This window comes from Hemiscyllium ocellatum, chromosome 29 (genome assembly GCF_020745735.1).
Source record: "Hemiscyllium ocellatum isolate sHemOce1 chromosome 29, sHemOce1.pat.X.cur, whole genome shotgun sequence".
NCBI lineage: Eukaryota > Metazoa > Chordata > Chondrichthyes > Orectolobiformes > Hemiscylliidae > Hemiscyllium > Hemiscyllium ocellatum.
The window spans coordinates 4,569,695-4,713,873 of record NC_083429.1 but is presented as its reverse complement, the minus strand read 5'-3'; positions in this window follow the sequence as shown (position 1 = coordinate 4,713,873).

Genomic DNA, 144,179 nt, shown 5'->3' with positions numbered 1-144,179 from the left:
TAGACTGGGATGTGAAATCGTTATGTATTACAACATTTGTTGTATTTGTTAAAAAGTCTGTGCTAAGACTCAACTGGTGTAGCAGTCTGTGGTAAGGGAATCCCGGGTAATATAAAATTCAGGAAGCACAAGTTGAATGTAAAGCCCGCGACACGTCAGAGCTGCATTGTTTAATGAGATTTACATTGCAACTCGAAAGTGCACAATTGCATTTGCAGAAAGTTAACACTCAAAGATACTGTCATTCACAAAGTTGACAAGAAGAGAAAAATATTGAAGGGTTTTCCACAATGCCAATGCAGATAAGGAGAGCAGAGGACAAATTCAATCTTTGATGCTATTTTGCTGCAATGTGGTAAAGTGATCTGTGGATAGATATCGGATGGATTAAAACAAAGGAAAAATTAACACCCCGAGTCAATAATTCAAATTAAAGTGCATAGAACGATTCAAACGCCAGATCGATAATTCACTGACAGTCAGCTAATCTGTCGCTTTCTTTTCTTTTCTCTCAGCCTCTTGCAGGTTTTAAGGGAAAACGCATCAGGATGGGAGGAACTATAGATTGTGATCATAGTTAATATATATGTGATACTCTTGTTCCGCAACGACCGTAATGTTGGGTTAATACTGAGGTTGGTGTCAGCACAAAAATGCTAATCCTTCGTGGGTGCCTCTCAGTTTTGATCCCATCGCTGGAAGATAGGCACTTGGCATGATTCAGTGCTTTCATCACAGCTTTGACCGTACAGCACATTTGGGGGAGATTCAAGGTTTGCCCAAAACGCCACTGTGATGACACACTTTATTGTGGCTGCATTCACATTGATGTTAACTATTTTACTTTCGTTTTAATTTCCAGGTGTATGGTTACATACTCTTAGTGTATGGTTTTGTGCAGCTGTCTCTGATTTGTGTCTCCGTTCAGGATTGTTATATTGCTGCCCTAAATCATTAGGGTAGATTGCCCAGGATGGACCGAAGCACTAACCGTTAATGATATTCGACAGGGGCATGAGACAAAAGATTTTCTTGGAGGGACAGAAGGGCTGTATTTGTTGATAGCAGTTGACAAGCTGCACAACGTTGAATGAATCAAGGATTCATAATGGAAATAAAACTGGAAGTCCTGCTCGTTTTTGAAGTCCTTTACATGGCATGCACGTGATTTCTTCGAACTACAGGAGCAGTAACGCGCTAACATGTACGATGTCGCATTGTTTCCTTACAAGCAGATGTTTAAAAATATGGAAGACAGAGACAAAGACAGTTATCACCAAGTCAGAGAAATACACCTGCACTGCTGTGTGACACAGCAGAGTTTCTGCAGAGTTAATACATTTGCTGTTTGAGTTCAAGCATCTCTGGATATCGGAATTAATGAGTAAAAACAAACAGCGAAATTCACAGGCTGACCTTCGATGAACCCATGTGGAAGAGCTTACTGTTCAGAACAACATAACTGCATCGTTTTCGAGTGTAAAATTGCTGCAAATCTGCATTAGTGAGTGGGTTCTTTCCTGATGAGCTATGTCTCTTAATTAAATTTACATATATAAACTGTTATTCTTTAGGGCAATAAGACGGTGCTATTTTCTGGGTGTGAAGCTTGTAAAGGAGCAAAAATGGCCTTCAGTACAGTGATGTGCTCTCACTTCCCGATGTGATCGACAAGGGAGATTTTCCGTGATACGACTGATTATGTTGCAGGATTTGCGTTTGCTTGGGCATCCTATCGTATCCCATGGATCGTTTGGAGCGGCAAAGTAAGACAATGAGGAATTCAGAGAATCAGGGAATGTGAATGATGGCAGTTAAATGAAGGGAGATCGAACGCAGATAGCATCAGGTTACCTCCACGAAAAGTATGGGAGGGAGGCAGGTAGTGCAGGAGTGTCCTGTGGCTATCTCCCTCCCTCCAAACAACTTTTGGACGCAGTAAGGGGTGATGGACTCACAAGGAAATGTAGAAAGAATAGCTAAGCTTCTGGTACTAAGAATGGCTCTGAGGTAGTGAGGGGAACTTACATTTGCATGCAATTGATTTTGATGGGGGAGTCTTGAGTCAGAGATATAGACAGACGTTTATTCGGCCAGCAATAAAAAATCAGAATGGTGTGTAGCCTCCCTCGCACAAGCAAGACTATGACGCAGAAGATGCAGGATGTTCTCCAAGAAGAGAGGGACAAACAGGAGGTCGCTTTACGCATTTGAACCAGCAACATAAGTAGGTAAAAACTTGCGATTCTGGAGGAGAATGCAGAATGTTCAACAGCAAATTATAAAAGGAGGCCTTCGAGGCAGTTAAATGTGAATTACTCTCGGTGATACTATCTAGTGAGACACATAGAACAAATGAATATGTGGCCGAAGAGCTGGTGCAGTGTAAAACAGTTCACATATTTGGATTATTATAATCTCTTCGAGGCAGAAGCGACATTTATAAGGAAGACAGGTTGCATCTGAATTGAAAGCAGACTAATACTGGCAGGGAGATTTGGGATAGTGGCTCGGGTGGATTTATATTCCTAAAGTGGAGGGGGAATTGTGGTGTGTTTGGGGCACAAGGAGACAGTGAGGAAAGCGATAAATCTGAGGCTGCTCACGTTGGAAACATCAGGAAGACAAACAGTCAGGGCAAGAAGGCATAAAACAGAGAACAAGGTAGGACTGATAAGTTAATCTGCATGTATTTCCTTCCAGGAGACAGAACACAGAAGGCAGAAGAAGTCGGAGCACAGTTAAAAATATGTCCCTGCTATTGAAGAGACGAGGCTGAGAGATAGACGGGAGTTGCAGCTTAATGTTAGGAGACAAATGCTATAGGAAGTATAGAAATAGAGGCAACAAAAGAGGGGGAGCGGTATTTTGATAAGGGATGGCCTAACTACTGACCTGGGGGAGGATATTCCTCCGAATGTATCCAGATGAGTTACTTGTATTTAACTGAGAAATAAGAACGGAATGATCAGCTTATTGCCATTGTATAATAGACGCCCCAATTATTCAGTGTTATTTCGAGTAACACATTTGTAAGGAGATTTCAGTTATCTGAAAGAACATTAGGGAGGTTATAGTAGAGGATTGTTAAGGGTTTAGATTGAGAGGGTTTTTTTAAGTGTTTCAACAAAAGTCTTTGATTCGATATGTAGATATGCCTATGAAAGTAGTCGGAAACCTCGACTAGCTTTGGGAAATAAGGCAGGACAGGAGACAATGGGGGAAAACTTTGTGGCCAGTGACCAGAATTCTACAAGTTTTGAAATAGCGATGGAAAAGAATACACAGGATATAAAGCTCGGAGTTCTAAATTTGAAGAAGGCCCATTTGAAAAGTTGTGTCAGGGAAGACATTTGAAGGTAAAAATGCAATTGGAAAATGGGAAGCCAACAAAACTGAGATAACGGTCGTCCAGAGAAATTATATTAATGTTGGCGTGAGAGAAAAATCTCATAGGTGTAGGGAAAGCTGGACGTGTCGAGAAATTGAGGTTTTTGGTAAGAAAACACAGCGTTAGGTATAAATAGCAGTAATCAAATGAATCATGAGAAGAGAATACATGCAGTAGGCGTATAATTTAGTAGAAATGAAGAGGGCAAACGGGGGTGTGAGATAGCTTCGACACAGTTCAGGATAATCCAAATGGATGCTATGAATACGTAAAACACAAAGGGTTTATCAGGAGAGAATAACGGCTCTCAGAATCAGCAATACAGCAGACGCCTCCTCCTAACCTCGGTCCAAATCCCCAAAGTATCTTTGTGCATCCAAAAAAAGATTTACCTTACCTCCAAACATGCCAAATACTGTGCCCGTTGGTTTAGATGTGAATTCCTGCACACTGGGGAGACAGAATGCCAAACTTGTGGAACGTATCAGAGAATATACCTCGGACATACACGCTAAACAACTCCACTTCCCTGTGGCTTGACACATTAATTAATCCACAAAGGACATACAAGTCCTGGGCCCCCTCCTTTGCCAAACTCTAGCCATCCGGCGACTTGGGACCCTACAAACCTAGGGGATCAATGTGCAATTCACGTGTTCCTTCTTTTCCCCTCCCCATTTACCCGAGATCCAACTCTGCACTGCCCTAATGAACTGTCCAACCTGTGCACATTACTTCCCGCACTTCCATTCCATCATATTCACTAACCTATTGCCTTCAGTGTTAACTTCGTCGACCTATCGATTTATCAGCCACGTTCCACAACCCCACCCCCACTCATTTATCTATCAGCCCCCTTATGCCAACGCTTTATTCCTGACGAAAGGCCTGCTCCCGACGTGTCGCCTCTCCTTCTCTTCGGATGCTGTGCCTTTCCAGTACAACATTGTTCGACTCCAACAGTCAGATCCATCTTCACCTGGAGGTAGTATGAGATGAAAAAGAATTGTATTCTCACTGAGTTCAGTTTTCCTGGATTCCTCTTTGTGAATGCATGTTCACAACGTCTAAGTTTAAGAGCTGATTTTCTTTTCAGGAATTTCAAAATAACTGTATAAATAGGCACAACTGATCTATGAAATAATATTTTTCTCAAAATAAATGCTTGGTAAACATAATCTAATTCAGAACTAGAACTTCAGAATTCTGTCATGCCAGAATCACTTAGAACTGAAAAGGCACTTGACTCTTCGTGTTTGTTCATATAAAATTGCATTTAATATGCATCAGTGCGACTTTCCAAACTTTAGCCCATAGGTGTGAATGCTACGAGATTTCAAGCACTCGTCCAAAATTTTTTTTTGAAGGTTGTGAAATTTCCCATGTAAACTACACACAGTAATGCAGTGCATTACTGACCTCTACCATTCTCTCGATGAGGTTATTCCTCACGTCTCATCTAGACCAAGCGCCTTTCAGCTTAAAATGATGCCACCTCGGTATTAGCCCTTCGATTAAGGGGGGCAACAGCTTTATATTCATTCTGTTCATGGTCCTCAAAGCGTTGAGGTGGAGAGAGATCTGGAAGAGTTCATAGGCAATCCATCAGCGATCCCACAGCTGGCTGACTGTGCGACTTTTCTGTTTGCCCTTCAGCCTGTGGTAGCCCTTCGACATCACATGGGCTGTCTATATGGCCTGGGCTCAGTTTGTTGACCGTCTAAATGTGGATATGATATCTCATCGCTCCTTTTGCAAGGCCAGAAACCTCCCCATCACGTCTCATCACTTTTCCCCAAAATGCGATGTTGATGTGGCTAATGTATCTGGGATCGGACGGAGAGAAAGAAACAAACTTTAAATGGGAGTGAAGGAGGAGAGCGCACTTCAATTCGATAATAGAAAATAGAAAATAGAGGGCATAGAAAGAGGGCGAAATAAAGAGAGAGAGAGAGAGACGAATCAATACTAGAGAGGAAGAGAAATTCAGAGGATAGGATAGTCATAGAATATTAGAACACTATACAGGTCCTTCGACCTCGATGCTGAGCCGACCTATGGAATCTATCTGAAGGCCAAACAAATTACGGTACTCTATTTTCGTCAAAATGTCTATCCAATTAACATTTAAATCTCGTTAAATTCTGTGAATTGACTACTGTTAAAGGCAGTGCATTCCATATCCCGACGACTTTCTGAGTAAAAGAACTACATCTGACATCTGTCCTAGATCTGTCACACCTCAGTTTAAAGTTTTGTCATCTACTGCTAGCCATCATTACCCGAGAAAACAGACTCTCGATGTCCATCCTGTCTAACTCTCTGATTATCATAAGTGACGCAATTAAGTCACGTCTCAAGCCTTCTTTTCTCGAAGACAACAGTCTCAGTCTTTCCTCGTAAGACATTCCTTCCATAACAGGCAACATTCTCTGAAACCTCCTGTGAATCCTTCCCAAAGCTTCCACATCCTTCCTGTAATGCTCTGACCAGAACTGTTCGCAATACCCCAGTGCGGCCATACCAGAGTTTTGTAGAGGTGTAGCATGGTTCCAAAACTCAATCCCTCTACGAATGAAAGCTAGCGCACCCTATGCCTCCTAAAAAAAATGTACGAACCTGGATGGCAACTTGCAGGGATCTATGTACTCGGAAAACAATATCTCTCTCCTAATTTCTACTGTCAAGTTTCTGACCGTGCGTACAGTACTCTGCAATCCAGTTACTCCTTCCAAAGTGAATCCCCTCACATTTGTACAAATTAAACTACATTTATGACATCTTTGGCCATCTCTGCAGCTTATTCACGTCCCTCTGCAATGCACAACATATTTCGGCACGATCCACAGCTTTACCGACCTTAGTGCCACTTGCAAACTTACAAACACGTGCTTGCCTGCCGTCATCCAAATAATTTATAAAAATGACAAACAGCAGTGGATTCCAGACTTACCCTGCTGTCCACCACAAGTAAAATGAACTCCAGGATGAACATTTACCATCAAACACCACCCTCTGTCTTCTTTCAGCTAACCAATTTCTGATCCTAAACGCTACATCACCCTCAATCCCCTTGCCTCAGTATTTTTATGCAATAGCCTACCATGGGGAATCTGATGAAACGCCTTACTAAAATGCCAATACACTACATCCAGCGCTTTACCCTCATCCACCTGTTTAGTCACCTTCTCAGAAAAGACAATTAGGCTGGTGAGGCATAACCTAGCCTTTACAAAACCGTGTCGAATATCCCGAATCAACTTATTCCTTTCTGGATGACTATAATTCCTATGTCTTCCAACCTTTACCACAACTGACGTAGGACGCACCTAATATAATTGCCATTATTGTTTCTACTCCCTTGCTTGAGCAACCTCCCTTGCTACCCTCTGTTCTACTGACATTATTGCTGGAGACTATGACGGCATAAAATGAAAGCCAAAGTCTCCACAATCACCTCTCTGGCTGCTCAGAGATTCCTCGGATAAATCCCATCCAGGCGTATTTATTTTCAACTTTCCAGAATTGCATACACCTCTTCCTTGTGAACATCAATCCAATACAGTCAAGTAACGTATCTCTCAGTATTCCCCTCTCTAATATCGTCTTCTTCTTGTGTAAATACAGACTGAAAATACTCATTTAGCGCTTCTCCAATCTGCTCTCTTCTTCCACGATCTTCCCTGTTCTAAATGAAACAATGAATTTCCAGAACATGTAGCAATCACTCCTGTCCCTGCTCTACTATGTGCTAGCTCTGAGGCGAGATGGAGTCGGTTAGAAACATGTTCATCAGAAAGACGGAGGTTGAGGGAGGATATGATTGAGGCCTCAATCGTGAGAGTTACAGGTAGGATGGAGAGCAATTTTTCCCAGGTTTATGGACTTAAATACTATGTGACACGAGTTCTAAGTGAGTAGGTGGAGGATTGATCCGGGCATATATGCGTGGAACATTCTTTACGCAGATTGTGGTGGGTGCCTGAACGTACTGCCATGGGAGGTGATAGCGCTGGGCACGAGAGCGTCACTTAAGATGTATCGAGACAGATACATGAATGTGCAGAAGTAAAGCCATACAGATCCTAGAAAATAGGCGACAGTATTAAAAAGAGGATCTGGATTGGCACCAATTTGGAGGGCTGAAGGGACTGCTCTTGCACTGTAATTTTCTTTTTTCTTTGTATTGACCATTACCAACATAGTCTCGTTATTGAAGATCATAAATCCATTGATCATAGCCGCGTGATTGTCCACCCATTTATTTAACCCAATTCCAATTCTGAAATCTAATGAAAACATTATGCACAAATAATCAATCTGAGTATTACTCACAAGATTTGGATATTATTGAGCCCAAGCCCTTTGAAAATGTGCATAATTATTCCCTCGAATATAAACATTCTTCCCCTAATAGTTTTCATGACAGTGATTTAACTGTTCTAAACATGCTTCACTCTAAATATGCATACATTTAAAGTTGGTTCTATCCAGTGTATGAATCTGTGTAATGTTATGTATGTGGGCTGTGCCACTGAAATAATGATAGATTGTTCCAAAGAGCTTAAATCTTCAGCTATTTACAACAAGTAAGGTGCTGCCGGCACTCAACTAGCCTTGATTCACAAATTAAGCCCAGTGTCCACCATGAGTCACGAGTAGACAACAAGTTTAATAAATTATAACCCATTCATGGACACCGCTGACGAGACCAACATTTATTGATCATCTGAAGTGGCTGTTGCAATGTGTTGGTGAGCTGCTTTCTTGAACTGTTGTTGTCCATGTGCTGTACATCGACTTACACTGCCGTTATGGATGCATTTGAGGCAGTCGTACTTAAGGAATAGTCATATATTTCCAAATCAGGATGATGATTAAATTGGAAGGAAATTTGCAGTGTGTGATAATCTCATGTATATGTTGCTCTTGACCTTCTACATTATTGTGGGTTGGAATGTTTTGTTTGAAGAACATTGGTGAATTTATGCAATGCATCTGGTGGCTAGTGCATGTTGCTGCGACTGACAGTCTCTGGTGAATATAAAATTGATGCGGTAAGATTCAATTGGATTGTTGTATCCTGGATGTTGTCTACCTTTTTGAGTCTTATTGACGTTCACTCGTCTCAGTAAATGACGAATATTCCATCATACGTTTGGGTTGTGTCTTGAGAATGGTGAAAAGTTAGGAAGAGAATTATTCACTGCAACATTTCAGTTTTAGACCTGCTCTATTGCCACTATGTATTTACAATTTCTAGTCGATGGCAATCCCAAAATATAATAGTTGAGGATTCGGCAACAGTAATTCCAGTGATCATCAGATAGGCAATGGTTAATTCTCCATTGTTTCAGATGGTCACTGTCTGGCATATATTTGGGACGAATGCTATCTACCACTTTTCATCCCAAGACTGGATGTTTACCAGCTTTCACTGCATTTTGATATAGGGTGCTTCATTAACTGGCCAATAACAAATGCTACTGAACGCTGTGTAATCACTAGCTAATAACTCTTGTCTGACCTGAAGTTGGAGGGAAGTCCACTGATGAATGGCCTGCAGACGGTCTGGCCTAAGTTACTACATGAGGAACTCCTGCAGAGATGTCCTGCAGCTATGACGACAGGTCTATAATAACTGCAAGTTTCTTCTTTTCTGCCAAGGATGGCTCGAACCAGTGGCCATTTTGCCCTGACTTCGATTGACTCTCGCTTTCGTCTGGGTCCTTGGTTCTGCACTAGGACCACGGCAATCTTGATGTTAAGCATACTCACACTCACCCCACTCTGGATTTCATATCTGTGTGTCTATCTTTGAACCAAGGAGTTAGGAGGTCAGGAGCAAAGTGGCCTTGGCGGTATCGAAATTGGGGAATACTGTGCAGGCTGTTGTCATGTAAGTGCTGCTTCATATCACTGTTTGTGAAACTGTCATTCACATTTTCTTCATCAAGAACATATTGATGTCGTGGTAATCACTGGGTGAGCTTTGTTTTTTTCTGCACAGCACGCACCTTGGCAATTTGCATTCTCAGTTAGATGTCAGTGCTGCAGCTCAGCAGGAACCACTTGATGAAGGATGCAGCGTATTCTGGAGCTCTGGGAATTTGCACCATTGTGATGTCCGAATTCTACTTATGGTTTTGTGCGGGGGAGACCGTGCTTTACCAACTTAATAGAGCTCTTTGAGGAAGTGACCAAGTCGATAGATGAAGGAAGGGCTGATGATGTCATCTACATGGACTTCAGTTCGGCGCTTGAAAACTTTTTCCACGGTTGGAAGGTTTGAATTATTGAATACATCTAAAATGGTGAGGCGATTATTCATTGTGGTTGAAATGAATGAGGGTGATATTACTGAAATGTACAAGATTCAGAGGGGGCTTGACAAGGTAGATGCTGAGAAGGTGGTTCCCCTGAGTCTCGAACTCGTAGAGGTAGGCACCCAGTAAGGAACATCGATTTCAATCTGTGCTGGAAAATGATGTATTCTCTCAGAAGGTAGTGAATATCTGGAATTCCCTAACCCAGACAGCTCTAGAGGTATACAAGGAATTGGGTCGGAAAGTGGAGTTGAGCCCTAAAGTAGATCAGCTATGTTCTTATTGAATGAGAGTTCAGGTTTGAGTATCCGAAAATCGACTCCTGTTCTTGTTACGTGCATTCTTATGTTATGCTTTTGGAAAGTAATTGGTTATTTTCCTGGAAGTCGTATTGTACAATGTTGCATTCGGGAGAGGAGAAAATTTGCATGAGTTAACGATGGATGGGATATGGGGGCTGTATTCACAGCAATTCCAGAGCAGAAGTTACAGAGTGGGGAAGCCTGGAAAAAGGGATTGCGGCTGGGGGTCACTTCCTGACCAAGCCTGGAATTTCCAATTGTATTTCCGAACCTAAATCTAACCATCGGCGTGGCCTCGATCTGCCTGTGTGTAGCAGGTCCGAAGGGCTGAATGGAACATTAGAACATAGGGCTGAAGAACACGAGTGAGCCAATCGGCCCTTTGACACTACTCCACCAGTAAATAAAGTCACGGCTCATCTCATTGTGATCCCAGCTTTTCTTTTCTCTCTATGCAGCATCATCCCTGATTCACCTGTCTGCGGAACATCAGACAAAGCCAGCCTCGATATAATATAAAGATTCAGCCACGCCAAACTTCTGGGAAAGAGAATTCCCACTTGAATGAAATTCCACTTTGTGAATTTTTTCCTCACTCTGGCTCTACCTGATGTGGAGGGTGTCACTGTTTCCTTTTATAGTCCCACTCCTCCACTGCTCACAACACATTTTTAATGTAACCAGCTTGGTGATATGACTGATGATAAAAGTCTCAGACTGGTTCAGGTTCAGCGATAGGATCAAGTCAGGCACATTTCTTTCATCAGCCGCAGGTAACTAATAGGGCTAACGGAGCAGCGTGGTGGATTTGTGGTTAGCACTGCTGCCTCATATCAGCAAGGAGCTGAGCTCAATTCCAACCTCGTCTGACCCTCTATGTGGAGTTTGAACATTCTTCCCGTGACTGTGTAAGTTTCTTCCCAATTCTCCAGTTTCCTCCCACAGTCAAAGGATGTGCAGCTGAGAGTGACTGGCCATGCTAAATTACTCAGAGTGACCAGGAATGTGTAGGGTAAGTGGGCTAGTCATGGGAAATGCAAAGTTACATTAATAGTGTAGGGGGAGAGGTCTAGATGGGTTACTGTTCGGTGGGTTGGTGTGGACTCGATGGGCCGAATGTCCTGCTTCCACACTGTGGGGGTTCAATGACAACGGCATCAAGTTTGGACTATATGAATTCCCTGTCGGTATTTAACTGATCCACTCGCCTCAAGGCTTTGTATGTTTCAATAAGATCAGCTCTCATTCCAAGGGTAACCTGTTAAAGTCTCCATAATATCAGTCCGTCATGAATGGAATAAATGAAGTGAAACACCGCTGAACTGCTTCCAAGAATGCAAAAATAAAATTAATCTCACACACCGATGAGTCGGTTTGTTTTTTTTGTTTTCTCAGGGTGTAGTGAATCTTTGGAACACTCTTCCCCGCAGAGCATTGGGGGCAGAGATATTGAATATTTTTGAGACAAGGTTCACGAATCACAAAGGGGTCAAGGATTATCGAGGATTGGGAGCAATGTGCCTTGTGGGGAAAATGTGGACGGTGGTACTGAATGACACAGCTCCAGAATATCCAGGAATTAAACGAAATGATAACATCAATAAAGTTTTAAGGGGGAAACAAGATGGCAGCGATCTGAAAGGTCTGCTTTGCTGGGCTCTGCGTCACAGTGATTCTCTACCCTACCGAACCACAGTCATTTACTTAAATTTCAACACTAAAAGAGCTTTAGAATCCTTAATAATGCCACTTTGTCAAGTTCAAAGAGAGGATTAATGAATATACTTAAATAGGGAATATCCCCATAAACCCCGGGACCATTTAAAAGGTAACCAGGATTCTCCCTCGGCATAAGGTATTTCACTAAGATCGCCCGTAGGCATAGCCTCCGACTTTGTAAAATCAGTCGTATAGCCGGAAAAGGCACCATTCGAACTGATGCCTTGCATGAGTTGAGGCACAAAAACTGTGGGATATAACAAAAATATAAGACCATCATCTGCAGACAATATAATCTTACGTGACTTCTCTCTCACTTCTGGGGCAGATATGTTGTGGTCCCTCCAGATGGCCTTCAGCAGTGGCTCGATTACCAACTTAAACAACACTGGCAAAAGGGGTCTACCTTGTGGACTGCTTCTAGGGTCCATCCTCATGGGAAATGCCTCCCGAACACATGCTTGAAGAAACCCGTGGTAAAACATGCCTGAGTGTCGTCTGGCTAGTGACATGAAACCAGGGGGACTAAATGATTGAAAGTTCCTGCAACGTGAAGCTCACGAGAAAGTCAGTTCACCCCAATCTTATTAAATGGTACAGCACATACGAAGAGCTGAATGGCGTCAATATGGATTTTAATTGCAAGTGATAGAAAAAAGCTTTGTTCATTCCCCTAATATTTTATACAAAGACGCCGTGCCATTTTCTTGAAACTGGGAATTATTTGGAATATTATCTGGAACATGCCATAATCTGCATTCTCCAGAGCATTCTACAATCTGTGGGTGTATTACAAAGGGAAGCGACAGAGGCAGAGAGAGAGAGAGAGTTAGGGGAGGTGCTGCATGAGAAGTGACAGTGGTGGAGCATGATCCTTGTTCGGGGGTCGGAGCTGTAACAGATATACAGTGAGTGTGAGGGAGCAGAGAGAATACAGTGACCCTTACGCTGACAGAGTGGGGAAGGTTATTGATGCTTGTCATGTGATACTGAACATTCTTCAGACCGCAGATACTGCACTGAGCTGTTGGTGGGCTCAGAATATGCTTGGTTGGTCTGGTGGTGTGGCCCACTCTGGGAAGAGACGTACTAATTCATTCACCAAGACATCCGTGACCCTGTTGGCAACCCGTGGTGTAATCGGCCTTAATCTGCCATGTTCTGGGTAAGCTGTACAGGGCAGCTCCAAACTGAGGAAAGATCAATCGGGTGCCCATTGTCATTTTAAAGATGACACCAGTGCCAGTGATCAAAGACTATCCAGGGGCATATGGGCGATGGTGGATACCTCCAGCCAAGACGGGTGGAAGAATCGGGCTGGCATTGAATGAGAGGGATACCTTGGGGTAGGGTGGGTAGTCAATGAGGTGAGTTCTATAAGATAGCACCAGGATATTAGCTCAGCCTCGTGCAGACAATCACTCTGTCACACTCAATGAAAATCACACAAAGATGAATTATTGTTGGATTCAACCCAATGAGTTGAAGACTCTGCTGATCCCATTCACAGTTACAGAGCTGCAGAACAAATCCTCATCCAAAACACTCAGTCATCTGACCTCACACCTATTACCTGTTCACCATCATTCCTGATAATACTGGCTTATTTTGCCAGATGGCATTGAAATGTCTATATTTAAGCATTCTGAAGCCTGTGAACACATCCTTCCATGACATTGTTTCTCAATCTCACCTTCTCTGTCTAAACCCACAACCATTTTCATTTGCAGTCATGCACAGAGACAGGCCATTCAGCCAAAACTTGTCCATACCAACCAAAATGTCCGTCCACATTCACCCCATTTCCCTTAATTTGGCCCATATCCATCTCTGCCTTTCCTATTCATACACTTTTCGAACAAAATGCAGCGACATTTTGTGACATCAAGAAAGGCCTCGGGAAGGATCTCCTTGAATATACCATTCATCTCACCCTGGCAATCAGATTACACAGAAACACTTTGACAGGACCTTATAAACAAGACGTAGAAGCAAACGCTGGTGGGAGATGTGTATGGAAGTTTATACTGCAGGGGAAAAATGATTACGTTACAAACGGCAAGTTAGATAGACAAGCGTTTGCAGGCAAAACTCAACAGGTCAGGCACCATCTGATGGAAGAAAGTTGAAACTTCGGCCATCGAAAAGCACAGCAGGTCAGGGCGCATCCGAGGAGCAGGGAAGTCTATGTTTCGGTCATAAGCCCTTCAGCAGGAATTCATTTCAGAATTCACTTTTTCCTAATCATCTGTAGGAAGAGAGTGAGTTAACATTTTTTTTAAAATCTGGGGACTCTTCATCAGAACAGATTTTGTTTCCGATCTCCAGTATATGCAGCTCTTTGTTTTATTTTAGATCAGCAATTACCTTGCATGCTGCAGTATTACTGGACAACTTGATCTGGGAAGAAGTGGAAGGACTGAGGGCAGAAGAGCAGCCAATGTGTCAGTCACAGCTTAATGCCCTGTCCACCGGAATGTGAATCCCCGCACTGGAAGTTGACATCATTTGAACAGACGTGACAGATCCAGAGAATGTGGGAGGATGCAGTCTCTCTCGCAGTTGTTCATTGAGTGGCACAGTGGCTAACAATACTGCCTTACAGCATCAATGACCTGGCTTCGATTCCACCCTTTGGTGACTCTCTATGTGGTGTATGCACCTTCTCCCTGTGTTTGTATGAGATTCCTCTGAGTGCTTGGTTTTCCACTCACAATCCAAAAATGTCCAGGTTAGGTTCAGTGAACGCCCCAAATTGATCCGCAGTATGCAGGCATGTGCAGGTTCGGTGGATTGTCTATGGGAAATGAAGGGTTACCGGGGTAACGTATGGGATTGTTGGTCGGGATGTTATCTGGAGGGTCAGTGTGGACTCGTTAGACCAAATGACCTGGTTCAACACTGCAGGGCTTCTATAATTTCTATGTAGCTGTCTGTGTTTGAAAACACTTCCCAGGATCCTATAAGTGCTTACACAATTTGCCTCAATAAAATGTTACATCTTCTTTTTATCTAACGTGAACTCCATAAGCCACTTCTCGGCACTTTAGCCCAATCTGATCAGGGTCCTGTTTTACTCTGAATTAACCATCTTCACTGTCTACTGCCTCACCAGTTTTGGTGTCACCTGCAAACTCACTAACCATTCCTATTATAGTCACATCGAAATCATTTTTATAAAATGACAAAATCCATTTGATCCATGTGGTACACTGCTGGTAACAGGCCTCCAGTCCAAAAATAAACTGTCCACAAACATTACCTTCGTCTATTGCCTTCGAGCCAATTACCACCAACTCTCCCTGTAGTCCATGTGATGTCACCATGCTAACCAGTTTACCATGTGGAACTCCTTTGAATGCCTTACTAAAGTCCATATTCCAATCCACAATTCCATATATGCCAATATCTCAGCCAGGTGCCGAACAGTTACTTCCCTAGCTTCCCACCAGATTCTGGGGGTACACCTGATCAGTTCATTGATCATAGAACAGTGCTGCGCAGTACAGGCCCGTGAACTGTTGATGTTGTGCCGGCAGTTTATCCTACTCTAAGGTCAGACTAACCTTCATGCCCTTCATTGTACTAAAATGCATGTGCCTAACCCAGAGTCACTTAAAAGGTCAGAGGGAGTTATCCACCATAATGCATTTTAAAATATCCAGCTCCTCATCTTCTGTAATATGGACAATTTTCAAGATATCAATATTCATTTCCCCAGGTTCTCTACCTTCCATATTCTACTCCACAGTAAATACCGATGCAAAATATATATTTAGTATCTCACCAATCTCCTGTAGTTCCATACGTAGGTCACTTTGCTGATCTTTATGGGGTCCTGTTCTCTCCCTAGTTACTCTTTTGATCTAAATGTGTTTGTAGTATCTCTTTGAATTGTCTTACCCTATTTTCGAAAGATATCTTATGTCCCCATTTTGTCGTCTTGATTTCCCTCTTGAGTATTAGCCTACATCGCTGATACTCCACGATGGATTCACTCGATCCCTACTGTCTATACCTATAATATGCTTCGGCCTTTTCTTGAACAGAGCCTCAATTCCGCTCGCAATTCAGCATTCCCTACACCTACCAGCCTTACCCTGCTCATGGACAGGAACATGTTGTCGATAGACTCTGTAACTCATTTGTGAAGGTCTCCTACTTTCCTGCCAATAGCTTTTCCAAAGCAGCTTTTCAAAGCGCCAACATAAAACGTTCAATGTTGGTCTGACTCAACTTAGAACTTTACCATTCATACTCCAAAAGTATTTTAGAACTAATAGTTACTGCATAACAGGCTCGATAATCAGAATGCCCTCCGCCTGTCCTTCTGTAACAGGCTCAATATGCCGAATGGCCTTCTCCTGTCCCTCTGAAACAGACTCGATAGACTGAATGGCCTCCACCTGTCCCTTTGTAACAGACCTGAGAGGCTGAATGGATTCCTCCTGTCCCTCTGTAACAGGTACATGGGGACAGAATTACTTCCTCCTGTCCCTGTGCAGCAGTCTCGATGCCCTGAATGATGATCCAAGGTTATGGAAGAATTTGACAACAGTGCACATAAAACCAGCAGCAGCATTACACAAAGTCAATGGGCAATAAATATATACACCGGTTTATTGTCTCTGAAAATTACATCATCAATCACCTTACGCAGCTGGTCTGTTACTTTATCACTGTCTCCCTTTGTAAACAGCATGCATTATATACAGTCTTGCAGTGTTCTTGCACTACTCCCACATATGCGGAAGAAATAATAAGATTGAAAGATTTATGGTCCATCTCTCAGCAACGCCCATCTATTCCACCCACACAGAGTAAACGTTCCATTTTATTGAGATAGGAAAAGTGATGTCAGGAAGAGGTTAACTGGACCTGTTTGTTCAGTGACTGTGACTAAAGTCAGTCTCCATGGATTGTAATTAATCCAGTGGACGGTTTCCTTCTTTTCATGATAAATGGGCTCCGTTCAATGTGTTATCCCACAGTATGGTGGGAGCATCACCGACAGTGTCAAGAGGGATTAGCAGCTGCAGAGAGACAAGGAGGAGAGATCAGAGACTGAGCACAAGAGTCTGGAATGTTTCAGCAATGACTCAGAATCTGAGAACATTAGACTGGACTGTTACTGCAATGGATCACAATCTAAGAACATTAGACTGGAATGTCCAAAGAATGGACAGGAGTTTATACGAGGATGTTTGGCTTCTTTCTGCATATTTTGATCGATGGTTATTACAGAAGCGGATCAAACATACACTTTACATAATTCAATATTTTTATTATCCAATCCTGGCTTCTGTTGGTGTACCTGGTAAGTGTCACTGTTCAGTCATTAATTCTATAAATCATGTTTGACAGTAGCACTGTTCTTTTATTGACAATACTCTCCTTGTCACTGTTATTGTTCCTGCTAAGACTCTAAATCCAGGTACTCACTTGACAAACCACTACTAAATTGTTAGTTCACTCTCTCCCTCCTTGCTTCTGGCAGTGTTCCTCATGGGTGCTATGTTAACCTGCTCAGTTTCAGCTTTGAACCAATATTCGTTGTATCACTGCACTTGCGATTTAAATATTGAACGTATTGAGTTCACCATCTTCTGTTCTGGTTGCAAACTACATTTCCTTCCTCTGACTCCATCTCATACGCGGTCAATATCTGAAGCAGAAATAGACAAATGATAAAAGTGATGCTTCCCTTGGCCATGAGCAATTTCCTGACACCATACCCTGATCAATCCTAATTGTAACTACTGATAAATCCAGCATACACTTCACTGGCTCACCCCATCTGCTATTGAACCATGAGCTGTGAAATACGGTCTTAAAGATAGCATTCATCTGTTGCTGACATTCACAGCTTCAAATCTGCAGAAACAAATCTGAGTCAATACTCTACAGCTCGTATCTTATATCACACAGATTAACACATCACACATATCTGAGCAATACACTAGCATAGTCTTCACAACACCCCACGCTGGGCAGATAGTCCACATTACTAAGCAATTCACGAGCATAGGCTGCACATCTCCCCATGCTGGGCAGATAGTCCAGTTTGCTGTATCTTATATCACTCTGAATCCATCCACCATTCCAGTGCGCGCTGATCTATAATGCTATTGGGTCTGGTAATGCCTTTACTTTAATATTCTCAAGCACATCATTAACAGATTCCCATGAACTATCTCTCTCTGTCCCTTATACTAATCCCTGACAGTTGTTCATATTTAAACTGATTTCGTTCATGTGTGTTCTCTCTTAGACAATGACTTTCACATCTAACACTGCCCGAGACCCACAGACACATGCACACATAAAACCCCTTGCCTTGAGCTGATGCATGGAGATACAAAGACATTAATTTGTGGGAGCCCCATTTACTGTCACTCGCAGTATGGGTGGGAAATCGTCCCGTCTTGGTTATGTAGTGCAAGTGTAGCACAAATATACTGGCAAAGTTTTGCAATACTCCCCACGCTGGGCAGCTGGTCCACCTTATTTCGTAATACACTAGCATTGTCTGCACAGCTCCGCACGCTGGGCACTTAGTCCACCTTACTGAGCAATTCACTAGCATAGTCTGCACATCTCCCCACACTGGGCAGATAATCATGTTTGCTGATAAATACATTGGCATAGTCTGCACAGCTCCCCATGCTGGGCAGATAGTCCACGTTACTGAGCAATGCAATATCACAGTCTGCACAGCTCCCCATGATGGAAAGATAGTCCAGTTTACTGAACTGTAAACTGGCGTAGTCTGCACAGCTCCCCATGCTGAGCAGTTATTCCGGTTTACTGAGGTATACACTGGCATAATCTGCCATGCTGGGTTCTCTACTTATCCCAGTGTATAGTTTCGGTGTTTATTCTGTGAGGCAGGTTCAGAATTTAGTGGAACAAATTTTGTCAGCTGATCTGGCAATGCCTTTATTCAATGTTCTCGTTCTTGTGACTTGACGGGCCATGGGTCTCACTGCTCCGGTTAGACCCACTCCCTTGTTTGTTCTTCATATTTCAACAACGCGTTCTGTTTCTGTCTTAATTGTCTGTTTTGACAATTTGTCTGTGAATCTCTCTGCCCATCTGTACATTTCCCTGACATTGGTTTTGGTTCTGTATTGTATTAAATGCTGGCATTGTGAAGTTCAGAAATAATGTAATGGTGTGTGTCAGGCTATTCTTCTCTTCCAGCTGTGTCCCATGTGTTATTCCATGGACAGGGGAGTGTGTGCTGGACTATTATTCACTTCCTGGTGTCTCCTCATGGTCAGGGGTGTGTGTGCTTGGCTGTTGTTCACTTTCTGGTGTGTCCCTTGAAGTGCTTCATGGAGAGGTGTCTGTGTCTGCAGGACAGCTGTTCACTTCTCAGTGTGTCACATGTCATTCTTCATGTTGGACAGCAGCGTGGGTTTCCGTCTGTTGTTCACTTCCCGGTGTGTCCCAAGTGGTCCTCCATGTTGGACAGGGAGTTTCAGCATCTTTGACTCATGTATTTGGAACTTTGAACTGCCTGCCCACTGAACGCCTGTGTTTGTCCCTCTCAGTTAATCACGTGGTCAGAACCACGAGGAAGACCTTGAAGTTTAATTGTTAAGGCTCAAGCATCTAACTTTTAGTGGAGGGAATTCTGTCTCTTGTTATTGGAAAGTTAGTGGAGGGGCTGGGGATAGTTTGCTGGAGGTTGTGCTGTGAGCTGTCTCGGACATTCAGAGAGATCTGAGGATTTGGTGACCCAACTCTGAACGGAGCATGGGGTCTGTAGTTACGGCATCTGGGTCTGTAACATGACCAACAAATGGAGCAGAGGCTGCAGAAAGGGGAAGCTCTGAAACCAACGAATGAGTGTGCGTGGGGAAAAGGATCTCCCAAATCTGTCTGCGTCTTAACGTGAGCACATACTCTCATTCTCATCCTTGAACACGTATATAGACACACACACCCTCTTTCTCTCTCGCACATGAATACAAACATACACATCCTCTCTGTCTCACTCACCACCACCCCATACACACACGCACACACACACACACACACACTGCATCTCTCTCTCTCTCTCTCTCTCTCTTTCTCTCTCTCTCTCTCTCTCTCACACACACACACACACACACACACACACACACATATAAGTCTTAGGTGAATTTGCGTTTTCAGATTTATATTTGTGGATAAATTGCATTTTGTTTTTAAAAAAACATTCACTTTGTACGCAGCCAGTCATTGTGGCATTTCATAAAGTCCTGCTTTGGAAATAAAACCAGTATGACTCCAGGGTAAAGCAAGTCCGACTCCACACAAGACTTTCTATGATTTTGTGCAGGGAAGGTCACATCTGAGCAAACATAATAGAATTCGTTGAGGAATGACAAAGTTGATAGTTGGGAAAGGGCTGTAGATGTCATGTACATGTACTTCAGTAAGGCGTTTTATGAGATAGACTGATGGAGAAGGTGATGTTGCAGGGGTCCAGGGTGTCCTAACTCGATGTATAGAGAACTCGCCGGGCAACAAGAGACAGAGAGCAGTAATGGGAGGGAGTTTCTCAAAATGGAGAACTGTTCTGTGTGGTGTTTCACAGGGATCCGTGCTTGGACCAGTGGTTTTTGTGATATACTGACATGATCTGAAGGTATGTATACATGGTCTGATTAGCAAGTTTGCACATGACAGTACGATTGTTCGAGTAGCAGAAAGTTAACGGAACTGTCAGAGACCACATGTGAATATAGATAGATTGGAGAGTTTGGTGGAGAAATGGCAGATGTGAAGTGATGCATTTTGGAGATCCAATTCAAGAAAGAATTATACAGTAACTGGAAAAAGCCCAGGGGAAATTGATGTACAGAAAGATCTGGGTGTTCAGGTTCATTGTTCGCTGAAAGTGGCAGGTCGATAGAATGATCAAGAAGGCATACAGTATACTTTCATATCTGCATTCCAACAATTTAAGAAGTGGAGAACTACAGACCAGGTAACTCGTCACCTGCAGGAGGGAATCTGTTGGAATCTATTGCGTACAAGAGTAGGCAGGCCATATTACCGTTGTATTGGACTTTGGTTTGGTCACTTTTGTAATACTGCAGACAGTTCTGGTTGCCACATTACTGAAAGAAACTGGATGCTTTGGAAAGAGGGCAGAGGATTTTCACCAGGACATTGTCTAGCATGGAGAGAATGACATATAAAGAGAGGTTTGGTAGATTATGTTTATTTTCTTTCGAAAGACGGAGGTTGAGGGAGGACTTGATTGAGGTCTACAAAATCATCAGAGATGTAAACAGGGTCGATAGGAAGAAGATTATTCCCCGAGTTGTGTACTCAGTTACTAGGCGTCAAGAATTCAACATGAAAGGGGAGAAGTTTCTTGGAGATATGCTCGAAAAGTTATTTGTGCAGAGGGTGGTGGGTGGTTGGAGGTTGGAATGCATTGCCAGCGGAGGTAGTAGAGGCGGGGACAATAGCGTCATTTAATGTGCATCCAGAAAGGCACATGAATGGACAGGGAAAAGAGGGATACAGATCCTTAGTAAATAGGCGATAGATTTAGGTAGAGGATCTGAATCGACACAGGCTTGGAGGGCTGAAGGGTCTGTTCCTGTTCTGTGATTTTAGAGTCATAGTGGCATAGAGATGTACAGCATGGAAACAGACCCTTTGGTCCAACCTGTCCACGCGCCGACAAGATGTCCCAATCCAATCGAGTCCCACTTGCCAGCGCTCGGCCCATTTCCCTCCAAACCCTTCTTATTCATATACCCATTCAAATGCTTCTTACATGTTGCAATTGTACGAGCCTCCAGGACATTGGCTGGGCCACTGTTGGAATATTGCATGCAATTCTGTACTCCTTACTATCTGAATGATGTTGTGAAACGTGAAAGGGTTCAGAAAAGATTTACGACGATGTTGCCATGATTGGAGGATCTGAGCTACAGGGAGAGGCTGCACAGGCTGGGGCTGCTTTACCTGGAGCGTCGGAGGCTGAAGGGTGACTTTACAGAGGTTTACAAAATTATGAGGGGAATGGATAGGATAAATAGGCAAAGTGATTTCGCTTGGTACAGCGAGTCCAGAACTAGAGGGCAAAGGTTGAGGGTGAGAGGGGAAAGATATAAAAGAAACCTAAGTGGCAAATTCTTTACGCAGAGGGTGGTACGTGTATGGAATGAGCTGCCAGAGGATGTGGATTTTCTTTGTTATTTGAAAATACTGGCGAAAAGCGTCTGTTGATACTTGAAAGGAACATGAAATCAAGATCAAATGTGGCACAGTGAATGTGTAGATAAGATAATTTATTGTAGAGAATAGAAAAATGACAAGGAGATGAAAAGGTTACATTGCGTCTGTCCTCAAAGAGGAAGATCCAGAAAATCTTCCAAAAATACCAAGTCATTATGGGACCTTTGTAACTAAAGACTAAAATAATTCATACACAGTTATGAGGTAGTGTTTGGAAACAGAACTGGGATGAAGATTGATAAGTCTGACAGACCAGATGTAATTCAAACTGAAATTTCAGACAAAACAGCAATACACATCTTGATTGCATGAGGAACCAGTGTATTTTTCTGTATTCAGATTATAAATGCATTCAAATGAATTACGAAGGAAACAAGTGGGAGAGCGGAGGACTACAGGCCAGTTAGTTGTCATCCACAGTAGGGAATCTGGTGCAACCTATTGTAATGAAAATCTAATTGGACAATGAGAAAGTAATAGCAAATTTCAAGAGAGTTGTTCCGATTTATGAAAGGGAAGTTATAATTTACATTTTTTTCGAAGAAATCTCTTGAAGATGAAAAACAATAGCGAATCAGTGAAAGTGTTGCAGTCAGATATTCAGGGAGACTTTTAATCAGCACACACAGTAAGTTAGGAGAAAATATTACAGCAAAGTGCATTGGGAGGAACATATGCAAATAGGGGAAGGCAAGCATTAGAGAAACTATTGGATGACATATGGTTGTAGAAGGTTGTTTGTCTGACTGCAGACCGGTGTACGCTGGTGTGCCACAGATTTCAGTGCTGTGTCCCTTTAAACGCCTTCATTTAAACTGAATCCGAATACAGACGAGGAAGAATCAATTAGACGCAAAGTGTCAGCTTGCTCGCTTTTTATGGTGCTGCCTGACTAACTGTGATCTCTAGCATGTGTTGGTTTCAGTGCAGATTCAGCTTCTGCAGTAATTTGCTCCAACTAGAAGTAAAGACATTCTGCATTCGTCACACAGAGAGTGAGGGAGACTGTACCTGGACTGTACCTGCACGATTTTGATATCTTGATCTAAGTAAAATATACTAAGTAACATATACTGAATGGGCATTATCCTGATTAATCTCTCAAATGGCACAACGGTCTGCTGGGGAGACTTGGTCTGAAATCAAGGCGGGAATCTAAGTTTGAAACTGGAGAACGCTGATTGATTGTTATATGAGAACTTCAGGTCTATTTTACTTGGGAAAAGGAGGAGGCAGGTACAGAATTCAAGAAGATGGACTGGGAAGCTCTTGAACAGATTGATGTAAGATGTGAGGAGGGATTAATGGTATTGACTGGTATAAAACTGGACCAATCCCCAGATCCAGATCAGTTTCATCTCAGGCTGCTATTGGAGACAAGGGATGAAAGGCGCTGATGCATATGTTTAAATAGAATCTGGTCACAGGTGAGGTGCCCAAGGACTGGAGAACACTCTTATAGGAAGGGTGGTAGAGATAGAGCGTGGAACTATAGACCAGTGAGTATCAGATTAGTGTTAGAGAAAATTTTACACAAGTTACGTGGTGGTAGAATTCTGTTTGTGTGACTGGAGACCGGTGTCCCCTGGTATACCACAGTGATCAGTGCCGTGTCCGTTTTTACTTGTGGTATTCATAAATGGTGCAGATGTGAATGTAGAGGGGGAGTGGGCGTGTGATAAGTAAGTCTGTGTTTGACACAAAGATTGCTGGGTAGTTGGCAGTGAGGAGGAAGGTGTCATGTTATAGGAAGATACAGATGGAATGTCAGATGGGTGGATCAATGCCAGATGGAATGTAACCCTGATTACTATGAGGTGATGCACTTTGGAAGAAGGAACCAAATGAGGAATACGCAATCAATTGCAGTACACAAAGGAGCTCATACGGAGCTTCTCCACACATTCTTGAATGTGATGTGGGAGGATAAAAGATTACGTAAGTAGTCAATGGAAACTGGAGGCATAGATTACAAGAGCTATGTAGCTCTTTGGTGAGGCCAAGATGGAATATGTGTGGAATTCTGGGAGCCACATTACAGGAAGTATGTGATTATTCTGGAGGGTGTACAGAGATTCACCTGGATGTTTTCAATTTTGAAGCATATCAGCTATGGTGAGAGGCTGGATAAGCTCTGGTTGTTTAGTTTGATTGAGAGAAGGCTGAGGGGGACGTGATTCAGAAGGATAAGATTACGAAGGACATGGACAGGGTGGATAGACAGCAGCTGTTACTTTTAGTCAAAGGTCCAAGAACAGGGGAGCACACTTTTAAAGGGAAGGATTTGAGGTTTAGAGATGATTCAAGGGTTGTTTTTCACCCAAACGTTCATAGGGTCGGGAATGCGCTTTATAAGGGGGCGGGGCTGGGGTGGGAGGTATCACGAGTCACCGCACAACCATTAAAAATTATTTGGACGAGCGTTTGAAGTGTCATTTCATTCATGGCTGCGGGACTGATGTCGGAAAGTTGGACTAATATAGGTCGTGACGAATTTTTAATGGTACAGAGTCTATGCTTCTGAGATTGTATGGCTGCAGGTCAATCATTGAACAGCTTAAGAAAGGAAGTAATGGGTTTTGGAAGAGTACATTAACAAGCGTGAAATGTAAAATCTTCTCAACGCACATTATATCAAGGTGAAATGCTGTAGAAGATAATTGTAGCTTCGTTACAGTCCAAAACCAGTGAATGGAGAACAGGAAAATGGCAGATTATGAAGCATCTACTTCAGTTCTGCTTTCATGAAAGTATTTTTAAAAAATGCTTCCAAACAATTCTAGGTCCACTGAGAAAGAAAGGAAATACAACCAAATCAGGAAATAAACAGGTTTGGAGAAAATATTTTCACTGAAATCTGATCAATCCCCATGTCCTGATAATCTATATCTCTGATTCCGAAAGGAGGTGGCCGTGGGAATAATGGATACTTTGCTTGCTGTCTTCCAAATTCCTGATGAACGAATTGACAGATTTGAGAGTAGGAAATATAACTCCAGTATTTTTAAAAGAGGCAGGGAGAAGGCAGGGAATACAGTCTGCTTGACACCAAAGAAGCAATCAAGACAATAAAGTCTATTAGAGAGAATGCTTTGCCAGCGAACTTTGAGAATTAAATTAAATTGAAAGTAATGACCATGAATTAAATCAATTCCAAATTTTTAATGGCGCATCATATTTAAGAATCCGACTGGGAAATAAATTATGGCGAAGCAATAGATGCAGTGAATTTGGATTTTCAGAATCATTTCTGAAGACGTCCCAAGTCTCGTGTTGTGACGATGATACTCCTTTAATAAGGTCATGCTGTCCTTTTTTTTCCCATTGCGTTCTTCAAAACAGTGAATATGAAAAGTCTGGAATTGACTACTTGGGAATGCTTCAAGTCTAAAATTAAAAGAAGTACAACGAGGAGCAAGCTATGCTAGATCCGGTCCTGTGTAATGAGACAGGAATCAACTTGGAAGGAATGATCACAGTATGGTTGAATTTAAAATATAGATGGCGGTGAGAAGATAACTTTCAATCCCAGGGTCCTGTGCTTAAACTAGGGAGACTACAACAGAATGATGGAGGACTTGGCTAAAGTCGGCTAGAAGCAAATACTTTATGGTGAGAGTTGACGAACAGTGGAGGATTTTCAAAGAAATCTTTCAAAGTCCTTAGCAAAAGTATATTCAGTGAAAAGGAAAGACTCTAAGAAAAGGAGAAATCTGCCGTGGGTGTCTAAGCAAATACGCAATGTTATCAATTTGAAAGAGATGGAATACAAAGTGGCCAAGAACAGCAGGAATCTTGAAGACTGGGAAAAGATTAAAGGTCGACAGAAAGCCACGAAAAGAGCTTTAAAGAAAAGTAGGATAAAAAATCTAGCACGGAATATGGAGACATTAGATTACTTACAGTGTGGAAACAGTCCCTTCGGCCCAACAAGTCCACACCGACCCGCCGAAGCGCAACCCACCCATACCCCTTACCTAACACTACGGGCAATTTAGCATAGCCAATTCACCTGACCTGCACATCTTTGGACTGTGGGAGGAAACCGGAGCACCCGGAGGAAACCCACGCAGACACGGGGAGAATATGCAAACTCCACACAGTCAGTCGCCTGAGGTGGGATTTGAACCCAGGTCCCTGGCGCTGTGAGGCAGCAGTGCTAACCACTGTGCCACCGTGCTGCCCATAGAGCAGATGATTCCTTAAATATATGAAATGAAAATGTGTGCCTAACATAAATGTTGGTCCTTGAGACGATAAGAAGGAGCATTTAGTTATAGGATATGATGAAATGTCTGAGGCATTGAACAGGTATTTTTATATCAGTCTTAATAGTGAACGACACTAATCACATGCCTATGATCGACAGAGTTGCAGATTCTAGATTAGAGTGGTGCTGATAAAGCACAGCAGTCCAGGCAGCATCTGAGGAGCAGAAAAATCGACGTTTCGAGCAAAAACCCTTCATCGAGAATGCTCTGAACTGTTGTGCTTTACCAGCACCACTCTAGCATCTGCAGTCCTTGTTTTTACCAAAGAGATGAGGATAGGTGAGGACTTGTGACCAATCATTATTACAGAGGAGGTAGTGTTGGAAAAGCTAATGGAGCTCAGGGTAAACAATTCTCCTGGCCCTGATGGAATGTATCCCAGGGTACTAACAAGAAAGCGGGAGAAATAACAAGTCCACTTGTGGTAATTTTCTAAAATTTGCTAAACTCTGGGGCAGTCCCAACAGATTGAAAAACAGCAAATGGGACGTCACTGTTTAAAAAGGCAGGTTGATAAAAGATGTGAAATTATAAACCAGTAAGTTTAATCTATGTAGTGGGGAAGATGCTTTGACTGTAATATCAAGGAAGAAATAGCAAGGCATTTTGATAGAAATCGGCCCATTACGCAGATGCAGCATGGATTCATGATGGGCAGATCATGCTTAACACGTCTTTTGGAAATGTACGACGACGTTATGAGCAAGGTAGACAACGAGGCCGCAGTGGATGTGGTGTATCTAGGTTTCCAAAAGGCTTTGACAGGGTGCCACACAGTAAGCTGCTGCATAACATAAAGATGGATGGCGTTACGGCTGAAGTATTAGAATGGATAAAAGATTGGTTGACTAACTGGAAGCAAAGAGTGCGTTTAAATGAGTGCAATTCTGGCTGACAAACAGTGCTGAGTGGTGTACCTCAGGGATCAGTGTTGGGGTTGCAATTATTGCAAGTTATATAGATGATGTGGAGTTGGGAGCACGTGTATATTGTCAAAGTTTGCAGTTGGCACGAAGATGAGCGGCAGAGCAAAGTGTGCAGAGTACTGTGAAACTTTGCAGAGGAAAATAGTTGCATTGCATGAATGGGTAAAGGTCTGACAGATGGAACACAATGCTAATAAATATGAAGGAATCTATTTTGTTCGGAGTACCAGTAAAAAGGATTATTACTTGAATGGTAAAAAGATGCAGCATGTTGCTGTGCAGAGGGACCTGGGTGTCCTTGTGCATGAATCACAGAAGGTTGATCTGCTGGCACATTAAGTAATTAGGAATGTAAATGGGATTTGGTTCTTCATTGCGAAAAGAGTTGAGTTCAAAAGCAGGAAGGTTAAGTTTCAGGTGTGCAGAGTGCTGGTGAGGTCATACCTGGAGTACTGTGAGCAGGTTTGGGCCTCCTTACTTGCAGAACGATGTACTGGCAGTGGAGCTGGTGCAGAAGAGGTTCACTCTGGTGATTTCGGAGTTGAGGGAGTTGTGTTTTGCGGAGAGATAGAGTATATCAGCATTATATTCATTGGAATTTAGAAGAATGAGGGGAAGATCTGATAGAAACATAAAAAAAATTGAAGAGAAGAAGTAAGAAAGAAGTAGTGAGGATGGTTCCGCTGGCAGGTGAGCTCGGACAAGACGGAATAACCACAATATTAGAGTAAACAGATTTAGGATTGAATTGAGAAAGAACCTCTTCACCTCGAGGCTTGTAATTCTATGGAATTCCCTGCCCAATAAAGTACTTGCTGCTACGTCAGTAAATGCTTTCTCCTTATTTACTTCATTGTTTTGAACAATGAAGTAAATAAGAGTGAGAGCGCGGGTAAGTGGATCTGAGTCCACGAGTAGATCAGCCATGATCTTACTGAATGACAGAACAAGTTGGGAGGACCAGATGGCCTACTCCTGCTCCTCGTCCTTCTGCTCTTCTGTTCTCATGAAAGGGTAGTGGCCAGTTCTCCCAGCGCAGATCCTCTGCTTTGGTTTGTTTGGACTGATCTTCCGCAGACTGTTGTGAAGCTATCGGACCCAAAGAAGCAGGTCCATGTTGGATCCTCCCTCTCTCCTAGAAGAACCTGGATTTCATTTTTCCATGGGTGGTTTATGGGGATTGCTTCAAAGTACTTCGAACAACACATTAGATTTTTTTTTATTCAGATTACTTACAGTGTGGAAACAAGGCCCTTCGACCCAACAAGTCCACATTGATACTCCAAAGAGCAACCCACCCAGACCCATTCCCCTTCATCTAGCACTACGGACACTTTAGCACGTCCAGTTCACCTAACATATACATTTATGGACTGTGGGAGGAAACCAGAGCACCGGCAGGAAACCCACGCCGGCACGGGGAGAATGTGCAAACTCGACACAGTCAGTTGCTTGAAGCGGAAATTGAACCCAGCTCCTTAGCGCTGTAGGGCAGCAGTGCTAACCACTGTGCCATCTTATAGCCCAATTGCTGTGAACCATTTTCAGATTCTCACTTGAGAAGTGAAGTGCTATTGAAAACCAGAAAGCTTCACCTGGAACATTAATTGAGCAGTCAACTTTCAACAGTTTTAAATATTTATTTATAAACCTTTAAAATGACAAAAGCCGGGAATAGTCACGTTCGTGCTACTTATGGTGGAACGAATAGCATGGACATGGCTTCTAATTGGCAGCCTCTGGTATTGTCAGCCCTAATCATGTTACACAGTAATGCCCTATATTTGTGTAGGCTGGACTGAAAGTCTGTTCTTGGTCTTCCCACGTAACCTCTCCTAATGAATTTAATTTGCTAACATCATTAAGTTAGGATAGTCTGTTGGGTTGCCGGATAGGTTGTCATTCTGTATGCTATTCTCTTCTGTTTTGTTTCATTCTGTAATCTTGAAAATAAATTCTGTTTTAGTTAAAACTAAGTGGTTTGAACAGCTGTATCACTGCTGGTATATCCGCCCTACACCTGCTTAAGGCAACGAGTAAATGTTGGATCTGTGCTACTTCCTTGAAATTATTTGAGGGGGTCTGTCCTGGCCCATAATAGTGTGTGACAGTGAGATCTAATGCACTGGCATGTGCTGAGAATGGGAGAGAGCTGAAAGAAAAAGTGAGTCAGAATAAACATTTCGGTTGTTTTGGAGTGGAAAGCAATCACTAGCAGAATAATCCCGGAATTGATGTTTGCCCCCATCTATTCAGGAAGCAGATCAACCATCTGCTCGAGGGCATTAAATGTAATCTTTCAAAAATTGCTGATGGCACCAAACTGAGAATCGAATGGCGGACGGAAAGAAATTCAAGGTGATTGAGACACGTGGAGGGAATGGGCAAATACGTGGTAGATGAACATTAATGTGGATGGACGTAACATTGAGCACTTTGGTTTGGAAAAATACAATATCAGGCTAGCATTTCAAAATGATTTGATGTGAAAATGTTGATCTGTGAAGATACCAACGTGCATACTTTTGTTGACTTCTTCAACGAACTCCGAGGTCCATCCGGGCCAGTGAATTCTGAAACCTGACGTCAATACGGGGATTGACATTGGCACACTGCCCAGTGTACATAGACCCACCAAGTGGGTATATGTAACATTGAAAAGAATCTGGATCTTCTTGTACACCAGTCACTGAAGGCAATATCGAAGCAACCGAAAGCAATTAAAGGTAAATGGTATGTTGACCTTCATTTCCCGGGAATTTGATTCCAGGAATAAGGGTATCTTATTACAGCTGTGCAGGGCCTTGGTGAGACCCCCATCTCGAACATTGTGCAGTATTGCGTGCGGTTTTGGTCTCCTTACCGAATAAACAACAAACCTGACATTGAGGGAGAGCATCTAAGAATCACCAGACTGATCTCTAGGATGACAAACTTGTGGTGGGAGCAGAGCTTGGGGCGACTGAGTCTGTATTTCATGTGGTTAAGGAAAATGAGTGGAGATCTCAGTGAGATATATAAAACTCTGATCGGGAGAGACATATTGGAAGCAGGGATGACAATTCACCTGAATGGGATGTCTAAAACAAAGTGTCACAGAATTACGTACAGTCAGGGCACTCTGCATAGTGATGAGAATAAATGTCTGCACTCACAGAGTGGTGAATCTGGGAATTCTATACCACACAAGCCTGTGGAAGACAAGGCACTGAATTTCGTTAAGTATTTCTAGACACCCAAGGGACGAGGTTGCAGCAGGAATTTGGTGTCGAAATAGAGGATCAACCATCGGTATATTGAATGGGAAAGCAAAATTGATGCACCAAAGTTCCTAGTCCATATTGTTCCAATAGTTAATCACTTCAAAGGAGATACAGTATGCAGTGTTTGGGGAAAATATAATTGAAGAGATGTTCGAACAATAACTAGAATGGGGGAGGTTAACTGTGTTGAATGACCTACTCCTTTCACAATGTTTCTGTGCAGTCTGTAGGAAACTCTGTAAATGTGTCACAAGCTCTCAGATATTAGGAAGGAGGTATCTGCAGGATCAACAGGACTGTGTTTCCCAATCCTTTTTCCGATACCGAGGCTGGTGCCAGATCTTCTGTCCAATTTTATCCATTAAGAAGTCGGAAAAGGTTGATACAATAGAGTGCCTTGCTTGGCCGTTTCAGGGGCCGTTGAAGAGTTTATCACATGTCTGTTTGTCGTGAATCACTGTTAGGCCAGATCAGGAAAGCAGGTGTGATTCACTGCCTGAAAGTACATTGGGGAGGATATTGGTGTTTACAATCGACATTGGCTTCAAGGTCACTGCTACTCGCAGCAGATTTTAGATTTCGATATTTTATTAATTGATTTTAACTTCCACCAGCTGCCAGAGAATTAGCCTGGTCTGGATAGGTAATCCAGTGACATTTCCACAACAGCACCATCTCCATATGGGAATCGATCGGAAACCACACTGAGCAGATTATTTCTGTGCTGCTTGATAGCTCTGTCAAAAATAACTCCCACCAATTTGACAATCGTGATAGGACTGAGGGGTGGTAAATGGTAAGATTGTAGTTATTCTTCTCGTAAGGGACTGGAGATAGTTGAATAATTTTCCACATTGCCAGGGAGGTGTCAGAGTTGGAGCTGGAATGAAACAGCTTTACCAGGGACACGGCTTGTTATGCAGTACAAGTCTTCAGTCCTAATGCAGGAATGGGGTCAGGGCCCATTGCCTTTGTCGTATCTACTGTGTTCAGCAGTTTCTTCACATCACGTGCAGCGAACAGAATTGGATGGAGACTGGCATCTGTGATTCTGTGGGCATTATCCAAGGAACAGTTCTGGTTGAGGTTGGTGAAGACATTGCATACTGTCTTTTACACTGATGTGCAGCAAGGTTCCATTCTTTCGGGGAATAGCAAAGCAATAACCTCGTGCTATTGAGCTGTTAGTCTAGTGACCCACACAATGCTCTTGTGACCTGAGATCGAATCCTGCCACAGCTGATGATGGAATTCAAATCCAATGAATGTTTGGTATTAGGAGTCTAATGATGATCATGAATCAGTTGCTGATTGTTACAGAACCCCATCGGGCTCATTGATGCCCTTTAGGGAAGGAAACTGCCGTTCATTTCTGCTCTGGCCGACATGTAACTCCAGGCCAACAGCAATGTGTTTGATTCTTAACTACCCTCTGGGCAATAAATGATGACCTATCCAGCGACCCCCGAAACCCATTGACATTTTTTAAAAAAATATTTATGGAGTCCTCCTCTTGCGTCAGCTGTTGCATAATTCAACTCCATTTCTAACTGGCTGTGGCAGGACTGCAGAGCTTCGATCTGATTTGTTTGATTTGTAATCATTTCGTCCTCTCTATCAGATGTTAGTCCTGCTGTTTGCAATGTAAGTGAGTAGTCTTAGTTTAGTGGGCGGCACGGTGACACAGTGCTTAGCACTGCTGCATCCGCGCGCCAGAGAGCCCGTTTCAGTTCCCCATTCAGACGACAGACTGTGTGGATTTTGCACATTCTCCCCGTGTCTGAATGGGTTTCAATTGAGTGTATGAGATTGAGGGTGACATTCTGGAAGTTTATAATATCATGGGAGGCATGGATAGGGTAAATCGCCAAGATCTTTCGACAGGTGAGGAGACCCCAAACATAGAGGGCGTAACTTTAAGGTGAAAGGGACAAAGGATGATTTGCTTATGGAATGAGCTGCCAGAGGAAGAGTGTCAGATGCAAGTACAGCCTCAACATTTCAAAGACATTTGGACAAACTTATGAATTTGAAAAGTTCAGAAGCATTTAGGACAAATGCAAGCAGATGAGATAAGTTTAGCTTGGATAACCTGGTCAACAAGGACAAGTTGGACCAAAGGTTCTGTTTGTGCCCAATATGAGTGTCTAAATCTAGACAACAAGGAAAAAGGGAAGAAAAGATATGATGTAAGCAAATTGGTAAGAAATATAAATACAAGCAGCGTAAGATTTTCTGTGTAGATAAAGAAAGTTCAAGATGAATGTATGCCCTTTGTCAGAAATGAAGTCAGGAAAGTATATTGAGGGCATTTGGAGGTTGTGCCGGGAGGGAACAGTCAGATAATTTACACCAGAATTTTACATCATTCCTCACAGCAGAAGGCAATGTAAATTTTCAATGATATGATCAAAATAGCAATATGAGGGAAGCTCTTGAACTGCCCCTAACGAAAGGAACAAGGCTTTTAATAAACAGATAAGAGTAAGGTTACGCAGGTCTGGAGTAATTCACAGTTGGTTTTAAAAGCAGCGGTTACAGAGTGTCTGGTGGTACTGTGAAAAATAATCCATAACTCTCTGGATTGCAGGAATGTTCCAGTAAAACTGGAAACGCTCCAATGTGGCGCCTGTCTTCAAGAAAGGAGCGAGACAGAAAGCAGGAACCATTTAGCCTCACCATTATTGCTGGGAATCTGCGACAGTCTGTTATTAAGGAAGGAAGTGCAGTGCATTTAGAAAAGCTTAACGCAGAGTCATCATGGTTCTGTGAAAGGGGATCGATATTTTGCCTTGTAAAATCATGCAACCTTTTTCTGGAGATCCCTGAGAATGTAACAAACGGACATGAGAAAAGGGGATCTGGTAGACACGAGGCTTTCCAGAGATTTTTCATAAGGTTTCCCAGAACAAAAATTGTTACACAAGACAGAAGCTCGTAGTTTGACAGAAAATATATTAGCATGAAGTGACGGTCGGTTAATACATAGAAATCGGAGAGTGAGGGTTAGTGGATCTTCCTGATAAAATGTATCTGCGGAAGAATCACAAATATCAATCCAATGGCAAGATTCAATTGCAATCTATACTGAAAGCCTGATGGCAGAGATGAGGGCAATATACATTCGAGTTTGCGGATGACACTGAGACCCAAAAGACAGGCTGTTTAATGAAGAGGGCTCCCATAAAACAACAGTGTAAATGGATGGAATTGTTCTTATGTCTGAAACATAGCATCAGCATGACGATGCAGCAAGTAACTCGGGTAGTTCATTAGGCGGGTTCCTGGAATGAAAGGGTTGAATTATTGAATGCATCTAAAATGGTGAGGCGTTTATTCATTGTGGTTGAAATGAATGAGGATGATATTACTAAAACGGACAAGATACAAAGGGGGCTTCACAAGGTAGATTTCGAGAACGTTGATCCATTCCAGGGCAGAGTCTTGAACTCAGGGGTGTAGATACAGAATAAGGGATATCGATTTCAAACTGAGATGCAAAAAGAAATGTCTTCTTTCAGAAGGTTGTGTATGTCTGGATATCCCTAAGCCTGAGAGTGTGGAGACTGGGTCACTGCATGTATTTACAGACGAAGTGGATTAGGTTTTGACATATCGACGATTTGAGGGATACAAGAGGTTAACAGGAAAGCGGAGTTGAGCCCTGAAGTAGATCAGCCATGTTCTTGTTGAATGACAGTGCAGGCTTGAGGGGCCAAATGGCCTGCACCTGTTTCTATTTCTTACGTTATTGTGTTATTCTTTTGGAAAGTAACTGGTTATTTTCCTGGAAATGGTATTGCACAATGTTGCATTCAGGGACAGCAGAGGATTTGTTTGAGCCAACCCTGGATGCAGGTAGAGGCCTGTATTCACAGCGAATCGGGGTCTATAAAATGACCCACTTCTGGAGCGGAAGTGACAGAGAGGAGGAGCCTGAAAAGGTGATTGGGGTGAGAGTCAATTCCTGACTCAGCCTGGATATTCCGAGTACAGTTCCCAAACTACACCTAACAATAGGAGTGGCCTAGATCTGTCCCTGTGTAGCAGGTCCGAAGGACTGATTGGAACATCAGAACATAGGGCTGAATGACACGAGTGGGCCATTTTGCCCTTTGAGACTACTCCACCAGTAAATAAGGTCGTGGTTAATCTCATTGTGGTTCAGGCTGCACTTTTCTCTCCATGTACCATTTTCCCTGATTCACCTGTCTATGGACAATCAGACTAAGCTAGCTTCGATATAATATAAACATTCAGCCATCCCATATTTCTGGGAAAGAGAATTCCCATGTGAATAAATTCCAACTTTGTGATTTTTTTCATCACTCCGGTTCTGACTGAGGTTGGAGGGTGTCACTCTTTCCTTTTCTAGCCCCACCCATTCACTGCTCACAACACATTTTAAATATGACCATGTTGCTAATATGGCCAATAATAAAATACTTGGACTGGGTTAGTTTCAGTGATAAGAATAAGTCCGGCAGAGTTCTTTAGTCATACGCAAGTAACAAATATAACTAACGGAGGAGCATAGTGGATATGTGATTCGCACTGCTGCATAGCATCACCAAGGCGCTGGTTTCAATTACAACCTTGGGTGTCCCCTATGTGGTGCTTAAACTTTCTCCACGTGTCTGTGTGGGCTTCCTCCCAGTGTTCCAGTTTCTTACCACAGTCCAAAAATGTGCAGCTTAAAGTGGGTTGGCCGTGCTAATTTGCTCATTAGGGATGTATACGTTAGGTGGATTAGCCATGTGAAATTCAGGGTTACATGGATCGTGTGGGCGGCAGATCTGGGTGGGATGCTGTTCGGTGGGTCAGTGTGGATTTTATGGGCAGAATGTCCTGCCTCCACGCTGTTGAGGTGCTATAACAATGGCTTGAAGTTTGGACTATATAAATACCCAGTGGGTCTCTACCTGATACACTCTGCTGAAGGTCTTGTATGTTTCAGTAAGATCACCTTTCTTTCTATGAGTAACCATAATATAAGGCCTTCATCCATGGAATACATGAAGTTAAACGTCTCTGAACTGCTTCCAATGTAATTATATCCATTCGCAGGGATGTAGACAAAAAGTAACCTCACGCCCCAGATGAGGCTTTTTTTTGTCTTCTCAGAGCTGTGATTCTTTGGAACTCCCTTTCCCACAGGCCATTGGATGCAGAGAAATTAAATATTTTCGAGGCACAGACAGAAGGTTCATATGTAACAACGTAGTCGAGGATTATCGGGACATGGGCAGGAATGTGCAACATGGGAAATGTTGGCAGTGATACAAAATGACACTGCTCCTGAGCATCCGGCAAAAAGAAGTGGTAATCTAGAAAACATTTTAAAATGCTAACAGTAATAGAACAGAGTTCAAAAGCACCACAGGGCTGTGCTGTCTTTGAAGAGAGACCACTCGTCGTGGTTTCGCCTGAGTGCCACTGCACCTCGGGTGATGGGTTGTGGGTGAGACAGCGCCCCCTTTATGGTTACCTCTGACAGTGTGCGAAATGTTGGCCTCCATTTGCATCACAAACCAGCCGTCCAGTCACAGGCAAAGGACAAGAGAAACTTCCATAACAAGGAAAAATGTACAATTCAGAAAATGGTCAAAATAACACCTGAGGGTAAAAACGTTCTCTGCTAGAAATTGTATTTTATAATAAGACAAATATTTCAAAGCCGTCTTTGGCAGAATAGGACAAGGTGAGACAAATGAATTAATCAGAATTACTAACTGTGATTGGATATCAATAACCATAAAATAAGTGTTGAATTTTGATTGCTCTGTGCACAATGTGCTTACCATTACATAGACGTATAAAGCTGATGGAATATATTGTTGGAAGAGTGAGTCCCCGTGGGAAATGCCCTCGAACAGGTGCTTGAAGAAAACCGGGGTAAAAGTGCCTGAGTGTTGTCTGCTCAATTACTGGAACCCAGGGGGTTGAATCACTGAAAGTTCATGGAACTGAAAGAAACATCAGATCAGCCACAATCTTCTTCAATGGTAGAATGCGTTTGAAGGGAAGAATGGCCTCATGGTGGATTTGAATTGTATGTCATTTGAAGACTGTACACATTTTTCGCTTCCCCTTCTGTGTTACATGCTGTGGCATTGACATTTTCCTGAAAATGGGAATTATTTGGAACATTAACTTGAACATTACAAAATCAGCATTCTTCAGAATATCCTATCAGCATGTGGGAGTATTGCAAAGGCGAGAGAGAGAGAGAGAGAGAGAAGGCTTCGCATACAGTAGTGAGAATAGTGGACCATGATCCATTTTCGGGGTAGTGTGTTATAACAGATATACAGTGAGTGTGAGGGAGCAGGGAGAATATGGTGACCCTTATCCTGACAGAACAGGGAAGGTTATTGATGCTTGTCCTGTATTGCTGGACATTTCTTCAGACTGCAGATACTGCAATGAGCTGGTGGTGAACTCACACCATGGTCGGTGGGGCTTGTGGTGAGAGTCCCTCTGGGAAGAGAATGGTCCTCCTCTGTACTAGCCCTTCCACCCGGACCTCCGTGCCCCTGTCAACAAACCGTGGTGTAATTGACCCTTAGCTAACATGCTCAGGGTAAACTGTGCAAGGCAAATCCAAACTGAGAGAGCTCAACCGTGTGCCCATTGGTTTTTAAGGAGAGAGCCAGTGCCAGGGATCACAGAATGTCCGGAGCATCCGGGCGATGGTGAGTAACCCCATCCATGATGGGTGGGATCGGGCTGGCATTGAATGACAGGAACACCATGGGGTGGCGGGGTAGTTAATGAGGTGAGTTCAATATGATAGTATCAGGAAACTAGCTCAGCCACCTGCAGGCAACCCATCTGTCACACACAATGAAAATTACACAAAAATAATTTCTTGCTAGATTCAGCCCAATGAGTACGACTCTGCTGTGCCCACTTTCAGTTACAGAGCTGCAGGACAAATGCTCATTCAAAACTGTCCAACATCTGAACTCACCCATCAATCCTGGGAATACTGGCTCATGTTGCAGGGTACTGTTGACGTATCTTCATATCAGCATGCTGAAACCTGTGATCTTCCTTAAAGTATTCTCTCAATCTCCCTCTCTCTTTATCCCAAAATTCTTTTTGATGTTGTTATTTAAACTAATTTCCCCACCGTCAGTCTCTGATAATAATTTTCACACCCACACCATACCTTGACATGACACAATGGAGAGATGGAGCTGTAAATGGATGGGAGCTTCACATCCTGTCGGTTCCAGCATGGGCTGTAAGTTTCGTTGCACTGGGCAGGGATCGAACACGATGTCATTGAATAATGCACTGTGGTGGTGTGCACAGCTCTACATGTTGGGAGGTTAACTGTTCCAGGTTTACAGATCAATTCACTGCTAGTCACTGTACAGCTCCCCATACTGAAAAGAACCCTGTTGATAAAGCAAGACACAGGTGTAGGATGCATATCACCCCATACTACAGAGACCGTTTCATCTGGGTTACTGAATCAATGCACCGGTGTGGTCTGTGCTGGTCCCCATGTTGTACAGATAGCCAGTGGCCTGGTGATACCTACGCAGTATTTCATCCTGGAGAGATTGCTGGGTTGTACTGGGCCTCATCTGCAAAATGCTGGGTTGTCCTGAACCTGGTCTGCACCGTGCTCCATCCTAGACAAATTGCTGGGTTGTCTGGAGCCGGGTCTGAATAGTCTTTCACCCTGAACAGATTGTTGGGTTGTACTGAACCTGATCTGCTCAGTGCTCCGTGCTGAGCAGGTATCTCATCTGGGCTTATAGATGTCTGGGCTGGATCTGTGAGGTGGATTCAGTATCTGGTATAATTTCTGATGAAGCTATCACTTCTCCAGCTCGGCGCATTCTGCTGTTAAACCCGTATCTCTGCAACATGTTGTCCATTAAGTAATTATCCAATTAAAACATGAATATCTGTCCTTCTCGCGATGCACATGAACAGTCGTACCTGAGAATATATGATGAAGGCAGTCTCAGTCAGAAAGTTTTCTTATTTTAAAGGAAAGTATGAGATGCTCTGTTTCAGATGCAATTCTCTTTGTCAAAATATTCAAAATTGAGCAAAATACAATATATTCAAACAACGAAGATAAAATACAACAAAACCAAGAGCAACGTGGAATAACGTAATTCTATTGGAAAACAGAACAGAATAACGGATTATTTAACTACGATACAGTAACTACTCCAATATGGCAACATCCTATAAACACATGGTTTTCACAAAACAAATACAGGAAACAGATTGTCTCACATGCAATTCTCTAATGCAGGCGGAACGAACATCAAAGACAATTCTGGGAGAAATCTCACAGAGAGAGTGCACCAGCCGGGAGAGATTTCCTGCCTTCCAACCCTCCTGAGACCCCAGAAATAATGGGCAAAAGGTAAAACTAAGAATCCTGCTTCTGTGAGAGCTTGGCCGTCACTCCACAGGACCAGGCTGCAGCTGCAAGGACCACAAGGAATGAAGTGTATCTCCACCGTTTATGGCAATGTAGGCGTCTCTCAAAAATGCCTAACCCACCTAAGCCGTGAAATGATGGTAAGATAAATGGCAAAGTTAAACATACATATATAAAACGAAAGCATGCAGCAGGCCTGGTGATCAGACACGGACGGCCTCGGGAGCCCAGCAATTCCTTCCCAGCCAAAACACTGTAGAATTATGGAGCTTGTGAAGAGAAAGCATCACCTCTCTCCGTCACCTCGAACTTTACTATAGGAGATGTGCCATTCACCCCATAGTCAGCGATACCAACATCTCACCCAGGCCACGTATTACGGTGATCTATACGGGATGCACTGAAATGGGTTAACTGGAGCTATTTGTTCAGTGACGATGATTAATGTTAGTCTCAGTGGACCCTGCGTCACTGGAGATTACCCCTCTTCCATAACTAAGGTGCTTATTTGATCCTGTTTTCCCTTAATTTCAGGGGCAGCATCATCCTCAACACGATAGGACTAAGCAGCTCCAGGGAAAGGGAGAGGAAGTGAATCAGGACAATAGACTGGAAAGTTCCAGCAATGGATCCAAATCTGAGATTTTTCGATTGTAATGTTACAACAACGAAGAGGAGTTTATATTTGGGTCTTTTCTAGCTTTCCCAGGATTAGACATGGTTCGAGGTACGGATCGAAGCCGTACTGAGGATTATTCAAGCTTGTTACAACCCCATCCTCGTTATTATTGGTGTTCCTGGTAAGTCTATCCCTGTCAATTGTGTAAACTATGGTGAAGATCATTGAAAATTCTGTTATATTCATTTCGAAGAGACTTATTTTATTCAGGTTCAGTCGCAAACTCCATTTCCTTTAAATTAATATCAGACTCTTCACTCAGAAACATCTAAGAAGGAACAAGACTGACCCTACTCTGGACACTGCATTTACAGGGTGTCTGGTTCCATGGCTAACAAATGTAGTGGAGACTACACAAAAGGGAAGGTCTGTACACCGGGAGGAGCAAGGCACTGCACTATCCTCCCTTGGATTTCCAGGAGCATTTGTCAAAGCAGGACCCATTCAAGTGTAACATGCGGAACCAGTTCGTTTCAAAAATGAGGTGGTCACTGAGATGTGCCCCTCCTTCAGTAAAACCTGTAGTCTCACACCAGAGACAGGACTGTGCTGACTGTAACCATGAATTTAACTGTTTTAATTATGGAACTTTCTAAGCAGGAGTGGGTAATATATTCATCATCTCTGAAGTGTAGTCCTCCGCTGTATCACGAGCTGACATAAGCCACCTGCCTTCTGAGAGGAATGCATTGGTTCCATCTCCACAGGGGAAGGTACAGAAAACAACTTCCAGAAATACTGGAGAGAAGAGAGACTGGTGAAAATGAGGAACTGAAGGAAATTAGAATTAATGAAGGGTATTTTTTTGGAAATCTAATTGAACTGAAGTTTCATAAGTTACTGCATCTGACGATCTGCATCCCAGAGTATTGAGGAGATGAGAACAGAGCTCGTGAAGTAATTATTGATTATTCTTCAAAGCTGGTTAGATTCTGGACAGGATCCTGCAGACTGGAAAGCAGCTATTGTAAGCCTAAATATTTAAAACAGGACGGAGAGGGAAAACAGAAAACTAAATAACTTGATGTCATCTGTGAAAAAAAAGGAACCGTTTACAAGGAACATGACAACTAGACACTTGGATTTTAATGATATGATTTGGTAGAGTCGGCCTAAATTCAGGAAAGGGAAATGATCTTTGATAAACCTTTTTGTGGAGATTGTGCATTCTGACATAAACAATTGAGAACCAATGGGAGTGGAGCATTTGTGTTTTTAGAAGACGCTTGACCTGGTTGAATACAGGCGAGCGGGGAATGTTAGGGTCCATAGGTATGTAAGGGAGGAATATATATCACACGGATTAAAAATTTGAAATGGAGATACGATAAAAATACTGTTTTTTTTTCCTTTGGACTGAAGGCTTGATTGTAGAAACAGGATCAGTGTTTGGGCAACAGCTATTCAATTGGTATTAAAATGATTCGGATGTGAGCAACAAATATCATCGTGAACATTTACTTTTATTAAATGCTGAGAGATTGGGAAGTGTTGTTGTTGAAAAAGACCTGGATGTCCTTGGTCATAAGTCACAAACAATTCTTATGGGGCAGGAATTAAGTGATATTCAGCACTTCATACAAAATGATTGAAGTACCAGAGTTAGAATATCTTGCCCACTGGTCGTGTTTGGTCTGCTTTATAAATAATGATCTGTTTGTCACAGAGACAGTGCAAAGGAGTTTTACCAGACTAAACCCTGGCATGATATTATCATGAGGAGTGAGTGCAGTGACTATCTGTTTAATCTATAGCGGTCTGAGAGAATACGAAGCTGAAAATTGATGGTTATGGACGGGCATTCATTATGTCCCAAACAGCTGAACAGGGTGAAGATTCCATACTTTTCAGTGGATTTTTGATTCGCGATGGTTAGCATATATCTGCAGAGCCCCCATGTTTATTAGCAGAGAGCTACAGGCTCTATATGAACTCTGGACGTTTGAACGCACAGTTATCGTTTGTCCCTGCATTGAATGTCACTTTGTGCACAACCCTGTCAGCAGCCACTATAACTTCATTCTGAAACAGTTAGTAAATTCCCCAACAGCTTCTGACCTCTATGGAGACCATGGGTCTGCCTTCTTGGAGATTGACTACAACGTGGGGACTGCTTAAAAATGGTTGGCTTCGTTCCGACTGGCAGAAAACCATGTTAAAGTCACACAGATGTACAATGAGTAATTAAGCCATGTGGCTCAATTTAGAGCAGTCTATCTGTGCAGCCCCTGCTCCATTTGTTTGCAACGTTAGAACATCTCTGACACTTTCCTGTTCTGTGTTAGCGGCTTGAGAAGCTGAATGACCTCTTCCTGTTCCTTTTTAATGACTCCAGGTGTCAAATGGTCTCTTTCTGATCCTGTGTAAGTGAGATGTGGGAGTGAGCAGATTCCTTCTCTTCCTGTGTGAAAAGCAGCTTGGGACTTAATGTGCTATCCCGCTTTTTGCCCAGTAGATTTGGTGGGCTGAATGGCTTCCCCATATTCATGTGAAACCAGATTGAAGTGCTGAATGTGCTCCTCCTTTTACTGCGTAGATGTACAGTGCTGTTACATAAATATTACCCAGACGTTAAGAGCACAACATTGAATGTTGTCCAGATCTACTTGCACATGGACACAGACTGTTTCAAGAGCTGAAGAGGGACAAATTGTTCTGAACATGATGTAAACTTCAGTGAATATCCCCACTTCTGCTCAGTTTAGACTCAATAGACTGAATGGCCCCCTTCCAAACTGCAGGGATTCCCCGCTGACAAACAGGAGATGCCTGGGCTGAGGGAGCTACCTTGAGGATCTCCTGCACAGATGCCCCACGGCTGAGATGCATGATGCCCACCGATGGTAAACATCTTCCGTTGTGCCTGAATGACTCCAAGTAGTGGAGAAGTCACAATCGATTTTCATGTAGTGCGATTTTGCTCAGGCTCCTTGATCTCATCCTGAGTCAAATACCGCTTTGAGTTCAGGGCCAGTCTTTCTTACCTCAGCCCATATATTCCCTCTTTTGTTCATATCAATAGGTCATGATGTAGAATCAGAGATTTTTTTTCCTCAAACAGAGGACAGTGAATATCTGGAACTCAGAGAGTTAGGGGAGCTAGATCACTGAGAGGGACCAGTGGTGTTTCATAGCTGTCGGTTCTGGAACCCATAATCTTTGTTATTTCTATAAATAAATTGGATGAGGGTATTGAAGAGTGGGTTAACACGTTTGCAGATGACACAAAGGTTTTTGGAGTAGTACGCAGTGTGGAGGGCTTTTATAGGTTGCAAAGGGACATTGACAGGATGCAGAGCTGGGCTGTGAAGTGGCAGATGGAGTTCAAACTGGAAAAGTGTGAAGTGATTCGCTTTGTAAACTCGAATGTGAATGAAGGAATAAAAGCAGGATTCTTTGCATTGTGGAGGAACAGAGCGACCTTGGGATCCATGTTCACAGATCCCTCAAATTTGCTACCCAATTTGATGGGGTGGATAAGAAGACATATGGTATGTTGGCTTTCATGAGCAGGCGGATTTAGTTTAACAGCCGTGATGTTATGCTGCAGCACTATAGAGCCCTGATTAGACAACACTTGGAATATTGTGTTCAGTTCTGGTCACCCCATTATAGGAAGGATGTGGAAAATTTAGAACGGGTGCAGTGGAAACCTACCAAGATGCTGCCTGGACTGTAGGGCAAGTCTTATGAAGAAACCTTCAGGGAGCGAGGGCTTTTCTCATTGGAAGAAAGAAAGAATACAGGTTATTTGATGGAAGTGTGTAAGATGATGAGAGGCATAGATAGAGTGAATAGTCAGAGACTCTTTCCCAGGGCAGAAATATCTATCACAAGGGGTCATAATTTTAAATAATTGGAAGAAGGTTAAGGGGAGATATCCGACGTAGGTTCTTTAGACAGAGTGTGGTCGGTATGTGGAATGCACTGCCAGCAGTGGAAGTAGAGTCAAATACGTGAGGGAAACATAAGAGAATTTTGAATAGGCATATGGAAGAAAGTGAACGGAAGCATGTAGGTTAGTCTGATCTAGAGTAGGATAATCGGGTGGCACAACATCGAGGGAAGAAGGGCCTGTACTGTGCTGTACTGTTCTTTGTTCTGTGTTGTATGAAAGATCTCACAGAGGCTGGCGATGGATTTTGATGTGTCAGAGAGGTGAGCGCTATGAAGACTTGGGCATTATGGAAGATTTCAGACCTAGAACAGATCAGCCATGATCTTAGTGAAAGGCAAGGCAAGCTTGGGAGGTGAACGACCTGCCTGTGTTTTTGATATTCTCATGTTCTGGCATTGGAATGTTGATGTGTGTTGCTTTTCTGGAAGGTCTGTTATGGAATATTGCAGTCAGGCAGCCATCTCTGGGTGAGGTATGGGGGCTGCATTCACAATGCATCTTGGTCTACCAACAAAAGGAGCACAACTTGCAGAGAGGGGAAGCTCTGTAAAGAGAAATGAGGGACCTCTCTCATATCCAGTCTAGGTTTTCCAATTACATTTTCTAAATCTTCAAACCGTGTGTGACAGTCTTGAAGGAGTGAATGGTCTCCTCTGTTTCTGTGAACCAGATGATAGCAGAAAGTGGCCTCCAACTTCTCCTGTCTAACAGGTTTGATGGGCTGAATGGAACACCGAAACAGGGGACTGAGGAGCAGGAGTGGGGCATTAGATACTTTGAGCCTTTTCGACCAGGCACTAAGATTGTGGCTGATCAGGTTGTGGTCTCAGCCCCACTTTCCTGTCTGTATCCCAATATCCGTGACTCAGTCGCTGTGAAATCATTAATTAATTCAGCTGTGACTATTTGCAATCAATGAGGCACCACAAACTTCTGGGGAAGAGAATTCCGATTCGAAAGACCTTTTAGAACTTTTGCTCATCCCTCTGATGAATAAGAGAGTCGTTTTGCGTGGACACACATCCTTTTGTCCAAATTGCCCATGCCGATCAGGCATCCTCACCTGACCTAGTCCCACTGGCCAGCATTTGAACCATATCGCTCTGAACCATTACTATTTATCTATCTGTCCAGATATATTTTAAACATGTAATTATACCCGTTTTCATCACTTTCTCTGACAGCACTTTCCGTGCACCCAACAGCCTCTGCATTAAAACGCTTTCCTCTATGGTTCCTTCTAAATCTTTTCCCTGACACCTTCAATTTATGCCGTCTAGTTCTGGACGCTCCTACACTGGGAAAAAGATGTTGGCCATTCAGACTATCCATGCCCCTCAGAATTTTATATACCTCTGTCATGTCACTATTCAGCCGGCAACAGTCCAGGGAGAAAAGTCTTAACCTGCCCATCCTTTCCTGTAGCTCAAACCCTCGGGTTCCAGAAAATCCTTGTAAATCTTTTCTGTACCCTCTCAAGCATAGCAACATCCATCCTTTAGCAGTGCCAACTGAATTGTACGCAGTATTCTTAAAGTGCCCCCACCAACGTCCTGTACAAGTGCAATATGCTACCCCAACTCCTATACTCAATGTTCTGACTGATTAAGGCAAGAATGCTAACCACGTTTCTCACCAATCTGTCTACCTGCAACTCCACTTGCAAGGAACTGTGAACCTGCACCCGTCGGTCGCTTTGTTCAGCAACATTCCCCAGGGCGCTCTCCTGCTTTAACTTACCGAAATTCAAAACCTCATAAATATCTAAATTAAATTCTATCTGCCAGTTCTTGATGCTTTGTTTGTCAAGGGTACTGTTGTACTCAGAAGTAATCTTCACTATCCACTGCCCAACTTTTTTGATGTTATCTGTAAACTTACTATGTCTCCGATAATCACATCTCAGTTGTTTATATACATGATGTAAATCAGTGAACTCAGCACTGATTCTTTCAGCACACCCCTGGCCACAGGCCTCCAGTCTGTAAAACAACCCGTTACCATCAATTAAATTTTGCATCCAATTGGTTAGCCTTTCCTGAATTCCATATGACCTAACCTGAGTAATCTGTCTTCGATGATAAACCTTTTTAAAAGCTTTGCTGAGGGCTGTGTAAACAATGTATACCACAGTGCCTTCCTCAATCTTGTTTGTCTCCTTTTCAAAATATGAATCACATTAATGAGACGTGATTTCCATTGTACAAAGCCAAGTTGACTTTCCCTAATCAATCCTTGTCTTTCTAAATGCATGTAAGTCCTATCCCTCAGAATCCCCTCCAACAACCTCCTCTACACTGACGTTAGGCTGACTGAGTTGATAATTTCCTGTGTTTTTGGATCGCTGTACCATTTTCTAGTCCCAATCTTCTACGAGCCACAGAAAATACATAACTAGTACGGTGATATGGCCAATGACTTAGTTCTCAGAGTGTGTCAGGGTCAGTGTTACGAACAAGCAAGACAGACTTCGTTAATCTGCTAAAACGACTCGTTTATGACCAAAGCAAAGTTAATCAAAGCATGATTGCAAGAAGAATGACAAGTGGTTATTGCAAATATGTACATTGATATTTCCCTTTGAAAAATTGTGTGGACACACACACACACACACACACACACACACACACACACACACACACACACACAAGCACACGTATGTTTGATAACAAACTGAAAAGCAAAATCTCTGAAAATTATCTTGAAAGATCTTCGTCCAATTATTGTTCGAACTCATGACTCAAGCAAAAATGAGAGTTTGACCCAAATTCTATTCTATTTATTGAGTCATTAAGACCTGCAGCATGGAGAGAGGCCCTTTGGCTCTTGCTGATGAGGGACTTTTGCCCGAAGCGTCGATTTTACTGATCCTAGGATTCTGCCTGAACTGCTGAGCTTTTCCAGTACCATTCTAATCTAGACTCTGGTTTCCAGCATCTGCAGTCATTGTTTTTACCAAACTGGTCCATGCTGACCCAAATATCCATCCACACTAACCCCTTTTTACCAGCACTTGTCACATCTTGTCATTTCCTGTCCATATCCAAATGCAATTTAAACATTGTTAATATAAATGCTTGAACCATTTCTGCTGGCAGCTCATTCCCTTTGTGTACCACTCTCTGTGTAAAACAGTTTACATCAGTTTCCCTTTTATTATTTCACCTCTCACGTTAAACTGATGCCTCGTCCTCGATTTCCCAACTTTGGGGAAAAAGGCTGAGTACATTCACCCTATTCATGCCTCTCATAATCTTGTACACTTCTGTAAGAACCCCCTCAGTCTCCTGCCCTCTTACGAGAAACGTTCGCTCTTGCCCTGGCAACATCGTTGTAAATTCCTGTTGCACACATTCCAGTTTAAAACCATCCTTTCAATCGCAATGTGACCAAAACTGAACACAACAGTGCAAGTGCAGCCTCACCAACATCCTGTAGAACTTCAATATAATTTCCCAACTACTCTCCTCCATGTCCTGACCGATGAATGCCAGTGTTCCAAAAACCTTCTTCACTGCCATGTCCACCTGTGACTCCATTTTAAGAGAACAGTAGACCTGAACTCCATGGTCCCTCTGCTCAACTACACTCCTCAAGGCCCAACCATTCACCATTAATCCCCGACCTTGATCTAACTTTGTAAAAATATTCCTTGGCCCACTTCTCCAGTTTGATCAAGATCCTGCTGCAATTTCTCATATACTTTCTCATTGCCCACGATGCCACCTATTTTAGTGTCACCCACAAAAATACTAATCATGCCTTGTACATTCTCAAGAGTACCATTGATAAATATCAAACAGAGCAATGGTCCAGCAACAACGCCTGAGGCACTTCACGTGTCCAAGGCCTCCAGTCCGAGAGCATTCTTCCACTATCACTCTCTGCTTACTACCATCAAGGCAATTGTGTATGCAATTTGCAAGCTCGCTCTGAATTTAATGCAATTAGAACATAGAAATTTACAGCATAGTACAGGCCCTTTGGCCCTTGATGTTGCCCCCATCCAAGCCCACCTAACCTACACGAGTCCACTATCCTCCATATGTCTATCCAATGCCCGTTTAAATGCCCATAAAGATGGAGAGTCCACCACTGCTACTAGCAGGGCATTCCATGAACTCACGACTCGCTGAGTAAGGAATCTATCCCTAACATCTGTCCTATACCTACCACACCTTAATTTAAAGCTATGCCCCCTCGTAATAGCTGACTCCATACGTGGGAAAAGGTTCTCATGGTCATCCCTATATAAACCCCTCATCATCTTGTACACCTCTATCAAGTCACCCCAAACCTTCTTTTCTCCAATGAAAAGAGCCCCAAGTGTCTCAGCCTTTCCTCATACGATCTTCCTACCATATCAGGCAACATCCTGGTAAACCGCCTCTGCACCCGTTCCAGTGCCTCCACATCCTTCCTATTGTATGGCAACCAAAACTGCACACAATACTCCAGATGAGGCCGCACCAGAGTCTTATACAACTGCAACATGACCTCAGGACTCCAGAACTCAATTCCTCTACCAATAAAAGCCAGTACGCCATATGCCTTCTTCACAGCACTACTTACTGGGTGGCAACTTTCAGAGATCTGTGTGCATGGACACCAAGATCACTCTGCTCATCCACACTACCATGTATCCGACCATTAGCCCAGTACCCCATCTTCTTGTTACTCTTACCAAAGTGAATCACTTCACACTTACCTACATTGAATTCCATTTGCCACCTTTCTGCCCAGCTCTGCAGCTTATCTATATCCTGCTGTAACCTGCCACATCCTTCCTCACCGTCAACAACTCCACCGACTTTCGTATCATCCGCAAACTTGCTCACCCAACCTTCTAGCCTCTTGTCCAGGTCGTTTATTCAAATGACAAAGAGCAATGATCCCAAAACAGATCCTTGCGGAACACCGCTAGTAACTGCACTCCAAGATGAAACTTTACCATCGACTACTATCCTCTGTCTTCTTCTTCCAGCCAATTCCCAATCCAAACCTCCAACTTATCCTCAATGCCATACTTCCGTATTTGTTGCATAGCCTACCACGGGGAACCTTATCAAACGCCTTACTAAATCCATATACACCACATCTACCGCTTTACTCTCGTCGACCTCCTTAGTCACCTTCATAAGAATTCAATAAGATTTGTGAGGCACGACCTGCCCTTCAAAATTCTAGCCTTGGAGACGGGTAACCTTGTCAAAACACTTACTGAAAACCATACAGATGACATCTACCTCACTTCCCACAGCAACATGCTTGGTCACTTCATTAAAGATCTCATACAAATTTGTGAGGCACGATCTCCCACTCACAAAGCCATACAATCTTTCCAGTCAAAAAACAACGATTACTAATAATTATTAAAATTAATAATAACAAACAATTTTAAGTAATAGCATGATAGCATTTTCAGTGGAGAATAAATTATCCATGGTATGTAGTATTGGAACGTGCATCATGGGTGAAGGGCAGACTAGATTTTGGACCTGTGTCATTGAACTATGTTGAAAAAAATAACAAGGGTGACATGGTGGCTCAGTGGTTAGCACTGATGCCTCACAGTGCCACGGATCCGGTGTTGATTCCAGCCTCGGGTGACTCTGTGTGGAGTTTGCACATTCTGCCTTTGTCTGTGTGTGTTTCCTCTGGAGGATTCATTTTCTTCCCACAATCCAAAGATTTACAACTCAGATGAATTGGCCATGCAAAGTTACCCATACTGTTAGGTGCATTAGTCAGGGGAAAATATAAGCTAGGCGAATGGGAATGGGTGGGTTATTGTTCGTGGGGTCGATGTGACCTTGTTGGGTCAAATGGCCTGTTTCTATACTGTAGGGAACCTGAAAAAAAAACTTCTTCGAATCAAACCCTGTATTTCCAAATGCATGTATATCTTATCCCTCAGAGTATTCTCAAGTAACCTACTTACCACAGATGTTAGGCTTACTCGTCTATAGTTCCACGATTTTTCTTTACTTCCCGTTTTGAATGATAGCACAGCATTTGCTACCCTCCAATCTTCTGGAACATAACCTGTGGCTAACGATGATGCAAAATTATTAACTAGGATCCCGTAGTTACTTCTGTAGCCTCTTGCAGTATTCTTGGATGCATCTGTTTAGGTCCAGGATATTTATCCACCTTCCTACATTCTAATGCACTCAACACGTCCTCTCATGTGATATGACTATCACCAAGATATCACCACGACCTTTTTTAAGCTCCCAAGTCTTCACGTATTTATCCACGGTATACACAGAGCAAAAATATTAATTGAGAATCTCGCACATCTCCTACGGTTCTAGACACGCAAGTCCACTTTGGACCTTGAGGGGTCATATTCTCATTTAGTTATTTTTTAAAAAATATACTTAAAGAACCTCTTTGGATTCACCCTAATCTTCACAGCCAAGGCTATCTTGTGCCCCTTTTTTCCGTCCTGATTTCCTTCTTCAGCAAACTCCTGTATCCCACTGTATACCTCAGGGACTCCCTGGACCTGAGCCACACCTCCTTTTTGCTTGTCAAAGCCTGAATATCCCCTGACATCCAAGGTTCCCTATTCCTGACAACCTTGCCTTTTACCCTCATAGAAACATATAGACTTTGACCTCTAGCCATTTCACTTCTAAAGGCCTTCCACTTGTCGGAGGTCCCTTCGCCTACTATCAACCTCTTCCAACCAACCCCTATAATCTGCTGTCTAATTCCGTCAAAATTTTTAATTGCCCCAATTTAGAACATTAACATGTGGACCAGTTATGTCCCTCTCCATAACTATTTTTAAAAAATTAATAGAACAATGGTCACTAGTCCCAGAGTGTTCCGTTATTGTCACCTCAGTCACCTGTCCTGCCTTATTTCTTAGAGTAGGTCACGTTTTACCCCTTCCGGAGTTGCACCTTCTACATACTGCTTGAGGAGACTTTCTTGAACAGACTTAATAGATGCACCCCATCTCAGTCCTTAATTTTATGCTATTTCCAGTCTATGTTAGGGAATGAAATTCTCCTACTATGGTAATTCTATTGGCCCTGCAAGTCTCCCCACTCTCTCTACATATTTTTGTTCCGCTAATTCCTCGTTTACTATTTCGGGGTTTATAGTACAACCCAAAGCATGTCACCATTCCCTTAGCTCCCCCCACAAATCCTCATTGGATGATCCATCAGTTATTTTATCACTGATTATTGCTGTGATACTCGCCTGAATCAAAGAGGCAACACCCCTCCCCTCCTTCTACTATCTCTGTCCCGCCTAAAGCACATGTACCCTGGTACATTTAACTGCCAATCCTGTCCCTTCGTTAGTCATGTTCCTATCCACACCTTGAATTCATCGGCCTTACATGTCAGTCATCTTGCATTGAAACAGGTGCAATTGAATCCAATAGGCATTCCTTGCTCCCTGCTATGTTATAGCCTGACCTGTTTGTTCACTTTACTGTTTCTGATTACTATATCTCCTTCCAGCCTCGCACTTGCCTCCCTGCTGTTGGGGATACCACGCCTCCCCAACCTCAGCCAATCTGTTTAAAATCTTCCCTTGCAGCACTAGCAAACCTGCCTGCCAGGGTATTGGTCCCCTTCCAGTTCAGATACAACCCGTCCTTCCTGAACAGATCACCTCTGCCCCATCAAAGACCCTAGTGATCCAAAAACCTAAATCTCTGCCTCCTGCACCAATTCTATAGCACACATTCATCTGCCATGTCCTCCTGTTCTTACCCTCACTAACACAGAGCCCTGGAAGTAAACTGGAGATTGCGGCTGGTCTTGGCTTTTACCCTTTTTCCTATCTCTCGACAATCCCTCTGCAGGATCTGATCCCTATTTCTACTTACGTAATTTGTACCAACGTACACAGTGACTTCTGGCTGCTCTCCTACCCACTTGAGAACGTTCTGCAGCTGCTCTGAGACATCCTGGACTTTGGCATGTGGGAGGGTACACACCATCCTACATTTCCATTTGCAGCCACAGAATTCCCAGCCTGTTCTCATCACTATCCAGTCTGAATAATCACTTCTGATTTTATTCTGCTCGCACAAACTTCTGACAATGGGATTTCTTCCTAATACAGTTATATTCGGGTGAATTGCTTTGCTTCAGGTAGTGGCCAGATTCCAATAATTCCTGATCAGGAATCCTCCATGAGTGGGAAAAACGACTGGGCTTTTTTTTTCCACTCCCACTCGTTGCTGTAGTGCGTGACAGGGATACAGAAAGGGAGCAATAGACTGTTCCTTCAGAGGTAGACTACCTTTTTCCATCTCTAAGGTAAAACAGTAACATTATCAGACCCCAAACTGGACTATGTTGAGCTCTTCTTGAATATTGTCAGAATTATGTGACCGCCAACCCCCCCCACCCCCCCCATCACATTCTCGACTCAATGTCGGTGCATTATTGCAGTTATCGTACACAAAATTAATACATTAACAATAAGTGGCCCTACTTGTTTTAAAGATGTGTCAATATGTGCCTATATAAAATAAAATAAGCGTTTTATTTCTTCACAATATCTGTGTTAAGTTGAATATGTTTTATTCTTAATCAAATATTTAAATTGCTGACAGCATGTATGCAGAGAAATCAGAGTTCAATTTTTGGTCGAATGACCTATCATTTGAACCTGTCTTATTCTTAAATTATTTTCCCAGTTTTAATCTCCCACACAAGAAGAAATATCCATCCGGTATTCACCAACTGCACTCTTCTCAAGATCTTGTATGGCCAATAAAACATCCCTCATTCTCAGGCCGAACTGTTAATTCTTCATAACGTTATCCCTTCATCCCAAGAACGAGTAAAGAGAAACATCTTTGAAACGTTTCGAAAGCAATCTTTTTTCACAGTTTAGGCAATTACATTTACACATAACACATCAGATATAATCTCAGCCATGCCCTGCGGTAATGCTGAAAAACATCGCTAAGATCATACCCCACACCCCTGGCACGAAACAGAATCATTCCATTTACCTTCCAAATCACTTGCTGCATCTTCAGAGTAATTTGATGTGAGACATGTACTAAGACACACAAATCCCTCTATACCACTGAGGTCTGCATTCTCCTTGCATTTAAATAATTTTCTGCTGTTTTGTTTTTCCCACAAGACAAAAAGTTCCCATCACCTACAATGTACTGTTTCTTCTTTGCTGAAGGTTTGCTCACAGCCGTCCTCTGACTGCAGACGCTGTCTGTATCCCATTGTAGACTCTCTGCCCTCCCCCTATCGATATCCCATTGCTGACGTGCTGTCATTCCTCTGTGTTATCTCATTACAGACTCTCTGCCCTCCGCTGTCTGCATCCCATTGCAGACGCTATGCCCTCCAATGTCTGTATGCCATTGCAGATGCTCTGCCCACCCCCTGTCTATATCCCATTGCAGACGCTCTGCCCTCCCTCTGTGTGTAACCCATTACAGACGCTCTGCCCCCCCGCCTGCATCCCTTTGCAGACGCTCTTCCCTCCCCTTCTGCATCTCATTGCAGATGCTCTGCACTCCCTTCTGCATCTCATTGCAGATGCTATGCACTCCCCATGTCTGTATCCCATTGTAGACTCTCTGCCCTCCCCTGTCTGTATCCCAATGCAGATTCTCTGCCCTCCCCTGTCTGTATCCCATTGCAGATGCCCTGCCCTCCCCTGTCTGTGTCCCTTTGCAGACGCGCTGCCCTTCCCCGTCTGTATCTATCGCCGACTCTCTGCCCAACCCCTTTCTGTATACCATTTCAGACTCTCTGCGCTTCGCCTGTCTGTGTCCCAGTGCTGACGCGCTGTTTTCCTCTGTCTGTATCCCATTGCAGACGCACTGCCATCTACCTCTCTGTATAGCATTGCAGACTCTCTGCCCTCCCCTCTCTGTATCCCATTGCTGACGCGCTGCCCTTACTCAGTCTGTCTCCAATTGCAGATGGTCAGCCCTCCCCCGTCTGTATCCCATTGCAGATACTCTTCCCTCCCCCTGTCTGTATCCCATTGAAGACGCTCTCTCTTCCCTACTCCTGTCCCTATCCCATTGCAGACGTTCTGCCCTTGCCCGGCTGCATCCCTGCAGAGTTCTACGAGTTAAAGCTTTCCAAACAACAAAATGAGTAATGATCTTCTCCCTGTATTTCCTGACAATTACCCAGAGCTCTCCCTAACTGGTATAACAGCATGGGAAGATTATATGGCATCCTCCAATGCTGTGTAATTTAGTGAAATGACTGAACACTTCTTCTATTCCTGTCTAACCCCATGGAGGGTCATTATGGCCTCCCCTGCTGCGTTGTCACAATGCTGACTGGCTGAATGGGATCTTTCTCTCCTTCTGTGATAGCCGGTGAATTGACTGAATAACGTGTGAGATAGGAGCAGCAGTTGGAGATTCGGGCCATCCAGCCTGTTACTCAATTTAGAAACATCATTGCTGCTGTGACTGTAACTGACCACTCCCTCTCCAATCTGTTCCCAAGAAACATTGACTCTCCTGTCCGTCAAAGGTCAGTCGTCAGTCAAGGTCAGCCTTGAATATCCTCAATGCCCCAGACTTCATCTTCCCAGGGGATGAAAACGCCAAAGATCGCACAATCCAAAGGAGAAAGGAACAATGCCATCTCAAGTGGAAATGGGAGACCCCTTTCATTTTAAAGTGTGTTAACCTCACAGCAACTGACCTCCTCTTTTCAGAAATTAGGGAAAAATAAATAGGAACAAACATAGACCATTCAGCCCCGCCAACCTATCCCACAGCCCCATTGACCGTTCAGTCAAGTATTTATTAGACGTAGCTTCCACTGCACCTTTGGGAAAATAATTCTGACATTTCAAGACCACACAGCACAGGAAATTGGAATTCGGCCATTTAGCCCATCAAGTCTACTTTGCGGTTTTATCCTGTCTGGTGTGTTTCTCAACACAATTTTCCCGCCTTCTCACTGTAACTCTTGTTCGTTGTTTTAATCTAAACTTTGTCTTAAAGACGTGCGTCTGTGTCTCTGTATTTATGCGTGTGTGTGTGTGTGTTTCTGTGTATACCTGTTAAACGGCAGGAGACAGGGTAGTTGTGGATGGTTGTTTTTTGAACTGGAAGCCTGTGAGCAGCGATGATCCAGAGGCAAAATTTTTGGGTCCACTTCTGTTTGTCATTTATATAAATGATTTAAATGAGAATTATAGAAGGCATATTTAGCCACTTTGCGGATGACACCAAGTGTGGGTGTATAGTGGACAGTGTTTTTTATAATGTTGAAAAATTGAATATTACAAAGCGATCTTCATTAATTAAATCAATGATTCATAGAGATGTACAACAGGGAAACAAACCCTTCAACTCATTCATGCCATCCAAATATTCTAAATTAATCTCGTGCCATTGCCAGTATTTGGCACATTTCTCACTAATCATAAAGCCACCCAATTGCCTTTTAAATGCTGTAATTGTTCCAGCCTCCACCAGTTCCTCTGGCAGTTTATTTCATAGAAGCACCACCCTCTGCAGGAAAAAAAATGCTCTTCCTTGTCATTCAAATCTTTCTCTGCCCACCTTAAACCTATGCCTTCTGGTTTTAGACTCTCCTACCCTGGGGGGAAAAAACCTTGATCGCTCACCCTATCCATGCCCTTCATAATTTTATAAACCTCTAGAAAGTGCAAATGAGACTATTGGCTGTGCTTTCAGTCATCCTGGGTCTATATTCTCAAATTGAGTAGTCGTACCTCTTCCTTCTCCATCAAGGCACGATTCCAAAAACGTTTAATCATCTTGTTCAGACAAATTATGAAAGAGCTCTGTGGGATTTGAAACTAGAATTTTCGGCGCAGTGATAGGGTCACTACCATCATTCAGCATTTGCCCGTAAAGCTGCAACATGATGCGCCAGTATGTTTGTTCCTCAGCCTGTTGTCACATGCTGTGATACGCCTAAACAGTACATGAATACACACCACCTTCTCCAGAGATAGGGGCACTACCATACGTTCATGGACTGGAATCGAATCCAGAGTTCCGGGTCAGAAACGTGGGCCCCACCCATTACACAAGGGCTAAACCATGCCCAGAGTTTGGGTCTTATTTAAAGTATGTTGACTTACCAAATTTGGTTAACATTATCAAATTATACAGGGGACATTTCTCATTGTAAAAACGTACGAGGATTAGCCTCAAATAAAGCATGTTGAGTGCCTTCGCTGTGCCATTGAGATAAACTATGAAGATCTTTAATTGCTTGGCTATAGTTTCCGGTTTAAATTGCTGTTATGATTCGTCTGCTGTATTAGGGAAAGAATTCCTGCAACACACACTGCACTGGAAAGGATCTCGAGTAGATATCATTAGTGAACACCAGAGAAAAGGCAAGAGCACAATTCTGGGCCCAAACCAACGGTCACTATTTCCAATCTCTCTTCTTAAAGCCATTCATTGATACAAGGCAACTGTTTCCTTTCCAACTTCTCCTTACCCGCTTCTCCTCTGCCTGCGCAAGGCAAACCAAACTCTGGGTCTTTGGGAAAATCAAGGCTAGTGTTGTAGGCCTTCTGGAGAGGGGAGTGTTGTTTTAATCCGAAGGGGGACTGCAGAGGGGGCAGTAATATAATTCCCTGGGCTGAAGTTTGGCAGATGGAGTTTAACTTGGACACATGCGAGGTAAAACAAACAAGGGTAGGGCTTATACAATTAATGCTGGGCTTTGGTAGTTACATGGAAAAGAGGGACCCGGGGGGCAGGTGTAATTCTTTCAAGCTTGTGGTGAAGGATGTTTAAGGTTATTTCATTGCTCAGACCTTTCAGATTAGAAATTGACAAGTCATGTTGAGATTGTGCAGGATATTGATGAAGCCTATTCTGTCGTACTGTGTGCAGTTCTGCTGTAGGAAGGAGATTATTAAGCTGAAGAGGGTTCAGAAGAGATTTATCAGAATGTTACCAGGAACACCTCATCTTCTGGCTACAAACACACAGCATGAACATTGGCTTCGCTGATTTACAAACCTCCCCTCGCCTACCTAGATCCCAGATCCAACCCTCGTACTCAGGTCCGTCTTCTTCAGTGAACCTATCTGTCCAACTTCCTCCCCACCATCCGCTCTACATTCCCCGACCTATCACTATGACTTCCTAACTTCACGCATCTATCAATTGCCTTTCCCACAGCCTCGCCTGATCATCCATTTTCTCTCAGCCCGCTTCCCTCTCCACAGTCCTGAGGAAAGGTCCTGCCTGAAATGTTGACTCTCTCATTTCTAGGATGCTGGCTGACCGAATGTGCCTTTTCCACCGCCATGCTTTATCTAGACTGAATTCTTCACCATCTGCACTACCCATATCTCTTAGGTACAATTCTCTGTTAATATATCAGTGTCGTTGTCTGTTATAACCGCACGTCGTCTTAGGGATATTTTCTCCTCAGATCATAGACGATAAAAGTTCTCTCAACGTTTTACTGATATTGTAATGCCTGATCAGTAGTTACAGAATGTATGTTTGAATTTATAAACAGAGAAGCATGTTTATATTCTGATAAAACTCTGGAATTGCTCTCATATGTAAAGCAGATTGAATGGTTACACAAGATTGATCTACCGGCCCCAACATTTGTTCCCTCAGACACCCCCACATATCCCATCCAGAATGTGAAAATTGTAATCATTATTACGAATATTAATAAGAAGTATTACATTAAACAAGCTTAACTGGAGCTATTTGTTCAGCAACTGTGATTGACGTCAGTCTCCATGGATCCTAAATGTATCACTGGAGGCTTTACCTCTTCTATTAATTAGAGACTCGGTTCAATCTGTTATGCCATAGTATCAGCGGGAGCATCACCCACAGCACTAATAGGGATCATCAGCTCCAGAGAGAGGGGGAGAATAAATCAGAATCGGATAACTTTATACTGGAATATTCCAACAATGGATAGGAGTTTATCCGATGGACTTTACTGACTTTCTCAGCCTTGTAATCATTTGCATTTCGCATCTATGATTTACTTATGGTTATTCAAGTTGGTGACTATCCCATCCTCGCTACAGTTAGTGTTACTGTTAAGTCATTCTATCTGTACATTACGCCAATTTAAACTGAATTGCTGCACATATTATTTAAAATTTAGAAAGGTGGACGTCAACACTTTCAATTCCAATGAAATATTCCATTCGTCACAAATTATAATGAGCATTTTACTCATGACAAATTACTCGCCAATATGCGTGGAAGAACCAGACTGTTCTCAAACTCCATAACCCTTCTTGCCCTACACAGTTCTACATTTCGATATCCTCCCAACTCACTAATCCTGTCCAATGCCATCATGTTATCCCAATCTCTTCCTCAGCCTCAGTGCATCTTCTGAATAAACCATTAATTGTGTCTTTGTTAAATCGGGATGCAACTTATCAAGTCCTTTCTAACCAAGTGTCAATTATAGAATAATTGTCCTTGACTATGTTGTACTTGTTCACTGCACAGAACCTCTCAGACAGAAGAACATTGCACATTGCTTAAGTCATTGAAACATAATCTAGAGGCACAGAATGATAATCTGTTGATATCTCACAAAATAAATAGATGTAATTTAAATGGAACTGTCATCATTTGTGAAAAAAAAAACATCTACATGCTTCGTGTCCTTCAGACAAATCAATGGGTTATCTCTCCCCAGTTACGTCTGTGCAAACCCACATCAATGTGTTTTACTCTTTACTGTGCTGCAGAACAGCTGAACCAGTCAGTAGTTTCAAGATCTGTATAAAATGCTGGCCTGGCCAGGGCTGCCCACATCCCATAAGGGAAGACCAAAAGGAAAGTTAGCTCCCTTCCTCTGCCTGTTTTCCTTATTCCTACACTTCATTTCCATTTAGGTAGGTGACCATTCCCTATTTCAAGTGCAATCTTTCTGACTAAGTCTCTCCCCAAGAGTCTTGCTCTGGTGCTGGCTTTACTGATGCTGCCATACAGATGTAAGAAACTTTTAAATTCCACGTCAGTGGCAGTGCATAGAGAAGGAATTGGGTTTAACGTCATAATAAAGAAACGGAGACTGGTAAGTGAGGGAAAGGAATTATTGTGATCATCGCTGAGATTGATCTTGAGGCAGCATTTGGGATATTGTGAACAGATTTCTTTCATTCAAAAGGAATGATCTCATTGCGACTGCAACAGTGTAAAGGAATTTCACCACAATAATCCCTGAGCTGATGGAAAAAGAGAAGTGAATGAAGGTTAACCTAACACTGTCAGAGAATAAGGGGTCATTGCATTGAAACTTGATTGTGATGAACAATCACTCGATATGATCTACAGAGACACTGAGAAGATGATAAATTCCATGGCTTGTATTTTTTTTATTTTACTCGGGGTGTATGATTCTGGATATTTAAGTGCCTCTGAGGATAAAATCTTCAGTCAAATCCTGCCTTGATATCAGGGTCAATCCCTCTTACCTATGCAGGTCAGTTAACCCCTTTTGTTAATGTTCATACGTAATGGTGTCTCATAGAGGGTAGTGAATGTCATGGATTATCAGTCTAGAAAGTTAGGGGAGCTAGATCACTGCAAGTATTTTATGAGGCGGTAGATGGATTTTTGACCTGTCAGAGAGCTGAGGGGAGGGAGGACTTGGACACTAAAGAGGAGTTAATGCCAACAGTCGGTCAGCCATGATCGCATACAATAGTGTGAGCATCCGGATTACCTACTCCTGTTTCTTAACTTCTCATATTCTGTCTTTGGAAAGTAAATGGTTGCAATTCTCCTGGAAGTGCTGTTATTGACTGTTGAATACATTCAAAGAAAAGTATTTTGTGAGTCATCTCTCGGCGAGATATGAGCCCGATATTTACAGTGAATCTGGGTCTACAACACGACCAACAAATGAAGCACCAGTTGCAGAGAGGAAGCACTCTTTAAAGAGGTGGAAGACCTCTTTCGTACCCAGCCTGGATTTCCCATCACATTTTCCAATCCACACCAAACCACACAGTTTTGAGGGACTGAATGATATCCTGTGTTACTACGGATCAGATATTTCTAGCAAGTGGTCTCTATTTGCTCCTGTACAAGTGGTTTTAAGGACTGAAGGGAACATATGAACGTAGGACGTAGGAGCAGGCGTGGGTCATTAGACACTATGCCATTTGTCGAGCAAACAGTAAGATCATGGCTGATCTGATTGTGGTCTCCGCAGCACTTTTACATCTGTCCACAATTTTTCTCCATTCACATGTCTGTCAACAGTTGAAGAAACTCAACTTTGAATAAATGCAAACAAAATAGGCACAATACTAGGAAACTGCACAAAGTCAAAGTACACAGGCAGAACAATTCTGGAAGGAAACAGGCATTTATCTCTCTCGGTCTTGTTCCCATGTAATTAATTATGCTGCACATTATTATTTTTGATTTGTTCATGGAATGTGGGTGTTGTTGATAGGCCAACATTTATGGACTATGCCTAATTACGCTGGAAGTGGTGGTATTGAGCTGCCATCTTGGGAAGGAAACCTCTGGGGGAGAGAATTCCCATTTGAACAATTCCTTGAGAATTTCTCATTCCTGCTTCGACCAATGTTGGAGGGTCACTGTTTCCTTTTCCAGTCCCACTTTTCTACTGGTTACAACAAAATTGAAGAGAAAAACCTCGGACATTTTCTCGAAAAATGTGAGACACAGAGTCATACACGTACAGACACATACACCAACGCAGATGTTTGAAGACGAAAAAGAATAAGGAAAGGTTTCCATAGTTTCATAGTAGTTGAACTCATCTCAAATGGAAAAGTGATAATGTGTCCCAACAGCTATTCTGTCTCCGATGTTATTCTACTCAAACAAACTGCTGATGTGAGACTTTTTCCTGGAACAGTTGGATTTGGCAGAAATTCCTTTCTTTCAAGCAGTGGAACGATTCCCATTAATCCTCACAGGAATCCTCCCTGTTTGATAAAGATGACTCAGGGATTTTTTGCTCTCGCACTTTTCTGTCAGGAGGGACACAGTGATAGAGAGGGAGCAATAGGCTGCAGCTTACGACCATAATATCATCGGATATAGGAACAGAAATTAGGTCATTCAGCTCATCGAGTCTGGTCCACCATTCAATTATGGCTGACAAGTTTCTCAATCACAATACCCTGCTTTCTCCCTGTCGCCGTTGATGCCTTTAATACTCAAGAATCTATCTATCTCTGCCTTAAATATGCTCAATGACCTGACCTCCACAGCCTTCTGTGAAAATGAATTCCACAGATTCACCACTCTCTGGATGAAGACGTTTCTCCTTACCTCCATTCTAAAAAGATATTCCCTTCACACTAAGGCTGTGTTCTTGGGTCTTAGAGTCTCTTACCAATGGAAGTCTTTTCAACATTCACACTGGCCAGGCCATTCAGTATTCAATTAGATCCAAACTCATCTCTCTGAACTCCAACAAAAACAGACCCAGAGTCCTCAAACGTTCTCATATGTTAAGCTTTTCATTCCTGGGACCATTCTCGTGAACATCCTCTGCACCCATTCCAAGGCCAGCACATCCTTCCTGGAATATCGGACTCAAAACAGCGCACAACACTTCAAATATGGTCTGACAAGAACCTTGTTGAGCCCCAGAAGTATGTCCCTGCTTTTACATTCAAATCCCTTCAAACTAAATGCCATCACTGCATTTTCCTTCCAAACTGTTGACTCAACCTCCAAGTTTACGTTGAGAGAATTCTGGAGTAGAACTCCCAAGTCCCTTTGCACTCCAGACATCTGAATTTTCTCCCCATTTATAAATTAAACCATGGTTGTAGTCTTCCTACCGAAGTGCATGTTCCCAGAATTTCCCACTTTTTTACTCCATCTACCACTTCTTTGCCCATTATCCTAGCCTATTGAAATCCTTCTTGAGCCTCCCTGCCTCTTCGACGTTACCTGTCCCTGTACCTATCTTTGCCTCATCTTCAAATGTAGACAGATTGCCTTCAGTTCCTTCATCTGGATCGTAAATATATAAAGTGAAACGTTGTGCTCCCAGCACTGAGCCTTATGAAACACCATTTGTCACCGACTGTCAACCTGAGAAGGACACTTTTGTCGACACTCTCTGCTTCCTGCCAGACAGCCAAACGTCTATCCATCCGAGCACCTTGCCTCTAACACATCTGCCCCTTGCCTTACTCAGGAGCCTCCTGTCGGCACGTTGTCATAGACCTTCTGGAAGTCCAGGTGGATGACATCCATAGCCTCTCCTTGGTCTCAGCTGCTCGTTACGTCATCAAGGTTTTCTAGCCGATTTTCCAGGCATGATCTCCCCTTGATGAGACCATGCTAACTTTGTCCTACTTTACCATCCACATCCAAGTATTCCGAAATCTCATCCTACACAATGGACTCTAGGATCTTACCCACAGCCAAGTTTAGATTAGTTTGTCTGTAATTTTCCGTCTTTTGCTTTACGCCCTTTTTAAACGGAGGCAATACGTTAGCAATTTTCAAGTCCTCTGGGAATCTCCCTGATTAGAGAGATTCCTGAAAGATCACAAACAATGCCTCCATCGTCTCACAGTTGTCCCTACAAATCTGGGATGTCGTCCATGCAGTCCAGGTAATTTACTTACCTTCAGACCATTCAGTTTTTTCCAGCACCTTCTCCCTGGTGATGGCCACCACACACAGCTATGACCACTCACTCTTCTCAATTTTTGGGATGTTACTTGTGTCTTCCACCGTGAAGACTGACACGAAGTGAATATTCAGCTCCTCAACCATTTCCTTGTTCCACATGACTATTTCTCCTGTGCCATTTCTAACGATCAAATGCCCATCCCTGAATGTGACTGGATATGATCATTGATGAGTTAAGCAAGACCGTAGATATAGCCTTTATTCATTGACCCAAAGATTATAAGAGTTATATAGCACTTTGGTAATGCCAAATTAAATACTATGTACAGTTCTGGGAGTCAAATTAGAGGAAGGATGTGATTGTACTGGATGAAGTGCAGAGGAGATTCACAATGATATTCCCTGAGGTGGAGCAAGTGAGCTGTGGAGAAGGCTGGATAAGTTTGATTTATTTACTATGGAGCATAGAAAATTGAGTGGGTATTGTAATTCAGGTTTAAGATTATAAGGAGCAAGGACAGGGTGAATAGACAACAGCTGTTCTTTTTAGTCAAAGTGTCAGCTTCCTTACAGTATGGAACCAGGGAATGTAGAATAGAGAACAGAGAAACATGACACATTAATCTGTCCTCAGAGAAAAATACATAAAGAAATCCTTCCCAGCAATAGCAGAAATCCTGAGCCTGATGAGAAAAGGATATAGAATGAAATTAGTAAATAAACTAATTTGGAAAAATTAGTGGAACTGAAAATAATGGGCAATGAAAAAAATCAACACACATTGATGAAATGAGAAACATATTTGAGAAACTGGCTGGTAGATAAATTACAGAAAGTAATAGAGACACTAAACTTACATTTTCAGCAAGTTTTAAATAGAGTCCCGGCCGAGTGTGCAAAGTAAAAACACATATGGATATGGTGTTACAGTGGGACTGTTGACAGGAAACAGTGAGTAGGAATAAATAATGGGTTTCCGTTTGGAAGGCTTGTGTGGCATCGCAATGGTTGGTGCTTGGGCCACTGATATTCACAATGCATGCCAAATATCTGGTTGAGGGAATCAAATGCAAAGTTTCCAAATCTGCTGACAGAACTAGGATTTTGAAAGGTGAGGAGGATATGAAAAAGCTTCAAGGTGATTGAGACAAATGGAGTGAATGAGCAAATATGTGGCAGATTAAGTGAAGTATGGATAGATGTGATGTAATCTACTATGTTCGGAACAATAGAATGCCAGCCAACCATTTGAAAAGGGAGTGGTTGAGAAATGTTGACGTATAAATGGAGCTACACTCTTTTTTTCTTTATTGTTTGGACAGACCCACGAATTCCATGCAGGACAGTGAGTTCTGAAGTTAGAAGCTGACACTGGGAATACATTGCCCCTCAGACCGGTGTATACAGACAGACCAAGTGGGGAGCTGTACCTTTGAAAATGGTCTGGGATCATCCTGTACACAAGTAACAGAAAGCCATACTGCAGGAACAGAAAGCAGTTAGGAAGATAAATGGTGTGCTGACTTTCATTTCAGGGGGTGTTTGAGTCCAAGAGTGAGGGTATCTTACTGTAGCTGGACAGGGTCTTGGTGAGACCCCGTCTCAAACCTTGTGCAGCATTGAGAGCAGGTTAGGTCTCCGTACCGAATACAGGACAAACTTGACAATGGGGGAGAGCAGCGAAGGATGACCAGACTGATCTCTAGGATGACAGGCTTGTAGTGGGAGCAGAGTTTGGGGCGATTGTGCCTGAATTCCATGGAGTTTAGGAAAATGAGTGGAGAGCTCAGGGAAATACATGAAACTCTGACAGGGTGTGAAGATTGGAAGCAGGGAAGATAATCCCCCTGGCTGGGACGGCCTCGTCAGCATAGTCCTGTTCATTGTGAATACTGATTCAAATATTTATTTAGCGCCTTTCCTATCTCCTCGGACTCCACACCCAACTTCACACGACACCTCACACTTGATTGTCCATATCTTCATTTGGTCATTCTTTCATTCATGACATACCGATAGAAAGCTTGAGGGTTTTCCTGGATCTACTTATCAAAGTCTTTTCATGATGTCTCCTGGCTCTTCCTTCCTCTTTCAAGTCCTTCCAGGCTAACGTCTAACTCTCAAGCATCCGAACTGAGCCTTCACGTTTCATCTTTACGTTACTCAGCCTGCTTCTTCCTCTTGACAAGACCTTCAACATCTTCAGTAAACCACAGCATCGTCACTCGACCACTTCCTCCTTTCCAGACAGGTTTAAACTTATCAAGGACACATAGTAGCTGTTCCTTGAAAAAGCTCCACGTTTGAATTGTGTCCAGCCCCTGCAATTTTATTCCCCATCCTATGCATCCTACAACCTGTCCTAAGCACATTATAATTGCCTTTCCCTCAGCTATAACACTTGCCCTGCGATCTACACCTGTCCCTTTCCATCGCTAAATTAAACATATCTGACTTGTGGTCACTATCATCAAAGTGCTCACCTAACTCCAAATCTAACACCAGGTCTGGTTCATTACCCAGTACCAAATCCAGTTTGGCTTTGTCCCTTGTTGGCCGATTTACATGCTGTGTCAGGAAACCATTCTGCGTACATTGGACAAAAACTGACCCATGAAAAGTAATTGAACTTTAGCGTTTCCGGTCAATATTTGGGAAGTTAAATCCTCCATAACAACTACTCTGTTACTTTCGCTCCTAACCAGTATTATCGTTGTAATCCTTTCCTCTACATCTCTGGAAGTTTTCAGAGGGCTACAGAGAACTCTCAACAGGGTGACCTCTCGGTTTTATTTCTAACCTATTCCCATACAATCTCAGTAGACCAGTCTTCATCAATCATCCTTTCTACCACCGTAACACTGACTTTGATTAGCAATGACACCCTCACCCCTTTTAGTATCTTCCTAGTTCTTAATAAAGCATCTAAACCCCGGACCCGACAGCAATAATTCCTGTCCCTGCTCTATCCATTTCTCCAAAATGGCCACAGCATCAAACTGTACGACTGCACAATTTGAATACAGGGAGTGATTGGAGGGGTGTTAAACGAGGGTGAGTTGGACAGATCAGAAGACAGCATGAGGGGAGAGAGACAGGAACAGACAGAAAATGGAAGTTTTATTTCGAAATTCTCATGGACTGCAAGGCCATTGTCTGATGCCACACCCTGTTAACACTGTGCTGATACTGGTGGTGGTCCCAGATCCCTTATCTTCAATAACACTACAGTGCTGAGTTGCTGACAGTTAAACAGAGTCCAAAAGGCCAAGCAATTTTGTTATATACAGTGAGGAGGTGGTTTAATTTAAGTAGACTGGGTGAACAGCAGCAGGAACTGAGAACCCCCTTGATATTGAGACACTGCGCCAGACAATTTCAGTGAGGTCGATCACTGACAGAGGGGAAATCAGCATCTCAGCTGTGGGCCAAATGATGATTGATAAAGATTGCACACCTCTTCCATGGTTTTGTAATGCACATTTCAAATTATGTAGCTCAATATCATGAGTGTATCTTATGTCTTTGTGCTTTCTATAGTTTAGCATGGACAGAAAATCATTTTGTCCCTGTATTTTGTGTTCAATAAACAGATTTCAGTTCTCATTCCTCACTTTAGATCTATCCTTGAATCTGTTTTTCGTATGAGTTATAAAGTGTAACATTCCAATACTAATGACTGGGGAATATTATTATCCCTCCCTCCAGCCTGAACTGCCATGTCCCCAAATACTCTGTTTTTTTTGTCTCCTCCGCAATGCCATAATCACACTGTAACTGAAGTCCAGTGAATTACACTTCATCACAGTCCATTATCATTGATAACATCAATAGGCCTGAATGAGCTCTGCTTTTAACTGTGGAAATGTGCAGTGTCTGGTCGTGCCGTTACACGAATGTTACTGACACTTTAACAGCACAAACCGGGATGCTGACCAGGTTTTGCTGTACATGGACACAGAGACTGGTTCAGGAGCTGAAGTGTGACAGAATGTTCTGAGCATTGTTTGATCTTCAGTGATCCCCAGCCTCTGAGCTTATGGTGGAAGGGGGGCGCCGGGGGTAGGGGCGCGTTGGCGAAGGAGCTGAACATGTTTGTGCTGAGAAAGTTAACCTGAGGTTTCCCTGAAGAAAAGTCGCGGGATTGAAAGGATTGTCGGCCAACGCCCAGAAACATATACCTTTGTGCTCTGAAATACCCCAGCCAGTGGGGAGGGTAAACCTGATTCCCATTCAGCTCAATTAAGTAGGTGGTCCCGATGAAATACTCTGTCAGAGACTGCCTTGAAATCAAGACCATTCACTCTGTCCTGAACCCCTGTGTTCACCACTTTTTCATATCAATAGGCGAATGGGTAAGTGTCGGGAGTCTTTTCCTCTCACAGATGTTAGATTTAAGAGAGTTAGATCCCTGAAATTATTTAAAGAGAGGTAGATGGATAGTTGACCTGTCAGAGAGCGGAGGGGTGTGAAGAATTGGGAATTAAAGTGGAGTTAATTGTAACAATAGATCAGCCATGACCGTACACAATGGCTTGACCGTCCAAATTATCTGATCCTGTTCCTTATGTTCTCATTTTCTGTAATTGTAAAGCTAATGGTTGTAATGTTCCTGCATGTTCTGTTTTTGAATGTTGCAATCAGAGAGCAAGGTATTTTTGAGTCATCACTGAGTGAGATATGGAGGCTTTATTCATGATGAATCTTGGTCTAGACCATGATCAACAAATGAAGCACAAGTTGCAGAGAGGAGGTAATCTTTAAAGAGACAAAAGGCATCTTTCAAACCCAGCCTGGGTTTCCAAATAACATTTTCCAATCCGTGCCAATCTTTGTGTGAGAGTCTGGAGGGATTGAATGAGATCCTGTGTTATTGTGGACCAGGTATTTGGAGCAAGTGGCCCCCATCTGCTGCTGTGCAGGAACTGTGAGGGCCTGAATTCAACATCGTAACATGGGACTGTGGAGCAAGAGTGGGTCATCAGACACAGTGTCACTGTTCCACCACGCACTACGATCTGATTATTGTCTCAGCAGCACTTCTCTGTCTATGTACCATTTTCCTACATTCATTTGTGTGTCAAATGTTTAACATTTTTGAATAAATGGAAATATCCAGGCCTCAGAAACTTCAGGGGAAGGGAATTCACACTTTAACAGCCCTTTGAGAATCTCTTGTTCGTGTTCTCACCAATGCTGGACGGTCATTGATATATTTTCCCACTCCTCTATTGGTGAAAGCAAATTTTAAATGTAACTCGTTATAGACGTCAGACTGGGTAATTTTCTAGAAAAATGTGAGACACAGGAACTTGAACTCTGAACAAATGGTAAAAGGTAGCGTGCCAACCCCCCCCCCCCACTCCCCCCCCCCACCCCCCCAACGACAAATGGTTTTCTGCTTTTAACGTTATCCTGCTGGGAATGCGGATTTCTTCCCAGAACAGTTGGATTGGACTGAATTCCCTTTACTTTGGGCAGTGGAAAGATTCCAATGAATCCTCATCAAGAATCCTCCAATCCTCCATGCGTGGTAAAGATGACGCAGAGATTTTCTGCTCTTACACCTTGTTTTCAGGCAGAACAAAGTAAGAGGGAGAGAGATAAATTGGCTGCTGCTTCTGAGGCAAATAATATTTTTCACGGTCTCTGTGTGGAAAAAATCAATAATGTCAACTGAACACCAAACTGCGCCATGTGTACTCTCCATGAACATTGACTGGAATGGATGATAAGGGACTATATGCAGGTTCATCATTGCTTTTTTTTTGCACAGTGCTTTTCATTATCAAAAAAAGTGCCCATTTTATATTTTGATGACATGTTTATATGTGACTGCATAATTTTTGAAAGGTTGATATCTTCATTATATGTGTGTTAATATCAATGTCTCATTCATAAAAATTACTATCTAGCTTTAACCTCATTAACAACAGAAAATACGTATCCAGCTGATACTCTTTTCTGAAAACCGCGGTTCAACAAAATTTCTCAACAGATAATCCCCGATAACAAATGAGTAATGTGAAAAATCTTCGAAAGGAATTATATCAGTTTTTCAGTTTAGGGGATCAAAACTGCACCCAGTGTATCTGATGTGGTCTCAATAATACCCTGTGCAGATGCAGTGAAACATTCCTGATTCAACCCAGTACACACAAACAACATTATTCCACTTACCGTCCAAATCACTTGCTGCATCTACAGACAGACTTCATATGATTCATGTGCCAGGAATATAAAAACAATCTAAATCACAGAGTTCTGCGATCTCTCTAGATTTAAATTGTTTCCTGTTGTTCCATTCTTCCAATCACAATAGACAACACACATTATATTATTTCTGCTAAAGTTTTGCTCACTAACCTTCTCAGTCTATATCAAAATGCAGATTCACTACCTCCATTTGAAGATATATCGAATGATAATCTTGGTGTATAAGGTAATTCAGCTTCGATCCATTCAGTCCCTTCAACCAGATATTTGACATAGATTATTGATAATTGATGACCCCACAGTGATATCTGAGGCAAAACTAGTTACAGTTTTGTAAAAATATTAACTGTCTATTTCCTGTTAGTGACAGAATCCCTGTCCCTGTTTAGCCGTTCAGGCGGGTTGAGTGGCCTCGTCCTGGGCTGTGTAATGTACTCAACGAGCTGAATTACTTCCTTCTATACTCCCGAGTAACTCCTTTGAGGAGCAGAATGGTCTCCTACCATCACATTGTAACGATCCTGTGTGGCTGAATTGGGTGGTCCCGTCCCTGTAACAATTTCGAGGGGTGGATTGAGGGAACAACACATTGTATAGGGGCTTCAGTTGACCATTTGGCTGCACCATTCCGAATGCTCATGGCTGATCCAAGTGTGTTGACCATCCATCTCTGGTCTGTTCCCAATCCAATTTGACTCTCCCATCCAACAAAAATCAGTCAAGCTCAGCCTAGAATATCTTCAATAACCGAGTCTTCCCCGCTCCCTGTGGATACCACAGGTAGCACAACACTAAAGGGAAAGGCATATCATTGTGGGCCCATTATTTTAAAACTACACTAACCTCACATCAAATCACTGCTCTGTTTCGGATATAAGGATACAATAAATAGGCAGAGACATAAACCATTCCGTCCTGCAATCCTGTCCGACAGTCGCACTGACTCTTTCCAATCAAGTATGCATTAAACACATCCTCTGCTGCTGTCTCAGTAAGAGAATACCTGATAGCATTACACCACGCAAGTATTAAAGAAATGGACAGAATTACGTCATTCGGTCCATCAATTCTGACCTGCCATTCAGCCCTTTCATTAAATGTTTCTCAACATCATTCTCCTACCTTCTCCGTAGAATCCTTGATCTCCTTATAAAGCAACAGCGTATTTATTTATGTCTTAACGACACTAGTGTCTGTGTGTGTGTGTGTGTGTGTGTGTGTGTGTGTGTGTGTGTGTGTGTGCCCGTGTGTGTGCGCGTGTGTGTGTGTGTGTGTCTGTGTCCATGTGCTTGTTATCTGTGTATTTTTGTGACTACGTCTGTCTGTCTGTGTAACTATCTGTGTTTCTGTCTATTTGTGTGTGGCTGTATATGTCTCTGTGTGCTTCTGTATGAGTACGCCTATCTCCTTGTATGCATTATGCATGTTAGTATATTGGGGTGTTTACCAATACTTCTGTGTATTTCAATGCCTGCATGTCTGCACAATGGGGCATCTGTTCTTTAGTGAGTGAGAGAAATGAGATTGGAACTGACAGTGTGTTTAAAATGAGAATTTCTCTTTACTGAATATTGCTCCTTACTGGTTCGTGGGACGTGGATGTTTCAGAATCTCCACACAAGGTCTCCTGGTCCTCTCCAGCTCTTTCCAGGATCCTTCCCACACGTCGGGGTAGGGGGATAAAGGAACGGATATCGAGCACTCCACTACCCGGCTTACTCCTTGCTGTCCAATTCCAGGCAGTTTCTCCTGGAATGGGAGAAAGGGAAGCAAGGTATGAGAGTGGGAGTGAGTGTCCATGCTGTTAGTGCTGGTGCAGGTAGAGGGAGGAAGGCTGAGATGTCCGGAGGGAGTCTGCAATGGCAGGTGGTGGAATTTGAATTCCATAAGTATCTGGAATCAAGGGTTTATGATGACCAGGAATCCATTGTCGATTGTTGGAAAGACTCATCTGGTTCATTGATGTCCTTTAGGGAAGGAAACTGCTGTCAACGCAATTCTATTAACTCCTAACTGCCATCTGGCATGGGCAATAAATGCTGGTTATCCAGCGACGCCCTCATACTGTGAATGAGTAACAAATAACCTTGTGTGCTCCAGCAATAATGGATGGCATCAAGTTGCATTGAAACTGCAACAACTAAGTGACTGCTAGTTTTCTGAAAAATAAATTCCATAAGTGTGTATCAGGTAGGTTGAAGAGTATGTTGTGAACCAAACTAGAGAGCAGGTTGTTTTGGATTTGGTGTTGTGTGATCGGAAGGAGTAATTACTGAACTTGCTGTGAAGCATGTTTGAGCAATTGTGACATTAATATGTTGCATTTTACATACGTCTGATTGCAATATAGAAATGTCGAAAATTATAGTCAAATTATCGTGGAAGCCTGGAGGCTCGAGGGTCAAGTTCGCCCCATTGAATTGGAAAAGTACAATATAAGATTCAGTGAGAGACAAACAATAGTTGTTCGAGTCATTGAGTCCTATAGCACGGAGATATTCCCTTCGGCCCAAAGTGGTCTATTCCGAACAAAATGTCCATTCACACTAACCCCATTTCCCTGTTATGGCCCAGCATCCTTCTAATACTTTCCAACCCGATATTTGTCAAAATGCCTTTTAAATGTTGTTAATGCACTCGCCTCAATCACTTCCGCTGTCAGCTCCTTCCATATGCGTACTGTGTGTAAAAAAAGAAATTGCTCCTCAGGTTCGCTTTTATTCTTTCTCCTCTGACCTTAAACTGATGCACTCCAGTCGGGGATTGCCCAACCCTGCAACAAAAGACTGAAAGCATTCACTACATCCATGCCTCCCATGATCTTATACATTTCTATCAGATCCCCCATCAGTCTCATACAATCTAAAGCAAAACGTTTTAGCTTGTCGAACCTCTCCTTAAAATCCAGACCACTGAGTCCTTATCAACATCCTTGTAAATTTCCTCTGCACTCTTTCCAGTTTAATAACATCCTTCCCTTAATAAAGTGAACAAAACTGAACATAACGCGACAAGTATGCCCTCACCAACACCCCTGTATAATTACAAGATAACTCCCCAACTTCGTTATTCAATGCCCTGACTGATGAAGGTCAGGGTGCCAAAAGCCTTCCTCACTGTCCTGTCTATATCTGAATTAACTTTCAGAGAACAGTGCACCTGAATTCCAGAGTCCGTCTGTTCCACTACAACCCTTAAGGCCCAAGCATTCACCATGAAACTCCGACCTTGAACTGATTTGCAAAATGCAAGATCTCACTTTTATTCACATTCAACTCCATGTGCCATTTCTTGAGCCACTTCCTCAGCTGATCAACGTCCTGCTGTAAAATCTGACAACGTTCCTCACTGTCCACGATACCACATATTTATTGTCATCTGCAATCTTACTAATCATACCTTGTGCAGTCTAAACTAAATCATTATACATTAAACAACAGTAATGGTCCCAGCACCGACCACTGAGGCCCTCCACTAGTGACGGGCCTCCAGTCCGACAAGCATTCTTCCACTATTACTCTCTGCTTCCGACCATCAACACAATGTTGTACCTAATTTGCGATGTTCCCACTCAATTCCATGCAATCTAACCTTCCAGAGCAGCGTACAAGGTGAACCCTTATTGAAAGCCTTGCTAAAATCAATTGGACTACATATACCCTGCCCTTGTGAACGTTGCTGGTGACTTCATCAAAGAACTCTATTAAATTTGTCAGCCATGATCTCCCATACACAAAGCCGTGCTGACTGCTCCTAATTACACACTGCCTTTCGAAATGTATGTTTATGTTCTCTCAGAATCTTCTAAATTACCTTACCTACAACAGTTGATAGGCTTACTGGTCTATAGTTCCCAAGTTTTTCTTTGTTACCCTTCTTGAATAAGCGTACAACATTCCCTGTCCTCCAGTCATCCGGGACATCACCCGTGGCCAGCGATGATGCAAAAATATCAGCCAGACCACCTCCCCTACCCCCACCCCAACCCCCCGACCCCCACCCAAACCACCCCTCCCCCGCCCCACAATCTCTTCTCTGCCTTCTTGCAATGTTGTTGTATATATCTGTTTATAGAAATACTGCAAATTCAGAAACAAAAGTCAATTTATTGAAGGTAAAAATACCCAAGAGTGAGAAAACGACTTCATTATGGTTAACATAACAAATTAAAGATTATATTAATCATAGGAAGTGACCTCAGAACAATTTCAGATTACGTGGAAACCTGAGAAATGCCAGAAATTTACAAACCAGAAAACGACGGCCATGAAATTGATAAGGAAATCAAAAAGGGAAGATGCATGCTAATAAACAGGAACACAAAGAATGCATAAATCTATGATCTATATTTCAAAGGAAACAAAAATAAAAGCAAGGTGAAATGTAGAAATTTGTAATCAGCAGAGGAGAGGTTATTGTGGAGATCAGGGAAATGGCCGATAAGATAACCAGTTATGTTGCATCTGTCTTCATGGAGGAACATCCAGAAAATTACCCAGAAATACCAAGTGATCATATGGGGCTTGTGCAACTTGAGTCGGAAACTCAATTCATTTCAGTAACAAGGTAGCATTTGAACATGTAGCTGGATGAAGCATTGCCATGTCTAACGGAACAGATGTAATTTATTTCAAAATGTCAGAAATAAAATCAGCAACAGATGTAATAATTGGACTGCTGATGACGCTGTTTTATTTTCCTGTACATTCCAAAGAAGCTGGTAAGCCATTGCAGATAAATGGAAGGTAATAAACGTGATTCAGTTATGGTAGGTAAATGATCGGAATGGATTCAAGCATCTCGATAGGGAAAAAGTGATAGTGTGAAGAAATGCAGGACAATTAACTTGACATCTGTCGAGAAACCTTTAGAATCTATGAGACAGAATGCGATATTGGATACTTAGAAATGAACAGCAACATTGGTGAGAGTCAGTGTGCATTTTTTTAAAAGGGAATCGTACTCGATAACTTCGGTATTTTTGAAAGGTATTTCGAAGAATATATGTAAGTGGAAAGTTAAAGTTGGGTTCACCTTCAATTAAAGGAATCAGAATAGCGATGCCACAAAATGTTGAAGTAGTTTCATGGTGTATTGGTGAGACTGTACCTGGACGATTGTGTACAGGGTTGGTGAGACTGTACCTGGAGTATTGTGTACAGTTGTGGTGACCTAATCTGAGAAAGAATATACTCACCACAGAGGAATGCAATGGGCATTCTCCAGATTCGTCGCTCAGATGGAAAGATTCTCTGATGCAGAAACTCACCTTATGTTCTCTAGGATTTCAAAGAATGAGACGTGATCGCAGTGAAATTCAGAAAATTTACAAAACAAATGACAAATGTGAAATAAACAGGATGTTCCTCTGGCTGTCTACTCTATATTTAAGACATATAATGGCAGAATAAGGGACAGGCCATTTAAGACCCCAATGAGGAGGAAATTCTTCATTCTGAGAGGACTGACTAATACAGGGGCAAGGAAATCTGCTGGCAGGACAAGTTTAGGGAGAATCCCCAGGTATTCAACAAGTGTGTCAAGTGGAACAGAATAACCAGGGGATACATAGGAGTAATTAGTGACTTGCCAAGTTGCATCTAAGTCAACTTAGTGATAGGAGACAGAGGGCGTTGGTCGAAGCCTGTTGGTCTGACTGGAGACCGGTGTCTAATGCTGTACCATCGGGATCAATGTTGTGTCCCTTATTATTTGTGATTCGGAGGTGCCAGTGTTGGACTGGGGTAAACAAAGTTAAAAATCACATAACATCAGATTATAGGTCAACAGGTTTATTCGGAGGCACGAAGTTTCAAAGAGCACAACTACCTGATGAAGAAGCAACACTTTGAAAGCTCGTGCCTCCGAATAAACCTGTTGGACTATAACCTGGTGTTCCCTGATCTGTAATCTTATTATTTGTGGTATTCATAAATGGTGTATCTGTGAATCTAGGCAGGAGTGGGAAGAGTGTGATAACGAAGTTTGTGTTTGATACAAAGTTTGTCCGGGTGGTGGCAGTGAGGATGAAGGTCTTATGTTACAGGAAGATACAGATGTAATGATCAGATGGAGCAGATGGAATGAAACCCGGATAAATATGAGGTTATGCACTTTAGAAGAAGGACCAGACAGCGGAGTACTCAATGAAAGGCAGCACACTAGGAAGCTCAGAGGGTGCTACTTCACATCCCTGATTATGACTAAACAGGCTAATACATACGTTGCGAAAGCATAGGGGACCGTAAACATAGCCTTTATTCATCGAGGCACAGATTATAAGAGCTATGCGGATCTTTGGTTAGGCCAATATGGAATGCTGTGTGTATTTCTGTGAGCCACATTACAGGAAGTATGTGATTGCACTGGACAGGCTGCAGAGATTAACCTGGATGTTCTCTGGGATTGAGCATGTCACTGATGGAGAGAGGCTGGATAAGCTCAGGTTGTTTACATTGAAGCAGAGAAAGCTGAGGGGGATGTGATTCAGATGTATACGATTACAAGGTACATGGACAGTGTCTGCAGCAGCTGTTCCTTTAAGTCAGAGGGAGAAGAACAAGAGGAGCACACTCGTAAAGTTAAGAGATGGAGATTTAGAGAGGACTTGATCGATTTTCACCCAGAGGTTTCTAGGGTCTGGAATGGACTTTCGTGTAGAAAAAGGGGGGCTAATATAGACCATGCTGTATTTCTGATGGTGAAGAGTCTATGCTTCTATAAGTGCATGGTTGTGAACGGTCAGTCATTGAGAAGCGTAAAGCAGGAAATGATAGGCTTCAGAACACTCTATATTCACGAGGCTAATAAGAGTGAACTTGTAATATCTTCAAAAAGTATATCAATGACAAATTTAAGGGGAAAAAGCGAGTAGTTTGAAACTACAGAATGGTGAATGGAGAACAGGGAATTGGCAGAACTATGCAGCAAATATTTCAATTATGCCTTCACAGAAGAAAACAAAACAAAAAAATCTTCCCAGCAATACAAGGAAAGTTTAATCTGGCGAGACAGAAAAAGGGAATAGAATAAAATTAGCAAATAAACGTTATGGAGAAAGTGTTTTAACTGAAAGTAATGGACTGAGACAAAGGCAACAGAGATTTATCAACAGGGAATCATATTTGAGAAACTGACTTCAGCAAAACTATGGAGAAGCAATCAATGCAATACGATTGGGTTTTCTGAAAGATATTTGATGAAGCCCCAAGCATACGATGCAAATTCGAATCCTTTGGGACTGGGGCTAATAGAAGAGCATGGTTTTAGAATGGGAGAGCTAACAGGAAACAGTGAGTAGGAATACATCAATATTATTTTTAGAGCAGAGGACTCGGGGGTGTAGCAGGATTCAATGCTTGGTCCCTAGCTATTTCAAATCCACAGCAAACTTTTGTTAGACGGAATCAAATGCAATCTTTCCATGCCTGCTGATGGCATTAATCGATGTCGGATTGTGAGTCGGTGAGGAGGATGTAAAAAAGGCTCCAAGGTGACTGAGGCATGTGGAGTGTCTGTGCAAATACGGGGCAATGAAGAGCAATGTGGTTCGATGTGACGCTGAGCCCTTTGATGGGAAAAAGAGAAGGGCAGCCTACCATTTGAAAAGTTTAGAAAATGTTACTCTGGAAAGGGACTCATGCTTCTTTTCGTTTCATTCTTCACGATCTCCGAGGTCCATACAGGGCAGTGAGTTCTGAAGTCAGAAGAAAATACTGGGAATGGCATTGGGACACTTACCAATGTACATAGACCCACCAGTTGGGTCGTTGTAACATTGGAAATCACCTGTATCTCCCTGTACACTCCTGCGTAAAAGTTTTTTTTTCGCAGGAACAAAGCAGTTAGGACGATAAAGAGTGTGTTGACCTTCATTTCAGGGGGATTTAAGTCGAAATGTATGGTTGTCTTACTGCAGCTGGACAGAGCCTTGGTGAGACCCCATCTTGAACATTGTGCAGTATTGAGAGTAGTTTTGGTCCCTTTACCTAATAAAGGATAAACCTAACGTTGAGGAGAAGCAGCAAAGGATGACCAGACTGATCTCTGGGATGACAGGCTTGTTGTGGGAGCAGAGTTTAGGGCAACTGGGACTGTATTCCATGGGCTTTAGGAAATGAATGGAGATCTCATTGAAATACATAAATCTCTGACAGGGCGAGACAGATAAGAAGCAGGGATGATAATTTTGGAGCCAATTCAGAGACCATTGAACAGTTTATCACATGTCTGTGCGTCTGGAGTCGCTATTAGGCCAGACCAGGAAACCACGTGAGATTTACTTCCTGAAAGAACATTGGGAAATCAAACTGCTGTTTCCAATCGACGCAGGCTTCAGGATAACTATTACTGGTACCTGATTTTAGATGTCGATATTTTATTAAGTTTTTTTTAACTTCCACCAGCTGTCAGAGCATTATCCTGGTCTTGATAAGTAATCCAATTACATTTCCACAATAGCACCATCTCACATGGGGACCTATCGGAATCCACATTGAGCAGGTTATTTCTGTGCTGCTTGACAGCTCTGTCAAAAAGAACTCCTACCAATTTGAGTATCGTGATGGGACTGAGGGGGAGGTAATTGGTCAGATTGTAATTATACTCCATTTAGGGGACTGGATATAGCTGAATAATTTTCCACATTGCCAGGGAGATGGAGCTGGAACGAAACAGCTTCCCGAGGGACACGGCCTGCTGCGCAGCACAAGTCTTCAGTCCTTTTACAGAAATGGCTTCAGGGCCCATTTCCTTTGTCGTATCTTCTATGTTCAGCTGTTTCTTCATATCACGTGCAGTGAATCAATTTGGTTGAAGATGGTCATCTGTGATTCTGTGGGAATCATGAGGAGGGTGAGATGGATCATAGACTCAACGTTTCTGGCTGAGAATGGTGCAGGTACTACATCCTTGTCTGTTAATCTAATGTGCGGAGCTATTCCATTATTTAGGATGGGGATGTTTGTGGAACCCTTTCCTACGTCATTTGTTTAATCATAAATCGCCATTTATGACTCAATGTGAAAGGACTGTGGAGCTTCGATCAGATCTGTTGGTCAAGTGAGGTAGCGTTAATGGGTTCGCACCAGGTTTAGGTTCACGTGATTCTGACACAGACACATTCACCCACAATCGTCACTGAGCCTTTGGTCGTGTTGATTGTAATGGCAGACTGAGGAGATTATCCCGGGCAAAATGTTACAGGTGGTGGTTGAATTGTGTTCTGCTTCTCCTGCTGCTGTGGTCTCCAGCACTACATGAATACGCAGTTTCCAGCTGCAATATCTGCAATGCAATTCTGCTGTCTGTTCCCCAATTCTCACTGAGACCCATTCACCCATCAGCCCTGCACACAGTGACCTAACCTGGTTTCTGATGTGGTAACACTTCCATTTTCAAATTCTCATTTTGCTGAGGGTCTCTCCCCGAGTCATACTTTAAATCTGACACATTCTGCAAAAGCATTTAACTGATTTTAATTCAATTGTTTAATTCATCTTCATTTTTCCTTGAGTAATGCCATCTTCTGAATTTGAAGTGAATGTGTTTCCCTCTGTTTCTCTCCCTGACCAAGATGTACAGCTCTGCAGTGTCAGTGAAACCAGCCTGATGTCGTTCCAGAAACAATGAATTATCTGGATTCTCAATAATCTCCACCACATTGAATGTTTCCTCTTTTGGTTTGATGCCTAATCACTCATGGCTACGTTGTTCTCCAATCAGTATATTCTGTCTTCTTTGGGATGAATTTTATTATCTTCCGAATTATCCCCAGAAACTCCTGCCGTTGCTGTTCCATGGTCTTCCCTGCTCGGCTCCCCTTCCAATTAACTCTGGCCAGCTCCCCTCTCATGTCATTGTAGTGACATTGCTCAATTATAAACACATTACATCAAGAAAAGAGCAATAAATATGAACCGAAAGAAGAAGTTTTGAGAGATGGGTCACGACGAATAATTGGTGGATTTCTTAACTAGATACAAGGAGAGAACGAGAGACAGGATGTAGACGTGCAGATAAGAAAAATGAGAAAACTAGATTATTGAAAGAAGTAGATGTACATGCCTCAATGTTTTGACAATTCCTGTGTGCTGTGGTCCTTTCTGCTGTGGTCTTGTGTGCTGTGGTCCTGTGTGCTGTGGTCCTTTCTGCTGTGGTCATTTGGACAGTGCATGTACAACAGAGTAATTTGTTCAAATGCTGGGTCTGCTGCCAGAATTTTTATTTCCAATAATATGACAGGCACTAGCTTTGCAAAAAACCCAGCAGGCCAAAGTATTTATTTCCCGGTAGAAAGTGGATTAACTGAAATAAGTTGGGATACCAGAAGCAAGAAGTTATGACACACATCCTGATAAGAATGAGAGACTAGAGTAGGTAATCCCAGAAAAGGACGAACGTTGAGAAAAGGGGAACATATCACTTCAGATGAGGTTCAAACAATGTTTTAATCTTTAAAAAATGTATACATCATGTGTACTATTTTTCGTTAACTATGTCTCCATTGTTCATTCACAATGTCTTGTAAACGTATGAACAATCTTCCTTATCTGAACACACACTGGTTAAACAGTGTATTTAATATAATTTTTCCTCCATTTTAAACTGTCCTGTTGTCGTGCTACCAGGATACATGAACACCAACTGGCCACCAAAAGACATGTCCCACTATCACTAGTTTCCATATATACAGACAAAAAAGGACACCATTTTCACTGGGACTACACACACATCCGAGGACAGGCGAAACAAAGACACACACAAATATGCTGAGAGGCATGGAATTTTAACCAGAAGTACATTAATAAACACATCAATTTAGATCCTATCTGCCTCTCTTGATGAAAACAACTGGGAATGTCATCACACAACTTACGAAACCAAGACCTATAGAAAGAGAGGCGGGACATACCACCAGTGAGTCACCGGACACCCTAACTGATGATGTTTCCTAGGCATCGTGACGAAACATCTGAAAACAAATCTTCAGGCTCAGTGAGTTAACTTACATACTTATAATTTATTATTTTTCTTTTAATAGTTAAATTTGGGACTTCTCTGTCACTCATGTTTTAACAGATTATGAGGAGAGGGGAGCTTTTCTGGGTGTGTGCTTTCAATTAACAGAGGGGTTCGACATCGACATCATAACAACTTGAAGGCTTGTCGTATGGGATTTGAACAGATTTGGTGTGCAAATGTTCCCAGGATATTCCATCACTTGGCAGTTAGTGACCTAGATCTTCAAAGGTGAGAATATTCATTTAGTTTTGTTTCCTTGTGCTTGGTTCAATTAAAATAAATTACTTTTAACATTACGAAAGAGGTTCTGGGGTTTGAAGATGATTCCCAAGTTTGCCAAGAACGTTTAGAAAGACAGAGAAAGGGCATACTTTTAAAATTTAACAAATAAATTAGAATTGGGAAAACCAGGAACAAAACGAAAAGTGAAATTGTCATGGAATTGTTTAAGCACTTTGGTTAATCAGACAAACAGGCAAGCGCAGTAAAGTTAGAAAAAAAAACTTAAATTGCAAATGTGGCAACTGGAGTTAGAAGATAAAGGATGGGACAGAAAGAAAGAGAAAAGATAGAGAAAGGGAAAGAGAGGAAAAATAAAAAAAGAGAATTTGAAATTCAGAAGTTGGGAATTACATAAGAAAGTTAAATTAGCAGGATGGAGATGAAGGGAGACCGTAAGGATATACAACAATGTTAATACATTGCCATATTTCGGTGAGAAAAATGTCAAAACCTTTTTTTTATTTCAATTGGCTCAACAGATGGCGTGTCCAGTGAACTTGTGGGTAATGCTATTTCAGACTACACTGCTGGGCACAGCGAGTGAGGTCTATGCTGTGCTGTCAGATGAGGGGCCAAGAGATTATGCAGATGTCAAACGGGCTATTTTGAGTGCTTATGTATTGGTACTAGAAGAGGTTCAGAAATATACAGACGGAACCAGGTCAGAGTTATTTTGAGTTTGAAAGAAATAAGCACAGTCATTTTGATAAATGGATGCAGGCTTTAAAAATGGATAAGGCTGTGAGGCTTGAAGGGAGATTATTCTGCTGGAGGAGTTTAAAACTCACTTCCAGAAATGGTAAGAATTCGTTTCAATGAACAGAAAATTCAAGAAGTGATTAGGGCGGCAGATATGGCAGGTAAATATGCATTGCTGCATGAAATGAAATTTAGCTTCCAGAATGATATTCATCCCGTGAGGGGTCGAAGTTGGGAGAAGGGGAGATCCTACACTACAAAACACAGAGTAAAGCACACTGTCAATAGTTTACCACAGGTGAATAAAGAAATCTAATCCATTTCTCAACTCCCTTCCCCCTCCCTTGCCCCCAACTTTCCTGATGAAGGACCTGTGCCTGAAACGTCAACTCCCCTGCCCCTCGGATGCTGCCTGTCCTACTATGCTTCTCCAGGCCCAGACTTTTCAACTCTGATCTCCAGCATCTGCAGTCCTCACTTTCTCTCGGCCTCTAATAGTAAGAGATGGAAATTTTTTCACTCTTTCTAACATGTTACTCAAGAACGTGATAATTTGTGGAGTGGGGACAGAAATTAAGCATTCCCTTGTGTAACATCAGGTAGGAGTGCCAAATCAGGACTGGGGAAGTAGTAGTGACAGTGAGTGACAGAGTGTCAGTTACAGGAATACAGTGTATTCATGGGAACGATTTAACAGGATCCAGGTGGGAGAGGCACCCCTTGTAGTTGAGAAGTCAAAAGAAGAGGAGGGAACTGGGGAGTTAAAAGAAAAATGCCCATGAATCTTTCTAGATTGTGTAGTTACAAGGTCCCACTGCCATAAGTCACAGCAGGAAGGGAAAACGAATGAAAAAGCCAAAGGAGTTGATACTCAGTTCCCTGACACCCTGTTTGATGTATCCAGGTGTAAGCACGTTGACGGGGAATGGCCTCCTACTGTTCCTGTGCAAGTGACTCAAGGGGCTGAATAGCTTCCTCATGTTCCTGTGTAGTTGACTCAAGGGGCTGAATGACCTCCTCTTGTTCCTATGTAGTTGACGCAAGGGGCTGAATGGCCTCATCCTACTGCTGTGTAAGTGACTCAAGGGACTGACTGGCTTCTTACTCGCCTGATTTGGGAGGGCCAAGGGCCTGTTTGGGTAACCCCTGCTTCTTGTTTAACAGCTTGATTTGCTCACAAGTGTAATGATGCTTTAATGTAGCTTCTAAGAGGTTATTTTGTTCTGTTTTCTTTTAAGAGACAGTTTGAGCGATCGTTACCAAGCTGGCTAGTTAAGACCCCACTTGAGTAAGCAGTTCGGAAGGCTTTCGGTTTATTTTAATGCAGCCTGAATGGGTGTGGCCAGCTCTCACAGATTAGCATCCCTGGGTTTTGCTTTATCAGTAACATCAGAACCTATTGAGGTCTCCACAGAGTTGGAAGCTTCAGTGAATGTCTCCTGGAAGCTACTCTCCCTGAATTTTATTGTGATGCAGATTTTAATTCCTGGTCTGGAGAAATGTTTGTGACAATCTGTGTCTGAATATTCTTTTTTTGCCAAGGGCTGTATTTATAGGATTTTCCGATATTGGAACAGTTCATTAGTAATAGTTCCTAGACCTATCATTCTGTTAAATTGACCAATAGAATTACGCTTTTCTAAATTCTTCTTTCTTGGGTTTCATTTTATCTTTTGTCTTTAAATAAATTGTATTTTGCTTCACGTCGAGTAGTTTAACCATCTGGAACATGCACTTTATATTTCCTTTAAAATAAGAAAACATTAGAGTCTAGGTTACCACCTTCAAATATTTTCGAGGGGCTGTGGTGTGGTCCATCACACTAGACTCCTTCTCCTCCTGAACAATAGGCGGGAGGCACGGAATGGACTGTCCCTGGTCTTCTCCAATAGTGTCAAAGGGCTGAATGGCTTCCTCATATTCCTATGAAACCAGCGTAAGGTGCTGAATGACCTCTTATTTCACTATGGCAATGTGCAGTGTCAGGCAGTACTGTTACATGAATGGTACAGAACCTTTAACAGCACAAGCCTCAATGGAGTCTATGTCTTGCTGCACATGGACACAGTCCAGTTCAGGAACTGGCGGAGGACAAAACATTCTGAACATTGTGGAATCTTCAGTGGCTATTCCCACATCTGATCTAATGGTGGGGAGGGTGGGGGCGGGGAGACATGATGTGATGAAGCTGTTTGTGAAAAGGAAGCTACCCTGAGGATTTTCCAAAGAGGTGACTCAGGACTGCGATGAGTTACATCGTCCTTTGTGCCATGTTTGACTCCAAACACTGGATATTTTACTCTGATTCCCATTAAGGTTTGTTCAGCTCCTTGATGTCAACAGAAGTTATCCACTGTATTGGTATCAGGGCCAGTCATTTTTACCTGAACTCTTTTGTTCACATCAATAGGCCATGATACAGGAGCAGCAAGTGTTTTCTTCAAACAGGTGGTATTGAACGTCAGGATTTCTCTTCTCAAGAGTGTTCAGGGAGATAGATGACTGAACGTTCAATTTGCCAGCATTTGGCCAATATCCCTCCTCTTTCACATACATTTTAAACGTGCGATTGTAACCGCCTTCACCACTTGCTCTGACAGCACATTCTGTACGCACACCACTCTCTGTGTGAAACATTTACCTTCAGGTCCATTCTAAATAATTCGTCCTCTCGCCTTGAACGTATGCCTTCTGGTTCTGGAGTCCCCTATCCTGGGAAACAGAACGTGTCTGTTCAGAGTATTCATGCCCCGTTGGTTTTATACACCACTATCATGTCACCGCTCAATCTCTGACACTCCGAGGGGAAACACCTCAAACTAATCAACCTCTCCCTAAAGCTCAAACCTCCAGTCCTAGGACATCCGTGTAAGTCTTTTCAGCAGACAACCGAGTTGTACGCAGTATTCTTAAAGTTGCCTCACCAACATCCTGTACAGATGCGACATGCCACCACAACTGCTGTACTCAATACTCTGACTGATTAAGGCAAATGTGCCAAATGTGTTCTGCACCACACTGTCTACATGCGACCTCACTTTCAATGAACTGTGTACCTGCAGTCCGAGGTCCCTTTGTTCCGCAACACTCCCCAGGACGTTGCCATTAAGTGTGTAATTTCAGTCCTCATTTGCATTCCCAAAATGCAAATCCTCGTATTTATCTAAATTAAACATCATCTGTCATTCCTTGCCCCTTTGTCCCATCTAATTGTGGTCTCGTTGTACTCTGAAATAATCCATAATATCACCATCATCTGTAAACTTACTAACTATGCCTCCGATATTTACGTCTCAGTCCTTTACATAAATGATGAAATGCAGTGAACTCAGAACTGATTCTTACAGCACACTGCTGCTCACAAGCCTCCAGTCTAAAAAATACCCTTCTTCCTTCACGCCAATTGTGGCTAGCTTCCTCTGCATCCCAAGTGACCGAACCTAACTAACCTGGCTTCCAATCTAAATATTATCAACACCTTGCTGAGGTCCATATAGACAATGTCTATCAAACTGCCTTCATGAATCCTCTTTCTCACCTCTTCATAAAACTCAATCAAATTAATGAGACATTATTTCCTATGCAGAAAGTCACGATGATTAACCCGATCAGCCCTTGCCTTCCCAAATCCTGTAAATCCTGTTCTTCAGAATCCCCTCCAACTTATCCACCACTGACATCAGGCTCACCGGTCTATAGTTCCCTAGCTTTTTGGGTTACTGTTACCTTTATAGTCCCACTCCTCCAATTTTCACAACAAATGTTAAATGTAACCAGTTTCGTGATATAGCCGATGATATCGTGCTCAAACTGGGTCAGCCTCGGTTTTAGGAACAAGTCAGGCTAGTTTCTTTATTCTGCTAAAACAACATGTTTATGATCCAGAAGCAATGTTACTCAAACTAGGATGGAAAGGTGAAATGCAAACTATGTGGATATTCCAAATATATAATACATAATGGGCGGCACGGTGGCAGGCACTGCAACCTCACAGCGCCAGAAACCCGGGTTCAATTCCGCCTCAGGCAACTGTCTGTGTGGAGTTTGCACTTTCTCCCTATGTCTGCGTGGGTTTCCTGCGGGTGCTCCGGTTTCCTCCCACAGTCCAAAAATGTGCAAGTTAGGTGAATTGGCCGTGCTAAATTGCCTGTAGTGGTAGGTGAAGAGGTAATTGTAGGCGAATGGGTCTGAGTTGGTTGCACTTCGGAGGGTCGGTGTGGACTTGTTGGGCCAAAGGGCCTGTTTCCACACTGTGGGGAATGTAATAAATATTTCCCTTTTTAAAAACACTGGCACTTTCGCGCATACGCACACACACACAATCGATGAACAAAATCTCTGCAATTTCAAGTTGAAAGAACTTTGTCAGATATTAGTGTAATTCATGAGAAAAGGGAAAAATGAGAGATTCTGCATTTAAAGATATTCTACTCACACAAGCGGCTAGCAATGAGATTTCACCCAGGAACAGTTGGATTTGTCTGAATTCCCTTTGCATTAGCAGTGAAGCGATTCCAATGAATTCTGCACAAGGATTGCACAAAGCATAGCATGGTGGTTCAGTGATTAGCACTGCTGCCTCCGAGCAACAAGGATTTGGGTTCAATTCCAGACTTGGGTGACTACTTGTGTGCAGTTTGCACATTCTCCCTTTCTAATGGGTGCTCCAGTTTCCTCCCACAGTCCAAAGCTATCCTGGTTACGTGGGTTGATCATGCTAAATTGTCCATAGTGTTCAGGGGTTTCTAGGTTCGGTGCATTGGCCGGGGTAAATGGAAAGAAGCGGGCCTGGGACGGTTCCTCTTTGGAGGCTTGGTATAGACTGTTTGGGTCGAATGGACTGTTTCTACACTACAGGGATTTTATAAGAATGGTAACAATGACTGTAGAGTTTTTTTTTAGCTCACATACATTGCTGTGATGAGGAACAATGAAGGACAGAGAGTTCAGTAGGCCATTCCTTCTCGGGCAGATTACATTTTCTCCCACTCTGATTGAATCACACAATAATGGCATCCTTACCCAAACTAAATCATGTGAGGTCTCCTTGTACATTTTGCAAACTATGCCTCCATCACATTCCTTGCTCCATGTCGGAGCATCATTGCTGCTGCCATGCACAGAGTCATACCCTTAACAGAAAATGGTTTCGGTCGATTTGAAGATATGTGCATATGTCCCTGCGTCATTAAAAAATAAACTATTTAATGTATTCAGAATACCTGAGTTAAAATAAATGCATTTTGGAACAAATACAGATATTGCTGGAAAATCTCGGCAGGTCTGTCAGTACCCAGATGCCTTCCACATGCTGTAGTTGTACCAGCCTCCACCACTTCCTCTGGCAGCTCATTCCATTCGCACACCACCCTCTACGTGAAATGGTGCCCCTCAGGCCTCATGAAAATCTTTCCCCTCCCACTTTCCATCAATGCCCTCTAGTTTTGGATGCCCCTAACCTGGGGAAAAACTGCGACTACTTACCTTATCCATGAGCATTCTGATTTATAACCCTCTACTGCTGAGAATTGCGACTCCAATCAACACGAATAGTTGTGCTTTCAGTCATCCAGGGCCTATATTCTCAAATTCAATTCTGCCACCTCTTGCTTCTCCATCAAGTCACAATTCCAAAATAAATTTTTAATCAGTTTGTTCAGATGTATCAAGAAACACTTCTGTGAGATTTACACCTAGACCTTTGTGCCCGGAGGTAGGGACACGAGCACCACTCAGCAATATCCATAAAGCTGTAACAGTATTCTCCTGTGTGTTTGAACATCAGCCTGTTCTGACACGCTATGACATGCCACTGCAACAGACAGGACTTGAATCCGGATCTTCTCGTCCAGAGCTAGGAACACTACCACATACATTCGGGAATTGAAATCAAATACAGAGCTCTGGCTGGGAGATAGGGGTACGACACACTACACTACCATGCCCAGATTTTGGGTCATATTTTAAGTGTCAGCATTCAGCTCGGTGTGGATTTATTATAATCAGGTTATCATTACTGAACTACACAAAACACTTTGTATTGTTAAACAAATGCAAGACATTTGTCTTAACTGTAAACGTTGAGTACGATATTAGGGAAAGAAATCCTGCAGACACACTCTGCCCAACGAAGGGTCTCAAATAGATATTAATAACTGATCACGAGAGAAAAAGGAAGAGCATAAGTTCTGGCTCCAAAGCATCGATCAGCATTTCCCAACTCTCACGTGCGACTGCCCTCTTCCTAAAACAATGAAATGATACCAGACCGCTGATTACTCTCTAGCCTCTCCTCCACACTGACTGGGTCCGTAATCTGTCCCTCCTCCCCCTAACAACGCAAGGCAAACCAAGCTTAGGGTCATTTTGAAATTCAAGCCAAATGTGCAGGCGTCCTAGAGAGGAGGAGGGTATGTTAAATTGAAGGGGGAGGGGTTGCACATGGAGTTTAGATTGATGAGGGGTATTGGGCTTGGTAAATCACAAAAGGCAAAACTTATACAAGTAAACGTAGGGCCTTTGGCAGCGTTGTCGAACAGAGACCTAGTCCGTCAGGCATAGAGCATTAAAATTTGCATCTCATATAGATATTGTGTTTAAGAAGGTGTTAAACACACTTGTCTTCATTAGTCAGATCTTTGAGTATCGGAATTGGGACGCCATGCTGAGGTTGGACAGGACATCGATGAGACCTCTTCTGGAATACTGTGCCCAGTCCGATCACCCTGCCCGCTCATTCCATCGGCATACCACCCTCTGTGTTATAAAGCTGCCCCTTAGGTCATTTTTATTGTTTCCCCCTCTCGCCTTGAACCTATGTCCTCTAGTTTTGGACTCCCCCACCCTTAGAAAATACCTTGACTATTCAGTTTGATATTATTGACCTTGATATTATTAAGCTGGAGAGGGTTCAGAAGAGGTTAACCTGGATTTTGTTGGGAATGGATGCAGTGAGGTATAAGGAGAGGCTGGATAGGCTGAGACTTTTTTTTCACCGGAGAGAATGAGATTAAGGTGTAACTTTACAGAGGTTTATAAAATCATGAGGGATACAGATAAACTGAAAGGCTGATATCTTTTCCCTAGAGTTGAGGAATCAAACTGAGGGATATTTTAATATGAGAGGAAAACGATTTACAAAAGTCATGAGAGGTAATTATTTTAGCCAGAAGCTGGCTTGTCTGTGGAATGAAATCCCAGAGGAAGTGGTGAAAGTAGGAACAGTTACAACGTTTAAATGACATTTAGATCAGTATATGGATAAGATATCAGTCTGGATGGTGCTGTGAGCAAGTGCCCTCCCCTTCCCCCTCTCTGAGTGAATCCTTTTTGGTTTTCACCTTCTGCCAATGCCTGTGCAGTGGCGTGTGGTGGCCAGCAGAGGGTGGTATTGCATCACTTTAATCACCACAGAGACTGCCAGACCTGCCCCACACAGAGACACACAGTTACACACACAAGAATTGCTCGGATACGGCGTGAAGCTCATCTGGTAATGTAAACTAAACATGAAGAAATGCTCAATTCACCGCATAAACTATTAAAGTATGAGTGTCAAAGAACTCCCAAATTCCACTGTTTAAATAAAAACATCAATTTATTTTTTAACTCTGAAAGTGAACATTTTACATCAACTATTCACAACTCTGAGACCCCCTTTCTCTTAACTGCTTACTCCCCAATTCCAACTCAATAACAATATACTTTTTAAAAAAGGTGCTTATTAAAATTTGATCAACTTAATGTCAGAACTACACAGCAGCTGTGGTTTTTCTCTCTTCTTCTGTGAGAATATCTTTCTGGGTCATCTTCTTTCTTTTTATGCGGATATGTTTCATAGGAAAAGGTACCTTTGATAGTGAGTGTTTCCTCATCTCTTGGATCTGCGTTGATGGCAGTTGCTCTGTCTGCAATTTTCAAAATGCCCGCATTTTTTTTATCCACAACATCAGATCATCTCATTGGTTCAATTTTTGTAAAATAATAAAGTCAAACTTGATTAGGTTTTAGTATCCTGCTGTATTACTTAAACTGATTCGAATTGTTGTCCAAGCAGTAACCAACTGAGTATTTCACAGCCAAATGTGACATATTTTCAGTTGCCCTTGACACTCTGGGTCTGCCATCCTCACATATACACAGGTGATTGGATGCTGTAAGTTCAGAACAACATTCACTCTCTCTTAAAGGTACAGTAAACACTTTTAAGTTCATTACATTAATGCCCTGATGTCAATACAGATAAGTGGAGCCAATCCGGCTTTCCCTTGTTCTATGGTTTGTCAATACTTCATTCACTCCGTCTGGTGTGTATCAGGAATTTTGTTGATCCATCGACAGCAAGTCATTATTCGACTCAGTCCGTGGGACTACAGCAGTATTTCACTTGCTCACACTCGTGTGCCTGGGGCAAGATTTCAGTTGTTTCATGGGGACTGTGACGCGATGACAATCTCAATATTTGTAGATGGCGCCAAACCTGGAAGAATTGTAAAGTCTATGGAGGACAGTGTGGAACTCTAACAGGACAGTGACACGTTGGCGTAGTGTTCAGGTTTATGGCAGATGGGGATCAATGCAGAGCAGTGTGAGGTGATGCATTTTAGGAGGAAAGACAATAAAAGACATTTCAAAAGAGACTGTATCCTTATGAAGGGTGTGCAGGAGCAGAGGGTCCTGGGTGTATATGAGCACAGATTACTGAAGATGACAGGACAAGTGGGGAGAACAGTAAAATCACAGTTGATTTTCAGTTTCTGAGCTGTTTACAGGAGGAGGTGTATGAGGGAGTCTCTGTGCTCCCTCCCTGGGAGGTGGTGATGCCCACCGAGACCGTGGGGATTCCATTTGTATCAGCTCGACACAAAAAGGAGATGGCATCAGGGCCACAGCTTCTAAATTGTGCCGGGGGGAAACGGAGCTGCTATTGGGTTTAAAGTGAGAATTATCCTTCACTGCACATTGCTACTTACTCGGTCAGTGGGACGGAGATGTTTCAGAATCTCCAACGAGGCGTCCTCGCCCTCTCCGGCTCTGACCAGGGTCTTCCTCACATGGCGGGAGGAGAGTAGGGGTGAGAGAACGGATATCGGACACTCCACCATCCGGCTTGGCCCGTTCTGACCAATTCTAGGCTTTTTCTCCTGCAATGGGAGAAAGGGAGGGAGGGTGGGAGTGTGTTACCCTGCTGTTAGTGCTGGTGTCAGTGGGGGGCAGGGTCATGGTGAGGTGTCCGGAGGGAGGCAGTCCACAGTGATGTATCCATGCAGTGTTATTGGCATGGGAGGTGTAGTAGAGGGAGAGAAAGACGAAGGTGCTGCATGCAGTACTGAGAGTGATGGAGCCTGAGCTTTGTTCGGGGGTATGTGCTATGTCAGATATACAGTGACTGTGAGGGAGCAGAGAGAATCCGGTGATCCTTATCCTAACGGAGCGGGGAAGGTCATTGATGCTTGTCCTGTATTGCTGGACATTTCTTCAGACCGCAGATACTACACTGAGCTGGATGGGGAGCTCAGAACATACTCGGTGGGTCTGGTGGTGTAGCCCTCTTTGGGAAGAGAATGATCCCCCTCTGTACTAGCCCAATTACCAGGACATCCGTGCCCTTGTCGACAAACCGCGGGGTAATTGCCCCTTATCTGCCATGCTCAGGATAAACTGTGCAGGGCAGCTCTGAACTGAGAAAGCTCAACCGTGTGCTCATTGGCCGTTTAAAGATGGCACAAGTGTCAGGTGACACGGAATATCCAGGGACAACCGGGAGATGGTGAGTACCTCCAGCCATGATGGGTAGGAGAATCGGGCTGGCATTGAATGAGAGGTACACAATGGAGCGGGGTGAGTAGTTATTGAGTTGAGTTTGATAAGATAAACCCGGGAAACTAGCTCAGCCTTGTGCGGACGATCCCTCTGTCACACTCAATGAAAATAGCACAGAGACAAATTATTGTTAGATTCAGCTCAATGAGTCGAAGACTCTGCTGACCCTCCTCCCAGATACAAAGCTGCAGAACAAATATTCATCCAATACTCTCTATCATCTGACCTCACACCAATATCTTGGTCACCCGGCATTCCTGGAAACACTGGCTGATGTTACAGGATGCTGTTAAAATGTCTTCATTTCAGCATTCTGAAAACTGAGAACACATCCTTCCATGACACTGTCTCTCAGTCTCCTCCTCTCTGTCTATTTCCCAAACCATTCCCATGTGGTGATACTTAGACTGATTCCTCACCATCTCCCTCTGGCAGTGATGTTCACAACCACAGCACCCCTTTGTCATGGCACAACGGAGATATGGAGCTGTAAAAGGATGGGAGCTGCACATCCTGTCACTTCCAGCATGGGCTGCAAGTTTCCCCACGCTGGGCAGGGATCTAACACGGTGTTACTGTGCAATGTACTGGGGTGGGGAACACAGCTCTACATGCTGGGAGGGTAACTGCGCCTAGTATGCAGATCAATGCACTGGGGTGGTATACATAGTCCTACATGTTGGGATGGTAACGTCTCCAGGTGTTCCCCGTGCTGGACAAGTATCTAGTCCGGGTGCATAGATCAATGCATGGGTGTGGTCTCCACTGCTTCCCACACTAAACAGTCGGGACGCTGGGGGAACACATCAAGCCAGGCAGCATCAGGAGGTGTGGATTTTGACATTTCCGGTGTAACTCTTCTTCAGGAATCCTGCAGAAGGGTTACTCCCGAAACGTTGACTTCTCCACCTCCTGCTGCTGCCTGGCTTGCTGTGTTCTCCCAGCTTCTTGCCTGACTACTTTGGATTCCATCATCTGCAGTTCTTTATTGTCTCTATCCCAGCTTCCCATACTCGACAGATGTCTCGTCCAGGTTTAAAGACAAATGCTCAGACATGATCTGTGCAGTGTACCACTCGACTGATTGCTGGATTGTACTGAGCAGTACACTGGCCTGGTCTACACAGTGTACCACGGTGAACAGATATCTCCTCTGGGCTAGTTCTGTGAGGTGGATTGAGAATGTGGTATATCTAATCATTTCAGCTGATCTGCCAATGCCTATAGTTCGCATTCTTGCGATAGGACCCTCTGTCTCTTACTCCATGAATGCTACAGTGTGTCCATACACAATACATCATGTTGGTGAATACCCACTGTCCCGGAAACAGCCACAGCCTCTTCAATCAGCCATCCCATTGTCCTCGGGTCTCCACGGAGAACGGAATGATGACCTTTCAGATAAAGGCTGTCCCGTTGCTACAGGGCTCAAAGCATTCTCCCCCTCACCAGGTCCCACCACCAACCAACCACATCAAAATATCCTGTGAGTACTGAGAGCAATGGGTCCTCTGGTAACATCAGGTACCAGACCATCAGGGAGATGGAGTAAACACATCCCATGTCCAATGGAGTAAGCGTGAAACCTCCAGTACACATGGTATCACTAAGTCCTGTAATGCAGAGCCTGTTATTCTTCCTGAAAAAAAAATTCAGTTTCACAGTTACCCACATTATATTCGATCTACCAAGTTGTTGTCTGTTACTTATCTATTTACAGATTATCTACCTCCCCTTGATAACTTCAGTTTCTCGCGACCTTAGTGTCAGGTTAAATTTAGTTAGAACATATTTGTTCCATTTCTGGAAACCATTGATAGAGTTTGCAAATAGTTGAGGTCCCAGCACTGGTCACTACAGTCGTTAATTTTTGTTGGACTGATAGAGACTGATTCCTGCCTAAGTTATCTCTGCTCCTGGTTCAGTAACCCGTCCTCCTCGCATTCCTGCGTCGTAGCTTGGAAAGGGTGAATCTTGCCTCCATTTCGTGTGTTACAGGTATGAGAGATTAGAAGATCTGCTCCAATTGCTGAGTGACAGCCTCCAATGGCTGAATCGCCTCACTCCGTTTTTGGTTAAATCTCTTGATGGGCTGAATAGCCAACTTCAGTATCGGTGTAGTTGGGAATGGTGCTGAACATCTTGGAACCATCAGTGAACAGACCATTTCTGACTTTATTATGGATGGAAGGCCATTGATGCTGCAGCTGCTGCTCACCCACAGTGCCTCGTGGATGCCCAGTTTCCATGTGCTCGTTCCTTTGGAAGTATGTCCGACTTCACAGGAGGGAGTGCCATGCATTTGACTGGGCAGTACGTCTAATATGCTTTATCTCTCCATCGCGGAGGTACCCAGCCTCTTTCATGATGAAGGTCTGCTGCCCGAAATGTTGGTTCCCCTGCTCCTCGGATGCTGCCTGACCTGCTGTGCCTTTCCAGACCACACTAATCTTGAGTATGTCAAATATGAGGCTGAAACATTCACTCCACCAGGACTGTGTGATGGCTTCTTCGACTGAGACTGTCAGGGACAGATCCATCTGGGACAAGGAGTTTGGTGAGAATGTTTCCCCCATCACTTTCCCCAGTCTGGCTGCTGTGGATTTGAGGTATCTCCATGCTCAGGCAGTGGGGGGCCTGTGGGAACACTCTTGGTGATGGACATTGAAGTCCCACACCCAGAGGATGGTCTGTGTCCCTGTCACCCTCAGTGCTTCCTCTGATTCGTTTTCAACATCATGGGGAACTGAGTTATCACCAAAGGGATGTGTGATGGGCGGGAGATGTCCATCCTCAGGTGAATTCCTTGACCATCTGTGATCTGTTACCATGAGATGTCCCGGGTTCTGGAATCAATGTTGGGGAATTGCAGAGTAACTCCTTCCCTGGGAATGTGATCGGCAGGTGGAGGTGGAGGAGAGGTGATTGGTCAGAAAGGAGGGAGGAGTGGATGGGGGGAAGGTGATGGACAGGTCAAGGAACTCCCCGGAACGTTCTGTCCCTGACATTGGTTGTGAACGGCCGGACGTCAGTGAAGTGAACAAACAATAAGATCCCGAGAGAAGAGATCCCGTTCCAGGAAAAAGGAAAGACTGTTCCTCAGCCCCCTCGGGCAGTTAAAGGGGGGAATACGTCTTCCCAGCGTTCACATTTCTTCAGGACACAGGATCGACCACAATTTAGACCAAAATACAGAAATTCCCAAACTCCGTTTGTCTTCAGGGAACTGGGAGAGAATCCTTCAGGACAGAAACGTTTCTACCCTCCCTATTAGGAACTGGGAAGGAGGGACCTGTGTCTGCTCTTGAGTGATCGAGTATGTGGGAATGTTCTAGAAACTATCTGTCCTTATGGGTGTGTCTCTGTGTGTTTGGGGAGGGAGGGTTTCTTGTGATTTATTTCACTTTTTTGTCAGTAATTCAGACCTTCCCATCTGTTATTCCAGGTCCAATTATTTTAATAAATCCCTGAATACAGGGACACATTTGAAAATCTCACTGGGTCCCCGATCAAACGGGTCCCTTTGCCTCCAGGCTGATGGATAATGGGTTTGTTTTCCTTCCTCACAGTTAACGTAGTGACCATCTACGTCCTGCTTTATAAAGATTGTGGATTGTCTCCATGTGTCAGACGTTACCTGGGGGCCATGGCAGCGGCGGATCTCCTGGTCATTATCCTCGACCTGATCCTGAGACACATTCCCATTGTTTATCGGGAACAGTTTTATTTCCTGAAGGACTCCGTCCCCGTGTGTAATATCCACGCTGTCCTGCTTTATGCAGCCACTGACTGCTCTGTCTGGTTCACCGTCAATTTCACCTTTGATCGGTTTGTGGCCATTTGTTGCCAGAAGCTGAAACGTAAATATTGCAGTGAGAAAACGGCGGCTGTGGTTCTGGGAGCAGTGACTGTACTGAGCTGTTTAAAGAACATGTTCTGGTATTTTATGCTCACGGCTCGGTATCGGCTCATGAACCGTCCCTGGTTTTGTTCTTTAACAGACGCTATGAAATTATCCAGTGTCTGGGTCACAATCGAGTTCCTCCACCACATTCTAACCCCGTGTGTCTCATTTCTCCTGATTCTATTGCTCAATGTTCTCACCGTCAGACACATTTTAGTGACCAGCAGAGCCCGCAGGAGACTCTGCGCTCACACCAATGGGGACGCTCAGTCTGACACTGAAATGAGAAAGCGAAAAAAATGCATCATTTTACTGTTTGTGATCTCGGCCAATTTCATCCTGTTATGGTCAACGTTCACGCTGTATTCTATGTGGATACGGATAGATTGGATTCTGTATTCCCCTGTGTATCTCCATTACTTTGTGCGGGAATTGGGCTTCATGTTGCAGCTCCTCAGTTGCTGCACAAACACCGCGATTTATGCCGTGACCCAGACTAAGTTCAGACAGCAGCTGAAGAATGTGCTGAAACATCCCTTCACCCAAATCCATCCATCAATCAAATTCCCTCATTAATCACACCATCCGGGATTTTCTCATTTCAGTTCAGTGTTTCAGCGATGGAGCAGCCTGTCGCTATGGTAACAGACGGAGGGTAGTGTTGATTTGTCCATGCTTATCCCACACGGGGGGTTACAGGGAAACATTTCAAAGTTTCTCACAACTCAGGGGCCTGTGAGAAAAGGCACCATCCCACTGACTGTTCCCATCAGTTCCATTTGTAAACAATAAAAATGTTGATTAAAGCGTGCTGAGCAGCGGAGTGAACGATGTTGTTGTGTGTCTTTCTGTTGGAGAAGCTGAGCTGGAGAGAGATAGACTCAGCCCCAAGTCCTGGTCCTCAGGGAAGGGGACAGCACCGCGCCCTGAGCTCAGGAGCTGGGTTTAACTCCCTCTGTCCTCCCGACTCCAATCTGGCCTCGCCATTTTCTCTCCCCCACTCTTACTCCACATTTCTCTCTCTCTGTCTCTTCCACCAACTCTGCCTTTCACTCTCCCTCGTCCCCCTCACTCTCACACACACACCCAACCCCGGTTTCTCCACCTGCCTCCACTCCTCCCTCTCCCCATCCCCCTCACTCTCTCTCTCTCTCCTTCCGTCTCTGTCTCCCTCCTGCAATTCTGTCTCTACCCTGTTTTCCCCCTTATCGCACATCTCAAACCAACAGCCCCCGCCCACCCCCACACACAAGCAGCCTCATCGCCAAACCAGCCCCAGTCTCTGCGTCAGAGGGAGAGGGAAGGACCAGGGAGACAGAGTGTGTCAGATAGAGAGAGGGAGGGAGGGACAGGAGTGAAAGAGATTCAGTCAGTGAGAAACGGAGGGATGTGGGGAGAGAGACAGGGAGGGAGGGGATCGAGAGTGAGAGAACGGGGAGAGAGAGTGAAGGAGCAGGGAGAGAGAAGGGGGCAAGACAGAGATACGGTGGGTGAGGGAGAGACAGAGAGAGAGAGAGAGATGGGAGGAGATAATGAGAGGTGCAAGAGAAAGCGTGAACCTGAGAGGAGAGCGAGGGATGGGGCAAGAGACAGCAAGAGACAGAGACAGGAGTGAAAGACAACAAGAGTGAGAAAGGGGGCAAGACCTAGAGAGAGAGGAGTGAGGAAAGAGGGCAACAGAGATCAGGATGGAGAGAGAGAGAGAATGAGAGAGGGCAGAGAAAGAGATAGAGGCGGGAAATGAGAGAGGGACGTGAGAGATAGGGGCAAGAGAGAGAGTGAGAGAGAGTGAGAGAGAGAGTTGGTGAGAGAGAGGAAGGGCAAGAAGGAGAGATGAGTGTGAGAAGGGGGTTCGAGAGCGAGGGTGGCAGGAGAGAGAGAGTGAGAGGGTGAGAGCGAGTGTGGGCGTGAGGGGGCAAAAGAGGACGAGACAGAGAAAGAGAGAGGGAGAGAGACAGAGCGAGAGGAAGCGAACGAGGGAGAAAAGGAGAGAGTGGGCAAGAGAAAGATACAGGAGAGCGAGAGAGGGGAGGGAGAGAGAGGGCAGGGTCAGAGAAAGGGGAGGGTGAAAGGGAGGAGAGGGGAGAGAGGGGAGGACGAGAGGGGGAGGAAGAGAGGGGGAGGGCATGAGAGGCGACGACGAGAGAGGCAGGAGGGCGAGAGAGGGGCGGGCGTCGGGGGGGAGAGAGATGGGAGGGCGAGAGTGGGGTAAGCAGGAGAGTGGGTAGGGCGAGAGAGGAGACGGATATTGGGGAGGGCGCCAGAGGGGAGGGCGGGAGAGGGGAGGGCAAGAGAGTGGAGCAGAGAGAGAGGAGGGTGAGAGAGGGGTGGGCTAGCGACGGGAGGGATAGAGAGTGAGGGCGACAGAAGGGAGGGCGGGAGAGGGGAGAGTGAGAGAGGGGAGGTACAGAGAAGGGAGGGCGAGAGCGGGGATGGCGAGTGTGAGTAGAGGAAGCGAGAAAGGAGAGGGTGAGGGAGAGAGAACGGCGAGAATGAGGGGAAGGTGAGAGGGGATGGCGAGAGAGGGGGAGGGCGCGAGAGGGGAGGGTGAGCGATGGGAGGGTGAGAGTGGGGAGGGATAGAGAGGGGAGGGCAGAAGCTGTGGGAGACGGGAGGGAGAAAGAGGGGAGGCGAGAGAGAGGGGTGGGTGAGAGAGGAGTGGGGCGAGAGCGGAGAGAGAAAGGGGGAGGTCGAGTGATGTGATGGCGAGAGATGGGAGGGAGAGAGAGGAGAGTGCAGGAGCAGGGAGAGTGAGAGGGGGAGGACGAGAGAGAGGATGGCGAGAGAGAGGCGTCGGTGATAGAGGGGAGGGCAACAGAGCAGGGAGGAAGAGAGAGGAGGGGTTACAGTGAGGGCAGAGCGAGGGCGAGGGAGAGAGAGTAGCTGGCGAGAGAGGGGAGGGTGAGAGAGTGGATGGAGAGAGAGAGGGCGAGCGAGGGGAGGGCGAGTGAGGGCGGAGCGCTAGAGAAGGGGAGGTAATGGAATAGGGAGTGTAAGAGAGGGGAGAGAGAGGGGAAGAGCAGGTAGGCAGAGAGAGGGGGAAGGGCGAGAGAGGGGGAGGGCGAGAGAGGGGAGGGGAGGGTGGGTAAGGTGAGAGAGTAGAGGGAGAGTAGGTGAGAGCGAGAAAGTGGGGTGGGCGAGAGAGGGGAGAGCTAGAGAGGCGAGGGTGAGAGAGGGGAGGGGGTAGACTGGAGGGCGCAGAGTGGAATGGCGAGAGAGGGGAGGGCGAGAGAGGGGAGGGCTAGAGAATGGAGGGGGTAGATTGGAGGGCAAAGAGGGAAACATCGTGAACATGGAGGACGAGAGATTGGGGTGGGCGAGAGAGGGGAAAGCGAGAGAGGGGAGGGCCAGTGAGGGGTGGGGGTAGAGTGGAGGACGAGAGCGGGGAATGGCGAGAAAAGGAAAGGCGAGAGAGAGGCGGGCGAGAGAGAGGCGAGCGAGAGATGGGAAGAGTGGTAGCGGAGAGCGTTAGAGAGTGGCGGGCCAGAGAGGGGCGAGCGAGCGAAGGGAGGGAGAGAGATAGGAGGGCAGGAGAGTGGGAAGGCGAGTGAGGGTGAAGGGCGAGAGAGAGGAAGGAGAGAGAGGGAGGGTGAGTGAGGATCGGGTGAGAGAGAGTACAGACAGATAGAGGAGGGAGAGAGAGGGGAGTGCGGGAGACTGACAGAGGGGCGGGAGAGAGATGGGAGGGCGGGAGAGGGGAGAGCGAGAGAGAGGAGGACAAGAGAGCGTGAGGGTGAGAGGGAGGAGGGAGAGAGGGAAACTGGGCAAGAGAGGGACGGCGAGAGAGAGGGGAGAGAGAGACAGAGGAGAGGGAGAGACAGTGACGAGGGAGAGAGAAGGGATGGCGAGAGAGAGGGAAGGGAGAGAGAGAAGGAGGGAGAGAGAAGGGAGGGAGAGAGAGAGGGAAGGAGAAAGAGGGGAGGGAGACAGATGGGAGGGACAGAGAGATGAAGGGCGAGAGAATGTAGGGCAAGAGAGGGGAGGGTGGGAGGGAGACAGTGTGAGAGAAGGGGAGGATGGAGGGAGAGAGGGGAGGGCGAGAGACAAACTCGCGAGAGGGGGCAGGGCGAGAGAGGGTGGAGAGCGAGAAGAGGACGGGTGAGAGAGGGGAAGGTGAGAGAGGCACGGGGAGAGTAGGGGAGGGAGAGAGAGAGGAGGGAGAGACGGGAGGGCGCGAGACGTGAGGGTGAGAGAGGGGAGGGCGAGAGGGTTGGGCGAGAGATGGGAGGGCAAGAGAGGGGAGGGAGAGACAGAGAGAGGGAGGGAGTGTGTAGGGAGAGAGAGGAGAGGGATCAAGGGTGCAGGGCGAGAGAGGAGAGCGTGAGAGTGGATGGTAGGAGAGAGGAGGGAGAGATAGAGGAGTGACAGAGAGGGGAGGGAGAGAGGAAGGGAGAGAGACAGGGAGGGCAGGAGCGGGGAGGGTGAGAGAGGGAAGGGCGAGCGAGGGGAGGGAGAGAGGGGAGTGCGAGAGAGGGGATGGCGAGAGAGGTGGAAGGCGAGAGAAGGGAGGGCAAGAGAGAGAGGAGCGAGAGTGGGAGAAGCGGGTGAGAGAGGGAAGGGAGAGAGAGGGAAGACCGAGAGACGGGAGGGAGACAGAAGGGAGGGTGAGAGAGGGGAGGGAGAGTAGGTAGGGTGAGAGAGAGAGAGTGGAAGGCGAGAAAGGGGAGGGTGAGAGAGGGGAGGGTGAAGGGGAGGGTGAGGGAGAGAGAGGGGAAGGCGAGAGAGGGGAGGGAGAGAAAGGGGAGGGAGAAAGAGAGGGAGGGCAGGAGTGGGGAGAGTGAGAGAGGGAAGTGAGACAGAGGGGTGGCCAAGAGAGGGGAGCGAGACAGAGGGGAGGGTGAGAGAAGGAAGGCAGAGAGTGGGGAAGGCGAGAGAGGAGAATGCGACAGAGAAAGGAGGGCGAGAGAGAGAACGGAGAGAGAGCTGAGGGAGAGAGAGGGGAGGGAGGGAGTGTTACGGTTAGAGAGGGGATTGAGAGAGAGTGAGGGGAAGGTGAGAGAGGCGAGGGAGAGAGAGCGGCGATGGGCAAGAGAGAGGGAAGGAAGAGAGAGAGGAGGGTGTGAGAGAGGGGGAGGGCGATGGAAGGGGGTGTGGGGGGCTCGAGAGAGGGGACGGAGAGAGTGGAGGGAGAAAGAGAGGTCGGAGAGATGGGGAGGGCGTGAGAGGGGACAACGAGAGAGGGGAGGGCGAGATGGGAAGGCCGAGAGATGGGAGGGCAAGAGAGGACAGGGAGAGAGGGGGAGGGCAAGAGAGAGGAGGGAGAGAGAGTGAAGGGCGAGAGAGAGGAGGCAGAGAGATAGGAGGGAGAGAGAGGGGGAGGGAGGGAGAGTGGAGAGTGAGATAGTGAAGGGAGAAAGAGGGAAGGCAGAGAGAGAGGAATGAGACAGAGGGGAGGGTGAGAGAGGGGATGGCGAGCAAGGCGAGAGCGAGAGACGGAAAAGCGAGAGAGTTAAGGGCAGAGTGGGGGATGGCGTTAGAAGGGTGGGCGAGGGTGGAGAGGGCGAGAGAGGCGAGGGCGAGAGATGGGAGGGCGAGAGAGGGGAGAGAGAGGGGAGGGTGAGAGAGCGAGGGGAAGGCAAGAGAGGCGAGGTGGAGAGGGGGTGGGAGTGTGAGAGGAGGGAGAGAGAAAGGGGAGGGAGGGAGAGAGGGGGAGGGCGAGAGAGAGGGGAGTAAGAGAGAGAGGAAGGGGTGAGAGAGAGGGCAGGGCGAGAGATTAGAGGCGAGAGCGGGTGGAGGGCTAGAGAGGGGGAGGATGAGAGAGGGAAGAGTGTGGGAAGGGGGTGTGAGAGGGGGAGGGTGAGAGACGGGAGGGAGAGGGAGGAGAGGGCAAGAGAGAGGAGGGAGAGATAGGAGAGCGAGAGAGAGGGCAAGGCGAGCGAGGGGAGGGAGAGAGAGGGTAGGGCGAGAGAGAGGGAGAGAGAAGGGAACGAGAGAGGGTGGAGGGTGAGAGAGAAGTGAGCGAGAGAATTTGAGGGCGAGAGAGAGGGGAGGGCGAGAGAGAGGAGGGAGAGAGAAGAGGGAGGGAGAATGGAGGGTGAGAGTGGGAGGGAGAGAGAGGAAAGGCCGAGAGAGGGGAAGGAGAGTGAGGGGAGGGCAAGAGCGAGGAGGGAGAGAGAGGGGAGGGAGAGAGGGAGGAGGGCGAGCAAGGGGAGGGAGAGAGAGGGAAAAGCGGGAGAGTGAAGGGCGAGAGTGGGGGAGGGCGAAAGAAGGGAGGGCAAGGAAGGGGAGGGCGAGAGAGGGGATGATGAGAGATGGGAGGGCGAGAGAGGAAAGGGAGAGAGAGGCGAGGGTGAGACGGGGAAGGCGAGAGGGAGGAGGGAGAGAGGAGGGAAAGAGCGAGGAGGACTAGAGAGGGGAGGGCAGGAGAGGGGATGGCGAGAGAGAGAGGGGACGGTTAGAGAGGGGAGGGAGAGAGGGGGGAGGGAGAGACACAGAGGTAAGGGTGAGGGAGAGAGGGACGGAAGAGAGCGCGGAGGGGTTGAGAGGGGGGCGAGAGAGGGGGAGGGAGGGAGAGTGGAGCGCGAGAGAGAAGTGAGCGAGAGAATGGGAGGGCAAGAGAGAGGGGAGGGCGAGAGAGAGGAAGGAGAGAGAGGAGGGAGGGAGGGAGAGTAAAGGGGGAGAGAGGGGAGGAAGAGAGAGGGAAGGCCGAGAGAGGGGAAGGATACAGTGGGGATGGTGAGAGAGGGGAGGGAGAGGGGAGGGAGAGAGAGAGGCGAAGGCGAGAGAGAGAGAGGAGGAAGAGAGAGAGAGGAGGGGGTTGGAGAGGAGGGAGAGGGAGGGAGAATTGAGGGTGAGAGAGGGGAGGGAAAGAGAGGGAAGGCCGAGAGAGGGGAAGGAGAAAGTGGGGAGGGTGAGAGAGGGGAGGGAGAGAGAGGAGACTGTGAGGAAGGGGTGGGCGAGAGAGGGAAAAGCGAGAGAGTGAAGGGCGAGAGTCGGGGAGGGCGTTAGAAGCGAGGGCAAGGGAGGGGAGGGCGAGAGAGGCGAGGCCGAGAGATGGGAGGGCGAGAGAGGGAAAGAGCGAGGAGGGCTAGAGAGGAGAGGGCAGGAGAGGGGATGGCGTGAGAGAGAGGGGAAGGTTAGATGGTGGAGAGAAAGGGGAGGGAGAGAGAGAGAGGCGAGTGCGAGGGAGAGAGGAGGAAGAGAAAGAGGAGGGGAGAGAGGAGGGAGAGAGAGGGGGAGGGAGGGAGAGTGGAGGGTGAGAGACGGGAGGGAGAGAGAGGGAATGCCAAGAGAGTGCAAGGAGAGTGAGGGGAGGGCAAGAGAGAGGAGGGAGAGAGGGGAGCGTGAGAGAGGGGAGGGCGAGAGAGGGGAGACCGAGAGATGGGAGGGTGAGAGAGGGGAGGGTGAGACAATGGAGGGCGAGAGGGAGGAGGGAGATAGAGGAGGGAAAGAGCGAGGAGGGCTGTAGAGGGGTGGGCTGGAGAGGGGATGGCGAGAGAGAGAGGGGAAGTTTAGAGGAGGGAGGAACAGAGGGGAGGGGAGGGAGAGAGGGAGGGGAGAGAGAGATTGGGAGGAAGAGAGAGAGAGGAGGGAGGGAGAGAAGAGGGCGAGAGAGAGGGGAATGCGAGAGAGGGGAGGGCGAGAGAGGGGATGGAGAGAGCGGGAGGGCGGGAGAGAGAGGAGGGAGAGAGAGGAGGGAGAGAGAGAGGAGGGAAAGATAAAGGAGAGGGAGAGAGACCGCGCAAGTCAAAAGATAGGGGAGGAGAGAGAGCGTAAGGCGAGAGGGAAGAGGCACAGAGAGAGGCGGGAGAGAGAGGGGAGGGAGATAGAGAGGAGCGAGAGAGAGTGAGGAGGGAGAGAAAGAAGGGAAAGCGAGAGCGTGGAGGGCGAGAGGGAGAGGAGGGAGAGAAAGGAGGGAAAGATAGAGGAGGGGAGGGAGAGAGGGGGCAGGGCGAGAGATAGGGGAGGGAGAGATGGGTGGGCGAGAGAAGGAGAGAGAGGAGGGAGAGAGTGGAGGGAAAGAGAGGGGAGGGCGAGAGAGGGGAGGGAGAGAGATGGGAGGGCGGGCGTGGGGACGTCGAGAGAGTGGGAGGACAAGAAATGGGAAGGTGAGAGAGGGGAGGGTGAGAATGTGGCGAGGGACAGAGAGTGCGGAGGGTAAGAGTTTGGCGGGCGAGAGAGGGCTAGGTGTGAGAATGACGAGGGAGAGAGAGGGGAGTGCGAGAGACGGGGACGGCGAGAGTGGGGAGGGCGAGAGAGGGGAGGGAGTGAGAGGGGAGGGCGAGAGAGTGGGAGGATGGGATTGGGGAGGGGGAAAGTAGGGGAGGGCGAGAGAGGGAAAAGCGAGGGAGGAGAGGGCGGGAGACGGGAGGGGGAGAGAGGGGAGATAGAGAGGCGAGGACGACAGAGGGTAGGGGAGAGAGGGGAGGTCAGGAGAAAGGAGGATGAGAGAGGGGAGAGCCGGCGAGGGGAAGGCGAGAGAGGGGAATGCAAGAGAGAGGAAGGATGGGAGACGGGAGGGTGAGTGTGGGTAAGGGGGAGAGAGCGAAAAGCAAAGAAGGAAGAGAGAGAAAATGGAGGGGAAGCGAGAGGGGAGGGATAGAGAAGGGAGGATGAGAGAGGCAAATGCGAGAGAGGGAAGGGCGAGAGAGAGGAGATGGAGTGAGAGGAGTGCAAGAGACGGGAGGGCGAGAGGGGGGAGGGAAGGGATGGCGAGAGTGGGGAGGGATTTGTTGGGATGGCGAGAGAGTGGGGAGGGTGAGGTAGTGGAGGACGACAGAGGGGGAGAGCAAGAGAGGGTTGAGGGCGAGATAGCGGAGGGGTAGAGAGGGGGATGGATCGAGAAGGGAGGGCGAGAGAGGGAAAAGCGAGAGTGTGAAGGGCAAAAGAGGGGAGATGTACAGAGAGATGTGCGAAAGAGGGGAGAGAGAGAGAGGGAGAGAGAGAAGGGAGGGCAAGACTGGGGAGGGATATGTTCTGGACGGCAAGAGAGAGGGGAGGGCGTGATAGGGGAGGGAGAGAAAGGGGAGAGATAGAGAGCAGAGGGCGAGAGAGGGAAGAGCAAGAGAGGGGAGGGCGAGAGATGGGAGAGCTGGAGAGTGAAGGGGCAATAGAAGGTCGGGCGAGAGAGGGGCGGGCGAGAGGGGGAAGGGCAAGAGAGGGGAAGTGTGAGACCAAAGATTATGGAGAAGACCAAGTAAATTATTTTGCGATTCTGACCGTGACCAACGCATGGAAAGAATTCTAACAGGCCAACAGAGGGTCAAAGCAGGAAGGATGATCCTGATGACTGCAGAATCTGGAGTGAGGATGAGGACACAATCTTAGGAGACAGGTATGTGCTGACGTTGACTGTTTTTAACTAGGTAGATTAACAGACCTGTGGAATTTTTCCACAGAACGCGTTGTAGTTAAATACTTTCAGGGTTGCGGTTGTTGGTTTGCTCATTGAGAGTTGGGTTGGAGACATTTCGTCACTATGCTAGGTAACTTAATCAGAGCGACTTCCCTGAACCGTTGTTATTATAATCGGCTTGATATTTACTTTCTACGATTGGATAAGGTGTTTGGTGTGATTTCCGGTTTTAATCAACAGTGGTTTTTGTATGGGGTTTTCTTCGACATCCTTGCCGATGGCATTCCACCTTGAAAACCAGGTCTCGAGGAATTCCTTGATGTGCAATGCTTGTTCTGAAACGATTGACGGTCTTCCTTGACTCTGTGTACTGAGACGAGGGAACATTGGCCGTGTAGTTTTGCACCGAGTTGCGGTTCATGTGTCCAGATTGGCTTTTTCTCCCCAGAGTGTCGTATGTACTGTTCAACGCAATCGTTTCATGAAATATTTATATATTGCTAATCTGCATGTTGCAGGTATGATGTCTTTTGACCTTGTGATTAGTTTGCATACTGTGGTTGTGGGATGATGTTTTACGATGGTTCCCAATGATCATCGTTGTCTGGTTGTCATTGCTGATCTGTTCTTGATATAACATCTGTTGACCAATGTGCTGGGACGGACAGTGTTGTTCTATTATTGTCTTTCTGATAGGTATCAGCAGACGAAACTGTTGGTTTATCCGTTGTTTCTGACAACCGTATGCACGTATTCTTCCTCATTTTTGAGTGGGACTGGTGTCTTGCAGTGCATTATGGCTCGTTAAAATAGGTTCCTGACACATCTCTGTTTGCGAATGTTCGGGTGGTTGCTGTTGTAATGAAACATTTGTTCCATATGGGTAGCCTTCCTATATGCTTCGTTAAGAATTTCACCGCTGGTCACTTTTTCCACCATGATTGTCGTGCTCCTTTTCCCCGTTGAATTTGAAACTCGTGAATATGCTGTTCATCAGAAGGCATATAAGAAGGATACCCACACAGACAAAATTGTTATATACAACAGCAATCTTTCCACCGTGCACAAGCAGATCTGTGTCAGGACAAAATACAAAAGAAAGAGAGAATATTCAACACACCATACTTTGCAAAGATGAGGAAGAACCTTACCCGAGGACTTCAGAATGAACAGACACCCAAGACCTTGCCTGTCAAAACCAGTCAGGCAGATAAGACAAAGAGTGCAGTGTACACTCAAATGTAGTTGTCACTTTGTCTTACAACAAGAACATATCACAAATGACAACCAAACTCCCACGATCACTACAAAACATGATAGCACACGAGCCCACAACGATGCTGCACCATCAACTAACACAGGTGAAAAATCACAAACAGAAAACACGCAAACCAAAGTAACATGCAAAATCCTGTGGAACAAGTGACATAAATATTTCATCGGGCAGACCAGAAAAAATTAACAATCCAGATTCATGAACATAAGCTGCCAGCAAAACTGCACGACCAACATTTCTTCATCTGAGTAAATTCAGGCCAGGGGGTTGGGGTGCCTAAATTTAATTTGTCTCCTAGCCATCGTAGGGAAAGCTTAGTAGCGATAGGTATGGGATTTCCTTCTTGTTGTTCAAACCAGTGTGCCATCAGAACTCATGTAGCAATAGATCCAATATACAAACTGCTGCAGAGCGAAATCGGCAACCATAAGGACCACAAAAAGGATCATATAAATATCAACCAGAGGAGAACAACAAAGCTTCCCAACAGTCATACTGATGATATGACATAACATGGTGGTCAAACATTTGTATGACAACGCACAGATCAGTGAGCAAAGCAACTGCTGCATCCACAACGTGATCTATCAATCTTCGTGAAAACTTTGAATATGTTTGGCAGGATTTGCATAAAGTTCTAAACGGACATGTTAGGGCGAGGCTTGGGAGAAAGCAACGTCAATAGCAGAAATAGTTTCTCAGTTGACATAAAATGCTTGGGAAACTGAAGAAGTAACAGGAATTGCAAAATCTGCGCCAACAGCTCACACTCACTTCCATCCATGGGCACAAAGGCGACTTACGCATCCATCAAAGTTCCACCTGCACTTCTAAAATTATCGTTTATCGCATCCATTGCTCCCGATACTGTCTCCTTCACATTGGTGAGTCTGGCCGCCTTCTCACATCGCACGTCAGGAAACATTTCCGTGACACCCGCACCAATCAATCAACCCCACCGCTCTGTGACTGAACATTTCAAATCTCCCTCCCAATCTGCCGTGGACATGCAGGTCCTGGACCTCGTATACTGTCACTCCCTCACCACCCGACGATTGGAGGATGAATGCCTCATCTTCCACTTCTGAACCCCTCAACCCCAGGGCATCAATGTGGAATTCACCAGTTTGGACACTCCTCCTCCATCCAACTAACCCCAATTAAAAATTGCAGCTCATCACCATTCTCATGACCGGTCCCACCTGTCAATATTCCTTCCCAAATGTCTGCTACACCTTCCTCTCCGAACTGTCACTTTCCCCCTTCCTTTAACTACCTATTGCACTCACATTTACCACCCTCCCAGCCCCACACTATCCAATTTATCTCTCCACTCTGACGCTTTCAACCTCGTTACTGATGGGAGCTCCTGCCCGGAAAGTCGATTTTCCTACTCCTCAGATGCTGTCTGTCCTGCTGTACATTTCCAGACCCACTTTCATCTTGAAGGAGTATGCAAAGTCAAGGCTTGGAGAATCATAGCTTTACATAAGGAATATGCCAAACGTTACAAGATGCGGAGAATACACAAATGATCATGGGATGAATGTGTAAACTTGCATATTGAGCAGGATCTAACAAGCAATTGTTGTCATTTGTTCAGAAACAGCTGGATAAGGAACATGCTTTCGTATGCTGACACATGGCCCGTGCCAGACTGGTTCAAAATCTGGGATTCAGCACAAGATAGAAGGGAATATTTAACAGCCCAGTTAACACTATTCAGTAATTGCAATTGGAGCTAAATGCGTATGGTAAACATTGTGAAGTTAATGTAAAGGCATAGAGCTATGCACCTATGACGAGACATTCACAATTTTAACCTGATTTTATGTGGATGTAATCAATTAGTAATACAATTGTTTTGCAAGAGCCAATAGTAACCAAAACGGATGTGTTTATATAGGTGTCCATTTGGTCGAGAAGGGACACCTACAAGAATAAAAGATTTCTTCCCATCGTTATGTGGTTGGACAGTTTTCCCAAAACAATTGAATTAAGATGAACTTCTAGAAAATGACCATAAATTAAAGCCAACCTTGACTCAAGTGACTGTGTTAATCCATCTGCTGCAGAATCAGATAGGCTGCAGTTGCCTACAGATGGTTTGCAGCAATTCTTATCCTTTCAAATCTTTGTAAACACACTTGACAGCTGAAGACCCTGCAATACGTACGTGAGTCTGTAACTGAATTGGATAATGGAATATAAACATTGTGTCAGTCAGAAGCATTACGTCATTCGTCAGTCACGAATACATGCAACACTCTTCTTTGGAGAAGATGACGTGCATCAAAATGGGCACAATCAGGACAACATGCAATCAATACGCCAACCCCTGGTTGGACCTGATGGAACAGGTTTGGTGGACCTCATCAATGCACTGGAAGCCCCTCAAGACCTTCTGAACGGTGAGCAAATATTTGGAATAATAAGAATTGCCACAAACGCCACTCAGCAGAGTAGATTGAGAATTGAAACCAAAAGGGAAAACACCTTCAAGATCATTATAAAAAGAATAAGATATCGCCACATTTAGCCGGCCAAGTTCTACTGCTGTGGTGTACGATAATACAAAGTTAATAAAGTATAAGATGGAGGATTATTGTAAATCGTTAACTGATTCGATGTTTGCTGTTTCAGTATTGTGTTCAATAAACGAATATTATCATTTATGAGGTTCGGCATGCAGTTATTTGCTCCGAGTGTGTGTAAAACACAGTGTGGCAGACGCAATAAACATAACACGAAGGACTAAGTAACTTCACTCTTCTACCAGTGCCTTTTGTTCATATGATAAACACAATGTTTGATAATCATTCATACCAGCAACAAGGGGCACACGTATCAGCGTGTAATGTTTACAAACACAACGCTGGCTCCTCCGACTGCGGGTTGACATCGGTTTCCGAGAAATTGTTGGAGTCATTCCTATTCAACAGGGACCGAGGGAATGGGTGATGAGACCGGGAACAAGGAGGGCTGAGTTGAATGATATACAATGCTTCTATTTAATAGGTAGAACTGGCACAACGTGTAGAGTAACCTGTAGCTGCTCCCATTCCCTGAGCGAACATTGAATTTCATGGAGTCACTGTTGGGTGTACATACTTGGGTAAAAAACAATGACTGCAGATGCTGGAAACCAGATTCTGGATTAGTGATGCTGGAAAAGCACAGCAGTTCGGGCAGCATCCGAGGAGCAGTAAAATGGACGTTTCGGGCAAAAGCCCTTCATCAAGACTTAGGTGTCGACCAAGTGCAATTATTTTTAAAACCAATCTCTGCATCAACGTTTCCTATTTAATTATGTTATATTGACCCCGTCTGCAATCAGAACAGGTATGAGGAGACTTTTCACATTGTGGGTGTCTCGTCGACTGTTGCTCCCATTTCTGAGCCAGAGCAGACTTCATTCTGCCGCTAAAATACCCTGAATCTCGGGCAATGAGTTTGGTTATAATCAATTTGCAGCATAATCTTTATCACCTGGAGAATTGGCCAAGAAATATCAAATCTTGTTTATTGTACGTAATATTGCATTTTAGAAAGTTGACTCAAGGTAGGATCTTCATTGTGAAAGATATTACAATAGAACTGACGGACCTTTGAGGTCAGGTGGAAATTTCTCTGAAATGGAGACACAAGTAGACACGGCAGTGAAGCAGGCTTCTGGCAGACTGGCCTTCAGTCAGGTCATTGAATTCAGAAGTTGAGAAATTATGTTGCAAATGCACCAGACGTTGGTGAAGTCGCCCTTTTAATGTTTTCAGTTCACGTCAACTTGCTACATGATGGATGGTATTAAACTAAAAAGAGTGCAGAAGAATTTTATACATACGTTGCCAGTCATCAAGGGACTCAGTCATCGGGAGAGGTTGGACAAGCTAGGATATTTGTTCCTTTATTTCTTTGTCCAGGTGTTGCTGCTCAATAATTTCACCATCTCACACATTTTAGTGAGTACCAGCGCTCGAAGGAAGCTCGGGGCTCACAGCACTGTGAAACACCCCAGAGACTCTAATGTGGAAATTCGAAGTAAATCCATGGTTTTACTTTTTGCTCTTTATGGCGATTTCATCTCGTGGTAATAACGTTTAGGATGATGTCAATAAAACAGTGGCTGTGCAGTCATTTGCTTTACGTACTTTCAGATTCTGAGAAACGGAATGTGTCCTCCAGCTCCTGTGTTGCCAGATTAACAATGGGACCTGCACTGCGGCTCAACCTTAGTTCAGAGGAGAATTCAAGAATGTTGAGATATATCCCTTCATTCGAATCGCTCAATTAATTAAATGGTGAAAGCATTGAACTGTTCCCGGCATCAACATGGACTGGAGAGTCAATTTTGTTCAAGAAACTAAGTCTCTTATATTTTGACCTCAATCACATTCATGGTATATATTTGCTGACACACCTTCACTATCCGAACACTGACGAGCAGCAGAAGCGTGATGAATTGAAGTGCATCAGAGTTCTGAGTATCCAGTCGCGGGGCAATACTGGATCTTGAATTGGTACATTTAGGGTACATAGAGAAGCTTCAGGCTCAGGCAGACGTTGTAAATTTCGGCACTTCATCCACGAGATATTGCACATTTCTGCGACTGAGCATCGATGCAGCTGAGTTTGAATGACTGTGAACGTGATACCGATTCAGCTGCCTGAAGTTGGTTGGCTCGGGGATGCCCATTTAAGATGGAGCATTTGTGCCATTGCCCCACATTCAAATGGTGGACAAACTTGTGTATGGAGAGTTCAGGAAAAACAAAATAAACATTAGAGTCTGCATTTGTTACCACGGCATTCATTCGCTATTTCTTTGATCTTACATTATTTTAACTTCCCTTCCTTTACCTTAACTTATCTTATCTGTTCTGACCTTATAATATCATGCCTTACCTTATCTTACCGGTCTAATTATCTTACCCGTGTGTTATCTTGCCTCATGCTATCTTACCTCGTTATGTTTTCTTTTCTGCATGTGAGCTTCCTCGCTGAACTGGAAGGTATGTTTTCAGACTTCTCCTCACCATACTGGGTAACATCATTAGTAAGACGCTGATGAAGTGCTGGTGTTATATCCCACTTACTATTTATGAGTTTAGGTTGGTGATTTCATTACCTCAACTTAAACTGCAAATATTTTCTAAACACGTTTTTTGTACCAGTCTAGCCAGCAAAAATACAAAGCCAGTGAGTAAAGAACCGGACAGCGTTCAGGTAACGTAACGTTATAATGCGTCAATCGTTTGCTGAGTTGCAGCCTTTGACGAGGGTGGTACTGCAGGATCTATATTTTGAATACAATCATACACGATATATATTCATGATTTAGGTGATGGCTGCAAACGTAATATATCTCAGTTTGTAGATAAATGAAAGCTGGGTGGAAAGATTCAGAAAACCTCAGTAATTTTGAGCAAGTGGTGTTAACGGGAAAACGTGTTGTAGTTGCACTTCGGGTGTGAAACAATATGAGGGTCGTGAGATTTGGAGTTACCCAGCGGAAGGGGGTACAGTCAGAAACTTCCAATGGCAGTTACAGGCGCAAATTTGAATGGCGGATACGTTAATATATTAATGGTCGAAGAAATCGCAACAGTGAGTATCATTTTGTGTAGTTCCAAACAGACATTCATAAGTTCAAGAAATGTGGAAGATAGTTGGCTAGATACTTTTCAACGCGCAAACGAGGGAGCTGGAACACTTTGTCGATAGAGGCAACATAAAATAGAGTGTTACAATTCTGAAGAGAATTCAGCAGGAGAGAGAGGTGGAGGTTTCTGTGCAGAGATCATTGGAGACTTTGAGGAATGTGGAAAGAGCAGTAAATAAAGCGCAGAGTATCCCCTATTTTATTCATTGGAGTGCACATTTTCCCAGCAAGCGAGGTGATTTTGTACTTGTTCAAGAGTTTCAAGAAGGCACAACAAGCTTTTTTCTTCCTCAGGGTGTTTCGGGAAATCGCATTTCGATGGGAATCTGTACATTTGCGCCAAATGAAAGATTCCATCTGGGTGTATAATGATTGGCACGACAACTGCTCCGGCCAGCACCGTAAGACAATATGAAAAGTTGTGTTCACAACCCAGGCCACCACAAAAGCCAACTATTCATTCAAGGGTAGAATCTGCACTTCTCATTTCCGTAGGAAGGCAGTCAACATCATGAGTGATCCTCCTCTCATCCCGTAACAATACCCTCAAACCTCCTCTCTCAGGCAGAATGTATAGCAACGCACAGATACATGTCAATAGGTTCAACAACAGTTCCTTCCCTTCTGTTTTTGACGACTGAATGGAACTCTCGAATTTTTTTCATGTCCGCCTTGCTGTGGATTATCTCCTCTGCAGACGTAACCTTCGCTGCCTGGTTTTGTCTAAACACTCTATGATCTTTATGTTCCAGTACGTAATGATTGGCATTGACTGCACACAAAACAAAACCTTTCACTGTACTTTGGTAAATGCGATAAATGCACATCAAATCAAAATGAACTCAAACACAATTTAGTTATGTATCATCTGGAGTGTGGTCAATCACTGTGAACACCAAGACAAAGGAGATACATGAAGGCAAGTCAATACTGAATGAGTGCTGTAATGACCGAGATTTTGTACTGAGGGAGAGGTGCACTGTCGGAGACTCTGTCTTGAGGTGCTGGACTGTCAAAGAGTCAGGACTGAGGGAATGCTAAACATTTGTACATTTAGGACCGAGGAAGAGCTGTACTCTCAGAGTAAATCTTCAGAACAAAGAAAGAACAATGACAATTTAATAGCCTAGGAACAGACAAGGAATATTCACAGTATTCTAAATGTGGTTGAACCAATGTCTTGTACAATTTTAACATGTCCTGCCAGCTCTTATACTGAATCCCCCGTCTGATGAATTTAAGCATACCATATGCCTTATTGATCACGCTATCCACTTGTTCAATAACATTTAGCGTACAATGGGAATACAATATTAAGGGAATGTGACACTCTAAAAAGGGTCAGAAATGAGAAGGTGCTGAAGTACCACAGATTCTCTAGCGAGGGAGTGCTGGAATTTCACACTGAAGGAGCTCTGTACCAATACTGATGGAGTGCTGCTCTGTCAGTGGGCCAACGCTAAAAATGTTTATCCACCTCCAAAGAGGCACTGTGTTAATACAATCTTCTGAGAACGAGGCACTCCCTCAGTAGTGACTGTCTGAGAGCGTTGCACTACCTTATTTCTGATTTACAAACATGTGGCACGCCCTCATTTCAGACCAATTGAAACATGTCGCGGGTTCAACCTGATAATCTGACACTAAGGCCTCCCTCAATATTGATTGTCTGACAGCTGCAGCATCACAGAACTGACCTCAAATCGTTCAGCACATCCTCAATTCTGATCACATTATCCCAAAGCATTGATTCAGTTCTGACCATCTGGCAGTAAGGTTGTCCCTCCTCTGGCACCGTCATGTTGATAAATAGTCCCTCCGTCAGTGTGGACCATTTAACAAAGCGACAGTTTCCGAGTACAGACACACTGATAGACCTGAAATTGACTAGTATTCATCATTAAATCATGAGGCATCCTCAATTCTGACTCCTTTACAATGGTACTCTGCATACACTAAAAAAGCATAAAGTAAGCCGCTCCCTGAGAACTGCTCCTCTGACAATGTTGCCAAACCCCAGTAAACAACCCTCTAATCATAAAGCATACCGTCCATTCGGACCCCATTATACTGAGGCACAGCCTCAGAACACACTTTCTGAAAATGTGACGTATTGTGAGCTCAAACTCTCAATTACGTGGTTATTCTTGCGTATTAGATCTGTATTCGAAGATCAATACAGGAGAACTGCCTTATTAGAAGTACGGTTTGAGGAACGACCGCATTACGACAGGGCACGACTTCGAGAGTGACTTATTGTCAGAGGATAAATGCTGATCCAGTGCCTTGTTATGAGAGGGTCTGAACTGAGGGAGTGCCACCAGTTCAAACACCAGTGAGAACCAGTTCTTTCTTTTTTTTTCTGCAGCAATTCCCTTGCTTAATGTAACATGGTTTTACCATTCAATGTTTCTCTGAATTTAGTTGTGCCATGGTCCAATATTGTAATTGATTTCCACCATGTGCCATTTCTCCATTTCACAGGTATTCGGCCCCAATTTCCTTCTACCAATTCTCCTATTTACTGCTCCGCTGTACAATATCTCCCCATATCAGTTCCCAGCTCTGAATTCTCCCATTCACATAGGCCCTAGCCCAATACCTTCCTTGTAACGATTCTCCCGCTGCCAGAATTCTTAAATATTGGTGTGCACTGCACCAATTTTTCCTTTTACTGATGCACCAGTTCTTCCACGTAATGCTCCTCTGCAACAATTTTCTCATGTTTGGACCTCTGCTCCAAGTTCCCTAGTTACTGACAAGCTGTGGTATTTTTAACATTCACTGCTACCCTGGACATGTTCCCCATTTAGCGTTGCTGATCACCAATGGAAGAGGGCAACATAAGAGGGTCAGGGACATCAGGTGGTCAGATTGTTGGACGGCATTAGTATCAGAGTGTCAATGTTGAGGAATGCATCATTCAGAGATGACCAATACTGAGAGAGTGCTTCACTCTGAGTGGTTTTGATTTGTAGGAGTGCTCCATGATGAGAGCATCAGTACTGAGATAGTGCAGCACTGTCCGACAGTCAGTCTGCTGGAGTGACCACTGGCAATAAGGCACTGCCTCTGAACTGACCGACTGACTCTGGTGCAATTTATCAGGATTGACTGTCCAAGTGAATGGAATTCACTCATTGCTAACCCTGTGATAATGAAGCATTTCCTCAGCGGTAAGATCAAAACTGTGAATGACTCCCTTCGGATGGAAAGTCTGGAAGCGAGGCACTGCTTCAGAACTGAGTTGCGGATATACAATATTGACCCTCTTGTCAGAGGCTCTCCCTTAATACTGACCCTCTTACAATAATTTACTTCTTCAATACTGACCGTCTGAAAAAGTGCACATGTTCAGAACTGACGCTGAATATGTTGACATTCTCAAATTTGATACCCTGGATCAGTATTGTCCCTTTGTCAAACGAGCACTGCTTCAGAACTAAATCTTAAAAATTAATCTCTCACTCAGGTCTGAACGTCTGAAAGCTTGCTGAGTATTGCGTCCCTCACAGAGCTGTACTACCTCTGGGCAATGAGGCACTGGTTCAGTATTCACTGGCAACCAATGAAGCATTCGGTCAATCTGATGTTGTCACATTGCTGCTGGACCTGTTTGTTGACATGGTAAACAATAGCACGCCGTTCGAATCAGGCACTGCCTAAGCATAGTTGCCTGAAATCATGGACATTGGGAGACAAGACAGTAACGAAGACGTTTGTTATGCTTACCTTTATTGTTGAGATAATTGAGTAAAGATGTTGGATCATGTTACGTCTGTACAGGACATTGGTTAGGCCGCTTTTGGAATATTGCCTGCAGTTCTGCTCTACTCCCTATCGTAGGGATATTGTCATACTTGAAAAGATTCAGAAAAGATTTACAAAGATGTTCACATGGTTGGTAGCTGTTACGAACGTATAGAAGTGCAAAAAAAACTTGAAGAGAGTGAAGGATGTAGGAAGCATGCAAAGTGTTCAAGAACTTACAATGTGATGTTTGGTCCAGCAGCGAGCAGTAATGTGCTGCTGTCAGATCAAACCAAATGCAATTTCCACAATCAGTTTAAATTATGCTTCAAAATACCAACCTCTAATGCATTTAGAATGTATAATGTTCACAATACTAAAAACTAATGAAACAATTCGATGGTTTGGAGTATAAGACCGGGTAAAATTGAACTGTTGAGGGGAGACCTGCCAAGCCACCAGCATGTACAGACTGCCCGAAACACAGGTGGCTGTATTTATCTGTGAAGAAGCAAAGAAGACAGAGGAAAATAAACCCGTAAGGATGCGATAACTGGTTGGTTTTGCAATTTACTTTTTGTTCTGAAAATCATAATCAGGGATTTATCAGACAAATATTGGAGAAGGGCAAGTTAAATGATCGGTCAGAGGAAAAAGTTATAAACGGTCGTTAGTTAATTATTTTCGGCTATATTTCAACAAATAAAGTTAGTAGGGTTTACTTTAAATAGTTATTGGCCTCTCGAATTTTCAAACATTTCTCCACGGGATAAATATCTTCAGTATTGCTGATTTAAATTATGCAGTGGGGTAACCCTGTGTCATGACAGTTTTGGGGTCGTCGTCGCGATTTGATCTGGGTTAGACAGATTTGAATAGTTTTGGGGGTACAAAAAATCTCAGTAAATGTAAACACTTGCATGTTAGTATCCTAATTATTTAAATGAAATGCAGGTGAGACAATTTCTTTAATTTCAGTGACTGCGTTTGATTAAATTAAAATTCTGAGAAATGACTCCTAAAATTGCTGAACGTGTTCTGGGATTTTATTTTCAAATTCGTGAAGAATGTTCAGAAGGAAAGAAAAAGGCCATACATTTAAACTTACCAAATTCGTTATTTTTGGTTTTTAATAAGGACAAGAGTAAAACTGAAATTGTAATGGTATTAATCAAGCACTTAAATGCATCAGTTAAATAGGCACCTGCAGGAGATGTAACAATATTGAATTAGAGTTGAGGTAAATAGAGTTAGAAGATCAACAAAGGGAGAGAGAAAGAGATAGAAGACAGAAGGAGAAAAGGGGAAAGAGAGAGAGAGAGAGAAAAGAGAGGAACAGTGAGAATTAAGTATCTTAGATGAGCAAAGAGAGAGGCAAGAAAGAGGTAGAGAAAGACACAAAGAAGAAATGGAGAGACAAAAACAGGTAGCATTTGAACTTGTGAAGTAGCGAATTAATCAGTAAGATTAAGTTGGCAGGACTCAGTTGAAAATAGAATGTCGTGAAATATACTAACATGGCAAAATGGTCACATTTGGATGAGAAAAATATTGAAATGTTCTTTAATTCGTTTGAAAATTGAGCTTGGCAGATGGAATAACCATACTGTTTATGGGTAATGCGAGTTCAGACTAAACTGGGAGGCAGAGTTAGTGAGGTATTTGCCGTGCTGTCAGATGAGGGATCAAAAGATTGTAAACAGTTAAAAATGACAATTTAAGAGCTTATTAATTGCTAATAGACGCACCTCGATAGTGGTACATAAACACAAAGAAGTAATCATGTCAGACTTATGCTGAGTTTCAAATGATTAAACATAATGATTTGAATAGATTTGTGATATTGATGGACAGAAATTTAGCGTTCGCCTATATAAGATAACGCCGGTGTGCAAAATCAAGGCTGCGGAAGTTATGGTAGGAGTGATTAACAGCCTGTCAGCTCCAGGATTTTAGTTGGCTGTTGGGAATGATTTAGCAGGACCCAAGATGGGAGTCACACCACTTGTTGGGTAGAGTCCAAGGAAACAAGAAACAGAGGAGGTAAAAAATATATTTTGGTCGTTTCAAGACTGTGTCGTGAGCTGACCCCACTGTCATACGTCACAGAACAAAGCAAAAACGTAAGAGACAGATGAAGGATTTGAGGTTCAGTTAACGAACACACTGGTTGAAGTTGATGCAGAAAAATCCTGAACAGGCAGAGGGTCAGACGGAAGTGTTGTACCCTGAAAGATTTAGGGAATTTAACCAGAAGGAGAAGACGGTAACAGAGAACTATGTGGGATTTGAAAATGTGACTGAAAATATTCTGAAGAGTTATTATCTGCAGGATAGACTACAACAGAGTCAGGCTAAGATACAAAATCATTTTTATTTGACCTGGAATGCACAAGAATGTGGTTAACATTTGTCGTACGTGTCGTACTTGCAAAATGGTAGGTCTGCCACAGACGTTCGTAAAACCAGCACCGGTATTGTCAATTCTGGTATTTAAAGAAACTTTCACACTGGTTAGAATTGATTGTGTAGGTCCTCGCTCGACAACAAAAAATGGGAACCTGTACTCGGTAACCATAATGGAACCACCAGATTTCTGGACGTACTTCCATTACAGAGTATAAAGAGAGGTGGACGAGCGAATAGCTTTCTTTGCATGGTATGAGCGACCCAGAGGGCTTCAGTTGGGCTAGGCTGTTTAAGCAGGATATGGATATCTCAGGTGCACAGCTCTTTAATCAAGTGCGTGTCATTTTGCATCCCAAGAGAGCTTTCCAAATTTGTGATCAGATCTTTATAACCATGTTGAGAGCATAGTGTTAGGATTACCCGAATTAATAAGATATAGGTGTCCTAATCGTATTGTTTGTCATTAGAAATGCCCTAAACGAATCTACTCATTTCACTCCCTTCCAGTTCATATTTGGGCATAATGTCAGAGACCCTTTGAAATTAATGTTTTTTTTAAATTGAAAGGACCAACATCAGCGATCTCTCTTTATCGCAATGCATTGGAAGTCAGGGAGAGAACAAATCGAAAAGGCAAGTTAGCTAAACAGTACCTCATAAGGATGCACTATAGAATGAAAATGATGACACGTAAGAACTCTGAGTCTTGGACATTTTCCCGATGGAATGACGTTACCACTGATAGGAGATACCATTCAGGTAAGGTTTCGCCGTCACTATCAAATTGAGAAAAAATTGAGTCAGTGAATTATTTAGCAAAGATGCCAGAATGAAAAAGAATAGAATCGCGGATGTCATTTGAACATGTAGAAGCCATCTTCTAGCAGAGAAAAAGGACTAGTAAAAAATGTATTAGTTAATGCCCCAAAGCGTGAGGAATCGAATCCAGATGATATGGAATTTGAGGAGACTCTGAACAGGTTTAAAAATGAAGCATACCTTGAGGAGTGGGATAGTTTAGTAAGCTATTTTTCCCATGAGCACAGAACGCAGCTGAAAGATTTGTTATTACGGTATAAGGACATACGTAAGAATCGATTGGGGGGAGGGGCGGGGATAATGGTATTGTGCATGAAGGAGACATAGGCAAACCTCTCCGAAAACCAAACAATCCCGTTATTGGATTAATGCTTTCAAAGCCAGGCATGTCCAGAAGGAGGCAGAGGCCATGCTCAAAGCGAATATCATCGAACCAGGCCAGATCAGGTGGAGTTCGCCGATGTCTTATTTCCACCATGGTTAACACAGTGGAACGCAAAAATTTATGCTATCAAGGAATTTTCACGACGAACCTCGAAGAAAGTCGTGCTTCGATTTTTAGCCCTCAACGGCTTCTATCGGAAGTTTGTTCCAAGATTCTGAAATGTCGTGGAACCGTTAGCCTATTGCTGAAGCAGAACACAATGTTGCAGTGGACAGGACAACGCCAGGAGTCACGTGATAATTTGAAAGCAATGTTAACCCCAAACGAGTTGAAGTTGCACTAAACTTTTTAAAACCTATGAAATTCGATACTAGTGACGTAGGATTTCGAGCTGTATTGCGAAAGAAAGATGAGGATGAAATTGCAATGCCAGTTGATTACTTTTCGTTGAAGCTGAACATTCACTTGAGGGAATACACAACAATCAAAAACTCAAAATGAGTTGGAGGATTTGAGTTATAGGGAGAGAGTGAATAACTAGGGCTGTTATCTCTGGAATGTTAGAGGCTGAGGGTAACCTTATAGAGGTTCGTAAAACCATGCGTGGCGTGGATATGATAAATCGTCAGAATCCTTACCCTAGAGTGGGGGAGTCCAGAACTAGAGGGTATATCTTTCGATGCGAAAGATATAAAAGAGCCATAAAGGGCAACTATTTCACGCAGAGAGTAGTACATGTATGAAAAGAGCTGCCAGAGGAAGTGGCAGAAACTAGTGCAATAGCAACATTTAAAATGCATCTGGATGAGTATATGAACAGGAAGGGTTTTGAGGCATATGGGCCGAAGCTGACACGTGCGCCTAGATTTGGTTGGGATATCTGGTCTGCATAGACAAATTGGACTGATGGTTTTACTTCCTTGTTATGCATCACTATGACTATGACTCTATGACAACTGAGTTTGGTACTGGCTTTACAATATTTTAATGTGAATGCCACGAACAATGTGTCGGAGAGGGCTGTGTAAACGTATCATAATCCTCTTACATTACCAGAAAACTTGAAAGACAAGAATATGAGACTATTTCGCGGGCGACTCATGCTACAGAATTTTAATTTAAAAGTCCAACATGTTGCGGGTTGCATGAATATGATTACAGATGTGTAATTGCGGATTTAACTGAAAAGGTTTAGATGATATTTTATTCACTTAATGTTTGCATATAGTGTGTATATACAGAGAACAAGAGAAAGGTACATAGGAATAAGTACGGTAAAGTTATTTTTATGTTGAAGTAATTATTTTTAAAGAACATAAAAAAGCCATCTTTTCATTATGCTGGTTCATATATTTTCTTGCGGGGGAGGTTTTATGAAGGTGTGAAAGTGTACCATACCTTTAAGAAAGTGAAGGACTCAGTAAGCACACAGAGTGCTGGAGGATTTGCAATGTTTAATTTGGTGCAGCAGCTCGCACTGCCTGCGATTTGAAATTTGAATTTATCTGTAAATCTTAATATGGGGTTTCATCAATCTAGTATTGTAGACAGGACTGGTAAACAGTTGGTCATAGGTAAGAGTTGTACACATTGTTAGTTAATTAATCTCTGTTATACTCTAAGAAAATAAATTTGCAACTTTTACTTTCCGAAGTTCTTGGCCTCTCAAAAGTCCAGAGACTACTGCATGGAATAAATCTTTTCTGTGTTGCTGCATTAAATTAAGCAGTGGGGTTTACCCGTGTCGGAACAAAGTTTTGAGCTACAAGAAGAGACTGAATTGCCCAACGGCTGTTTCCGCGAGAGCATTGGAGGCTGAGGGGTGACCTTATAGATTTTGAGAAAATCATTAAGGGCATGGACATGTAAATAAATGAAGTCTTCAACCTGAAGTGGGAGAGTCTAGAGCGAGAGAGCATAAGTTAAGCGTGAGAGGGGAAAGATGCAAGAGGGACAGACAGGGTTGTTGTAGTACACAGAATGCTGCATGTATAGAATGAACTGCGAGAACTCGTGGAAAAGAGTAACACAACAGAATTGAAAAGACAATTGGGTGGTTATATGAATGGTGAAGATTTAGAGACATATGGGCCGTGCTGGCAAATGGGACTGTATTAGTTTATGATAACTGGTTGGCATGGACGAATTGGACCGAAGGATCAGTTTGCACGCTGTATATCTCAGTGACTCCATTACTCTATGGCAATGATGTACTCCCACTGTTATGATCGTTTGACACGGCTGGGATAACTCAGGCCTGACACTCGGTTGGAGTTATCATACCTCAGTAATGAAGTACCTCTGACCTGACCTAATCCCCTCTCCACCTCCTACCAAAATGAAGCACTGGTTGAGCATTGATCTTCTCCGAAACATGCGCTCTCACAGAAATCTCCCCGTGATAATGTAGTACTGCATCAGACGTGATCAGCAGAAAAAAAAACGCTACCCCTTCCGTATTGGTCCTCCAACTGCGAGGCACTCTCTCAATGTTTTCACACTGACAATGATGGACTCCTTCAATACTGATCCTCCAAAATTAAGTCCTGCCATAGAACTGACCCTCAAAATAAGGCACTTCCTCCGTGCTGCCCTTGTAATACTGAGACCTTTCCTCAGAACTGACTGTCTGACATTTGCACACGACTTTAGTTCTGACAGATAAAGATACTAAACTCCCTGATGTCTGTCCCAATTAAACTTAATCATCAGCTAGATTTGATCCTTTTATAATGATGCATTCACTCAATCGTGACCCTTTCCGTCAGAACAATTAAACAGATTCTCAGAAATGACTCCTGCCTTAGAACTGACCCTGTGACATTGAGGCACACCCTCCATTCTGAACGCTCACAAATACACTGTTCCTCAAATTAACGCTCTGCCAATTTAGCATTCCCTTAATTCTGACCTTTTGACAGCGTTGCAATAGCTTTATAACGACCATTTATTCATGTAGCACTCTGTCAATCTGACTCCCTTACACTGAGGCTTGACCTCACAACAGACCATCTGGTGGTCAGGCTCTCCCTAGAACTGACATTCTGACAACGAACAACTCCTTCATGGTGACTCTCCAGGAATAAGGCGCGCGCTCAGTTCTGACCTTCTCACAGCTGTAATCCGGCCATAATGACCCACTTATCGAATAGCTCTCTCTCAATTCTGGCCCCATCACAATGAGGCACTGTCTCAGAATGCACACTGACAATGAACGCATGGTCAGAAATGAATCGTGGACAATAAGGTACCCATTCAGTAAATACCGTCTGATAAGCGCCACTATGCTTCAGTACTGACCATGTAATTGTGTAGTGCTGAAAATGTGTTGCTGGAAAAGCGCAGCAGGTCAGGCAGCATCCAAGGAACAGGAGATTCGACGTTTCGGGCTAAAACCGTTCATCAGGAATGAGGAAAGTGTGTCCAGCACGCTCAGATAAAAGGTAGGGAGGAGGGACTTGGGTGAGGGGCGATGGAGATGCGATAGGAAGAAGGAGGTCAAGGTGAGGGTGATTGGCCGGAGTGGGGTTGGCGCGGAGAGGTCAGGAAGAAGATTTCAGGTTAGGAAGGCGGTGCTGAGTTCGAGGGATTTGACTGAGACAAGTTGGGGGGAAGGGGAAACGAGGTAACTGGAGAAATCTGAGTTCATCCCTTGTGGTTGGAGGGTTCCTAGGTGGAAGATGAGGCGCTCTTCCTCCAACCGTCGTGTTGTTATGGTCTTGCGGTGGAGGAGTCCAAGGACCTGCATGTCCTTGGTGGAGTGGGAGGGAGAGTTATCCTATTGCATCTCCATCGCCCCTCCACCAAGTCCATCCTCCCTAACTTTTATCTTCGCCTGCTGGACACACTTTCCTCATTCTTGAAGAAGGGCTTATGCCCGAAACGTCGAATCTCCTGTTCCTTGGATGCTGCCTGACCTGCAGCGCTTTTCTAGCAACGCATTTTCAGTTCTGATCTCCAGTATCTGCCGACCTCACTTTCTCCAAGTAATTGTGTAGTGTCTGTCTCAGTTTGGCCACCGGCCCAGTCTGTCCCTGTGTTAATAATGTGGACAGAACTGTCAATGATGGACTGCCTCAGGTCTGACTTTGGGAATGTTGCAGTCACTCAAATCTGACTGCATTAAGATTAGAACTATCTCAGTATTATTCCCCTCTCAATGATGCTGTACCTCCATACTGACACCTCAGGTCTGACATCTATCAGTGCGGCTTTGCCTCTTCACTAACGCACTCACGGGGTTGCAAGTTCTTAATGTGTGGCAAGCCTTGCAATTTGGCACTTTCACAACTTTGTTCCTCTGGAAATGATGCACTGCTTTGGTGTGAGTATCGCAACTGAGGTGTGCTTGATTTCTTCACAGTCAGTCTTGAGGGTGTCAATCATTGTCAGATAGTCTGGCATTCATGTACATATTAATCAGCAGATCATTATCAGACTGTAGCCATCCTCCTCAGGACAAATCCTCTGATACAGATGCAATACATCATTGTACGAGGGTGCATGATTACAAATTGACAAGTGATCGATTTAGGACAGATGTCAGAGGCACCTATTTCACTCAGAGAATGGTATTGGCGTGGAATGTCCTAAAGGCCAAAATAGTTAACTCAGCCAGATGAGGAAGTTTCAAACACTCCTCGAATAAGCACATGGATGATTATGGGATAGCGTATGGAGATGAGCATAGAATAGTTCACAGGTCGGTGCAACATCGAGCGCCGAAGGGTCTGTTCTGCGCTGGATTGTACTATGTTCAATGTTCTGTATTCTTAGAGGCTCACTCTTCGAAATGAGTCTGTGACAATAAGGCGTTCCCATATTCTTTGTCCTCAGATTATGAGTGTCTTATTCAGGACCGACAGTGCTCCTCTCCCACAGGACTGGCGCTCCAAACCTGTGGCACACCTTTAGTTCTGATCTCTTGACAATGGGGAACGATCTGATTGCTGAGTCTCTGAAAAACAGGCACTGCCACATTACTGACTCTTTCACAATATGGAATTGCCTCATAATTGACGAGCTGAGAGTACTGTTATATACGGTACTGACACTGCAATAGCTGGCATTCAGTTACTGCAAACACCCTTACCTAGAGGCATTGCGTCAGTATTGAACCTCTGACAAATATGCAGTGCTACAGGTTTGACCGTTTGGCAGAGCCGTAATGCCTCATTACTGGTACTCTAATATTGCTTCTATATCTCAATGTTCACCCTCTGACAAGGCACTCCTTCATTACAGATCCTCTGATAGAACTGCAATGTAGCACATCAGTACTGACTCTCCCATTATGCGGCATTCCCTCTATTGTGACACTATCGTAGAGACACTGCCACAGTATTGACCATCAGAAAATGAGGCAGTTTGCTTGTGCTGATTTTGTAATTGTTTAGCTGACTCTCAATTATGACACTCTTAGAATGAGGCACTGCGTCTGTATTCAGCATTTCCGAAATATTGCAGTGTCTCAGAACTGACACGCTGATAAGGATGCGTGGTCTCAGCACTGACCTTTCTTTCAGTAACAAGGACAATAGAGGGAAAGTGGAACGGGTGGTGCCGTGAAGTACGTTTACCACCTAAAAGCGTCTTATGTCGAGAGTAATACCTCCATTGCCTCAGGAGTAGCGAGGAGAGAGGAAGAGAGGAGAGGTGTTGCCAGGATGTCATATCCCCTCTAAAAACGACTTACCGCCAGAGTCATGCCTATCTTGTTTCGTGAGCAGCGACGACAGAGAGAGAGAGAGAGAGAGAACCAAGGGTTGCTTGGAGGTATATTTCCCTATTCAATGAGATGTATCTCGAGAGTCAGGCCTCTATGGTTTCTATAACAGTAAAGGGAAGAGGGGGAATGGAATTGGGTTTGCTGTGAGGTAAATTTCCTTCTTTAGAGGAACTTACCTTGTGCGCGAGGCCCCCATGTTTTATTCAGGAACAGCGAGAATAGTGGGAATGAGGCTGCCAGGAAGCTGATTTGTTATCTCTAGTTTGATGCCCGTGCCATGTGCTTGCAAGGCGGGGAACAAGAAGATGGAGGAGATGAATATGTGGTTTTAGGGATGGTGCAGGGGGGAGAGTTTTGGATAAATGAATTATTGGGGATTATTCTAGGTTAGTTGGTACTTTTTAAAATGTATCTCATGAATAACGTAGCGCATACTGAGCAGGAGCGAAAATGGGTCTGCTCAGCAAATAAAGTAATACATTTGCGCGGTTGCGTTACCCAAAATTCTACTTAGGTACTGTCTTCCATCTCATCCTCCTTTTCACACCGAATAAAACGTTCTGTGTACCAGATTTGTAAGGTGACTAGTTTATTTTCTCTTCCACATTTTTCAATCGAATAATTTCTAATTTCGAATACTGTGAATGGCGATTATTGCAGTTGAAAGTTCCTCCTGCAGAATGTTGGAAGTAACGGTCACCACTCCTATCCCTGCTGAAAACATCCGTCAAAAGCATCCAACTCCAGCTCCTCGAAAACCGCATTACGGAATTGTACCTCGTGTTGGATAAACGTCGGACCATTCGGGCAGTTTAGGGGGTGATTGCGAGGAAATATGGGAAGGTAGCCACATCACAGGTACAGGAAAAAAGACAGATGGGTTTCACTGAAGGCAAGAAAAATGAACAGGCAGACAGTGCAGGGTTACCGTGTGGCGGTTCCTCTCAAAACCATTTTGAACACTCCTGGGAAGTCGACTTACCAGGGTTCAGCCATGGGGCACAGATACTGCTAATTGTGTTCAGAAGGGAGGCAGACAGAGGAGCAAAGCATTAGTCATTAGGAACTCTATAGTTGACCGGTGGAAAATAAGATGTTCAATCAGAACGGTAGAGGCACAAAGTTGCTCCATCGCAGAAAGGAGATTTAAGAAGTCGTCTAATGAGATAGCATGCCCTGAGCTGAGAAACAGGAAAGGAGTGATCAACCTGTTGGGAGTTTTCTATGTGCCTCCGAATAACTCCAGAGATGCAGAGGAAATGATTGCAAAGATGATGCGAAAATAACAGGGTTTGTGATATGGGGGAGCTTTAAATTTCCAAATATTGACTGGAAATGATACATTTCGAGTTCTTTCAATGTGTCAGTTTTTGTGTGAATTGTGCAGGAGAGTTTCTTGACAGTATATAGATGGGTCAACAATGGACGAGGCCACATTGGATTTGGTACTGGGTAATTAACCCGTTTGCATTTGGAGTTAGGAGAGCACTTTGGCGATAGTGACTATAATTCAGTAAATCTTACTTTAGCGACGGAAGCAAAATGGTATACACCAGAGGTTGAGAATTATAACTGGGGGAAAAGCGATTATGATACGATTAGTTAAGACTTAGGATGCATCGAATTATAAAGGAAACTGCACGGATGGACACAATTGAAATGCAGAGGTTATTCTCGGTACAGCTACTGCCTGTCCATGATAAATATGTACCTGTCAGGATGGCAGGAAGTGATCGAGTGAGGCAGCCGTAGTTTACTGAGGATTTTAAACTTTTTTTCAAGGGGAAGAAGAAGGCTTATGTTAGGAAGAGAAGTGAAGGTTCAGTTAGGGCGTTTCAGAGTTACAAGCTAGCCAGCAAAGACCGAAAGAGAGATTTAAGAAGAGCCAAGATGGAACATAAGAAGTCGTTGGTGGGTAGGATGGAAGAAAACCTAAATGCTTTATCTATGTATATATGTATATAGCAGGAATAAATGAACAAATTAATATTTTTTTCATTGGTATTCACAGTGGAAACAACATTTTTTCCGAGGGAAATACTGTTATACAGGCTACTAGACTGGACGGGGATGAGATTCACAAGGAGGAGATGTATGCAAATTCTGGAAAGTGTGGAAATGGATAAGTCCGCTAGGCTGGATGGTATTTATCCTGAGATTCTCTGGGAAACCAGGATTTATTCTGGGATTCGCTGGGAGGAGATTGAAGTGCCTTTGACTTTGATCTTTATGTTGTCATTTTCTACACGAATTCTGCCAGAAGATTTGACGATCACAAATGTTGTCTGCTTTTCCAAGAAATGGCACCTGGTAATTATATCCAGTGGGCGTTACATCGGTTGTGGGTAACGTGGGGGAAAAAGGTTATAAGTTATAAGATTTATAAGCATCTATAAAGGAATAAGTTGATTCGTGATAGTCAACACGGTTTTGTGAAGACTATGTCGTGCCTCACAAAGCTTAGTGAGATCTTTTAGAAGGTGACCAGACAGGTTGATGAGGTTAACGTGGTTGATGTATTGTATAACGATTCTGTTAGCCGATTGATAAACTTCTTCCACGGTACACCGGAGCACAAAATATAGAAGTGTGGGATTGAGGATGTTTAAGATGTTTAGATCAGAAACTGGCTTCCTGAAAGAAGAGGGAATGTGGTGCTTTAAGAGAAATGTTCATCCTGGAGTTCATTTTCCAGTGGTATACTACATGGTTCTGTATTGGATCCATTGCTGTTTGTCCTTTCTGTAAATGATCTTGATAAATGCACAGAAGGAATTGTTTGTGTATTTGCAGATGTCACCATGGTCGGATGAGGTGTGGAGAGTGCTGGAGCATGTTGCAGATTGCGAGGGACATATTTACGTTGCAGAGTTGGACTGAGGTTTGGCAAATAGAGTTTAATGGAAACGTGTGAGTTGCTTTAGTTTGGAAAGCGCAACAGGAATAAAGTGTGCTGGGCTAATGGTAAGGCTCCTGGTAATGATGATCAGAGAATTCTTGGAGTCAATCTACATCGATTCCTCAAAGCTGCAAACGAGGTTGACAGAGTTGTAAAGAAGACATACGGTGTGTTAAATTTATTCTTGGAAGGATTAAGTTTTGGAGCCACGAGTTCATGGTGCAGCTGTACAGAACTCTGGTGCGACCGCACTTGGAGTATTGAATGCAGTTCTGTTCACTGCTATAACGGAAGGATGTGGGCGCTTTGGACATAGTTCAGAGGGGATTTACTTGGTTGTTGCCTGCAATGAAGGGAAGGTCTTATGAGGAAAGGCTTGGAGATTTGAGACTCTTTTGATTGGAGAGTAGAAGGTTGAGAGCTGACTGAAATGGAACATTTAAGATAACCAGGGGTAACATAGTGTGGATAGCATGAGGAGACATAACTGTAAGTTGAGCGCTGATTAATAGAAGTCAGATATCAGAGGTAGTTCCTTTACTCAGAGTGTTGTAGGAACGTGTAGCGCTCTGCTTGACCTTATAGGAGACTCGACAACTTTTGCGACATTTAAATGGTCATTGTATAAATATATAGAAGAAACTGTAATCATGCCGGATAGATAGGCTTCTGATTCACCCACATCTCGGTGCAGCATCGAGAGACGATGGGCGAGTACTGTGGTCTAACATTCTATATTCTATGTTGTGCGACCCTTTCCCAGTTAGGCACTGCTTGCAAACATATCCCACGACAACCAGGCACTGCCTCAGAACTGACCCTAAAACAATGATGCATTTCCTCAGCAGTCATACTCTAAAATTAATGTTAACCTTCATTTCTGTTCTCTGACAATGCCTTTCTGTCTGGTGTCAGCAGTGAGGGGCTGCTGCATTTTCAGAAATACACTACTGAAGAAGTGCTGCACTGTCGGACAATCAGTACTGGCAGCCTGCTGCACGTTTGGAGAGACAATTCTGAGGGAGTGCTGCGTCATGGGAAATTCACTGTTAGAACCCGTCAGTACAGAGGGAGTGCTACACTTTCGGAGAATCAGAACTGAGGATGTGCCATGCTGTCTGAGCGTCAGTGCTCACCGAGTACTCCATCGTCGGGAAACCATCTGAGTGAGTGCTGTACATTCGGAGACGCAGTACTGAAGGAACGCTGTACTGTCTGAGAGTCACTATGAGAGAGAGCGTCATTCTCGGGAGTTCTATACTCTCAAAGGGTCAATCATGAGATGTTTCTGAAGTGTCACAGATTTGTTGCTGTACTTTCACAGCGTCTTCACTGCGGGAGGATAGCATGTTGAAGTGTCATTATTCAGGGAGTGCTGAGTTGTCAGTGGTTCAAGAGTAAGGTTGCTAATCCTCTGACCAAGAGGCAGGACGTCAATCCGACTTTCTGACAATGAGGCATTCGCTCAGTACTGATCATCTGACAGTGCTGCACTACCTCACTACTCTTCCAGAATCGTGTGGTCCACTCGCAGTTCTGACCTAATTCAAATGAGGAATCGGCTCAAATAGATCCTTTGACAATGTAACCTTCCATCAGTTCTCCCTTCTTACAGATATGTAATATCTCAGTATTGACCTCTAATCACGAGAGACAACCACAAGCGGATCCCATTACCACAAGGCTTTGCTTCGGTATTGAGATGCTGACAGGAAGACACTCACCAATCCAATACTGTCATGCTGAGAATGAGACCTTCCCTCAGTACTAACCCTCTTTCAAAGTGTCAGTCCCTCAGTACTAACCTAAATTTCCCTGTACGTACCAACACATCATGAGGCACACCAGCAATTCTGACTCTTTTTCAATAATACACTTCCTCAGGACTATCCCTCTGATAAAAAGGCCCTCACTCAGAAGCCACCCTCAGGCTTACCACATTCACAACAGCCTCTGCAAATTTGTTATAAGAGCAATTTTTCGGAAGGTATGTCGCTCAGTTTCATGATAATAATGTAAAGTAACTCACTGATCTGGAAGGATATTTTTGTCAGATGTTTCTTCACCATGAATAGGTAACATCATCAGTGAGAGTCTCTGGTGAAGTGTTGGTGGTATGTCCTGTCTCTCTATTTATATGTGTTGGTTTCTTACGGTTGGTGATGTTATTTCTGGTGGGTTATTTTTTCAAGGGAAGGTCAATGGGGTCCACGGTCATTATTGATTATTCTGGTAGTCATGATTATGAAATATCTGAAAACAAACCTTCCAGCTCAGCAAGCTAATTGATAACCAATGCGGCATGCTCTCAGAACTGAATCCCTGACAATAAGGCTACTTCTTAATAGTGCATCTCTGATTATAAGCCACTCTGTCATTACTGACCCTCTGATGGCATAGCACAACCTTAAAGCTGATGGCTTGAAAGAACTGAGCTACCTCAGGAATGACGCACTAAATGTGAGACACACACTCAATACTGAATCCCTTGGAACTAGGCACTGTCTCATTATTGACCGTCAGGCAAGGAGATACCTATTCAGAACTGACCCTCTGACAATGAAGAACTCCCTCAGAACTGACCCTCTGACAATGAGGAACTCCCTCAGGACTGATCTTCCGATGGCGCTGACGAAATCCATCATTAAAGACCCATTAATCGTGAGGCATATCCATAGTTCAAACCCCCTCTTCAATTAGGCACTTCAGGACTGATACTCTAATAATGAGCCACTCACTCAGTACTGACTTACTGACAATGAGATGTTCCCTCAGTGCTAATCCTCTGACAGTGCTGCAGTTCCTCGATACTGACGCTCAGTGTTTAATGCTGCTTCCTCACAGCGCCACAGAACCGGTATCGATTCTAGCCTCCGCCAACTGTCTGCTAAGCGTTTGCGTATTCTACCCATGTCTGCACGGTTTTCCTTTAAGTGGTGCGGCTTCCTCCCACAATCCAAAGATATGCAGGTTATGTGAATTAGCCATGCTTAATTGCCATGGATGTTCAGGATGTGTAGGTTAGGTGCATTTGTTAGGGATAAAAGTGGAGTAATGAGTTAGGGGAATGGAACTGCATGGTTTAATCATCAGGGTGTCGGTGGACTTTGTTGTTCTTGGCATATTTCCACACTGTAGGCATTCTGTGAAAAAGTACAGGCTGAGTTTGGACTCTCTGTTACAAATGCACACCCTCCGATTTGAGCCTGTGATTACGACAAACTCCATAAATACTCACTGACTGACAAACAAACACTGCCTCAACTGACCCCCTCACAATGAAGGCTCTCTTCACTCCTGACTACCTGTCATCGAGGCACTGCCTCAAACTGACCCGTTGATAATAAGGCACTCTTTCCCTCTTGCACTCTTACAATGAGGCAATGCATTACGATTGATATCCGGTACTTCCTCAGGATTGACCCTGTGATGAAGCTGCAATAGCCACAGTGCATATTGTGAGGCCCTCCTTTAATCCTCTCGTATCAGGAGAAACTCTGAATACAAGGGAATTGCTCATATTTCTCTGAAAAGTCAGTACTCACTCAGTATTTACTCTCTTGCATCGTTTAACCTGCCTCTGTTTTTACTCTCTATGCAGCAAACCTCAATTCTGACAAACAATGAGGTACTGAGGAAGGTCATCAGTACGAGAGGGACAAGACGCAGTCATTGCTTCTTTGTAATGGGGTCAGAATTGAGTGATTGCTATAAAATTAGATGGTAGGTACTGAGGTATTGAACACTGTCAAAGGGTTAGTAATGCAGGAGAACTTCCATGTGAGAAGGTCAGAATTTAACAAGTGATTGAACGGCTTTCAGTCCTCAAGGAGTGAGATGTTAGAGAGTCAGTGCTACGGGATTGTCTGAGAATTGACAGAGTACCCAAAAACAATTTCGCTATTTACGGGTGCCCTACTTTAGTTCTCCCACCGAGTATTGTCCTGCCCCAATTCACCGATTTATTGCCATACTGCACCAATTCTCCCATTACCTGATATCTTGCTCCAGATTTTGTAATGCTAATAAGCCCAAGATTTTTTTTTTATTTAGAGAATTGCCGTAATTCTCTAACTTACTGGTACGCATCCAGAATTCTTAAATGTGGGCGTGAACAAGTTGGACCGAACGGTCTGTATCCGTGCTCTGCATCTCTGTCACTCTGTAGTGGGCTCTGCTGCCATGTAGCAATTGTCTCATTTACTAATACTACCCATATCTCGGAAAAACACCAACTCTTCGTTGCGTATTGCATTGCCCCAGTTCTCCGATTTAGAATTTTCATGACACCTGTATTAATTCTCCAATTATTGATGCCCTTCATCAATTATTTCCATTTAGTTTTTCCCTTACACAGTTCTTCCACTTATTGGTTCCCTCCTGTTTTCTTTTTTCATTTAGTGGTAAACTTAATCGAATCCCCAATTTACAGATTGTCGCAATTTTTCTCTTTTTGTTGAATCTCTGCCTGTATTCTCCCATGCAGACATGCTTTGTTACAATTCTCTAATTTGTGGGCATTCCCTCCAATTTTCTAATGTCATTGCATGGTGCACCACGTCTCCCATTTACCGACACTCCCAGTTCTCCCATTTTCTCATACCACTGTATTAATTCTTCAATTTACTGAGGCTCTAGCCCAAATCTACTGTTTAAGGGTTCCCCACTCTAATTTCCCCACTAAGTTGTGCTGTCATCCAATATTTTAATTTAGTTCCAATGGGCATCATTTCATATTTCACTACACCGATTCTCCAATTTAGTTGTCTGCTGCCAGAATTCTCGAATTCTGGCGTGCCTTCCATGAAATCAACAAATTAACAACCTTGCACAAATCCTCCCTTTAATAGTGAACTGCTCCAACTCTCCCATAGAGTATTATATTGTCCCGATTCCACAACGTAATCGAATAAATATCCTACACAAAATAATGTCCTGCAAAGATTATTCCATTTCATCGTGCACTGTGTCGAATCTCCATTTTACTGCGCTTTTGCAATATTTCTCCAATATACTGATTCCAATTCTCGCATTTACTGCTAAATTGCAACAATTCTCACATTCAGTACGACACTGCCCCGAATTTCCCATTTAGTGATAAATACACCAATTCTGCACTTCACCAATTCTCCATTTGTGCGACACTGCATTAATTCTCCAATTTGGTGCTACACAAGCCAATTTTTTTTGCTTAATGTTACATTGCGCAAGTGCTGTTCAAATTGTCCCATTTAGTGCTTCATTTCACCAGTTCTCCCATTTAGTGCAAAGCTACATCAGTTCTTCCATTTCGTTCGACACTGCACCAATTCTGCCATTCACTGCCTTCTGCAGCAGTTCTCCCATTTAATGCTGCACTGCACGAGTTCTCCCATGAAATGCTGCACAACACCAATTTTCCCATTTCGTTATACACTTCCCTCATTCTTATAACTGTTACTACATTGCACCAGTTCTGCCAGCTCGTGCTGCAGTGCTCCAATTCTCCTATTTCGTTCTCAACTGCAGCCACTCTCTCATTTGGTGCTACATGGCTCCAATTCTATCATTTTGTGCGATAATCCACTAATTTTCGCATTTCTGAGGTTATTCCACCTTTGCAAGAGGGTCAACGCTGAGGCACTGCTTCATTACAAAGCAATCAGAACTCAGGCAGTTCTATGCTATTACAGACTTGTTATGAGGTCTTGCAGCGTCAACGTATGATCAGACCTGAGGGAGTAGCTCATTGTCAGAAGATCAAGAATGTGGGTGTGCAACACTGTGAGTGGTTAAGTCTTGTGGACGCATCACATTGTTGGCGGGGCAGTCCTGCCGGACTGTCTCATTGGCAGAGGGTCAATCCTCACGAATTGAGAGTATACTGGTAGTGAGCAAATCAGTACTGATGTGCTGCAATGCTTTCAAATTATCAGTTTTGAAAGTACAGTCATCCATTACTGATATCGTGCAGTAATTTTCCTGTTTATTATAGCCTTTCAACGCCTGTCCCATTTGATTCTGTTCCATTGCTCTAAATTATTGGCCCTTTGAGACAGCTATCATCAGCTCTTTAATTTACTGACACCATGCACTAATTCTCCTACAGCATTTCCAGATGTGTTCTACCGTTTTTATTTCCAAATGATGCTTCTCTGCAATAATTCTCCCATTTTCTGATGGCTATTTTGGCATGAAAATTTACTTTGCATTTATTGTGCCATAGCAAATTTCGTAATTTATTTCCACTATGCACCAGTCTCCCATTTGCAGGTGCCTCCATTCAGTGTGTCTGAACTTAATTCTCGATGGACACTTGCCCCAGCTCAATTCTCCCATTTAGGCAGCCCCAAATCCAATTCACACATTCAGAATTGCCCTGCCCCAATTCTCCCATTTCCTGCTACACTGGACCATATCTCCCATTACCTAATGATGGTTGCCTTTTTTCCCAGTAAGAAATGCCTTAGCCTGATTCTTCCATTTAATGCATCCCTGCAACAGTTCTCCCGTTGCCAGAATTCTTAAATTTTGGTATGCCCTGCAGCAATTCTCCCATTTTCTGTTGCAAGAATTCGTCCATTTAATGTTTATCGGCAATCATTGACTAAGTTTTACAACTTTGCACCAAATATGGCATTTACTGAAAACCTGCAGCAATTTTCCGATGTATTGATGTCTTGTCCTTATTCTACCAGTTAGATGTTTGCTTTATGTATGCCACAGTCAGTGCCTTTGCATGGAATTATGTGTTCAAGAGTGCGTGTGTGAGTGCATATGTGAGTGAATGAGCAGCTCTGTGTGTGTATGTGTGTTTTAGTGAGTTTGTTTGTGAATGTGAGTCCATGCGTGTTAGGGGTACCGTTATATAATCAATTACACACAATGTGGAAGCCACGGGTGCAGTTTCTCCTTCAAACAAATGGGGTCACTCACCCATGCACGCACACGCGCATTCACACATGATGGAAATGTTGAAATATTGAAACATAAATCAGAGAGAGTGTTTTTTTTTCGGGAGTCACTTTGAGAGTAGGAAACTTTCGAGACAGAAAGTCAGCTTCAGGTGTTTATGAACAAAGAATCATGTATATTAGCATGTGACCAATGTTCAATTATGTTGAAACTGTAAAACCTTTGCCAGTCTCTCCATGTTTTCCTTATATGAAGTCAATGTCAGTGTTGTGCTAATATAAAATGTTGGCGATGAACAGATGCCTGCCTGACTCATTTCAGTCTAGAATCCCATCAGCAAAGGAGAGAGGGGAATGTGTCAAAAGCCATTTTCATTCATATATTCTTCCACAACTAGGAAATGGGGACATGTCTTTGAAGATGATCAGCATTCAAATGACAGAAACTGTTTATCTTGAATGCCTGAGGATACGTCACATTCCAGCAATGTATGCTTTGCTTTCTCAGCTCAATATTTTGTAAAGGCTCAAGCATACAAAACCTGAAACAGCTCAGCCGTTGAATTGTAGATGTGAAGTATTGGATATGAACCTGTCACAGATTGAGCATACTGTGTTGCCTAGTCCCATCACAAAATTAAGTGTTTGTCAAACCCCACACTGACCTGCAGTGGTTGCAAATTATGTGTTACTACAAATAGCAGAAAGTAATGCATCTGAAATTAAACAAAGCACTTTATGGAATTCTGTCTTTTTGTTGGTAGTGTGAGATAGAAACCATTGTTACCATCATGGCTTTGTTATTATAGAAAGTTATTAATATCTTCAGTGCAAGGGGAAAAGAGAGTGGGAGGGTTTTCAAAGTAAGAGAGTGGGGAGTCAGTAAATGTACTGCAGTTTATGACTTAAACAAGTAAAACTTAGAAAATATTTCGTACGATTTTCTGCAAAAGGAATTGATCATAGGTCGATTTCAGTTGTGCAGTGCAGATTTACAATAATATGATACAATTTCCTCTCTATCCTACTTCAGTCCTTGCTAACATATGAGGATGCATTATTTCTCCTCCTAAATGTTGGGTAATGCTTAAATTCCTGTGAATTGTTCTCTTCCTAATTTCCATTCTAATACCTCCGTGCTGAGTCAGACTTTAAATCTTAGGCTTTTTATCCGCTGCCTTCTGGAAATCCAAATCTCCCTTAGTCCATTCCTGATGGTTAGTCGCTATGTGAGTGCCTGCCTGTTTATCGTCCATATTTCAGAACACATGGAAACCTTCACATACAGCAGTTGGGTCTTGTGTGGTTCCGCTCATTTTTGAGTTGGCCCCAGGTGTTTACTTTCGGCTCTGCTTTCTACCCTCTCGTACGTGGTTGTTCGGTATATAAATCGCCCACAATTTCAATTCGATTTCAGTAAATAACTCACTCCTGGGTATTTGTCAGTCCAAATAGCTAACAGCCAAATCCCCTCCATAAAATTCCAATCCGTAATTGATTTCCATTTATAAGGGGCTCTGTCCATTAACTACCTCAAACCTTCGATAAGATTGCAGTCTGTAACTTACTCCTGGGTATCATTTATTCTGTAAGTAAACGAAAAGGAATCACCTCGATTAGATTGCAACGTGTAACTCGAACCCATGTATGTGTGGTTCTGTGTATAACAAACACCAAAACTTTCAATTATATTCCACTTTGTGACTCAATGTCAGTTATCTGTTTTCTCCGTAAAAAGCACCACTAACACCTCGATTAAATTGTCGTCTCTCACTCACACCCAGACATCTGGTTTTCCATATATCAACCATCCCGATCGTCTCGATTAGTTTCCAGTCCGGAACTCATTCCTGTGCATCTGGTATTCTCTATATGAAAAACAACTAACTCATTTATTAGATTCCAGATTGTAACCCAATCCGGGATATCTGTCATTCTGACTGTAAAGCACCAGGAATCCCTCAATTATATTCCAGTCTCTAACTGATTCCTGGGTATTTGTTATTCGAATTAAAAACAACACGGATATCTTGATTAGATTCCAGTCTGTGACTCACTGCCGGTTATCTGCTATTCTATCTATAAAGGACCACGAACTCCTCGGTTAGGTTCCAGTCTGTAACGTATTCACTGCCATGATAAACTTATGTTCCTTACACAATCTCCTGGAAAGAAAAGACAATGCATCACTTTGTCTCTTATCTGCTGGCACGACAGTCATGCTAACTTGCTGGCACTTCTGTGTAAGAACAGCCAAACCACCTTGTTAAAAAGGTTGCAGATGTTCGCCTCATTTCAAACGCAAGCATTCTTTCTTTCTTTCCTACTCTTCCTGCAAATCATGTCCCACCAGACGGTTTTCCTCCTACATTTGATTTAAATATAAATCACATAACACAGACAGCAAAGTAAGTGATTCATGGGATGCAGCAAACGCTGTTTCACTTGTATCTCCCTGCTGCAATCCATTCAGTTACCTGCCCTCCCTTAGGGACAAACCACATCCCCCACTTCAACTTTGTTCTGGCAATGTGGACTGAGCGGGGAACGCGCATTTTAATCTATCTACGAGTTATTTTGTAAAGCTATGCTGCACATGAACATTTCTCCACAATATATATCATGTACCAATGAATTGTTCCACTCAGTAAAGCTGTCCATATCGGGTCACAGCCACTTTGGTTGTCGCCACAGCTTTCTTTCCCAGACAACGTGGGTGTTGTCATTGACCCTGTGGACAGTATATAGAAGTATCAAAGATCGGAGCATGAGTAGCCCATTTGAACACTCAAGCATATTGAATATTCGGTCATTCAATATAATCAAAGTGGATCTGCAGGCGAAGATGCTGGGAGTGGAAGGTAGGTTGGTGAGGAGATGAGATTTACTGAGAGAGTGAAAGAGAGAATGATCTCTGCGTAATTCAGAAAGGGATGGGGAGGGATACGTATCTCTGGTGGGGTTTAATTATAGGTGGTGGAAATGGCGGAAGATGGTGTGTTGTCACTGGGTGGAAGGTCAGGACTTGGTGGGGGTTGTATCCTGTAGGAGTTGGGTTCAGGGGTAGAGGTGCGGGAACTGCAGGAGATACACTGGAGGGTATTGTTGACCACATGGGAAGGGAAACTGTCGTGCTTTAATTACAGGGTCAGTAGGAACGTTCTGGAGTGTTCTGTCAGCTTGCATCAAGATTTACTGGAACACGGCGGTGAGCATGAGGCAGAGATGTTGGCCAGGGAACAGGCTAAATTTTCCGTTGTGTTCTGGAATGTGTAGGCTAGACACATTAGTTAGGGGAAATGTCGAGTAATAGGGTCGGAGAGTGTGTCTGCTTTGTATCCTCTTTGGAGAGTTGGTGAGGACTTGTTGGGCCGAAAGGCCTGTTTCCACTCTGTAGGAATTCTACTTTTCCCAGCTCCCATCAGTTCTGAAGAAGGATCCCTGGGCTCGGAATATTAACTCTGATTTCTGTTCGCAGATGCTGCCAAACCTGCTGAGATTTCCCAGCACTTTCTGATCGTTTTTCCTGATTGACACCATCCGCCCAACTCCCGGGTTTGATTCAGACAGAGGGAGGATCTTGCCACTCACCACTCAATGGGGCCCAGCTGATTGATGGCAGCATATGACCAATAGGAAAAGGGTGTGGTACCGGGGAAACAAATATAGGTGGACATCCAACGAATGGGAGCGAATGAGGGTGGTGACTCGGGGCGCGCCTATGCAGTGCCAAGTGACTGAGCCCTTGGTGAATCTGGGAGGCAGAAACCAGGTGAGAATGAGTCAGATTAGACTGGGAGGTTTTAATTACACTCTGTGTGCATCGCTAGTGTGAATTAGAAACTCTTGGTCCCACGTTTGCAGCAAATGGGAAAACGGCTGTCGGCCTCAGGCGGTGATTGGTCCTGGGTTATAGCCGCCATCTTCATTTGGGGCAAGGTACAGGGAGGTGCATGTCCTCTCCCTGGGTGGGGGCGGGACGATTTGAAGTGAAGCATTTACACATCAGACATGTTCCATAATAAATATTTGTCTTCACTATTCATCATGCACTGTCTGTGAGTTTTGTTTTGTGAATTCATTTTGTAGGATATTAAATCAGAATAATTGAGGCCAGGATCTTAAAAGTAGATTTTACAGAAGGTGGAGTGATCAGGATCTGAATCATTGACATTAACTGTGGAAGGAGAAAGGTTTGTCTGTTCTGTCAGTGGGAAAGCATCTCCAATTTTTTTGTCAAGCAAAAAGATGTATAAATTTGTAGTTGGATCACCCTTAGGGTATGTGCTCAATTCTTGGCCCTGCAGCCGAGGAAGGAGATATTGGCCTGAGGTGGTGCACAGATTTATTCAAGTTACCCCTCGTCTCTTTGGGACCAAATCCGACAGTTCCTACAATCACCCACCTCATGACATTGACCTATCAACTTGTTATTTTTAATTACCTGCAAACTTCCCATTACAATTCTTTTTGAACTCAAATTCCAATAACTTTTCATGTAGAATGTTCCAGATTCTGACAACTGTCTATTCATTCAGAAACCGCTGAAATCCCTGTTTACTCTGGGGTTACAAAGTGCTGATTTGAAAGATGCAGGGCATGAGCTCCCATTGAGATGCATTGGAACACTAAGGAAGCTGAGGGCAGTGCAGGTGTGAGCAGACAATAAAATGGCAAATGCGAGGGCTGCTTCACTCAATGAGAGTATTTTGGAGTTGGGGTGAAAATAGTGTGGTGAGACTGAGAATATGAAGCTGAAACTCAGTTTTAGTGCAGGCCATTCAGAAATTCACATAGTCCCAATGGGAAAAGCCAATTTGTAAGCGATTCCTGCGGAGGACATTTTTCCGCAGTTTTTTAAAAGTATAACATATCAGCCTAAGTAAAGTTTGGTGTTTTCCATTAAAATGGACATGCTTGAAGTGAAGGAAAATTGCTAGCTCGTTTAAACTCTGTTAATGGGAGTAACTGGATAAATCTAGAGAGATGTTGTGACAGGAAACCTCAGGCCCGCGGTGTGCTCCTCTTGCATACGTCGGAAATAAGGGACGCTTCCAGTGTCACTGACTGCTATGTGGTGGTGTAATCCTCTCAGTGTGAAGGCCATGTATCATTTACTTTCTCCACTGCTTCCCACTCCTGTGTGGTTCGAAAATAGTGAATCAAAGAGGAACACTGAATAAAATGGGCTCAGAATCTCCGGTATAAAACTGTTGAACACAATGCCCTTATCATATCCATACTGATCATCAAGCACACATACTTGGTGTGATCATCCAATACCTTTTCATATTAGAATAGATGATACATGTTTGGTTCATGTTTTGTGGAGGAAAATGAGCAGAGAAGTTTAGTAGGAAATTATGGAGCTCAGGGTGCAGGAATCTGAGTTAAACATGGGCTATCCTCAAGGCTGGAATTTGAGAAATGCACTTAGTACAGAGATTTGTAGGGTACGTGCTTACAGAGATAGGGAAGATTGTGAGATTGGAGGATTTTACAGAGATGCTTGAGATAGCAGAGGTATTGAGGGTTCTGAGGCTGGAGAGGAATTACAGATATATGGAAGTGTTGTGAAGCTGCATGAGGTGACAGTGATAGGGAGAGTGATAGGAGACACCTTGCGATCCCTTTTACACCTACTTCCATACTCTAATAGGACATTGTCTATTCCTGAAACAGATTATTTTTTCAAATACTCTCGGCTGGTTTTTCTGGAGTTGTTCTGTGCCTGTTTGAATTGAATGTGATCTGAGTGAGGAACAGTTAGCAATGTCTTGCTGAGGTTTTGTCTGTTTCAATGGAGTGTCATTTTTAAAAAATGTTTCATACTGTCAATTCAAATATTTTCCACAATTCACTTGCAGACACATATTTCATGCTGTTTACTCTGTTTACTTTTGTCAGTTTTCCTCTCAACCTCATGCAATTGCCTTTGTTTGTGTTTCCCAATATAACTTGTCCTTTCTTTAGTCACTTACACAAAATCATAATTCCTTTGAATTTCACTTTATTGCAATTTCGTGGAACATCTACTTGTGTAACATTAGTCCCTCAATCACCCTCAGTACCGAACGATTGATCTGGAATAGTTATTTTGCGAGCCGTTTCTACAATGTGTTGTTCTTAGAAACACTGACAAAACGCTTATTGCCTCCTCCTCAAATCGCACTCTTGGCAGCGTGACTGTCCAAGATTATTTAACGATTGAAATTATCAAAATGTCTTTATTATATTCACCAATGATTTCTTGTGGATTGTCGTGATGAACAATGAAATGGTGTCAGAAAAGGTAACACTGTTCTAAGACTGTTCCCTATGCACTTCCATCTCCCATCACGAAGGCCTCCAAACCCTCCACTTCTTCCTCTCTCGCCTACCCAACAGTACCCTTCCACTGACACCCTCCTTCGACTGACTGAACTGGTCCTCACTCTTAACAACTTCTCCTTCCAATCCTCCCACTTCCTCCAAACTGAAGGAGTAGCCATGGGCACCCGCATGGGCCCAGGTACGCCTGACTCTTCGTCAGATACGTGGAACAGTCCATCTGCCGCAGCTACACGAGCACCATCCCCCACCTTTCCCTCTGCTGCATCGATGATTGTATTGACGCTACCTCGTGCTCTCACGAGGAGGCTGAACAGTTCATCCACTTTACCAACACCTTCCACCCCGACCTCAAATTTATCTGTACCATCTCGGATTCCTCCCTCACCTTCCGAAACCTCTCCATTTCGATCTCGGGAGACCGACTCAACACAGACATTTACTACAAACTGACCGACTCCCACAGCTAACTAGATGACACCTCCTCCCACCCTGCCCCCTGTAAAAACGCCATTCGAAATTCCCAACTCCTCCACCTCTGCCGCATCTGCTCCCAGGAGGAGCAATTCCACTACCGAACAACTCAAAGAACGCAATTTCTCCTTCGACGTGATCGACGACGTTCTCCACCACAACTCCTCCACTTCCCGCACCTCCGCCCTTGAACCCCGCCCCTCCAATCATCACCAGGATAGAACCCCACTGGTCCTCATCTTCCACCCCACCAACCTCTGGATACATCGTATCATCCTCCGTCATTTCCGCCACCTCCAGACAGACCCCACCACCAGGGATATATTTCCTTCAACATCCCGATCACCATCCAGGGAGAGACCACGCCCTCCGCGAGTCCCTCGTTAGGTCCACGTGACACACCAACCCAACCTCCACTCCCGGTACCTTCCCCTGCAACCGCAAGAAGTGCAAAACTTGCACCCACACACCCACCCCCCTCACCTCTCTCCAAGCCCCCCATGGATCCATCTATATACGTCGCAAATTCACCTGAATATGCACACACATCACTTACTGTATCGGCTGCACCCGATGTGATCTCCTCTACATTGTGGAGACAGGCCGCTGACTTGCGGAATGTTTCGGGGAACACCTCTGGGACACCCGCACCAACCAATCCAACCGCTCTGTGGCTGAAAACTTCAGCTCCCCGTCCCATTCCACCAATGACATGCAGGTCCTTGGCCTCTTCCATCGCCAGACCCTGGCCACACGACGCCTGGATGAAGAGCACCTTATCTTCCACCTAGGAACTCTCCAACCACACGGGATGAATGTAGATTTCTCCAGCTTCCTCGCTTCCCCTCCCCCACCACATCTAAATCCCAACCCTCGTTTTCAGCACCGACGTCTTGGCCTGAAATCTTCTTCCCGACCTCTCCACCCCACCCCCTCCCTGGCCTATCACCCTCACCCTCACCCTCACCTCCTTCCACCTATCATATTCCCAGCGGCCCTCACCAAAATGCCCTACCCCACAGCTTTTATCTCAGCCCGCTTTGCTCACCAGCCTCATTCCTGAACAAGTGCTTATGCCCAAAACGTCGATTCTCCTGCTCCTCCAATGCTGCCTGGTCTGCTCTGTTCATCCAGCACCATATTTTTCAACTCTAGTACTCCAGCATCTGTAGTCCTCATTTTCTCCAACACCGTTCTATTGTTTGTAGTTCTGACATGCAATTCCAAGAATTTGCATTCACATTGATTCATCTGCATAAACTGAGGTGAAATGTTTTTTTTTCTGTAACGCGATTGATCCATTCCTGTCCGGATTATCTATTCTACGCTTCTGTTCTGCCTGTTTCACTGCAAGGTTTGTTGCATATTTGTGTAACACCGTTTGTACACCCTGTAACTAATTCTCTCTGGTGACTAAATCTCATTTAAATCTGTGTCGCAACTCCATCTGTTTATTGTAGATAGTTTGTGTAATCCAAAGAAATGAAAACTGTAACTATCATTTTCCCCAAATTTCCTATCACAAGCCGATTTGCGGATGTGTAATTTTAGTTAAACTTTCTCCACTCCTGTTCCTTTCTGCTTGTGTTCAGCCAACTCCCCAAAGATGCATAACCTTTTCCTTTTGGATTTTAAAATCTCCTTTCACCTGAACCTGCCGTGCACCCTCTTGGTCAGTTTAAAGCCCTGTCCGGAAACATACTGACATAATTGGCCAAAACAATGTTCCCAGCACGGTTGCAAAGGGGCCCAGTGCAATGGGAGATTTATATTCACTCGTGGAATGTTCAAGGGCCGCTTGGCAGTCTCTGGCTGCTCAGTATTTTTTGCCAACCCGAGCGGCCCTTGACCTGAGTGTTTTGCTAGGCCTTTTCACAGAGCAATTGAGAGGCACACTCTGAAATCTACACGAATGCAAGTTGGCAGATTGCCTTCTGTAAGGAAGTTGTGTGCATCAGACACAATTTTCTCATCATTTCCAATTGTTTATTACACAATTGCAGATTATTAATTGCATTTCTTTTAGTGATATTTAATTCAAATTCAACAATTTGCGATGGTCCGATTCAAATCTGCGGCCCCAGAACATTAGCTGAATTTCTGGGTCGATTGCTAGCGATAATGACACCAGACCATCACTCCGCCTGCTCACAGTTTCCTCGTGCCAGTGCATAATGAATGAATACCCCTTCTTCCAACTCATGTCTTTGACCCTGAAATCTTCTTACACTCTGCTGGTATCACCCAAGATCTCTCCAAGTGATATCCCTCACTGTGTGGGTCTAATTGCTGCTTCTGTCAGCACCTCTGTGTCTTGCAGCTACTCCAGATCCTGAGCAAACCGAACTTTCCACTTCAGAGAGAGGAGGCAGCACTGGCCAGGAAAGGAGACTGGGAATTTCCAGATGTCCATGGGTTTCATTGCCATTCTGCATGTGTAACCTTATCTGTATCAGTCTAATTTCCCATTCTGTTTCTCTCTGTCCTGCAGGTACTCAGGAAGTTCCTGACTCAATAAATGTCCCCACTGCTGGGTGTCTGGCCCATCACTTCTTTGAAGATGGATGATCATCCAGAGTGAAAGTGGTAGGGTGGCGTGGAGCCTTCAATAAATCCTGCAGTGAGGCAAGATCACTCGCAGTGAATAAATTGAGAGCAATGAGAGAGCTCCAAACATCTCCTAAAAAGACATGTAATTGATGCAATTCTGGAGGGGAAACACAGTCCAAACACATCTCAGGCACAGTCAACAAACTCTCCTTTAACTTTTGTGGGAGTAAGACAGCATTGGTAGCTCACAGTCCAGTTATCAATCCAGGCCTGTGCCCATCCAGATCTTAGTGAGCCTCAGTACAACAGAGTTCAAAGCAGGTTTCCGAATAGAGGATCAGCATGTTGCCTGGGATTTTTCTGTTCTTTGTCCTCTCTCCAGCAATGTATCTATGGCATGTCTCGTGGACCAGTATCTTCAATCATTTTAACGCATATAAGTGTTCTTATCTCTGTAACCTCCTCTCGACACCCTTTGCATACTTCAAACTTACTCCAATTCAGACTGCCATCCCTATCTCTGAAACCTGCTTCAGTCTCTACAACATGGCTTGTTTTGTTCGACTCTTCGTCCAATAAATGGAGATATAGATTAATGCAACATGGAAACACATCCTTCCTCCCAACTCCTCCATGCTTTCCAGGTATCTAAAACGTTTCATTTGCGTTTTGCTGTGTGTAACACAGAGCCCGTCAAACCATCTCCTCTCCATGCATCAGCCGAAATGTCCTTTCCAGATCGTTAATGTACTTGTTTCTAGCATTTCCTCCCAGTTCATTACATATATGCACGATCCTCTGTGGACAATGTTGCCCCTTCGGTCCCTCTTTAAATACTTGCTCTATTATCTCATGTTTATGTCCCCGACATTTAGACTTGCCTATCCTTTATTATTCCCCTTCTTTGGGCACCGCATGGTTTTACAAATAAATGTAAGGTCACCCCTTTGCACCTTATGCCCAAGGAATTATTGATGACAATGTTACAGATGTCGCGAACTCATGTACTCAATGCTCTGACCAGTGGAGACAAATGTGCCAAATGCTATTTTCACCACCTTGTCCACCTGGGATGCCACTTCCAATGACTAATGCAACTGCACCCCTTGATCTCTCCCTGTTCGTTAACACTGACTAAGATGCTACCATTAACTGTGTTAATCCTCCCTGGTTTGTCTGAACAAAATCCAACATCGTAATTAAATGACATCTTTCATTCCTTGGCCCACTGACCCTGTTGATCTACAGCCCCTTCCAACTGTATTCACTGCCCTCTATACCACTGATTGTGTTATCCACATTGTTTAGTAGCAATGACTCAGATATCCTCACCCAAATCAGTTACGTAAATGATGCACATCAGTGTAAACAGCACCCATCGTTTTGGCTCATCAATGGTCACAGGCCTCTAGTCTGGACAACAATCCTCCCCACAATCCTCTGTCTCCTACTGTCAATTGAATTTTGTATCCAGTTGACTCGCTCTCCCTGATCTCATGAGACTTCAGTTTCTTAACCAGTGTACCAAGCTAAACCCAGTCAAAGGCCTTGCTGAAGTCAGTATACACAACGTCTGTACTCTGCTTTCACGTACAACTTTGACAACCTCTTCAAAAATCTCAATCAAGTTTTAGAGTCACAACTTTGTGTGTACAACGCCGTGCTGACTGTCGTTAATCAGTCCATGCCTTTCCATGTGCGTGTAAATCCTGTCCTGC